Genomic DNA, 127,441 nt, shown 5'->3' on the forward strand with positions numbered 1-127,441 from the left:
ACATACATACATGCAAATGAATAAATATAAGTGAACGTTTTGTGGCAAAGTGAGTTGTGTGAACAGAGGAGTGGACCTGGAACAAGAATGGGGTTGAGATGTGTCTATGTAGGTAAAAATATGACTGGGGAACTCAAGGTTCCTCCCGCTATGCTGTGGGTAGTCGGCTGGGAATGCTCTGGGTTCCTCCAGCTGGAAGTTGGTCCCGTCTGCTCATTAACTAAAGGCCTCTCCATGGTTTCTCATGGTTCCTCACACATGTTGGCGCAGCCCCAACACACGAGGAAGTCCTTGGGTTTCCAAAACGGGTTTGTTGACATGGTGGATGGTGAATGGATCTGGATGCACACCCCACAAAACCCAGGGTAGACCTGAGTTAAATAGGGAGGGGAAGAGGAGGGAGGGGTTAGGGAGGAATGTTTAATCGGCTCCACCCTCTGGCCTTCAGGTACCTCATTAGTATGTAAATCTCTCTAGGGCCTGTTCATCACACCCTCCACCTGTGTACATGACTGAAGGGTGAAGGTGGAATGGAGATTAGACCTCGTGTTAGGCCCGACATGTCTAAACCCCAAAATTCTCAACTTCAGACTGGCAGGAGTAAGTAAGGATGGCTCTCTCTCTGTTCTGGGCCTGCTTGCCACAGTGCATACATATATCTGTGCAATCCTCACCTCAGCCCACCATGAGGTAATCATGAAGCCTCATGGTCAAATTACAGTTTTAACTTCCTTTCTCCCTATAAAGAATATGTCCAGCAATCACCTGGAATTCCTCTTCATGTAAATTAAACATTCCCAGCACCTTAGCCCCAGCCAATAATGTAAACTCACCCCCAAAACATCTACCCACTTCCCAAGGTTTATGTAGCCCACATTGCTGGGAGCCAAACTTTCTCCATTTTGAAAGAATAGTTTTAGGTTTTATTTTTCCTCAGCTATCGACTCCTGAGAAAGCACAAGGCCAGTGGTCACTGCACCCTAAGGAAAGTGGTTGTTGCACCCTGAACCAGACAAAAACATTGGGGCTACAAGATATCCACTGTGGCAGAATGCCCAGCTTCTTTGAAATTCCCCCAAACACATTATCCCCTTTCCTGCCTGTATAAATTGCCTGAGAAAATACAGCTTGACAGACCTTGATCAGAAAATTTGTCTTGGTCCCGTTTTTTGCATCTCCTGTCCCTTCTATTCTCTCCCCCTTCTCTCTTAGGGTACCCTGTCAAAACCCCTGCAGGCCGAGGCACACATTACTCCTGAATGAATAAAGCTGTAACACTGAACCTCCACTCCCACCCTACCAGCGCACTAAGGTTAACAAAGTTTTTGCAAGTCCACCTGCCTGGACAAGCTCTGTTCCTTTCATCCCAGCCAGGATTGCATGGTGGGACACATCTTTAACTCTACTCAGGAGACAAAGACAGGAGTTTCTCTGTAAATCTGGGGCCAGCTTGGTCTTCAACATGAGTTCCAGGACAGTGAAAGTTGATGTTGAGACTCTGTCTCAAAACCAAACCAAACCAAACCAAACCAAACCAAACCAAACCAAACCAAACCAAACCAAACCAAACCAAACCAAACAACCATATATAATAAACCCCAAACTAAACCCTCAACAACAAAGTAAAAAATTGTATGTTGAGTTTTATGTTCTCCCACAACACATAACCACTATCTTTCATACTACTTACCAATATATCAATAAAAGGGCTAGGGCATAGTTCATAATGAATGCTTACTTAGTGTGCACAAGCCTCTAGATTTTATACTTATCATTGAAAACACAGAAGCTTGTACACACACACACACACACACACACACACACACACGCGCGCGCATTTTATTTCAACAAGAATGATCCCATGTACCTATCTTGGCTCTTGGGAAGCAGAGGCAGGAGGATATTGCATTTGAAACTAACCTGGACTACATAGCAAGAACCTTTTAGGAAGTAAATGAACAAATAAAAGAAAAGTAAAGAAAAGAAAGAAAAGGAAGAATGTATGTGCTAGATGTATACACCCAAGTGAAGAAGATAGAGCAAATTCATACAATAGGATTGTTCTAATTCCCAACAGCCTTTTTCTTTGTATATGAAGTAAAACATGTTGATGTTTATCTAAGTCTTCTAATTTTCATAATAGGTTTTGCCAACATGGGTTACCTTTTCAGTTACTTTCAATTTTCTCATTTTTTTCTATCTTCAAATAAACTTCATTCAGGATTCTGTTATTTTTTATTCTTTTTTTTATATTTGTGACAGTGTATTTTTTTATTGGCGCACATTTATAGCATATGGTATTGCTTTTGTAAAGACAATTCTCTTTCTCTTTCTCTCTCTCTCACCTTTTATATATCTCTATAAAACTAACTCTTCGTTGCTATTCCAGCTCGCCATAGTCAGAATGGCCATCACTAAGCAAACATGTTACAGAACATGCTGGTGGAGAGGTGGGGAAAAGGAACCCTTATACACTTCTACTGGGAACGTGAATTAGTCCAAACACTATGGAATTAGTATGGAGGTTCCTCAAAAAATCTAAAATGTGAACTTCCATACAACACACATATCCTACTAAAAGGTACATACCTAAAAGGACTACAGAGATATTTGCACATCTGCCTTTACTACTGAACATTCATAATATCCATTATGTGGAATCAGCCTAGGTGTCCATCGATAGATGGATGGTTAAAGGAAATGTGGACTCCTCGTCAAGGAAATGAATCTTTGTAACAGATAGAAACTATTACAGGAATTCACAACCAATCAAAATGCAGAGTTGTGGAACTCCACCCCAATGAATACCAAACATTTTCTGTACTTCAGGCTCAAAAAACATAGTAGAAGATTGGGATGAAAGACTGTAAAGTCAGAAGCTCAAGGAGCTTGCTCTGAGATTGTGTCTCCTAGTGATATCAGAAGTTACACCCATAAAGTCTTATCAACATGACTACCTAAACATGAGATGAACAAAGACAACAATAGATATGCCAAAGTAGACTGGGAAAACCCACAAGGCCTGAGTCCTTCTCAATGAACTATAGGCAATTTATAAATATGGAGAATAGGAGAAACAGTCTTATCCAGAGATGAGCACAATTGATTATCCAATGCATGTAACAACAATTAATGTAAGAAACAATTGATGAATTTGAAAGAGAACAAGGGGGTTTATATGGCAGGGTTTAGAGTAAGGAGAAGAGGTAAATGATGTTATAATCTCAAAAATGCAAGGAAAAATGAAGTAAAAAATATACAAAGGGGTTTTATTCAGTTACTTTCTTCAAGGTATTACATGGTAGTCCAGGACAAATATAACTCTCAATGTCTGCACCAATTTATAAACTCTTGTTTTTATGAAAAAAAATCTGTATATTTCCTGGAGTTTCTTGATAAAAGAATAATAGTGAGCACTTTCAGAATTGTGATGAGACATAGCATAGTCATGCTTGTTTTCCCAGAAGCCAAAAGGGTCAAAGAAATATGTTTGTCAAGCAAGCAAGATGACAGATTGAGGTGGCCATGGGGCATGTGCTGAGTGTTCCAAGGGAATCAGGGAAGAGAGACTGGAGTCTGTCACCATGGTGGCTTCTTTCACATTTCTTTATACTCATAACTGTGTTCTTGTCTCCCATCATAATCATAGTATACAGATATCTATTCTGAAACATTGCATTTCCAAGCTGGAAAGAAATCTGGCATATATTTCCAGAATCATTATAGTATTGACAGCTCCGACACTGCCCGAAGTACAGAGCTTGGGTGTAGGCCTGGGGGATTGAAGAAAGACTCAGACTCGGGTCATACGTTATGAGAGAATGCCAATGCCTTTACCAGGCAGGTTCAATATATACACCAAGCCAGGGAAGGAAAAACACAAACTCAGGAAAAAACAGGAACTCAACCGGGGGGGTGGGGGCAATAGGATGTCAAGTGTAAATTCCCTTCCTGGGGCACCATGCCTTAGTTAGGATGTTTTTGACCTTAGAGGAACCGCAGAATGTTACTTAGTAGACAGCAGCACACAGAAAGTCTCAGCCAGGGCACAGCAGCCCTTTGGGGGTCCTACAAGTATAAGGTATCAAAGCCTATTACCCTAAACATTCTGCCTTGTAAATCAACACCCAGGAAGCCATTACTTCCTCCTCTCCATCCCTGGACAATTCCAGAAGTGGGTCTTTTCAACTCCTTGTCATTTTTCTAAGTATCATGAAGGTAGCTTTTCTGTCCAAAGTTGTCATCATGTTTATCCTCTCAGAACTCTATTCTTCAATACAGAAAGAAGATGTACATTGTACTAAAAATGGGCACAAAGTCATAAGACATCACCAGAAGAAGAAAGAATAGACTCAAGAGTAGAGACTTGGAGTCGAAGTCTTGCTTAGTGTGGGGACACTTGCCCAACTGACTTGAAGTCCTGAGTTCACTGTTTATGAATCTTTATTTAAACATATTTTTCTGCATACTGGGCCAATGGTTCGGTTATTTAAATATCTGCAGTGCAGGCAGGAGGTCTTCAGCACGTACATAAAAATCCAGATGCGGACATGCATTTGTAATCCCAGCACTAGGAGGCAGGGGTAGAAAGATCCCTTGCTGGCCTGCCAACTTAGCTGAATTGTCAGGCTCCAGACTCCAATGAGAGGCCCTGACAGCCAAGACTGTTTTCTGACCTTTATAAACTATGTGTACATATGCATGTGCTTTTGATAGCACCTTCTTAGAGGAGAAAAGAAGAATTTGACTCCATGCTGGTAAAAGCTTTACTCTTTCAGTTTTAGTTAGTGCAGTGGTTCCCAAGCTTCCTAACACTTGGGCCCTTTAATAGAGTTTCTCATGTTTTGGTGACCCCCAACCATAAAATTATCTTGTTCTTTCTTCATAACTGTAATTTTGCTACTGCTATGAATTGTAATTTAAATATCTGATACACGAGTCTCAACCCACGGGCTGAGAAATGCTGAGTTAGATCTTATTTTGCTCATCACAAAGACATCCATAAAAAAACCCTCCTAATTATATGTAAATTCTTAAGAGTTATGCTAATGAATAATTATGTGTGCAATTTTCTAGAGGGCTCTTTCTTTTACCCCCTTTTTGTTTTTTGAGGTAAAAAAAGTATAGGATGGGCTTGTGTGAATGTGTGTTCTCTCATAGTTGTGGGAGACATTGTTAGGGATAAAACAGAGAAAACTGTCAAGAGAAATAAGAGAACTAAATGACAGATATACTTTATCCTGACATTGTAAGGAATTGTGGCATTTAAAGTGAAGTGAAGAAATTACTTGACTACAATTGCAAAGAGCAATGCATCAGTAGGTACCATTGGTGAATAACTCTGGGGGAGGCAGGTTTGATTCTACTGAAGAGTCATTATGTTGAGGTGCTGAACACTCACGATAACTTATGGTGTGGCCGTAGCAACGAAAAAACTCATTAAAACTCACCGGAAAAAACAATTTACATGTTACTTCACAAATATGATATACAAATTTTTGTTTTGTTTGTCAATGATTCACTAACTACATACACTGTTCAAATAGGTTGAATTAACCTATTGAATTCTCTCACTGTATTAATGAGACAAGCTGGATGTCGCCTCTGAGGCAGAGAGAAGGTGCACACTATAGCTAGTTTACAGCGAAGCTGCAATGAGATGCATCTATGTAAAGATGACTGATGTAAAAAAAACTTTTGCCAAACTGTTAATAAGGAGGTCATGACTACTATAGACTTCCTCAGAACTGAAGAACCAGACTTGGCCTTTATGGTAAGGCAGAAGAATATTTTTCAAACCTGACATAAACTTACTGGAGCATAGTTGAATGAGACAATATGAGCCTCTGCATCCTTTCCTAACCAGTTATCTGTAGGATGAGTTCAATTATAACAGGATAGAAGTGGGGATCTTGGTGGGAAGAAAGCCAGGAGTCTTCTGATCTGAACCTGTACTTGTCATCTATGCTGTATAGAGACACTCAGAAACCTCCCAAACTAACTAGGCTATCTCCATTGTTCTTGGGTGCCTACAATAAGTGGATGGTTCAGACTCTATTGCAGAAAAGCCCACAAACTTTTGTTATATGTCATAAATCAAAGTAGAACTGGCCTGAAATCTTCCTCCCTTCTGGTTATTTTTCATAGTGCCAGAGGTGTTATGTAGGCAAAAATTCATCAGTGTTCTTATTGGCTCTGGACTTGGCATATTTTAACACTAATAAGCCAGGCAAAGTGCCTGCTGGTGCAATGATATGTGGGTGACCAAACACATTTTGACATATTTGAGGCATTCTTCTTAGGAGAGAATTCATGCTTATTGTTATAAACTCGGTCAGAAGGGGATGGCAGGGAAATTTTCGGTCTTAGGGGAAACCTACTATTGTTTTACTAAATGGTTGCTTTGTCAAATTAGCCCCTAGGTATTTATGTTTATATCTATAAATCTTTGTTGCTCTCAACTGTGATCAGCAAAGCACCTTTGTGTAGTGGGCAATGATTAATGTGGAGACTTGTAACAGCTCAAAATTCTTAGAATAAGTAACTGCTCAGTCCTAAATGGGACATCAGTTTTATTCAATGGTCATAGAGCATAAAAAAGAGGGGGTAAAAGGGAGACAGAGGATAGGGAAGAGAGATATGAAACACTATTCTGAATATGGCATGGCCATTGTATTCATGAACTCACAGTGTTTGTGGTTAGCTGAAAATGATCTGTGCAAGATCAATACAGTCAGCATTCCATGACCAGGGAGGGACTCATAAAGCCTCAATACTAGCTGAGAAGCTACTGGCTATAGATCACTGTTGTGAGGGCACAGAGAATTGGTTTACTTTGGTGATATAGCACCAGGTTGCTCATGCTCCAATAGATGACCCGATCCCTACATGCATAGTGGAAGCATTAATTGACCTCTGGGTTATATAAGAAAAAAGGCTGCAAATTTGGGAGAAAAACACGTTATAATGGTCCAGGAGGAATTCCAGAGTGTGAGGCACGTATATGGTCAAAATATACTGTATACATGCAAAATAAAGAAATAATGCTTAGAAAACCCATCTGTTTTGTTGGTGTAAATGGAAAAATAGAGCATTAAACAGGAAACAGGGTTAGAGTGGAAATAAACATGGGAGAATGCTGTTGAAGAATCAAGTTACTTTTGCTTCTTTCCCTTTCAGTAAGATTATATGCACATCTCAAATAGTTTCCAGTTCTTTAATGCTCTGCATTTATCAAAGTGAGAAAGTCCACGGTGGGCTGTGCATTGTTGGTACCAGGAAGCTCTTATCTTGCTAGCTCGTTTGTGCTGTTCTCTCTTGGTGCTATAGCCTCAAGTCTGGTGAACCCGATAGTCATCAGTGACAGAAGGCGATGCTTGAGGCTTTCTAAATCCTCAAAATGTTAGTAACGGCTTCCTGTAAAACACCCTGGGCTTTGTCTGGTTGAGGACAGATGTCCTTACACGTCTGTTTTCAGTTTCCACGTAGGTGACTTTCCCAGGGAAGTCTGAAGAGCCGTCTTTCATTCTGTCTCACCTGCTTTGAGTCACGTAGCCATACAATGGCATCAGGCACTTCAGAAAAGAGTGACGGTGTGAAACAAGGAAGCAGGAGCAATGGACTCCACAACAAGTGAGTGTCCCCAAAGTGAGGTAAAGAAGCAGAGAAACAAAGCCATCATCCTAACATTTCCTAAACTGGATACTTTGGCTGGGTAGCTTGATGGGCTAACAGGCTAAGATTAAGGACCCCCCATTTGGGCTGAGTGTTGAACTCACTTGGGAAATCTTAAATACATAGGAAAATGTGACCTTCACTTCTGGGGTTTCCAATTCAGCTGATATGATGATGTCTGGGCATTGGTATTTTTAAGGGCTCTCCAAACAAATAGAATGTTCAGTTAAGAGTGAGGATTACTGGCCTTGGTAAATGTCTCAGTCGTTCATGAGAAAGAACCATGTGATGTACTCCCACTGCCCTTCATTTGCATTTTTACTGGAAGTTCGGATTAACTGCTCCTTAACTTCCTTCATCCCTGGTAAATGATGTCATTAAATATACAAACACAGTAAACCTCTGGGATGATTTTGGGCTCTAGACAAATGCAGAGGATGTGGTGCTTAATAGGATCTTTAAAGACTATTGCTCAAATTCTCCACGTGGGAGCAGTTATTTCAGAAATAACCATTGGTCTTTGATAAGCACAGAACTGCAATGGTGTTCTTCCAAAATCAGACAATAGCTCAAGTTCTCAACTAGAGAGCTATAGGTAAAAACTGACAAGTCCTTTAGCATAGGCTGTTAGTGTCCTGTTACTCACTGCCTCTTGAAGGTGAAGGCATGAGAGGTGAAAGTGAGGCAGTGGGGAGAGGGGCAGCTTCCACCAGCCTTCCCTTGGGGAAGGTGCTGTAGATCAAAGCAGTGGGGGCCAGCTGCGGCTGCAGAACCTTGGGAGATCCAGCAGAGTGAGGAGGTGCTGATAGGTAGGATTAGAATTGGTGGTTCAGGATGATGACAGAGAAGTTGGTGGTCTAATGCCTCAATTTTTCAAATATTTCTTTTAATAGTCTTTTGTTCCTTACATTAATAATTTTGATCTAGTAATTTACCACTTCTTTAGGAGATTAGTTGGCTGTCATTTTTAGATGGGAATAGATCAATATTGTTTCCATCACCATATTAGAAGCTACCTGAAACCCACATTGTACATACACTGTGTGTGTGTATATCTGTATATATATATATGTATATATATTAGAAAATTTGAAAATAATATGGATATAGTGCAAATATTAGTATAAAATGAATTACAAAGGATTATTTCACTCACCTGTACTATGCTCATAGGAAAAAGGTGTGGACTGACTACAGTATTACATATAATTAGCAAGGAGCTAAGCTGGTCAACTATTTGATATTTGATGTGGTATATATTTTGTTCATAGAATTATCATACCCATTTTTTATTAAATTATGTTATTTATTCACATTCCAAATGTTGCTCCCCCTTTATGGCTCCCTTTCCCAGAGTTCTTCATCCTATCACCTCTCTCTTTGTCTCTGAGAGGGTGTTCCCCCACCGCTCCCACCTCATTCCCCTCCCACAGCATCTCCTTCCCTGGGGCATCAAGTCTCTATAGGATGTGTATTTTGATTTTTTTTTTTGAATGTGAAGTTTCAATAAAAACAATGACCTGTTTATTTCTAGTTTATCTAAAGTCTCTATCACATTGCCCATAGATAATATAATAAACAGCCACTACAGTTACAGAGACATTCATGGACTGAGAGCAAATGAGAAGAATAACTTCCCCTTAACTGAATGGCCGGAGGCAACACTATAAACAGAGTAAATGATTTTGTTTCCTTACGCACTATTCCCAGGCTTTGCCACAACATGATGTCTTTAGCAAGAGGAGAACGAAGTTAAAATAAGAGACAAAGGTCTGCTGTGAATTTCCACCAAGCGAGTCTCATAGTCTGTCAGTTTTCCTCATCATTGGCAAGTCATACTGTTAAGTTAGTTATTGCTTCTTCCAGAAATTTGTAAGTTTCCTTTTGGCAATTGAGTAATTTTACTTCACAACTATCAGTACTTCTGCACTTGATCTTAGCCAAAAGGCCAAGAAGCGATGCTATCAGTACTTCTGAAAATAACTAGTTAACAATGAGAAGAATCAAAACAGGTCAAATTACTTCACAGCATTATTGGTTGTTAGGAATGAGATGGTTGGAGCTTTTGTATAAAATTTAGAACAGTGCTAAACTTCCTACTGCTTAGACCCTTCAATACAGTTCTTCAAAATATAAAAATATTTTCATTGCTACTTCATAATTGTAATTTTGCTACTGTTATGAATTGTAATGTAAATACATGATATACAGGCTATCTGATATATGACCCCTCTGAAAGAGCGACCTGCAGGTTGAAAACCTCTGGCTTAAACATTTTAAAGCGTTTAGGCCAAGTGTAAGATAAGTTTAGGGAGACTAATATCTGCAACTGCAAATTTCCTTAAGATTCAAGAATATACTTTTGAGATTTTAAAGGAAAGAATTCTGCCACTTATAGTTATATTGGAAGTAGGTTCCTGTGAAATATGTGGGGTTTGTGGTTGTCTTTCCACAACTTTTTATGGGTTTTCTTGATGCTTGGAAGTGTCCAGAAAGCTCAGTTTCTTGCTTTTTCTTTCTTTTTTTATTGGATATTTTATTTATTTACATTTCAGATGCCATCCTCTTTCCCCATTTCCCCTCTATAGAACCCTCCATTCCATCCCCCCCCATCCTTTTTGCTTTTATACCATTTTGATTACATGCAAGTATTAAGGTCAGTTCTAGTTTGAGGAACTAGCAATACAATAGATGCAAATAGTCAAGAAACAAGCAAAACAATAAACACAAATAGTTAAAGAACAAGCAAGGCAATAAACAAAATTTTGTGAACACTCCCATGATCACTGTTTCTAAGGGCTTATCAGGATGACCAAAATATCTGAGCCTACTTCCCTGTCCTAGCCCAAAGTCATTTTCATGTCTGAAGCCTACTTCCTTGTTCTAACCTAAAATTTAGATTTCTGTCTGAAATTATTTCTTTGTTCTAGCCTAAGATTTAGATTCCTGCCTGAAATTACTTTTTTGTTTTAGTCTTATGTCAGATTCCTGTCTGAAGCCCACTTTCTTGTCCTTGGCCCCTGTCAGATTCTTGAAAGCATCCCCCAAAGCTCTCTGCCTCTCCTCATTTTTATTTTACAAATAAGACTGAGCCTGTCTTAGGTAGTTCTGACAAGAATGCCTTCCTTACCCATCATGGAATATGCATTATCAAAAACAAAGAACTTGAGACTGGAGACAGTGTAACATTTAAGACCACTTGTTCTTGTAGAAGATCTAGATTCAATTCCCATGTGGTGGCTCACAATAGCATGTAACTCCAGTTTCAGAGGATCTGATACTCTCATTTGACCTTAGTAGGTGCCAGGTATACATGTGGCACATAGACCTACATGCAGACAAAACTATCATACACATAAAATAAATAAATCTAAGAAAAATCCCTGATTTGAAATAATTTTATCTGGCTGTATTGATTTTCAGAGAGAATTTTAAGACAAATAGGTTAAGTAAAGTGTAAAAAGTTATATGGTTACTGCCATGAAGCAGAACTCTAAATCTTCAAGTCAAAATTAACCATGCATTCTTGACTTTCTCTATGTCTGTGTAGACCCACTCAGTTTTTTGAAAAGTACTGAATAATTGTAGTTGAGAAAGAGGATGTTCTAGGAAATGGATGAAATGACCCAAGACCAGTTCCCTGGCCTAGTGGCTCTTCCTGATAAAGGAAGCTGAGTGGGTGAGTAGGAGTCTCGCTGAAAGCCAGCCTTCACTCTGTCCTGCCTGGCTGGTTTGCAGAGATGAGGGTTTTAATAACAACCCAGTTACAGTGGCTTCCTATGTTACAGCTTGCCTTTGATACCCAGAGTCAGTATGTGTTCCAGAACACTGATTTTGTGATGGGTCCACAGATGGACTTCAGAGACCTAGCACTCCCCACGTGAAAGTCTATGAAGCCTCCTGTTGTATTTTTAGCTTTGCATTTGTATAGGATTAAAGTCCACAGTATTCCTCTCAATTTTTAAGTGTTTTATGAAACAAGGGAGTCTTCACTGTTATTTACTTACTAAGATATTAAGGGAAACTGAGTTGTGTTGTAAAACTAAAGTTCATACTTTTACATTCTAATTTCCTGGCATCCCTATATCATCTTTGTCAATAATACCTCTTCCTTAACCCCATTCAATTTTAGACTCCTAGTGTTTTATTAGAGAGAGTTACTATCCCCCACCTTCAAAACTTAGGAAGACAAAACAATCTTAAAAATGCATTGCCAGCAGAGATACACATGTCCGCTGAGGCAGCCACCTGCCCACTCTTTCCTGCAGAATTAAGCTGGAGGTCAGAGGCAGGGCAACTTCTCCCCATGTTGGTAATAAGAAAATGTCCACAGTGTGCCTTGTCTCTTTGCCTCTTCATCTTGAGAACAACTTTAACTGTTGTAGTTGGGGTTTAATCTCTTCCTGTATTTGTGCATTAACCTTATACACAATATCTGTGAGAGACTGAGGCATAGAGAAAGGGTTTGGATTTTTCTTCAGTGCTGCATGGGTAACCTGATGGAGGGTAGAGTCATGGTTGTTGCCTCAGGCATTTAACTGGGAGACAAGGAGAAGTCTGATATTTGTTTTACATTCATTAAAACAGGCATGCAAATAAAGAAAATTCAGAGAAAACATGCATGTCTGTTAAATTTCTAGGGAAAGAGCAAAAGATGATATTTAGTAATTTGGAGAGTTTAACAAGGTAAGTGTAGGCAAAAGTGTGCATAGAGCTTAAGAGAACAGTAGTCTGTGCATGAGTTTGATGAAAGTAGAGAAGCTTTATCAGTAGTAAGTTCAGTGGGGAAGGGTTCACTTCAGGAACCCACAGAGAAGGATATTGTCTGGAAAAGACTCCCATAAAGGTATCAAATGTCTCCAGTAAAGGAAGGCAGCCAGCTCATGAGGGACAATGGAAAATGCCCTGGTTGCACTCTTACACCATCTTCCTATTCTCTAATGGTATTGGCCAACCCTCTGTAAGCCAGGAACAAAGTCCATCACTGCAGGCCACATTGGTCAGCTTAGTAGGCAACATAGGCAGAATGGAGCAGGTTGTTTGGTGGATCTGAACAAACAAGATCTACAATCTAGGGGCCATTGTGATTATAGAAATAATCTCAGTCACTGAAAAGGAGTCGTCAGGGGCTTTAAGAGTAGACAAACACAATGAAGGCGCTAGAGAATATAGTACTAGTAGGCTTGAAGCAAACAGAACCAGGATCTCAGCCCAGAGGGCAGGAGTAGAACATAGAAAGTAGAACACAGTTTCAGAGAAACTTAACAGACAAGAAAAAGATAGGCATTGTGATAGAGAAGAGGGGATCCAACTGTCACACAGAGAAGAGGGGATCCAGAAGCACAGTGATTCAGGGTGCTTAGTGGGCAAGAGTGTGGGGAGAACAACAGTAGACCTCACAATTCTCCGCCTGCCTCTGCCTCCGAAGTGCTGGGATTAAAGGCGTGTGCCACCACCGCCCGGCATCTAGCCCTCAGCTCCTCTCTGAAGAATTGGGAGAACAATTTCTTCCAATTGTTCAGAAAGTCTATCATAACAAGAGTTTTATCAATGACTTTATAATACACTAAAATATGCATAATGCAAACTTGATTGGAGATATTTGATCTATTAGGGAAGTGAATTTGGTGTTAGTATCGATGGATGATGGAAAGATGGGCCTATATGCAGTCAGTCAGGTATCTGAACAGAAACTGTCAATTTCTGAAGTAGGCCAGTAAAATTCTTTTAGCCTAGCCATTGCACAACTGAAAGTCTGCGGGAGAAGTTGAACAGATATCTTGGTGGGTTTATATTATGATGTTAAAAACAATATGGTAAAAGGAAAAGAACCTAACAAATTTAATATGCATTAAATATTATCATGATCAAATCCAAGAGTGTCACTGTTTGAAGAGAATTCAGTTAAAATATATTTTAATTGTCTTAGTTTGTATGAATTGACTGTGAAATGATCTTTAAGAAGGTAGGACACAATCATTTTCAGTGGGTAAATGAGCAAGCAGGCAAGGGTTAGAGGGAGATGTGCTATTCAAATATAATACTATATATATATGCATCATTTATAAACTCTTCTATTAAATGTGAATTTTGAACTTCTTCAGAAAACTAGAGAAAGATACACCATGTATAACACAATTTTACCCAGCTATATAATCCCAGTAAGATAAGCTGTAATCTTCCATTCCAGAACCTCCCTCTCTCTCTCCCTTTCTCTCTCCCTGTCTCCCTCCCTTTTTCCTTCTTTTCCTCCTTCCCCTCCCACTCCCCTCTTCCCTCTCTTTATTCCATGCTTTCACTTTCTCTGCCCTCTGCATTCCAGGGTTCTTCCAGCCTATCAACATTCTTTAATTAGAGGGAAATATTAGTCTGATATTTCTCCCGCCCTTTAGAGCACAGCTTTACAAACAATGCACATTTATAAACAGTATCTGTGCAAATGTGTCTTTATCTCTCCATGGAAACTGTCTTTGAGAAAGACATCTGTTACTGCCTCATGATTAGTTCCTGATTCTATAGTTAATTTGTTGGGGGGTGGTATTTGGTGCTGTTGAACACTTACTTGTAAAAACTCTCTTCTGTAAATGCTCCCTAATTTCTCATTCCATTGACTTACTTAGTCTTGGGTGTTTCTTCAAGGCTTGGTTTCCCCTCCTTGTATTTTTTTGAGTCAATGCAGTTGTCTGATACTCTCATGACTGTTGTTATAGTGTGCTCACTCTCTTACACTACAGACTGCTGAATGTGGCCTCTGGGAGAATCTTGGTGAAAATATTATGCACATCTTTTCAGCTTTTTACCTGAAGTGGTGGAAAAAGGAGTCTATCAATGTGTAAAGAGAGTGTTATATTCAAGACTTACTCTATATCAATAAATACTGCAAAGAACCAAAATCAACAGAGTGTCAGGGCAGGTGGCATGGATCCTCACATACATGATAATTACAGATACTTAAATACAAAAATCTTATTAGCAGAAGACTCACGAAAGGCTGAAAGACAGCTTCATAGGATGTCCTAACTCAGGGGAGTCAGTCTTGTTTGGCTAAACCCTTCAACTAATTAATGAGGCTCACTTGATGAAGAGAGTAATCTGCTTGCTCATAGTCCACTAAGTTAAGTCTTAACCTTGTGTTAAGACTCCTTCACAATAATAGACAGAAAAATATTTGAGCAAATGTCTGAACACAAAAACTCCACCAAATTTTAATATTGAGTGGAACTCATCTTCTCTGCTATTCAATCACTTTCAGACATGGCTTTATTACTGCTCAGCTAAAACTGAATAGAATTTATGAATATGTGAGTGTCTCTCATTCATACACAATATTTGCATAAATGTCACACACTGACAGGAGTGCATGTCAACAACTCTAGGTAGCAAGGATAGAAGGGATGGCCCTCTTTTCTATTTGAGATCTCTCAGCTTTACTAACAGACCTGTACCTGTGTAGACATACATGACACATAAACACCTAAGAATAGGATACAGTACCAGTGGAGCAATTGTTTACATGCTGACTTTATGATTAAAGAAGGATAACTTTAAAAAATGTAGAGCCAAAAGGCCACATGTCACAAGCTCCTGAGTCTCAAAAGAAATGTAGGGAAAGGGCTGTGAGCCTTTTATTAACAAAAACAATTTAGAGCCTTACAATTTCTTGTTCAAATACAGGCTTCACCTGTGGTAAGCTAAAACTATTTGATTTTCAGCTTAGTAAATACATTTTTTAAAATGAAAGAAAGCCACGAGTCTTTTTTATCAGCTCAATTACCTGTATTTACACAAAGGTTACACTTTCTTGCTTAGAGTCTAATTTGTGACCCGACAGCAATCCCTCAAGTCCTGGATTTGAAGGCTAAGTATTTAACTATGCCATGTTCTGTAGGGTCCCCTCTTTCTCAGTATATATTATGTTGGTTAAATTGTGAAAGCTGATCGACAGAGACGCTCTGTGTGTGATCAAGCTGACATACTACTTACATTCTGGCAGAACATTGCTACCGAGAGGGAGGGCAGATGTTGCCCATCTACAGAGCTGTGATACATTTGTGCCCTCTCCCTTCACTCCAGTGTGGTAGAAAGACACAATTAAGTTAATTTTATGCATTTACTGGTGGTTTTGGATCTGGAGGCATGAAGACAGCATTTCCTCCCCACTCTGTTCCCACAGATATGGCTCTCTGGTCAAAGAGCCCTCCTTCTCAGTTCCTGCACATTCAGGACTACTGGGATTCAGGTCTGTGTCATCTACAGAACCACTCAGGTGAGTCAATCACGGGAACTGGGCTTCGCCTACCTTTCAGATGCCAAAAGTCTTCTTCCCACAGCTCTGGTTGCTCAGCATTTCCAAGTAGGCAGGGTGGCCCTGCATGACATATGGTGTCCTCTTCCCTAGGTGAGAATATGGGATGTGTACTGTGTCATTCTCATCTGCCCATCTGTAGGATGTCATGCATTCAACTGTCTTTTTAATCTCCTCCTCACCAACAGGACACACAGGGGCACAGAAGATGGTGATGTATTTTCCTACACTGTGCAACCCTTCACCTGTCATCTACCTGAGTGAAAAGATAGGGAATCAGCTCTTATGGTTCAGAATATGAAGCATTTGATCAGAGAACAAGGCAAGGTCTTTCATTCATCTGAATTCTTAAGTAATGAATTATAAAAAGTATCTTTAAGATCTTGAATAAGGTGAGCATTCAGGAAACACACCACAGAAATATATTTAGTTACGGCTAATCTCTAAGTCTGGAGAAGTCAACCCAAACTTGGTCAGTCTCCCCACTCACTACAGATTTTTGGCACCATCATAAATACAATATATATATATATATACATATATATATATATATATATAATTGATTATATATATAATTGATTATATATGTATAATCAAGCAATATATATATATATATATATATATATATATATATATATATATATTCCTTGGTTTGAATATAAGTTGACCCCTACAGGCTCACATAATTGATTACAAGGTCACAAGCTTGTGTCTTTGCCTTGGAAGTTTAGGGGAACTCTAGGACTTCGGGCTCTAAAGTGGACATTAGAGAGGTATAGTCCTGTCTCACTTTCAGCTTGGGCTCACTCTACCACATGTGAACAAACCACACCACCATCTCTCATTGCCATGGCAACTGCAGTTACTACACCTTTCCCATTAAGATGAACTGAACACCAAATTATGAACCACAGTAAATGCCTAGCTCTTAGGTTGATTCTTTTGGGGATTTTATCATTGCAACAAGAAAAGACCATAATATAGAACTTGTATATCCCTTTGCTCACTTCACTACTCTGGGTCTTTCTTCAGTAGTCTATTTCTTGAGATGGGCACCAGAACAAGAAAGGGGGGAAAGCCACATTGTATCCTACTGCAGATATCTGTCTCATGCCTAAGATGCAGTTTCTTAGGTTAGACATATGGTAGAATGAATCCACTGCCTCAGTTTCTCTCTCCTGCTTGGTGTTAGCAGAGTGTTCTCTCTAGCAAGAACATCCCAGCCAGCATCCCTGCAGGAAAGTTTTACAATGACCTCCCAGTGAACTGTGTCTCCTCAGTGAGGGGTCGGAAGCTGGACAGAGCTACTGGTAAGTGCCCCAAACACTCACAGTGCCAGAGGGCCTCAGTTTCTTCATATGTCACCCCACTTCTGGCCTCTGTTGGCACGCTACACTCCTGGCATATAAACACATATATAAATAAAGTTAAAATTAAAAAAGAATTAGTGAAATTACAAAAATGTACTCAAAATGATACTGTGTGGCTCTTGGCCACTGTGATTTGTTTAAGGGATTTTAGGAAAGCCACCTCCTTCAATACATGTCTAATATCATTTTGAGGTTTAAAGCATTGATGAGCTTTGTATCTAGGTTCAGGTTTACCCCCACTGTTTATAATGTAATTCTTGAAAATCGATCATTTTGCAGAATCTTTCTTCAAATGACCTTTAGCTCCGAGAAGCTGGAGTTTACAGGGAACAATGTGGGCTCTTTACAAACCCATGTCCAACGTTCACTGGTATTGTTCCCCATGAGGCCTTTTTTGAATCAACTACTGGTTGCTGCTTATTGTGCAACATTAGAACTTACTGGCATCTCTATGAGATCTAAGACGAAGTCATTCAGTGAGACATGGGAAGTGGCACAGCAAGGGGGAACTGAAGGAATTGCACCCATGTGTATCTTCCCATTCAAGAGCCCTGCGCTCCTTCTCCTCCTGCTGCAGCATCTATTTCTGTAACCTCCTGGCTTCTAGAGAGGCAAGAGGAAGACCATGCATTTGCAGCGTGAGGCAGGGTTCTGGCAATTCTTAACCACCCCAAAGATCCTCTTTGACAATTTCTGTCTTTATTGTTTTCCCTCACTTCTATTCATCAATGGGTTTTTATTAAATTCTAAGTTTAGCTTGTTCTGGATCTCTGCTCTGACATCTTCCACTGCAACTGTGGAACCCTTTAATCATTGTTCTGAGTAAAGCTAGTGTGTCTTATGTCAGAGAAGTGCTGGGTAATGTTACTTCTGTAGGTGATGGCACCCTTCAGAACACTGTTGTAATCTCCTATCAGAGGCCTGTGTGCTGACCCAAGAGAGCAATGGTGCCCAATATCCCATACTTACAGGTGACTACATATTCTTGTTCAAAACAGTTGGTGCCCAGGTTCCCAAGTCACTTGCTTATGTAAGAGTTATGGTCCCCAAAGTAGTCCTGTGGAAAAAAAATATTAAAATATATTTAAAATTTTTGTTTCTCTTCCTCTTCCCTCTTTCTTTTCTTTATCATCATCATCATCATCATCATCATCATCATCAGCAGCAGCAGCAGCAGCAGCAGCAGCATTCTTTAGCTCACCCTGACCAAGAACTCATTATGGAACACAAATTGGTTTCACACTTGTAACAATCCTCTTGCCTTAGGCTCCCGAGTGCTTGTGTTATAATAGGTAGATTGAAAATCTTGAAATGCTTAGTAAAGATGACATTGCCCAGCTCACAACAGATAATGGGTATGGATCCCAACCAGTGATGTTGAAATCTACTAAAGTAACACTTATTTATGTATAAAATTAATAGTTCAAGACAACCCATTCAATAAGACTTTTAAAAAGAAGGAAAAGTGTCTAGAAGAAAGATGACAGACAGAGTGGTGTAGAAAACCATGGGCCCCATTTGTTTTGCTGCAACTGGGGGCAAAAGGAGCCCAGAGAGATGGATATTGACTATCCTGCCCATCAGAGAAACATTCAAAGTGGTCCCTAAGTACTCCTTCAAATACATCACCCTATCTTGTTTTCTTTGGAGTGTTTCTTTCACCTTCTGTCTCGTTACAACCAGATTCTAAGCTTTAAGGATTTCTGAGGTTTTGACTCTAATGTTTGAAATGTGATCACTAAGGCTGATTGCAGCACTTGGCTCCCAGGAGACACTAAATAAGTATTTAGTGACAAAACTGCCTCTTTAAATTACAGCTCGGCTGTTTCTAGTTCCTCATTCTTGCTGCCTTTGCTCCTTAAATGCAGCCTTTTCCTTCCATTCCTTTGCTTCTGTCTTTGTTCAGACCTACTATGGGAAGGCACTCCTTTGTACTGCCATCTCTCCAGCCCAAAAATGTGCTTTGTATTAAAATAATGCCTAATGCATGTGTTCTAGCTATGGGATTTGTAGTAACAATTTGTTCTCAGGACTATTTTTTACTTTGTAGGCATCTTACCACTAGAAATAAGACTGTGTGTGAGTCAGATAATCAAGTAAGAAACATGAAGGTGTGTGACTGAGACTACAGACAGCATGGAGTTCAAATCCCATCCCTTCTATTTACTACATAAGTAATGTGAGCAACCAGGCTAAGCCTCTTAATCTACACAATGGAGACAAGTCTTAATTAATCTTGTGGAGTCTTAATGTTTTTAAACTCCATATTTTTACACATACAAAATGGAGATGAAATGGTATTTGAAAGACAACTGTGTCAGTAGGACTAATATAACAAGAATACTAGCTTAGGAGGGCACCTAAAATTTAATAAACAACTAAATACAACCTTTTGGTTACAGAGTATGATTATTGCACATAATCCAATTTAGCCTCATAATGGCAGTGACAGGCTCAGAGACTGCCCCTACTCCATCCCTAAGTCACCTTCTCTCATCTTATCCAAGCCTTCAGTTAGTGTACAAACACCTTGGTGATCTGCAGAGCCTTGTACTTGTGTTATTGAAAATTATTATTTCAGGGGAAGGGTGTAAGCTCAGCTGACAAAATGCTTGCCAGGCATGCATCAAACTCTGTATTTGATCTGCAGCACTGCATAAAAATTGAGTGTGAAGGTAAACTTGACAAGTCCCAGCACTCAAGGGTTAGAGGCAGGTGAATCAAGAGTTCAAGTTCATTGAAACTGCACAGCATGTTGGAGGCTAGCCTAGAATTTGTGAAATTCTGACTTTAGAAATATCTTAATTTAGGACAGTCTAAGCTTCTTGTGAACATCGTTGTGTGAGAATACAGTGTGAGGTGATTGAAAATAAGAATTTCACATATACTAGATGTAATTAGAAATCACTATATAAAACAAATGTATATATGTAGGAGAATAATATTACCTACAGCTTTTATTGATTTAGCTGAAAATGATAATCTATATGTTTAAACATATTATATACACATCACATGTCCAAATAATAATGCATGTGTGTATCCTATATAGCACATAATATTCCAAGAATTCTATTCCATATTATTATGCATATGATACGCTGCCTGGCATATACGAAGTATGTCAAGGCAATTACCTCCTTGTGACCTATTGAGCTATGATAGTGCGTTGAAAACTTGCTATTTTAAGTTTGAATGGGTAACATGGAGAAGAAAGAGAGGGAAACAATAGCTTCTAACAGAGGAAATTTTAGAACCAGTCAAGAGGCAGCCAGGACTTCCGTCTGTCATGCCATTGTGGCAGAACCACAGGTCCCACGGTTGTGCAACACCTTCAGTAAACACTTGCTGAAGCGTGCACAATGAAGCAGGGAGTTTCATTCTGTCTCCCTTAAGAGGAGGCTGGGGCAGAAGCAACCTCACAGGTGTGAGCGGAGGCAGCCACTGCTCCTGGGATCACAGAATGCAGCAATGGAGTCTTCTGGTAGTTTCTTTCCTTCTTTCTCCAGTTCCAGGTAGGTGTTAACCCCATTTGGGTTCTGTTCAGCATGCCACAGGACTGCATGCTGTCTGCTCCTGGTCTTACAGTATATAATATGTTGGCTAGCTGTTTGGTTTTTTTTTTTTCCCCCTCTGACCATTTGGACTGGTTTGAATCTACAGTCCGGAAACTGTGATGGATGTGAAGGTGAGTAATTAGAGGTTTTCATGAAACATTTACATGTCACCTCTGGTATCTTTAGAAAAAAAGAAAGGGAAGCTCTCATACATTTAAAAAGTAGGTATGATCTTTGAGTCCTAAAGCAAAATCTATCAGAACTAATTGCATCAATTTTTAATTCAATAAAACAGCAGATTTGGCTGGTTGTGACCATCAAGACTTGAGGAAAGTATCTGCTCTTGTAATTGGGGCCAGTTCAGCAACTTACATTACTTAGGATTGCACACTGTTTTGTTTAGAGAAAATAGATATCATTAATTGGTAGGGGGCTGTACCCACAAAGCATTGCTATGTTATCGGTGAGGAGCAGTTTTCAGTCCCATGTGGCTTGATAACCCAGCTCTGTTTCACTGGTTAAAGCAAACATCTAAGAATTTTGGTGTGGTAACTACTGCTTCCTAACAACATGCTACAGCATGCAGCTCTCTCCAGTTTATAAATTCTCAGCTCGATTTTATATGCCTGACATCTGATGACACATTTCTCTGACTTGTTCTGTGTTTGAAGCTTCAATCTTCACACAAGCTGGCAAATGTTTTCTTAGACCATAAAATGTTTGCTGGGACCCACAAATGAACACATTGTGAACAAATGTGAAGCCATCAAGCACAGTAGGGTCTTCCTCCTTCCCAATTACTTTGGCACTTACTTACCAAAAATGGCTTCTCCATTGTTTTCCAGACTTGTAAACATTGTATTTAATATCCTTAAATATTTAGGATACTAATATATCCTTAAATGCATTATCGCTTGACTTCAAAATCCTAAATTCATAGGAATCAAAGAGTAGGAATTCTTTCCTTTATTAGGAAATTTTTTTAAAAAAATATTTATTTTATGTATAAAAGTACACAGTAGCTGTCTTCAGACACAACAGAAGAGGGTATTGGATCCTATTACAGATGTACCATGTGGTTGCTGGGAACTGAACTCAGAACCTCTGGAAGAGCAGTCACTGCTCTTAACCACTGAGCCATTATCTCCAGCCCCCCAAATCTTGTTTTTAATAGGAAATCTTTCTTCACATTTTCCAAAACCATGATCCCCAGGACTCTTGGTGACTCCACTCTCATCAGAAGTTGAAGAACTACTTGGGATCCAGCTCTGTTCAAGGAGAGGAAGTAACTGATCAGGCAGCTTCAGTAACGGAGTCCCATGGGTAACGGCAGGGCCTTTGCATGCTACTGTCTTTCCAAAGAAATCAGGCATCAAGCTGTTTTTGCTTCCCACAACTCTGCATCAGCAACATGGCAGCAAGAGATGTAAAGCCTTAGAGTCTCGCCTAAAAGTGTGCCGTCCTTCTAAGGATGTGCTAATAGGCATTCCAATTGCTATTTGGTAAGGGGGCATTCATCTTGAGTAGGATGCCACACTGCATCTCTTTATCATTCGTGTTGCTCTTTCCAAGGCATAATCCAGCCTCTGAAATACCCTTGTTAGATTCCAAGGGGGCTGGTTTCATAGCCAAAATGCAGGTGACAAAGTTTTGCTTTCTTACCTCTTTTTCTGTATTTCTCCTTCCCCATCATAAGAACCCTTTGCATGCGCCCGCTGGCAATAACTTTGACCTGGTTCATTGTATATTTCTCTATAGATGGTGACCATGTAAAATAGGGCCCAGTGCTTGTAATGAGCCTCATCATCCCCTGAGAAAAGTGACATGGGATTTCATCACAGAGAAAGTAAAAACAAATATTTAAAAGGACACGGCAAGTGTTCTGGGAAAGAGAAAATAAATTAACACATTGACAAAGACAAGTCTCCATCCTGTTTCAGGTGTATATCCAGGGACGCACTTTGGCAAAAAAAAAAAAAAAAAAAAAAAAAAGTAGCTGTTATTTCTAGTGACTGGAAAAAGTAAGCTATTAGGCACAATTTAACCTACATAGCCAAATAATAACTTCATTAGAATATTGGTTCTAGTCTTCCCCATTCTCATTATTACTGAATAACATTTAGAAGTACAAGTATCTGAGGGGACAAAGAATCAGTGTCAATCCATAAACTTACATTAAAGGCTTAATGTCTCCTCTGTAAACACAACCCTGAAACAATTTAATAGATCTGAAGGAAATTTAACAGGAAATGAAGATGCCACTATTATACACAAATGTCCCAAAATGGACCCAGATAGAACAGCATTCTAGATTGAGGTCATCTCCATAAATCTCACTAGTGAGCTTTGCTTTATTTTATATTAGTGAATGATTAAAAGAATCTAATCCACAACTACACACACACACACACATACACACACCCCTAACACAAACCGAAATAACTGTCTTTCTCTTGATCCAGTTTTGCCAAAGCTCACCCAACACATGAGTTCTGTGGGAGAGAGGAAGCAAACATTAAAATAAATTAATGAAACATATTGTGTTACATCTTGGATTTGTGTGATCCCTGGATGCCAGTTAGCTCTGTTTATGCTACTGGCTTCTAAATAATTAACTTGATTTTATTCACCTGGGAGGAGGCTGCCCAGTCTTTATCAAATGGGAGTACATGTGAGGCAAACAATGTCTGTCTACTGCATCTTTTCTGTGGTGTGGAAATCCCTACATCTCAAATATCTTAATTCAAGGGCCTTACAGCTTTCAGGAGAACCAGAGCTTTCTAAGGGAAATTCTATCTCTTTCCTTACAGAACTGATTGTGTTGTAAGAGTTCAGCATGAACTGGAAACTTATTTCATTTAGCTAAGAGAATTTGCTGAAGACTTTAAAAAGTAATGTTTTTGTTTGTTTGTTTTGGTTTTTATTTGGAAGTGTTGCCCCATCAAAGAGTGAGCTGGGAATAAATTTGTAGCTTATATGTTTTGACCCAATATTTAAAACCCAGTTAGTGACTTCTGGTTTTAAGAAATATTAGGCTTCAGACTAACTAAAATTGCAAGCACAACACAGAAAACTGCTTGCTGTTGAATAGGATGACCCAGTTCCCTGTTCATTTTTTCTCATCAAAAAGGAGTGTAGCTGTGAGTATGTTCTGTATTTATAGGAAGCTCAAGGTGGGGGTTGTCAGCAATTGTTACTCAAAGCACAAATCAGCTGATTTCCTGTTAGGATCACACATGTTGTGGATGAACCCCACAAAGAAGAGGTTTACTTTTTTGTCATTTTAATAAACTAAGAAAAAAAAGTTTTATATCTGCTTACAGAGCCCAAGAGAATATATCAGATCTTAAAGAGACAGTCTCCAGGTGGGTGCTGGGAATCAAACCTGGGTCCTTTAGAAGAATAACTTAAACATTGAGCCCTTTCTCCATCCCTCCAATATGGCATTAAAAATATTACAATTTTAAGTGTGTGTGTGTGTGGTGTGTATGTGTGTGTGTATGTGTGTGTGTGTGTGTGTGTGTGTGTGTGTGTGTGAGAGAGAGAGAGAGAGAGAGAGAGAGAGAGAGAGAGAGAGAGAGAGAAACCTTATGTGTATGCTAGTACAGTGCAAGTGCTTGTGCAGACCAGAAGAGGGTGTCAGGTGCCCCAGGATACAGATTCAGGCATTGTGAACCACCTAAGATGTGCTCAAGGAAGTGATGTTTGGGTCCTCTGGAAGAGCAGGAAGTACTCTTGATGACATAGGCATCTCTGCAGCCCCACTCCTCCTTAGGGTGACATGTAAAGAAGAGATTTGTTGAGGCTGCAGCATCAGTGAGAAGTGGCTTTATGACTCAATGTCTATGGGGCTAATTGTGCTGGTTAGTCACCATAGTACACCAGGTAGTGTGCGGGCACCTTAGGGTGTATTGTGTGCTCTGTGTCAGTGAACTAAAGCAGGAGCAGAGAATTACTCCTATGCCATTAGCACATATTTGGCAAGAGCTGTGGCATCTCATCGCTATGAAGTAATCATGAAATTTTAACTGGAGAGAATGACCATTCCACATTTTAGAACTTCAAACATTTTTGGTAAATAGTACTATTACTTTTCTTTACCAACATTACAATTAATTGCATATGTATTTCATAAAGATTTGTATTAACTTCCATAAACATAAAGAGCACAAGGATTACATCATGACTGCAACAATTGAGCAACTCAAGGACTTTGTGTACTGGGCCTCGTCTTGCGCATCTTAAAGCTCAGTGTTTGGGATTGGGAAGCGGAGGGATATTGAATTTGAGGCCAGCCTACTGAGGCCCTAGAAAAACAAAGAACAAACAAACAAAAGGACAAAAGAGATAAGAGAAAAGAAAAAGCAAATCTTTGTACAATTGCTACAGAGTATGACAGTGACTTACTTGTCACAGCTGATGAGAATGTATCTGAATGACTGTGGTCCTTTTGAAGACACAATAGTGGTTTGTGTTTATTTGTAAGTTATAGACTACACAACACATCACAGACACAGCCTAATCCACCATTGCTTTTCAAGCAGTTAAAATTTCAAATCTAAAAGTTAAGATATTATAGTATCTGTACTATGTCTTTATACATATACACATACATACACACACATACACACACATACACACATATATAAATATAATTTTATGTATGCGAATATTTTGCCTGTATGTGTGTGTGTACTCAACTTTCATGCCTGGTAGCCAAGGAGGCCAGAAGAGGTCTGAGCTGTAGTTAAGCACAGCTGTGAGCTGCCATGTCGGTCTTGAGAGGAGAACCTGGGTCTTCTGCAAGAGCAACCAGTGCTCTTAACTGCTAACCCATCTCTTCAGCTCTAGCTTTGTTTCTGAAACATTTTCTAAGAGTGAACCCTAAGTCATGGAATTCCTTTGCTACCTCAATTGCTGTCTGACCCTGAGTGCATTCAGAGCTTAATAACATTGTCTAACCTCCTAGGTTAAATTATGTGACCAACTAAATTAAAACCATTCCAAACTGACCAGAGAGTGGATTATCACTAGAAATTAAAAAAATTTCAGTTCTCAGAAAAATAAAATAAAAACAAATAAATATTTTTTGCTCTGAGAAGTCACTAGGCTAAGCTGTCAAGTGCTATAATTCCAAGTGACCCATGGCAATTATGGTTGGTGAGCCCCCTCAGTTCTGTCTGCTATTAGGTGGACCAAAATAGTGTAGTATTTCAGTGAGCTACGATTACATTCAGAGAAGTTGCAAATCACAACACAGAGAAGAAAAAGAAGCTTTCCTAAACCCCACCGCCAGCATCCTGCCTCGGTTCTCTAAGTTTCGCTGTGTCTTCATCCCAAGTGGACCACTTCATCCACTAGGGATGAAGACGCAGTGAAGCTCTGCGTTTAAAACCACTGACATAAATCACTGGAGGTCTCAGTGGGGCATCAACCACTGGAGTGAGCGTGACCACTATGTCTTATCTTCCTTCTTTGTCCCCCAGCAAATGCAATAAAAGAACTCCCTAAAGCCAAGAAATATGAAGTGGTTTATCCCATAAGACTTCATCCATTGCGTAAAAGAGAGACCAAAGAGCCAGAGACAAAGGTTAGTATGTCTATGTTTGTCTTATTTCTTGTACGTGCATTTTATGTGTATGCCTGTTTACATGTGTATACAAGTGAGGTCAGAGGTTATTTTTACACTGTCATGCTATACACATTCTTGTGGAGACTGAGTCTCTCAATGGACAGAACACACTCACTCATAATTCAGCTGGCCAGTGAGTGTAGACTTTGATATTTTATAATCATTTATGCTGTAATGCTTCCAAATAATTATATATAACTTACCTTATCTATTATTTGCCTATCTACCATTTAATCATACACATGTAATTATTGCCTTAAATTAGAGTAAAAAATAAACAATGCAAATGAAAGCAAATCGGCATCTGAAATTTGTATCTTTTTCTATGTAGACAGCATTAAAATTTTTACAATTCTTACGTTGTAATGAGATAACACATTGTTAGCCAACACTAGCTTAAGTTTCTAATTAGTCACTAGAATAAAGCTAATTGTATGTGCCATGTGTCTCTGAGTATCGTGTGCATGTGCAGGTAGATAGCTATAAAAACTATGTGTATATACTCTGTGGTGTGTGTGCATGTACAGGTAGATACCTGTAAAGGCAAAAGGAGGCCATCAGATCTCTTGGAGATTGGTGCATGTAAGTCACCTTTTCCTGGGTGTTAGAGGTCCAACTAGGGTCCTATGAAATAGCAGCACATGCTCTTAATGAATGAGCCATTTCTCCAGCTTCATAATGCTAATTTTTGAGTGATTCTTCAGAGGCATGTGTTTAATGTGATGAGCTTGGTTTTACTGGAGACACATTGCTTGCCTATGTTACCTCTTAAACAGCTACTGGATACCTACCTGATGCATGGTGACCTAATGTAACGGGTGAAGGTGGATGGGCAGGGGTTGTTTCTCACGTCTACGGCATGAATCCTGGGGATGGAGCACAAGGTACTAGAATAGTGCCTTCACCCACTAAGCCACCCACTAAGCCACCCACTAAGCCACCCACTAAGCCACCCACTAAGCTGGCTCCAGTTAAGGGGATTTTTTATGTCTTTGACATATCTCTACTCCTATGCACCCCTACACTCCATTCCCTAACCTATGTTTGGAAATATAAATATTTATTTTCATAAATGGTGATCCAAATAAAACCTTGCTAATTATACCAAGGCTGTATATAAAGATGTCAAATAAGGAGCTTAGAATATGGCTCAGTGGTAGAATCCTTAGCAAACATTTACAAGACTCTGGTATCAATTTCCAGCACAAACACACACGTTCACACACATACAGACACAGATGTATATATACCCAGAAATACACATTTTCATATACATACATGTGCATGCATTCATATACATACAGACACACACATCAATTCACACACACTTGGACACACACAGACATACATACACACACAAGTGCACATACATGTGCACATCAGCACACGAATATATGCACACACACATATATGCGTACACCAACACAGAGCTAATTTGTCTATTTAGTTGACAGATTAATCTGTTGTCTATGGTGTAGACAGACAGCTGGTCTCACAGTCCACTGCTCGAGAAAAGCAAGCATTACTTGCTAAGGATTAAATTGGTAGACATAGCCACCTTTTGGTTACCGGGAACTCTTTGTGTATTGTTGCAGGAAAAATTTGAAACTGAGCTAAGGTACAAAATGACAGTAAATGGGAAGATTGCTGTGCTGTACCTGAAGAAGAACAAGTGAGTGTGTGTCCGTCTGCCATTGTCCTCCTCTGCTACAAGTCAAAGTGTGGAGAGTGGCTGGCGAGGCTGCCATCAGCATTAGTGCTCCCGAAACTGACCCAACAGTCTTCACCCCACTCCCAATGGACCCAAGGAGTCAATGGTAGAAACACATTAGGCAAAATAATAGTTTCCTAGGCTTTTGACACTTTATAAATAAAAACTAATGAGATGTGAGTAGGCAGGTTTTATTACTTAATCAAATGACTGAGTGGGTCCAATATAATTCGCTTTAAAGTTTGTTTGTTTGTGTCTTGATAGAGGGCCTCCCTGGAAAGGGCTGGGCAGGGGTAATGCTGTGCCTTCTCACCAAACTGGTTGCGAGTTCTTACTTCTGTCACCTTTGACCTCAGTTCTGCTTCTTCTCAAGTTTCTCCTGGAAATAGCAACCAGTTCTCAAGTGAACAGGCGCTTGTTTCACAACCCGCTCGTCTCTCTCTCTCTCTCTCTCTCTCTCTCTCTCTCTCTCTCTCTCTCTCTCTCACACACACACACACACACACACACACACACACAGAGAGAGAGAGAGAGAGAAACACACACTCATACTGACCCACAGAGATAGACAGACACACAGACACAAACAGAAACACACACAGAGACACACAGACCCACCCACAAATAGACATACGCACACACAAACAGACACACAGACACAGACACAGACAGACAGACAGACACACACACACACACACACACACACACACACACACACACACACACACACACACACACACCATCTCTCTGCCTAGTGTTAGCCTGTGTAGAGAGACTTGTCTGGAGCACAAGAGAAGCTGAGGAGTTGAAACTTGTTGGGCAGCCTGGAAAGTCTTCTTTGTTTGCTGGACTTTGCATTGTGTGTAACCATGATCTTCCCTTTTCTTTCTCCAGCAAGCTCCTTGCACCTGACTACTCGGAGACATACTATAATTCCAGTGGGAACAGGGTCACCACAAGCCCGCAAATCATGGTATAACATCTGCTAGGTCCCTCGGTAATGGAGTGTGCCCTACAGACCTAAATACAGTGTCCTCGCCATGCAAATAGGACTGAAACTGCTTTTACAGCCTTGGTGCTGTTTGTTTGTTTGTCTTGTTTTGTTTTTCCAAACAGCAGTAATCACTTAATGTATTTTTTTCACATTATTACATCTTACTAAGATTGGTGGAGGATGGCCCCAGTAACCATTTCCAGCTTTCAGGAGAAGCAGGCAGAAGGAGCATACATTTTCTTTAGGGTTGTTTTCTGCCGATGGACTCTGTAATGTGAAAAGCTAAGCATGCCTGCTATTTTTTAGCTCTTTCCTATCACACCTCCTAATTATGTGGTCTGTTACACTCAAGACTACTTCTTCAATACTAAATGTAGACATCCATATTACCCTAAGTGCCTCCACTCTTGATCTGTCCCCCAGAATCCTCCTCGCTCCCATGGAATCCAAAAATGTGTGGCTGGTCATCCTCCTCAGGGATCCCTTCTTTGTTGCAAACCTTCAAACCTTCTGGGGTTACATAGGCTAATGACACATCTCTTTCAAGATAGGAGGGCCTAGTGTGGAACAATCACATAAAGAAATAACACTAGTATTTTGCTCCAAATAGAATCATTGTGTGTTGTGCAAGATCACTTAAATCAAGTTTCACTCTTAGGACAAACAACGTGAATAATACATAAGTTTAAAAGAGGGGCCAAAGGTGACCAGTCCTAATTGGAAAAGTATAATTTTTGAAGAGGAAAAAATATAAGTCAGATGTTCAGAGAATTCAATTTTAAACTGAGACAACTACAATTTTTTTCTAAATAGTGCTTAGCTATTTTATACTGTGTCAGCAATACTAATACTAATATATTATAATAAAATATAGAATACATTTTATAGTGTATAATGTTATATTCTACACTATATTTATGGTAATAAATAATGGTATATTATGGAAATAATATGGTATATTTATAATATACAGACTGCATAATAAGCATTTGGTGGTTATTAACTATCTTTAAAATTTGAGACAAAATGCTTATATTTACTTTTTAAAAAGTCTCCAACTTTACTACTGAGCAGCAGAAATTGTTCCTGTTCCAAGATTTCAAATTCAAATTGGCTGTAGAGTTTAAGAACTCTCAAGAATTCCCTTTACCAAATGCCTTTTGTTTCTCTTAGGACAGCTGTTACTACCAAGGACACATCATAAGTGAGAAAGTTTCCACAGCCAGCATCAGCACGTGCCAAGGGCTACGGTGGGTGAGACTTGAGGACTATTTCCACATCCCACTGATGCAGACGTCATGTTTGATGAGTCTGAGGGCCCTCAAATATGATTACTTATATAATATAGTTAAGTGTGATTCCTAACAGCTACAAAATTTTGAAATTTTGCATCAAAACACCATTTCTTTTTAAAGCATGAAATTTATGGAACTGAACTGCCTTCAGTTTTGTTTTCATTCCTGACTCACTTTTATAGTCAGCCTCTTTGAGGGAGTGTAGCTCCTCTTCTTTCTCTCTTCACTTTTATTTCTCTTTAGTTTTTATTCTTACAAATATTATATCCTTCTGCCTGTTACTGACTCCCTATATGTGTCTGTCTACCCTCTGGTATTTTGTCAATACCAAGAACTGATTAATTTCCTTTTCTGTACATCTAGGTGGGTACCTTAAAGGACCTACATCTTTATGAGTTCTAAACCAAGCAAATCAATTGTCTCACAAATCCATTATTTTTCTTGTATCTTTGACCTCATGGATGGTCAAGTAATAACTTACTCAATCAGGCATCATGAAGTCTTTGAAGACTCCCTGCATCATGCCTCCAGTCTCCACTTCCTTATCAAACCCCTGTATTGTATCTTTAAATTATTTCCTGCTTGTCACTACATCTGCCTTTATTGAAATATCTTACTTCAGCTACTTTGTACTTCAACTAAACCATTTGAAACAAAGAACCCACACTTGCTGTCTTCCAGTTTCAGAAACTTGTGCATTTCCATTTCACACTAATTATATATAATTGGATACACGTGTATATGCTAAATAAATACATATATGTTTTAAAAATGATTTCTACACATCCATTTTTCTCATTTTTGAATAAAAGGTTTATGGAGGAAGAGACTGCAGATCTTTACCCTCTGTTTTTAGTACAGTAATTAATTTAGAATGAATCTCATTGAATATAATACAGGCTAATATTAAATCATTGGAATGCTAGATTAAAGAATGAAAATACAGCTGAAGTTACTCATCATTTGCACCAAAGCTAGTAAATATTAAAAGCAATTTAATGACCAGTCAGCCATTTACAGGGATGAGTAGAGTGGAGTGGTCAACAAGTCAGCTTAGACTTCAGTACTAGGGTTTGTGAAGACGTTGGAAATTTTTGCTGACCACATGCGTCCCTATTCTCTTTCCACCCCATACCACCCTGCTACTCATTAGGTTTTTCCATCTTACAGATTAAAAAGTGAGGCTACTTAGTTAAATAACATTACTTTAGATTCACAGCTAATTGGAATAGGCCTAGAATATTAATCTCTTCTAAGACTCCAAAGCATCCTTTACTTTTGAGGCCCCCTGAAGTGTAGAGACAGTATGAAAGCAGGGACTGAGTGAGGAAACATTTCCAGTGTCAGCAGCAGATATGCTGGGCTATTTTCTGGTCATGAGGACTTTCAGGACTCTGGCTGTACAACTCCAAAACAAGACCATTGTGTTAAGAAACCTGAATACTTATGTTCTTCAGGGGTTACATCAGTCAAGGTGATGAAAATTATTTTATTGAACCTTTGAGCTCAGAGAGCGTGGATGAACAGGCACATGCACTCTTCAAGGATGACCCCAGTGAAGACCAGGAGAGCAGCAACTGTGGAGTGGATGATGCACTGTGGCTCCAAGGACTGCATCAGGACATAGTTCTTCCTGCCACCAGGCTGATTGTGCGTAGGGTTTGTTTTGTGTCCTAACCCCTGAGTTCTAATCTTTTACCTATATATATATATATATATATATATATATATATATATATATTATATATAATATATATATATATATATATATATATATTGCATGCATATACACATGACCCTGTCTGTGTGTTTGTGGAGACTCCAGGTTGCTGTCAAGTGCTTTTCTTAAAGGATCCTCATCTTATATATTGAGGCACAATTACAATATTGGCTTCCAATGAGCCCAGATCTTGTGCTTTTGGATAGTCTGACTAGCCATCTTGTCCTAGGAATCCCCGTTTTCTGCCTTTTCTGTAGCTGGATTGGAGGTAGGCCACTACATCTATCCATCTTTCACAGTGGTTTTGGGTATTTGGACTTCAGAGCTCACATTTTCACAGGGAGGGTTCTATCTGCTCAGCCACTTTTCCAGCCTTTGGTTCTAATCTTAGTAGTAAGCTTGACTTGCACTTTATAGTCACTACTGAAACTAATAGTTTATAGTTATACTCATGGCAAACATTTCTGTACACTATTTACTGAGTAAGAATCTGTGCATAAGCTATTATCATCAACATTGTCTAAGGGCTAAAAAGAAGCCTGAAATATAATATCTGAGAGCTAGGAGTAGACAATAGCACTCTCTAAATCTCACAACAATGCACATGTGTAGGGACTTTTCTTTTGAAGTGGAAATATGAAAAATATCTCCTCAGAGATGTTCAGTGAACTGGGAATGCAGTAGCAAGCAGTACAAACACAGGATCTACCTGTTGGAGCATAGAATATTCTTTCTCATGTGGAATCCTGTTATGACCACAGAAGTAAAAACAAGCCCAGCTGTGTTCAGCTGTGAGGTGTGTACTAAAATGTTTCTGTCATTTCGCTTTCATTGCTCGATGATCTCTTCCAAGTGTTCTCACAATCTGTAAGCACCAGGAAGACTGGTTTTAAGTAAAATCATCTAATCATCTAAGTTAAAAACAAAACAAAACAAAACAAAACAAAACAAAACAAAACAAAACAAAACAAAACGCCCTAAGGTTGTTTCTCTTTGCCATGGAATTAAATTTCACCAACCTTATCTAGGAACTCAGACGAACTTGCTCTGGCTACATGTTTCTCTCAATATCACTCTGGTTCTGGCAGGCACTAGCCTCTCGTCTTCCATCTTAAGTCTTTGAGACCCATGCAGAAATGACAATGCTTTCCTGACATGCTGTTGTGTTGGCTTTCTGAAGCAACTTTCTGGTCACCCTTTCTGGTCAGTCACTTGATACTAGAAGTCCTGATCAAACTGTTTTCTTCTTTTGCTTTGGAATTCTTCCCAGGTAATCTCATTTAATCCACACGTTCTTTTCCACCTTCAATGGGACTCAGTAGGGCTAGCGTGTCACTCAGATAGTAGAATTTTTGTAGGTGTATGAAACCCTAGGGTCCATGTCAGGCACTTTGTAAACCAGCTTTAATGGATGGTATTTGCTTGTAAATTCCAGCACTTAGAAGGTGGAGGCAATGTAATGTGATGAATACGGAGCCAACCTGGGATATATATATGAGTCCTTTCTTGTAAAAAAAAGAAAAGGGGGGGGGGTATATGAGATCTAGGTACTGGCTATTGTTGCAAACATATTTTCAGTCTTGTAACCATTTAAATATTTGATATCAGAATATTAATATGGAAAAATAGAACTACTTGTTTTATGTACCAAATACAATATGCTTCTTTCCCATTTTTCCCACCCCAGTTACAAACTGACACTGTTTGTTACTAGTTGTGGCCTATGTATTGCAATTATTGTTGGTTTCTCTTCTCTTCCCTCACATGGTGTCCATATCTTCATGTATTTCAGTTCTTTACTGAGCTCTCAGGTAGTGTCCCAAGATCATCATGACAATAACTTGTATCGGTCCTTTCTATGTCCTCACCTTAGCAGAATCTTCTCTCCTTTTACTAGGTTGAATGATGTTTCATTATAAAATGCATCATGTTAAAATCCATGGATGTCTTTCTAACCATCACATGTGACATAAAATCCAAACCATTGCCATGAATTACAAATATCTGTTTGATTCTGCCCAGCATTCCCTACATTGTATGTCCCCCCCACACTCAACTACAAAATTTACATTCCATTTATTCTGACAAAAAGACCTTTCCCTGTTTTTCAAACATATCACTGCCAGTTAACCATAGATCTTGGTGTTTTCGACTTTTTTCTTTTCTGGATGATATTCCATTGTTTTCAATTCTCAGTTTCACATTTTTAGGAGCATACTGTATAGACTGCCTTTAAAAATGCCTTTTTCTAATTGTCTACTTTAAATCACTATCTAATCACACACCTTCAGTCACTCACTGAATCCACCCACAATACTAATTACACTTGATACTTACATCTATTTGTTTGTCTCTTGTGAACTGCTATGCTGATGGACCAAATAGATTTATCTCTTCTAATCTCCTGAGTACTGTGAATGTATAGAGATTGGTAGTAAATATTTTCTTCCTATAAGAAACGAGAGGTAAGTATACACCTTACTAGATAATATATAAGATTCTATCTTATGTAATTTGTTTTTGATGATGGAATCATAAAATCAAACATTTCCCTTCATTTTCTAACATTCTGAGCCTTGTCTGTATGCATACCTAAATGTTGTAGTAGAGTTAAAATAGTAATATTGTCTGTCTTGATTCTCAGATACAATCCAACCTCTTCATGCTAAATAAAAGATAAATAGCAAAAGATGCTGTCTTAATCATGATCTTTCTTCTGTTTCAGAAGTTGAATGATGGAATGCTTCAAGAACCTAAGAAATACATAGAATATTATGTGGTCCTGGATAATGGTGAGGTAATTATATCAAATAAATGCATCTCACAAAATTATCTTGTTTATAACTGGTTGTGTGAAATAGAAATGTCCAGATCTATTTAAAAAGATCAAGAATAGGAACCATATGGATAAATTATTCTGTCTATGAAATTGATATTTGTAATGAAACTGACAAATGTTTCTTCTCAGAAATAAATGACTGACAGAAATAAATATGCATAGATCATATTGTTGGCCCTAAAACCCTCTTTTCTTACTATCTTTAGAAATCCAAATTTAAACTGAAATTTTCCATTTGAACACTTTTGTCATGTTGTCATTGATAAAGTTGTTTATTTGTAATGTAGGATTACATTACAATCTGGGTGTAGCAGTCAAATATACAAAGCCCAGTGGATGGGCTCTTTGGAGAAAGGCAACCCTTGGTAATAAATACCATTTAATTTCTTTTCTAGGAAGACATTTTCTAATTGTGAGTTTCCAAACAAGTTCTCTGTGTGTTTAATGCCAACAAGAAAAATGCTCGAATCTCAAAACTATTGGGAAAATAATTATCTCAGAACTCAAATCTACGGCCTTGTAGTGTTAGACTCATACTGTGCATAGATTTGAAACATGTTGAACCATGCTTTGTACTATTTCTACAAGTTTAGGAAACCACAGAAATTAAATTAAGACATATTTAGAATAATCTCTTTCTTTTTATATTGAGGTTTTGCTTGAGACAGTTTGACACATACTCAAGGCTGTCCTTAATCATGGTCCTCTTGCCTTGGCCTTCCTCTTCTCAGATTACAGGTGTGCTACCATGCATGGCTAAATTTCTAAGATCTATACGCTGACCTGCTATTTCAAGGGATAAAATATAATATTATTCTCCAAGTTCTTTAATTTACATTGAAAGTGATTCACTTTGCTTTTAATTTTAAAGTATGAATAACTGATAATTATAATCACTGTAAAATAAGTTAAACTGTCTTTTTAAATCTTCTAATTATATTAATTTCTATCAGCTTTTATTTATGTTTTTTCATATCTTTTAGTTTAAGAAATACAATAAAAATCTTACTGAAATAAGAAAGAGAGTGCTTGAGATGGCCAATTACATCAACATGGTATGATATATTTTACAAAATGTAACTTTAAACACTTTGTGAAGGGGTGTTCTTGAGTGCTGTTATGGATGAACAATAATCTAGGAAGGAAAGCAATTCCTGGGACTATGGGTGCCATGGCTTTTGAGGAATGACTATGAATGTTGCTATTCATTAGATATTAATACCACATGTTCTTAGGACCAAACGATAATAAGTCAAGTTTTATTTGGAAGAACTTTATTTCCCAAAATCCACTTAAGAAAATACTGGTAACCAAACTCTAGTAGAAAATTATTTCAGGGAGTTAAAGTAAACAAGAAACAAAGCAGACCTACCATCTGTGGAGCTGTAGAACCTCTCTTACCCACATTTTCTCATTCCATCTTGAAAATAACTCTCAAGAAGTTACTTAAATGTAATATTCAGGAGCACTTTATCTGGAGAAATCCAGTAATGCTCAGGTGAGAAAGGAAGTGAGTTACATGATGGTTTTTGGAAAACAAAGTGCATTGAAAATATTTAAAAATGGATCTCACTCTTATAATTCATTGCTTTGCAATGGGTTCCCTTTTGACAGCTTTACAATAAGCTTGATGCCCACGTGGCCTTAGTTGGAGTCGAAATCTGGACTGATGAGGATAAAATAAAGATAACACCAGATGCCAACACCACCCTGGAAAACTTCTCTAAGTGGAGGGGAAATGATCTGCTCAAACGAAAGCATCATGATATTGCCCAACTAATCTCGTATGTATAATTTTCTCTTTGCACAATGGGAATGATATATGAGGGTGTAGGTAAGATTTAAGAAGCTATACACATATTTTTATTTGTTTGTTTTTTAAAACACACTCCAATGGGTCCTTGTTGAATATGTCTTTGCTTTGGGTCCAAGTAGTGCCCTTTTTCTTAAATATAGATAAGGCAATCATTGATAGAAATCTGTTTTATTCAGTCTACACAAAAGAAGAACAAGTGCAGATCATGAAAAGAGGAATTGAGACTCTATATTTAGAAGAACTGATTGACTTTAGCCTTGAGTTAGGGAAAGTTATACAATCAAAGTAATATTGAATATTATGTCAAAACCCTACACTTAAGGCTGTTTGCTTGAAAGACCATTTAATAAAACCTAAAATAAATATAATGAATGAAAAAAAGACTTGTACTTCCTTGGTATATGAAATCAAGAATGCACCCCCGGCACAGGTTCATAGTTTCAGTGGACATGAGACAGGAGAAAGCTGCCTCTGTGGACTTGAAATGGCTAGTGAATCTCCTTCCTCAGGGAACAGTTCATGCCATGAAAATGGGTGTCCTATGTCCAGTAGAAATAATTTACATTTTAAATTGATCATAACAAACCAGTTCAAAACGTATGTGTTAATAAAAGCTTAATTAATATAAATATACATATATATACACACAAATATATACATATATGTATATGTATGCATATACATCATATACATATGTGTATGCATATGCATAAGCATATACATATGGAAAAAAAGAGAGAGGGAGGGAGGGAGAGAGAGAGAGAGAGAGAGAGAGAGAGAGAGAGAGAGAGAGAGAGAGAAGAGAGAGCTCCAGGCTGTATTTCTGTAGTATGGCCATTTCAACGTAGTAGGATCTTTAAAAAGTTTTTGGGTTCTCTCAAACCAGCATTCCAGGAAACTCAGAAAAAACCTGGATCATTGTGACCTAACCCTCAAGTTTACAGAGCACCACAATGGATGTATACTCTTAACCACAATGATTTCATGAACGTAACTAAAATTCCATATTATAGGGCCCACTTAAAGGTGCTCATCAGTCTGTGAGCACTACAAGGATGACTCATTGAAAAACATGGTGGAGAACAGCAGACACAACTCCTTCACCTGGGAAAGTGACTTCTAGATTGAGATACACTTTGGTATGGAGTTTGTTCTTTAAGGAGATATTTAGCGAGTTCCTGAGCTATGATCTTAGTAGCTAGAAAACCTAAGTGATTTGAACTCTCCCCAATCAGTCAAATTGCTGTATATTCATATATTACAGAGTAATGGCATAGAAAGATGAAAATCATAGACAAGATTTAAATGTGTAGTCAAAGGTTAAAGAGATGATTTCAAAAAGGAAAAAATGACACTAATTTTATGGAAAATTTGCTGTTCCAATTTTAAATTGTAAGTCTTACCATTTACTAGACAAATTAACAAGATGCCTATGTTCACAGATAACCAGGTAAGAATATTAATGTCCAAATGTACTCTATTTGTGGGGAAAAGAAACCAAAATAGGTAACTACAGAATAGGGAAGAGTGTTATTTTTATAAATGTTATCAATGTTGAGAATTGATAACATACAAAGGTAGAATCAAGTATTAAATCATCTATAATATGAATTTAAAATAAGTTACCAACATGATAATTCTTTAAATATGTCAAAATGCCAAAGTATAATTTCCAAATAAAAAGTATGTAAAATCAGGTTAAGTAAAAAGACAAAATATACAGGAAATGGAAAGTACGGGGAAATTCCATTAATTTTCTCATTTTTCTTGGCAGAATCAATATTTTACCCCATTGATGTTGTTTAGTGGGAAAAAACAAGTTGAATCAACTAGTGGAATTAAAAATTTGACAGGTGCTTAAATTTTCTGTAAGTGAACAAAGCTCAAAGCCTTTTGCAGGTAGCAAAAGAACATTGGCTAAGACGGGCACTGTCAACATTGCTAATTAAAAATAAAGAAATTCTAAAAGCCAAATTAAAGTCAGTAAAATCCATTAACAAATGAGTGCAATTGGTTCAAACCTGTTTCTGTTCAGTGCAGAATAGTTAACAAAATAAATAATTTTAAAATATTACTCCAATGAAAACATTATAAAAGAACATAAGAATAAGTGCTTAAAATAAAGTATGAAAAAGACACAAAATTAAAAAAAAATACATGACATTTAACTTATAACCAAACAATTATTTACAGGGGAACATTTGTTAGGACTAAAGGCCAAAAAGTTTCTATTCTTGGCAGGAAATAAGGAATAAATTTAACGGGAAAATTTAATATCATGAGCACATGATAAACACTGGATTTTCTTAAATATAAATGCTTGGGTTTCAACTTCTGTGGAAGAGAGTATTGGAAAAATACTTCTTACTATTTCAAAACCCGAGTAAATACTTAAGCAATGGTTGGAAACTTAAATTTCTCTAGTACTTGCTTAGAGTTCTAAAGAAATTGTTTATTTTTTTAAAGTTAGTTTTCTCATTTTTCTTTCTGTTCCTTTCTTCCTTATAGATCAACAGACTTTTCTGGATCAACAGTTGGTCTAGCCTTCATGTCTTCAATGTGTTCTCCTTACCATTCTGTTGGTGTTGTTCAGGTCTGTTTCAAGATCAAATGATGGTTCTATGCATCTCCCAAAGTTTTCTACCACATCTATAGAGAAGGTCACTAGGGCTACCTACTGTCTGTTTCTGGTTATAATATAGAAACTAAATGGCAAATATTGATCTAACCTTGCATTCTAGGATAAATACAATGCATTCGTAATATATTGTCTTAATTTAAAATGGTAATGCAGCTTTAGGATCTCTGAATCTAGATTCAAAGGCAGTATCTGCTTGTAGCTTTATTGTTGTGTAATATGATTCTTAAGGGTTTTCCTTTTATAATAAATTTGGCCACATTCAGGGAGTTGGGATATACTCACCACTCTGGTCTTTTGCACTATAGGAATCGAGTTGCTACTATCTCTCCCAAATAGTTAACAAAATTCACCAGTAAAACTGTATGTGACTGTAGTTTTCTTTTGATCAAATTTTACTGATTCATTGATTTATTCAGACTGTTCATATTATTTTGATTCTTTGATTTATTCAGATGGTTCAGATTATTTTGATTCTTTGATTTATTCAGATTGTTCAGATTATCTTTACTTGAGTAACCTTGGTAGTTTCATCTTTCTGGAAAAAATGTCCACATATTTCAGGGGGCAAAATTGATTGATGATATCCTTCACAATCATTACCACATCACTAACTTATAAGCCTATCCCCTATCTAGTTACAATATTGATTGGGTATACCTTTTTGTTTCTCATGGCCAGTTGCCATTGGTGTTTATCAATTTCCTTTATCTTTACAAAGATCATTGATGATTTCAATGGCATTTTCTCTAAACCCCATTGACTTGCTCTTGTATTAATAATTCTCTTCTATTATTACCACATTAAATTTGTTCTTCTTTAACGCAATTAGTGCCTCACCACTATATACTGTTTTATACACTATACACTATACAATACATGGAGCAGATGTTGTATCTTTTCACCTTAAATACTTCATACTTTTTCTTCTGGGCTTTAACTCAAATATTATTTGTAAGTGTTGCACAAAATTTTCTATTATTACTTTTACACATTTGAGTATACTCTGTACAATTTTGATTTTGATATTGGTGTCTAGTTAGTAGCTCCATATAAACGGACACAAAATTTTCTCTTGTTCTTGTTCTATAATTGTCAATAATATCAAGGTAATCTATAGTGCTGTTTGGGTCTGTTGAGCCTTAAAGGAGAGTAGGCATTAACACATATAAACATAGTTGCTAATTTACTCATCTTTATCTTTCAATTGCGTGTTTTTGCTTCATGGGTTTTGAAGCCCTGTTGTTAGGTGTTTAAATAAGTATAATCATCATCTCACTGAAGAACCAATCCTTTTATTATCTCAGCATCCTCACAGATGTTCATCCCCAAAGTACTGATTATTTGAGAGTCCACTTTGTCTCATGGTTGCACTGACATTTTTGGACTTATTGTTCAAATGATAAATTGATATCCTTACTTGTGTTCCTTCCTATTTGTGTGTGTGTGTGTGTCAGAGAGAGAGAGAGAGAGAGAGAGAGAGAGAGAGAGAGAGAGAGAGAGAGAGAGAGAGAGAGGTCTTCAGCTGAACTAGATAGCAGGAAGAGTATGTCTTCATGAGAGTACATGGCATTTTCCCCATTATTATCCTTAGGATCACAGTAACTACCATCTTCGAGTCGCAGGAACAATGGCACATGAAATGGGTCACAACCTTGGCATGATTCATGACTACTTGAGTTGCAAGTGTCCATCGGAGGTCTGTGTAATGGAGCAGTCACTAAGGTGAGGGTGTTGGCGATGCGTTATGTGTCCCTGGTTTTGATGTACTGTGGTTGGTCCTATCCTTGAGGTCATAGTCATCAACTTGTTCAAGATTGCGCTTAGAATTAGAAGAACCTTAGTAAAATCAACAAGCTTATATTTTTGTATCTTGACTATATATAGCACCTAATAATAAGCAAAGGACAATGTCACAGGAACAAAATTTTGTATGGGAAAACATTCAGAAAGCAAGAGATAACCCAAGTTTTCATAAGCCACCATGAAGAAGTGAGATAACCCAGGTTTTCAGGGGCCACCATGAAGAAGTGTGACCAAAAAGGCACCAGCTGTGCTCCTGGGCTAACACACAGCTCATAGAGCCTCTCAGCTCTGGACTCAGACACAGTGCCCACAGCCTTGGTGACACTTCTGTAAAAACACTGGATATGTCCAGGCATATAAAGAATTCATAAGGCTAAATGGTATTGACAACCAAACATTACTGTAAGTTTTAAAAATTTTCATTCATTTTACTTATTTCACTTAATTCATAATAATTTAATATTTGACTCCTGTAATATTGTACAGGCAAACCTGTACAATACCAGCTGAAAATAAATAAGTAATTTATTTACATGCAGATAGTTGATTTGCCTGCATGTTTATCTGTGCACCACTTGCATATGGTGCCCTTGGAGGCTGGAAGAGGGCTTCATATCTCCTAAGGCTGGAGTTGCAAACAGTTATAGAGCTGCCATATAGGTGTTCACAATCAAACCAGGATCGTCTGGAGGAGCAGCCAGAGGATGAACTTAACTGCCAAGCCATCTCTCCAGCCCCAATACATAATTTAAAAGAAACATGCTGTACTAAAAATACATTCTCTTTTTGGGGTTAGGGCAGATCGTTCCTTTTTTACTTGTGTTACCTACATAGTGTATGGTGCCAAAATATTCTTATATTTTTGTCAAATTTTCCATAAACTCAAAGTGGATGATTATAAGGAAAGAATTTTTGAAGAAAAATCTAATGTCTCTCATCAGAAGAATAAATAAAGAAAATATGGTATATTTACACAATGAAGCTGTTAACAATCAAACAAAGAAACAAAAAAGAATAAACAAGGAAAAAACTGATAACATGAAATGTGCAAGCAAATGGTTGGAACTAGAAAAAAAAAATCATTCTGAATGAGGTAACTGGGATCCAGAAAGAGAAACATGATCAGCCAGTATCAGAGAGCCTTCCTTTTGCACCACCAGAGGGGAACATATAAAGAGACCTAAGGCCAGACATAGAGTGAGAAATTTGGAACAACCAGTCCTAAATGAGATTATGCTCCTCCTCTCAAAGTTCAAGAAATCAGTAGAGGATGAGGTGCAAAGAGTATTAGAGCCAGAGGGGCTAGAGGATATCAAGAAAACAAGGCCTCTAAACCAATATGAGCAAAGCTCCTATGAACTCACAGAGACTGAGGCAGCATGCTCAGGGCATGCATGTGTCTGTACCAAGTTGTCTGTATATATATTATGGCTTCCAGTGTAGGGTTTTTATAGGATTCCTTCATGTTCAAACAAGTGGGTCTCAGATTCCTTCTCTTGGACTCTTTTCTTCCTGTTGATTTGTCTTGTCCAAGTTTGATGTGATAGTTTTTTGTTTTATACTATTATATTTTATTTTGTTATATTTTAGAATTATTTCTTATAAGCCCATTCTTTTCTGGATGGGAGGGGAAGAATTTGGAGAAATAAAAGGAGGGAAAACCATGATCAGAATATATTATGTGAGGGAAAATCTATTTTCAATAAAAGGGAAAAAAGAAAAAGAAACTTCTCACAGGAAAGAAAATGGAAAAGATATTTATATCTCTGTCTTACTGAAAAAAATTTCAGGCAGTCTTATCTTGAATGAATTTCTCTTTCTGCACACACAGAAACACACACATACACACTTCCTCGTTTTTGTTCTTCCCTTTATGCGCACTTTATTAGATTATTTTTTCATGCTCCTTCCATGCAAAGGATCTGGCTTTCCTCCAGTTGTCATCTCTCCCAGATATTGCTACATGATTAACCCTCATCTTCATTAATAAGATGAAAAAATGACAACTTATCTAAGGGCATATGAGTTCTTAGATCTTTTCATAAACATGATTCCATTATTCCAAAATGATCTAGGGATGAAAGGATGGCATAGACAGGCTAAGACGCACTTTTGTTTTTGTTGGAAGATCAACATGTACACTTTGAGGACAGTTTTCCCACTAAGTTGAGATGTTTATGTTCACACAGGAGGGTGAGGATAGAAATGTAGATGTTCTCACACCTTAGCACATGGTGTGTTGGATTTGACCTTTGACGTAATTTGTAATTATCCCTGTAGCTGGTGTCAGCCATCACTGCACATATAGAAAGCATGATTGCACTGGTTTTTCTTCTTCTCCATCTACATAGGTACCACATGCCCACAGACTTCAGCTCCTGCAGTCGTGTCAATTACGGACAGTTTCTTGAAGAAAAATTATCCCATTGCCTCTTTAATAGCCCATTGCCATCAGATATCATATCCACCCCAGTCTGTGGGAATCAGTTACTGGAAATGAACGAGGACTGTGACTGTGGCACACCCAAGGTACTTCTAGCCCTTTAAAATAATCTAGTTCATTTAGCAATTGCTAAGAAATATATATATATATATATATATATATATATATATATATATCCCCACACATATTATGTAGGCCACTCTAAAAATGAACTTCTTGGGGCTTTTGGATAGGTAAGTATTTTTCAGGCTAATATAATGGGTTGTGCAGAGCTTAACATTTCTTTATCCTCCTCACTAGATCTCTTTTCAACCTTACTTTGCAACACCCCTCACCAATATGCATTTTGTGTCTTCATCCCTAGCATTCTGGTTGAGATTCTTCAGGTAGCTCAAGTGACTGTTGGCTATTGAGCAGCACTTTCGGCATAGCAATATGGCATTATTTAGAGAGTAAATTATTTGCTTTCCCAGGCTCACAGACCTGACTTGAGCAAGAGTCAACATCTAGACCCGGGTCTTACTTAATGACTCCCACACTCACTTGCAGGATGGATTGCTACATCACATTTCTCACATCTGTCAAGACTCAGAAGTTGTCAGTGTCACAACCCTTGTCCAGATCTCATCCTCTTCACAGGCCAGCCAAAATTCTGAGTAGGGTTCTGCCCTAATCCCATTATTGCATTTAACAGGAGTGATGCATGATTTCTTCTGAGGATTAGCTTTACGGTGACTTCAGAATAAGATTAAAGATTTGTTTATTCCAATTTCAAGGATGATCTTCCCCTGGTGGTGTTTATACTTAAATTAAAGGAAGTAGTTTTAATTCTAAAAATATTGAAACAGTTGAAGTCTCACTTTTCAATAGGAATCTTGACAGATGCAATGGAAATTGCCTGAGGTTCTAGGTTCTCTAGAACCACTGCAGAAAGGGTTTGGAGTTTGGATCTCTCAAAAACACCAAAATCAAAATAAATTATATTGCTTTCATGGGAGTTCAACTATTTGGCATTGCAATGTGATGTCCCTGACAAATGTGTTGGATCACATTAGTGGTTATTCTGGGATATGTACTAGAATTGAATTAATGGACAAAGTATGCATGTGAAAGACTAATTTAATAATATTCAGTATCTATGTTGAGGATGGAGTTGAATTGAAGATGAGATAGACGCATAACCGATGAGATTAATTAAGTTGGATTTTTCTGGAAAATGTCTTTTTCCTTTTGTTTTCTCATATTTCATCAAGAAAAAAGAACCCATTAATATTTATATGAAGGACTTGAGGGGAATATGTTTGCTTAAAAGGATAAAAAGAATATGTCTGTTAAAATATATGTAAGAACAAGTTAGAAAAAAATTAACCCACCAGCTGCTCAGACTCTTTCTAATAATGTCTTGGTTTATCCTTATTGTGCTGAGGAGAATTTTAAATGATACAAAGTAATGGGTATACCTGACAAATAATCTATATTATGAATTGTACTAAAATAATACCCGGTTTCATCTGTGAAATATCATCTGTGGTTGATATTTCCTAGGAATGTACCAACAAATGCTGTGATGCAAAAACCTGTAAAATTAAAGCAGGTTTCCAGTGTGCCCTGGGAGAATGCTGTGAGAAATGCCAAGTAAGATTCAGATGTTTCATTTTTTTATAATTATGATTATTTGTCTATGTTAATGGTCCAGTGATTATGTTAAGTCAAACAGGCAGGGCAGTGTTTTCCTTCTTTGAAAATAAAGACTCAATCACTAACTAATTACAAATTCAGCCAGATATCCAAAAATACAAATAAGATATTATTTCATTTTCTTTTGAGTGAATGGTAAGTCTTAGGGCAAAAATTGTGAAAAATAGGATGTCTCCTGTTGCAGGAGATATTAGAAAAAAATGATTCGTCTGGCTAGCTCCTGGCCTGGCCACCATGTTCCCACTCTGAGTTCCCGAACTAAAGGTGATACTGGCTGGCCAGTGGCACCAGCCTGGGACCCACGAGACACTGGCATGGCTGTTGACTCCACCGATCAGCTCCATGGCCTCTATGACTCTAGGCGTGGCTCTTGGACCAACTCTGCCATATCCATGTGGTAGATATAACAATTCCCAGTACCTGGTAGAAAAAAGACTCTTAATGCTTAAAGATTAACCAAATAGACTTATATATCAGCAAATATTCAATCCACAAGATGCCCACACAATTAGAGTTGTTATCCCAATTACCTAACCTTGATATAAATAGCTACTTGAGACTGCTAGAGACAGGAGGGTGACATCCGCAGCCATCTTGCCTCTCTGTCACCCCCTCTCTTCTTCTTTATCCTCTCTCTCCCCCAAACTTTTCCACTCCACCTCCCCTTCTACTGCCCAATCACCAACTCTAGCCTTTACTTTACAAATTAAGGTGGGCAGAAGGTTCCCAAGAAGTCACCTGTATACTGATTCACTCCTTGTCTGCAGCAACCTCCCAGGAAAGCAGAATTCGCATCAAAATACAGAACCAGGGCTAAGGCAGTCTCCTATTAGTGACAGCCAGGATAAACCATGAGAGCATTATACCAACTGAATGAAAAGAGAGTCATTGAGACAAATGCTGCATAATCTCTTGTAAATAAAGACTCTAAAAACATTGACTTTGGGCTGGGTATGTGATTCAGCTGGCAGAGTGCTTGTCTAGTATAAACCAGCAATGGTGGCTCATGCCTTTAATCTCAGCATTCAGGAGGTGGAGAGAAGGGGATCGGAAGTTCAGAATCTTCACTGGCTATGTAAAGGATTCAAGGCCAGCGTGGAATACATCAGACTTCATTTAACAAAAGAGTTGACTGTGCAGATACAGAGTAAAGCCACAGTTATCAGTGGTGGGAAAATGAGGGGCTGTTGGCTAAGGGATATCAACAGGCAGTTACATGGGATTAGTGGAGCTGGAGGTTTAGTGTGCAGCAGGCACATGTTGTGAAAATAGTGGACACTGTAGTGGAAGTCTGCTAAGAGTGGATTTCAGATGTTCTCTCTATAAGCATATACATACGTGCACAAAGGTAAATATATGAGATTAATATTAATTTGCTGACCATAATAATTGTTTCACTATAGAGATATGCACACACACACACACCAAAATGCCACATTGTTCACCTTAAATTCATACAGTATAATCTTTGTGAAATAAAAAATGTGGTCAGTATTTAACAGATAAACCAACATGAACAAACATGGCTCAAGGCAAGCCATTGGGAGTTTCTCTTTCTGCTGCTTCTCATACCACAGGGCATCCCTAGACCACATCATATTGCACCTGCTTGTATTGGTGGATCTGTTAGAAAAGTATTTTAAATTGACTGGAGCTTTTCCTGTCTTCAAACATGGCCCAAATTCACAAGCACATTATTTAAATCTAAATCCAAGCACTTGTCCTCACTACATGGAGGAAAAAGAAACAGAGATCTACACTGGAGAGATCAGAGGGCACTTTACATGAAACATTTTTGCTTACTGGAAAACAGAATTTAGATTTAGACACCCAAAGACAGAATGTCTAAATGATAAGAGAGGGTTCGAGGGACTCTGTGTGGTTTGTTTTAAGAGAACCAAGCTGGCTGGACCCGTGGGAATTACGTTTGGAGGGTTGGTAAACTCTGGCTACAGTTTTGGTCTGATCCTGTAACTGATATTAAAACAGTGGAAGTTGTTTGGTGCATGCGGTCTGCGCCTACTCACACAGCTAGCAAAGGATGGGCCTCCTTTGATTTGCTGAAGTGGAAGAGGAGTTTGTTTTAGTCGAGGTTTTTCTAAGGAAATAAGGGCAAAATTTATGGTACTGTTGCAACAGAATTCATATAGCAAGACAGTACTTGGCTATTTCTTTTTTTCACAATATAACATTCCATAACAAGAGCTGACAAGAAATGCCCTACTCTGTGATGAAAAGAACAGAGGAAACTCGACGCCTGGGAAAGTCTTGAGGTATGCGGATCTGATGTTTGCAGATCTGTCTCCCTTTCACTTCACTAGCGAATCCTGAAGTTACAGACTTAAATCTTGTAAATCATGACAAAGAAGCACTCAACAAAGGGAGAGATACAACTCCCTGCATGCCATCTGAGACATTGCCCAGTGTGCCTCTTATATTCCTATGTTGCTTTAGTGTTCATATTGCAAATTCAAAAATTAATTGTTTGAAGACTCAGAGTATTGGCCCAACATCAACACAAGTGACATGACCTAGATGTAGTGCAAAAGTGAATCACAGTAAAATTATGCCATAGCCCAGAAGACTAAATGGTTTGTTTGTGTTAATCTAAGGAGTCAGGGCAAAAGGAAGGGTGACACATACTCTCTATTTCTGCTTCCTTGCAGCTTAAAAAGCCTGGGGTTGTGTGCAGAGCAGCAAAAGATGAGTGTGATCTGCCTGAAATGTGTGATGGTAAATCCAGCCACTGCCCAGTTGACAGATTCAGAGTCAATGGCTTCCCTTGCCAAAATGGGCATGGCTACTGCTTGGAGGGCAGCTGTCCCACCCTGCAGCAGCAGTGCACAAATATGTGGGGCCCAGGTAAGGATCTGGATTTGTTACTTCTTTTACTGTGACAAAATGCCCAAACAAAGGAACTTAAGATGAGGGTTAATTTTGGCTCCTGGTTCCAGAGGAAGTCCTTCAGGAAGGGGAAGTCAAGGAGGCAGTTGGCTATATTATATCCCCAATCAGGAAGCAGAAGAAGATGAAATCCAGGATCAGTTCAGCTTTTCTTTTTTTTATTCAGTCTGGGAATACAGCTCATAGATGATGTCACCCAGACTCAAGGTGGGTTTTTCCTCCTTAGTCAAATGTCTGGAAACATCCTCATACATAAACCTAGAAGTGAGTTTCCATGGTGATCCCAACACTCATCAGGTTAATGAGGATGAGTATCACAGGGACAAAATCCCCTCTATGTCTACATCAGCCCAGTAACAGAGTTTGACTTTGGCCAAAGAACCAAGCTATCCCATTCCTCCTAGAAACTGTGTCACTTCTCAAAATTATAAATAAGTTCCTCTAACATATTTAATTAGAGTTTTTATACATGAGTACACTGTATTTACATCAAGTTTACCTCTTCTTTTATCTAACTCCACTCTCACTCTCAACTCCTATTATTCCTAAACTCCCCTACACACACACACACACACACACACACACTCACTCACTCACTCACACAACCTATTGAGTCCATTTAGTGTTGCTCATATATACACATGTTTAGGGTTAACCACTTGGTATTGCATAACTTATCTGGGTGCTCATAAAGTGATGAAAACTGATTCTCCCTCCCTCCACAGCCATTGGCTCCTATAACTTTTTCATCTATGGGTGGGGTCTTGTGGATTCTCCTATTTCCACTGTGTGTTGAATGATGTGATCATAATGCAGGTCTTATATAGGCCATGAGGTTGTTGAGATTTCATGGGGTCATAGCTAGAAGACACTGTCTTGCAGCAGACATCTCAGTCCTCTGGCTCTTATATTTTTCTGCCCTCTTTTTTCATAATGTTCCTGGAGCTGAGGTGTAGGAACTGTGTTGTAGATGTGTTAAGGATAGGGACCCCATGGTCATTGTCTTAGTCAGGGTTTCTATTCCTGCACAAAACATCATTACCAAGAAGTAAGTTGGAGAGGAAATGGTTTATTCAGCTTACACTTCCACATTGCTGTTCATCACCAAAGACAGTCAGGACAAGAACTCATACAGGGCAGGAACTTGGAGGCAAAAGCTGATGCAGAGGCCATGGAGAGGTACTGCTTACTGGCTTGCTTTCCCTGGCTTGCTCAGCTTGCTTTCTTATAGAACCCAGGTCTATAAGACCTGGTAAGCCCAGGGATGGTACCATTCACTACAGGCTAGACCCTCCCTCCTTGATCACTAATTGAGAAAATGCCCTACAGCTGGATCTTATGGAGGCATTTCCTCAAGGGAGGTTCCTTTCTCTGTGATAACTCCAGTTTGTGTCAACTTGTCACATAAAACCAGCCAGTACAGTCATGCATTCTCTACACTTTGACAATATAACTTGGATCTCTGTAGTAGCCTCTGTCTGCTGCAAAAAAATATTTTTGAAAGCTTCATTGATAAGGAGACTCAAGCTATGGTTGTTAATGGGTATAAGGATAAGTGTTTAGAATAGAGTTAGATACTGTGCAAAAAAATATTTTTGAAAGCTTCATTGGTAAGGAGACTCAAGCTATGGTTGTTAATGGGTATAAGGATAAGTGTTTAGAATAGAGTTAGATACTGGATTGATTTAGAAGAAATGATAATAGTAATTTCTTCTCTAGCATCTATGACCTTTCCAGTTACAAACTATTGGTAGCACCAGGCATGAATTCCCTTGTATTGAACAAGCTATTAAGTCTAATTAGATATTGCTGGTTATCTTCAAGATATAAGTGCCATTAGTGCACCATTGGAGAAATCATGTTGAGTTGGTCATTATCGTGGTCGAAGGAACAACAGCCAGCTCCCTTGGCAGCTTGCAAAGTCCCTTCTGATGCTTCTGAGGGAAGGGTTCTAGGTCACAGGGACACATGTTGTATAATATCACTTAAGAATGTGCCCAGAATCCATAGAGTATTTATGAAATACCCTAGTGACCAGTAGCAGAAAATTCTCTTGGAGTTGTAGCTCAGAGGATATCCTATGGGATCCCTTCAGTATTACAGACTATTGCCACTACCTTTGGTTGCCTCCCAGAACTTGAAAGTAAGACCTATTGCTGAGGATTCCATACACTTCAGACACAGGGACTGGAGAAATCAACTTGGATGAGGGAATTTTTAAGGCTAAAAAATTTAAACATAGCAGATAAAGACAAAAGTTTACTTTCAGGTTGATAACTTTTTATCTTAACATCTGTGATGCACTCATTGTTTGAGACATACTTTTCAAAAGTCATTTTTATCTCAAATTCAAGTTTTTCTGTGCACACAGGAGTGACAGTAGTGTTGGTGGATGGGCCATAAACCCAGATGGGAGACAAATTAATAAAGACCCTGTAGAATGCAGAATAGCAGTGAAGAAGCTAGTGAGATTTCCATGGTTGTTTCTGTTCACTGAAAGTTTAGTGGCCTCACTAAGGAAATCATAACACAGGCAGCTGAAAATATTAAGCTAAATCCAAACTGTATTCAAAAGCTCAATCAAAAAGTCAACTTTAGAGTGTACAAGTGTGCTCACTTCTGTGTGAAATCTATAAAGGTATTGAACTCCTGGAAGGAAATAGTAGCAAACTGCTTATCAAGGTATAGGTAGGAAATAAAGAGCCATTGGTCCAAGGTTACAGAATTCTGCAAAATAAAAAAAAAGAACAGTATTTAAAAAGAAAACTATTATTCGTACTTTCTGGATGGTGTGTGTACACTGCAATGGATTGAATTTCTGTGGTCTCTTGCTTCATGCTTCCAAACTTCTAGTTAAATGGCACAGAGAATATTTATTCAAAAATAAATGAAGCTACATATTCCTAATAATATTTCAAAAGCATCATTGCATGAGTGAAACCTCTCATAATGCCTGAAAAATATATTCAATAAAAACTGAGGAGAGAAGTAAAAAAGAAAATCCGTTATCTACAAAATACCTAGAAAGCAAGACACCTCCAGACCTTCTAATTGATCCTGGATAAGCTCTTTTATACCCAACAAGTATAGACTAAGACACATTCCAAAAAACAACGCCTTTGAGCAATCCAGAGGTACCCAGATGTGCTGGAGTCTAGAGACAGTGATCCTGTTCACACTTATGGGAGCTGGTATTCTAAACTAAAGTCAATAACAAAACTGGTTCTGTTGGTTAACTCATGTATTCCTTGCCCAGCTTTACCACAGGACAGTCTCAGCTTGCCAGCCACCCAGGTAATGAAATGGAGACTTTTTAATAATTATGAAATCTTGGCTTTAGCTTGGCAGACTCTTTTTAAAAAAAAATTATTTTTATTGAATAGTTTCTTTATTTACATTTCAAATGTTATCCCCTTTTCCTATCCCAACCCATTCATCCTCCCCTGCTTCTATGAGGGTGTTCACCCACCCACTCACCCACCAACTCTTGCCTTCCCCTAAACTGGGGCATCGAAGCTTGGCAGACTCTTAACTAGCTCATCTAAGTAAACTCGACCATCTAGCTCTATTGTACCATGCAGCTTGCTAGCTACCTTTCACTAAGTCCCGGCACCTGTTTCTTCCTCCACGGCTCTCTGGCTAACCTCTCACCTCTGACTCTTTCCCAGAGTTCCTGTTTCTGCCTGGAAGTTTGCCTATCTTCTGCTTTGCTATACATCATTCGTCTCTTTATTAAAACAATAAGAAGGTGATGGAGAAGATGTTTGCAAAACATTGAGACAAGTGCCCAGATGTGCTGGACACAAAGACAACCTTTACACAGTACACAAGAGATTATCCCAGCATAGTTTTCTTAGATGACAGCAATCCAAGGAAAGAAAATCCTACACGCCTAAGTGAAGCTCAACATGCCCTGTTTATTACGCAGTAACACACAGAATGGTTATGTTTATTAATAGATTGGTTATGAAAGGATGGTTATGGTATTAATTTCTCCTGTCTGACTCTATTCCAAATCTTGTAACCTCCTTATCCAGGGACGTAGTATGTTTTATCCATAGTTTTTTTTCAGTGCTTGACTTTAATTGATATCAAAATTATTCATTGAATTAATATGGAGTGTACTTATTAGATATTGAATGGATAAGACCATTAAATTGTTCATTCAAAGGTAGCCACCATAGAATATGAGAAAAGCAGATGTCTTCAAATTCCAAATACTGTGATTCACAAATGATTATATTTATTTTAAATTAATCTGAAAAAGTTTATAACATGATTTCATAATTAAAAAAGCACAGTTTTAGCCTCCAAGACAATCCTGCAAATTGAAGCTCATGGTACCAAAATATGTGATTATGATATAAGCAGATATTTCACAATAGTAAAGAAATAAAACTGCTCAATTAATAAAGACTAAAACCATCTTCACTCAATAGCTCTACAAGGAGTAGTAATTAACCTTTAACCTTCTACATTTATGACCCAGCAAAGAGTTGTGGCAGGCATTAAGAAAGATGTAACAGAATTCTGCAAGGAGAGATGAGAAGGGGGGATAAATTTGGGGTGTAAATAAATGAAATAATTAATTAATAATAAAAAGAAAGATGGGACAGAAAGGTCACTTAACATCCCACATTGCTTGCAAAATATGGAAATGTTGACAGGGACAGAGATTTGGAAAACTAGACCACAGCCAAAGACACTGCTTTGCCCTTCTTTACCTTAGCCACTGAATTCAGAAACAATTATCAGTGAGAATTTTTCTTCCAACACTGTTTTACATGGCAATGAATAATTGAAGAGGAATTTAAAAATCAAAGAATAAAGATAGATCAAACAATTGAAAGTTCATTAACCTATTATCAGCCCCTCTTCTCTTGTACTGTAGGGTGTTTAAAGTCTGTGGAAAGCACAGGGATGTTACTGGTTGAGGGAAGATAGTGATGAAGGTGACAGTGGGCATAAGACAGATACTTTCAAAAACTATTAGAATTAGTCACTCAGAAGTTAGGAATTTTGATTATAATGCTTCCTTTGGTTATACATGAAATTATTTGCTTTCAGTATATATCTGTTTTGTTAAAATAAGGAATTAATATGTTCCTAAGATCCAAATAATTCAGAAAATATAGTCACAAGTACTTTTATCATCTTAAATATCAAAAAATGAAATTCATTAAAAATGTTGCAATATTATATAATTTTTCTTGAATAAAAAACAATCTTTATAAATATTAGCTTGTTTTTTTGTTAATTACCCATCAAATGTTTAGCCAAAGTTTGCCAGTGTATAAGAGTTATTCATCATTGAGTGGGGCAGCTTAGATTCAGGGTTTGAGGGCTTGACTTGGGGAGAAATGGGTATAACTGACTTCTGTATCTTCCTGTGTGACTCAAAGATAATCTTCATTTCCTTATTGATAATCTGAGACAACAGGAAGAATGGCTAATATTTATCACCTACATACTACTGAATAGGCCTGGTTCTCAGTGAGATGTCTCATCAAACCTATGAGTTACACTGTTGTGGTGTAGGCCATAATGACCAGCAGTTATGTGTTTATGTATTTAAAGTATGTATGAAACTGTAAATGAACTTTATGTTTGGGGTTGGCCCCTATTCTGTAGCTATCACAAGGTTTATTTGAAAATACCTCAAAGTATAAAAAGATTTGCAACTCAAAACCTTTCCAATCTCAATGATTTTGGGCAAGAAATATTCAATCTGTACTTTTAATTCTAACTTTATGTTTTATTAATACTTCATATCATTATATTTTCTATCTATTATCTCTTCAAATATGCCACTTTCATCTGTGCCTGATCTCAGGAACCAAGGTTGCAAATATATCATGTTACAAGCAGAATGAAGGTGGGACAAAGTACGGATACTGTCACGTGGAGAATGGCACACACATGCCCTGCAAAGTGAAGTAAGTGGTTGTATTGTTTAAATCTTTTCTCCATAATCCCCACCAGGACAATGGCACATTTTCTCCCATGTATGCTGTCATATTCTAGTTCAAAAGAAAGTGACTTCTAGGCTAGGTAGATAGTTCAGAGGTTAATAGCACTAGCTGATACCACAGAGGACTTGGGTTCAATTCCCAGCACCCACGTGAAGGTTTCTAACCACCTATAATTCCAGGGGAACTGAAGCCCTCTTCCATCTTTCCTCAGGGACCTGGCATGCAGGTGGTACACATACATACATGCAGACAAAACAGTCATACATACACAATAAATACATCTAAAAACATTTGAAAAGAATGGACGTACTTTAGGTACTTTTTTCAAGCTAGTGCTTTTCATTATGAGTTTCTGGGTAGAAATATTTTTATCTATACAGAAAACAACCACTACAGGACATATATAATTATATTTAAATTTATCATGAGATTTGCATGATAAAGATTATAGCAAGAAAAGTGAACAATTCACCCAAAGAACTCATTTTAATTTCAGTATTGACATCTTGAAAAAAAAAAAGGATAAAAGCCACACCAGATGAACTTGAGATTTTTGAAAACATATTTTTTTATTCTGTAACTTTAAGACAACCTTTAAAATTCAACTTAAATATGTTACTTTATTCATTCATTTTATATACATATATTAGGGTGTGAATGAAACAGTTATGGAAAAGGAACTACACAGGGTTCAGCCAAGCAATACATGAGGTGTGTGCAGGAAGGTAGTAGGGCCGGTCCATCCCTCCTCTGTAGCATTCGAGTATCATATTAGCCTTTTATAACTGTGTTAACAGCAGATAATGAGTGTAACATTTGTCTCAGACATTTGTCTCTCTTCAGTCCCCACGTAGTCACCAAGTAGCCATTGTCTGTGGTGGGCATTTATCTCCACATTTTCTACGTCCAGTACCTCCTTACAATTTTGCTATGAATCATTGTCTGATTCTTGACAAGCACGCAGCAGAGTGTGGAATAGCTGTGCCTTCCTGATTTAGCACTCATATCTTCTCTAACCATGAGTAATAGCAGCACAGTCTCATTCTCTCCCTTCTAGACTCACATACAGCAATTGACTATGGTTTCACTGGCTTTGGCTTTTCTTACATTTTGTGCTGGTCGGCTGATGGCTTCTCTGCATGTTGATCAGTTTAATCTGCAGGGTCAGAGGGAGAACTCTGAGTGCCATACTTAATGCTTTGAAATGTCAACAGACCTCTGGCTTTGTGCAGACCGCTCTCTTGTGGAAAATTGAGCAATTTAACTTTCAGACCTTATCTGAGGGAAGTAAACCAATAAAAAATAGACAACTTTCAAGACACCTTTGTAAGGTCAAGGATCTGCCCTTTGAGCATATTCTAGCTCCATCCCAATTGGGATCCCAAACGTAGCCAATTGGCAAAAAAAATATTTGTAAAGGATCTATACTTGAGAAACAACATATTTCGCTAATATCTGAGTCTCCTATTAATGCAGAATAAGGACAGTGCATGGGTACAACTAGAAGCTATAGGGGAGATATTATTTATTAAATAGCCAATGTTGGTTTGCATTTGTGTAAAACTGAAATTTGGATCCTGGGATAAAGTTTGTAATTTGTTGTTGTTGTTTATAGAGATGTCATGTGTGGGAAGTTGTTCTGTGAAGGCGGATCAGGTGATTTGCCCTGGAAAGGACTTACAATATCTTTCCTGACATGTAAATTATTTGACCCTGAAGACATCAGTCAAGGAATAGACATGGTGGCCAATGGAACCAAGTGTGGAAATAACAAGGCAAGTAAAAATTGTGCTTTGACAGTTCATTATCCCACATATGGATCTCGATTTTAGCTCAATGCTGGTTATCACAAATTCTGTAATCATAATCCACATGCTCCTAGGCTGATAAAGGCTGTAGAGGAACAAAAGAGAAAGTTAAAGAGATGGAAACCATTAGGACAACTGTTAACTCACACAGTAGTAAGTTCAGAGATGTAAGAGCCTTCACGGTAAACTTGGTGATGCAATGCTACCACCAAGGGCCAATGCTGTCTCTCCTTGCCTCCTGCCATTTCCAGCTGCTGTTGCACCCACTCATGCCCCATGCTCACCACCCAGCACTGCAGAAGCAAGAAACACAAGGCCATTCCTTGTGGATCTTTTCTTTATTGTTTTTTTTCAAGATTATTTACTTTGTGTATGTGAGTACAATGTCATTGTCAACAGACACACCAGAAGAAGGCATTGGATTCTATTACAGATGGTTATGAACCCCCATGTGATGGTTGAGAATTGAACTTGGGACCTCTGGAAGAGCAGTCAGTGCTTGTAACTGCTGAGCCATCTCTCCAGCCTATGCATCTTTTCATAACAAGAGGATGTTTTCCTCTGAAGCATAATATGGCCACCAACATGACATGAGTTTTCATTGTCAGAGTTTTATCACCCAGTTGCTTGTAGGGTCAACTTGTAGTGTAGTAGTCAGCTGCCCTGACAAATGACAAGGAAGTACCAAAATTGACCTGTTTGTTTAAGCTCACTTATTGGACTAAAGAAGGGCCAGAAAGCACATAGATACCTACCCTATTAATAAAGCCAAGTGTCTATAGTCATCTTCCATGCATGTCAAACCATTCAAATTAACAACCATCTTTGAACTTTACTTCAGTACATTTGGATCTTTACTGTTGAACATTTCCCACTTGTTTTTAACAGAGCATTTTATTCAAATGCAATAATACAAAGGAAGCTCAAATATAAGGAAAGATTGAGAGCAATGCCACACTCCATACCCGTGATCACCTCCTGTCTCCCTTAGAACACCATGTTCACAATATCTTATTGCATTTGATTTACATAAGCTCGCACCCATCCCTTCAATAACATTTAATAAGGGTCCACCATGTCCTTAGGATCACATTATAAAACTTCATAAATATTTGGGTATGGCATCCTATTTTTTATTCCTTGATACTCCAAGATGTATATTAGGGAAATATGATCAGATATACACTATTTTTCTCTCTCCAACTCTCCTAGCATCCTCTCCAACACTTTTTCCTCATTACTTCATTATTATTCCTACTGACCCTCACCACCCTCCTCTTCATGCTCATAGTTGGCAGGATGTAGGAACGTACACAAGAGCATGAAACCTACCAGTGTCACACACTCAAAGAAGATGAATGCCATCATCTCCAGCAGGTATAAATTGTCAATAGCTCTTTAATAAAGGACAAGGCCTGGAGATCATCTCCTGCCTCTGTGCAGAAATTGTGGCTGGCTTGATTTTATATTGGTCTTGTTCAGGCAATTGAACCAACTATACCACTCCTAGACATAAACATGAAAGAAATGTATATCCTACTATAGAGATATCAATAATAAACTCCACTTTATGTACAATAGGTAGGAAATGGAACAAACCTAGATGTCCATCAAGAGATGAATGGCTAAGAAAGATAAGAATGTATACAAAATGGATTATTAGCTGTAAAGAAAAATGAAAGCAGAAGTTTACAGGTGATTGGATAGAACTAAAATAAATTATCCTTAGTGAGGCAATTCGTGCTCAGAAAGACAAACTGTCAATTGCAGTACTTCAAAACTGGTGGGTGCACAATGAATGACAGCTCCTCTGATGACAGCGCAAAGGAGAATGCCATTTACTTCCCATTCATGATAGTTACTGTAGCACCATGTGTGATGTGATTCCAGCACTTAATTTTAGATGTCAGTTACTGTTATGCTTGGTTCTATGATCGTCAATAGCCCTATATGTGAGGAACTGTTAGACTCAATGAAGTACCTATCAGGAAAGAGGCAAAACCATTTTAAGGAGGGCTTTTGAAATAATTTATTATATAGCACAAATTATAGAGTTTGATCTGTCTCTTTCAAAACCTGCTAGTGTTTTCCTAATAAAATGTTTGAATTTGGTCACCGAGAGATGACTCAGTGGTTAAGAGCACATGCTGCTATTCCATAAAACCAATATTTGGGTTCCAACACCCACATAGCTCACAATAACATGTAACGCCATGGAAAATTCCAACAGAGGAAGGGAAAGTCGGCACAAAGCCCACCACTAGTTGAGGTCCCACTGGAATTCAGTAGCTACTGGATGAAAGAATGTCCATTTTCTCTAAAAGCATATCCCCCACCATGTTTGAGGACAGAATTGATGAAAAATTTAAGACTTCAATTCCATCCAATTGTTGACCAGGATGGAATTGTTGGAAATGCTTTATCAAGTTCATGTTTCCACGTCATTTCAGGTATGCATTAATGCAGAGTGTGTGGACATGGAGAAGACATACAAGTCAGCCAACTGCTCCTCGAAGTGCAAGGGGCACGCAGTAAGTTTAGAAAGCTGGCATCTCCCATTTGCTGAGCCTTACACAGTTTTAGAACTGTTGTGATGAAGGGAAAGAATACCTTCAGCACTTAGTGAGCACAGTTCTTACGCTTCTCTGACACTCTGGAGCATACAGCATGGGAAACTGCCTCTGAGCACCCATTACTGACATCCTTGTACATCATTCATATTTCATGTGGGCAGATGAAAATTAGCAGAGCAAGGGTCTCTTTCTTGTCAAAATCAACTTCATATGGAAGAATGGGGCCTTGAAGGGTACACCAAGTCTCATGGTGACATTCACAGCATCCATCTTCCACTAGGTGTGTGACCATGAGCTTCAGTGTCAGTGCAAGGAAGGATGGGCCCCTCCTGACTGCGAGGATTCTGCCACAGTCTTCCGTAGGTAACACTACATATCCGGCCTGAGAAAACTGTCCCTTTATGCCAAGCTCTTTCTATCTGTTTGTATTAGTTCTTTTCCTGCTGCTGTGATTAAAAGTACCAAAGAAAGGTGACTCACTATATGACAGGATTATTTGGGGCCACAGTTTAAGGGTGACATTTCTTATGGGATGATGTCATGGTGGCAGGGGAAGCATGAGACAGCTGGTCACATCGACTCCACAGTCAGAAAACAGACGAATTCTAGTGCTCACCTCTCTGCCCTTTTCATAAATATTATTTTATTACAATTTGTTTCATAGAGTGTATTTTGATTATATTCTACTTCCCAAACTCCTTCTAGACCCTCTCTACCTCCTTCTACCTCCTTACTTACCCTGTTTCATGTTCTCTCTCTCTCTCTCTCTCTCTCTCTCTCTCTCTCTCTCTCTCTCTCTCTCTTCTTTCTCAAAAATCAAAACTAAAGAATAGAGCAAAACAGAAGTAATACAAAACTTCACAGAAACACATGGACTCTATCTTGTGTTGACCAACTGAACATGGAGGTCTGTCCTGGAGTGCAATTAACATACCCAGTGAGACTCCATTTGAGAAAACTGACTTCCTTTTCCTAGCAAGTGTCAATTACAAATAGCTTCTTGGTTAGGAGTGGGACATTGTGTTTATTTTCTCTTATCTCTGCTGGGATTTTGTCTCTTGTGGATTTATTCAGGTCTTGTGCATGCTGTTACATTCTCATTGAGTTCATTTGTGTCTGGATCATGCTGTCTTCCTGGAGTCATCCACTATGGTTATGGTGTGCAATCCATCCCCAAGATCTCTTTTGTAACATTCAAATCAGATTTTCAATACCCTTGCATTGCCAATCTTCAAACAGAAGGCTATTTTCAAACTCGTCGTTTGTAAAACTACTTTAATATATCACATTCTTTTGCTTTCTGTTTTTTTTTCCACTTCCACAGTAGACAAGATATTAGCTAATATTAACTCACGGGATTCCTGAGAATACTACTTGTATTATGATGGCAGTTCTGGGTTCTGTTCTCTGAGTTATTTTCTTGTATTTTGAAGTGTGCTTTTCTGCTCATTCACATACTACCTACAGGTGGGTTATCCTGTTCACTCACATGGTACCTACAGGTGGGCTGTCCTAGTCAGTCACATGCTGCCTACATTTCATTGGACTCTTCTTTGGGATGTGTCATCTTCTTTAGAACAAGGCAGGATGACTGAAACTGGCCAGCATGGCTTTTCCTTGCATTTTGGATTGTTGATGTTCTTACTGACACATCTTTGGGTAGAAGATAAGGCTGTGAGTAGGAAACAGGTCTCCCACTAGGTCATAAAAGAGGAAATGAGCCTGACTGGAAACTTTGGCTCCCACTTGCCATCCATCATGAAGAATATTCCACACAGAGGAGAGAGTTCTATGAATCTTCTTCTTCCTCTTCCTCTTCCTCTTCCTCTTCCTCTTATTCTTCCTCCTCCTCCTCCTCCTCTTCCTCCTCCTCTTCCTCCTCCTCCTATTCTTCTTCTCTTGAGTGCCCTCCTTCAACTCCTTTCTCTGCAGGAATCCAGTTAGTTGTCTGGAGCCAGATAAGACCAGCTTTGGTTACTCGTGTATTAAGCCCCAGTGTGATTCCTGGAGCTTTGTCCCGGGGTTCATGAACCAATATTATTCTATGTTCATAGAGGATGAGAATGGAGACATGGTTAGAAACAGGCCTGAATGAACTATTTGTCCCAAGTTCAATTGCTTTTTAGGAGTTTCAAACACAAGAATAACTTTTAATTTTAATGTTTAGATTTCAACTTTCTCTTTCTATTTTTTTTTCAACTTACTCTTTCTGTTTTTCCAAATTTCTTTACTTTCTATCTCCATGAAGATTCTAAACTCCATTACTTTGTAAGGTTATATGATATTATTATCCAATATATTATTATTTTCAGTTTATCATTATTAGAATGGGGTTGTAGGGTATGGTACATTCAGAACAGAATAAACTATTTAATTAGAAAACTCTTTGATGATTCTGATTTTTACTAAAATAACCTTATACCATGACTTTGCTCTTCCTGAAACCTTTCTTTTTATGTACTTATTAACCTATGGGAGGTGTTTAATCTTACTGGGTTGGTGAAGATTCTACATACAAATTTGTTACTATCCTCATTGGTCCATTCCATAAAGCCCAGAAGAAATATGACACCCAGTGGATCACCAAAACCAGTTCACAAGCACAGAGATATGTTGGGCTGGTATACATAGGCTTCTAGATTTATGGCCTTGGAAAAAGACCTCAAGCTCTACCCTCCAGTGGGTGGAGATTATTGTTTAGCATGGAGAAGAGACAGCACTCTTGGGACCCATTGCCACCATTAATGTCCACGATGCTTGTGGTAAAATTCATACCTAATAAGCAGTTTAGGACAGTAAAATTTGCTAAGCCTATGAGAAATTGTTCAGAAAGACTGTCTTCACTCAACTATCTAAAATATATTAAAAAGCATTTATTTATGTCACTAAGTATTTCTACTTAGGTATGAGACACCATGTGATATTTTGCTACATTTTGCATTATATAACTTTGAAGTCAGTTTAAACACATTTGCTTCTTCAAACATTTAACATTCTTTTTACTGTTACATTTCCTGATTTCTCTTGAAATATTTCAGATTTATTCAGTGAAGTTTGTGAAGTCATGGTGCATGAATTTTTTTAATGAATCATTTTATGTCCACTAATTAGGAACGCAAATATATAATTATTTTTTCAGTTTGATGTACAGCTTTTAAACAGTTAGTTGGATATATGATATTCAAATCACTGCTTTTAATCTGACTCTTATCCTAGCAAAAGTCCCCGAACAGACTTTAGTTTCTATAAACATGTTTGCCATGTTTCAACTTCACTACCCAGTGACTTGCTAACAGACTCTAAAAGCAGAAGTAAAACTAACTTCTTATACACATCAAATGAGCCATATTATATGTGCAAAAAAGTCAACATACTGTATATAAACATTATCAGATAAAGTACATTGAAGAACATTCAACATTTCTGTATGGTAACAGGTGCCAATAAATCCCTTTGCCAGATTTTCAGCTGAACAGTGAAATTCTTTCTATATTATCCCTAGTGTGTAATATACCAGAGCTCATTTGTAGCTGACTACAACATATCTTAGTATCCCTCTGACTCTCCCCATCAGCATCTAACTACCGTCTACATCCCTCTTTTTCTTATGCAATGGCCAAATTTATTCAGTGCATCAGACAATTTATCCTCTGAGGTTAAGAAAAGTCACATGAGTTATGTTCTCTTGAGTTTGAGCTACAATCAATCATAAGGACAAGCTTCATGTGGTGATAACATGCTTTTCATAGAGGCATATAAACAAATAACAAGAGCCAACTGTAATGAATAATCTGAAGTAAACTCACTCACTCCTATCTCTGCACTTGGGAGGGTCACCAAACCACATACCAAAAACAATAACAATTTCATGGTTTTTTGTTTTGTTTTGTTTTGTTTGGTTTGGTTTTTTTTTTTTTTTTTTTTTTTTTTTTTTTTTTTTTTTTTTTTTTTTTTTTGAAAGAAGGTCATAAAACACTTGCCATGTTTTCTTGGACTTTTCTCAGTAGAAGAAGTCTACTGTGGAGGAATTCTAATCCAGCAACCTGGCACTTCTGTCAAGGGATCACATTCCAAGGCCTAAGTCTTTGTGATCTAGCTGTAATGCAGCCAAGACGTTAGTATATACCATAATGGCAAAATTGGTCTCTAGAAGGAAATAGCTCCTTATTATTCTCAAGCTTCAACCACCTCTGCTGACCTGAGCTGAACTACATGAAGTCATGAACAGTCTCACCTCCATGGCACTATGTTCACTGCCTACTTCCTAACACCCAACAAAATGCTGATTTTTCTAGTTATTATTTAGTTAATATAAAGAATGATCACATGATAATCAGAGAACATATTATATGGAGCATATAGTAAAATTTATTGAAGATTACTTTATGGCTTAGCATGCAATCATATGTGTAGATGTTCTGTGTATGAACAGGAAAAGGTATTAGAATGGGCTCTGCACTGTCCCCTCCTGTGCCTATCAATGTTCAGGTTGATCAGTACCATTGCTTGCATATAATCCCAACTAATAGTCTATTTTCTTTGTTATACCAGTTGCTGTGTAGAACTCTTAAAACCAACTGTTCTAAAGGTGTATTTGGGGGTTGGTGATATGGTTCAGCAGTTCAGAGCACTTGCTGTTTTTACGAAGGATGTTGGCTTTGATTCTCAGCACTCACTTGACAGCTCACAACCATCAGTAACTCCAGTTCTAGGGGATCTGTCAAGCTCTCCCGGCCTCTTCAGACACTCCATTCACATGATGCCCATGTATACATGCAATTAAACTCTCATTCATAAATAAAATAATAAAATAAACCTTAGACTGATTTTTTTTTATATTACATCTTGGTACTGTCAGGAACTACCTGATTAGAAACCAAGATATTATTATCTAATGTATACACATTTAGAGTGGTTATGTGTTCTCAATAAATGTGTACGGTCATCATTGGGAACTTGCACTGTCCATTTCTATTGCTTCACACATTTCAAAGTCTACAATTCCCCGAGGACAAGATGGCTGAGACATAATCTTACATGTGTTTGTGTCACTACAACATCTTCACATTTATATTCATCCTTCCTGAGTCTTCTTGAAACTTGCATCCTTTTAAAAAAGTATACAGTATTAAAATCATTACTATCTCATACACCATTGGGTTTAGCTTTACTTTTCAAAGTTAAGCTGGAGAACATATTACTAATATGCTGGGACACAAATCCTCAATTATTTTTGTGTAGTTTCTATGTGTTTTGCCTCATCTAAGCTTCTTTTTTAGTCTTTCTTATTTCATTTTGTGGTATAAACCAACTGGCCATTTTAGTAACTAATCTTTTATTAATTTGGAGGTTATGCATTTTTTATTCTTTTATTAGTTATCCTAAAATTTTCCACTTCTCTTCATTTGCTTGACTAGATTTTGGTTTTAGAGTAGTTGTGGATCCATAGCAACATTGAGTACAATGTGCAAAGGTTCTCTTATGTCCCTGCCCCCCTACTGTAGAGTGGTGCATTTATAGTCAATAAACCTATATTGAGACCAAATTGTCATTCAAAGCACAGTTCCTCTAGGTTTCCCTTATTAATTTGCCCTCTCTGCTTTAGTATGATTCTAAACCACTCCTCCTCTCTTCCTCCTTCTCTTCTTCCTTTTCATTTTTTTGCTGTCAGTCTTAGAGATTGCACCCAGGACCTTGTGCAAGCTAGGCAAGCATTCTCCCACCAAGCTACAACTGAACCTGTTTTCCCAAATCATTTTTCTCTTTGTTTTTTCTTTAAATTGTGTTTATATTAATGTGGTGAAAATTCCACACATTGTATTTTGATTGTATTTATCATCTCTCCCAACCCCTCCCAGCTTCACCTTCCCTACCCTTCCTTCCCTCCCAACCCAATTTCCAGGCATTGTCTTCTTCTCTTCTTTGCCATCTAGTCCATCCTGTGACTGGAGGTAGGGCCTGCCCTAGCGTGTGCTGACCTTCTAGGTATCACACCATTAAAGAAAACTGACTCTCTTTCCTTTGTGTTTGTCTAAATGCTTACTCCCTCATTGATGCCTACAAAGAAAATTTTCCTATGTTTTAGTACTTTCACAGATTGAGAACATTTTTTGTTTTGTAAAGCTTCATGATGTATGCTTATCAAGACCACCATTATTAGCAATAGAAGAAGCTAGTATTGCTGTTTAATTATTTATACCTTAAACTATACATTTACTCTCTGTTTTTTTCCCCCAAGACACAACTTTGTTCTCTCTGATTTGCAGTGTTTGTAAGCATCCCATTCAGGTCCTCTGTGTTCTTAAAATACGTATTATTCTAATGTTAGCTCAAATGCATCCATTCATACCACCATTCCGAAGCTTAGTTGTATCTAGCAGAGATGCCAGTTTTATTTTCCTTTGACTTTACTGAACAATAATTTTATGGAAGTTAAAGAGAATTACATATTTGAATGAACACCATTCTCTTATCTTGAATTCTGGTTTCTGGAGTGTCTACCTCCACCTGTGTGCTATGCCATCACACGTGTAAGCTTTTCTTGCATTTTTAAAACTGTTACTCTTGTGACTGGATTGCTAATCTACACACTAAGAGGAGTGCCTACTCTGTTCTTTAGATGTGTGTACTTTCTGGTCCCTGATGGTTTCAGATGAGTATTAAAAGAAATGGACACATGAGATGGCAACGTATCCAGGTTGAATTTATTGTTTAGGCTGGAGGGTAAAGAACAAATATGAAACAGGAACTGTCTCCATCAGTTTTTTGCTCATGCCTTGGCTCTTTATTTGTCACTGGGAGCAAGGCTATCTCAAGAATTTAATTTCTTTCATTTTCATTCGAAGGCTGGATTTAAAGTGTGTTTTGTTCCTGCTCTGTCATTCTCCTTAGTTTATATCCTCATGTAGGCTCCAGCCTTCACCCTCCTACTACTGCAGGCACCCTTCTTCTCTTCCAAAACCTCCCAGGAAAAAGACATTCAGCCTACCTTCTCTGGAAGGTGTTCATGGATTTCTGTTTTACTTGTTCTTTATTAAACACCAGCACTTCAGTTATCATCAACACTATTTTCATTTTACCAATTCTGTTAGTTTTCTTGTTTCTTTGACAAAATAATTGGTTAAGTTTCTTAAGGAGGGGGGGGGGCTTGTTTTACCTTACAGTTTACAATCCATCATGGTGGGGAAGACTGGGAGAACGAGGTAGCAGGTCACATGACACCTACAGTCAGTCAAGAAGCAGAGAGAAAAAAATGCAGTGTCCAAAGGTTTTTCTGCTCATTCCCTCTTCAACTGAGCCTGGGCCAGCCAATGTTCATGTGGGTCTTCCCTCTTCCCATTCCACTGACACTATGACAGTGAAGGTTAACCATTATATTAGTAGTTGTGAGAAATTTTCCAGGGAGACAGGTTCATTTGGCAAAAGCTGTATAAATTTTGTGACAAATAGAAATGTCAGGGCAGGTTCAAAGGCATTCCATTATAATTCTGTTACATGGGAGCTGGAGGCATGAGGATCCCAGCAAGTTTGAGACTAACCTGAGATATATAATCTGTATAAGGCTGTCCTGGGCTAAATGACTGGATTCTTTCTGGGTAAAAAAAAAAAAAAAAAAAGCAAAGAAGAAAGGGAAAGAGAGAAAGACAGAGGATAGAAGAGAGGGAGAAAGAAAAGCAGGATGGGAATGATAGAGGAAGGGAGGGGTGGAAAGAAGGAAGAAATTGAGGAAGAAATAAAGGAAAAAAAGAGACAGACTAGAGAGAGGTAAGATCCTGTGTCCTCACCAGGGTTCCTGTGCTTTCTGTTATAGACTTCTCCATAGTGGTTGGCGTGCTTTTTCCCCTAGCAGTCATATTTGTGGTGGTTGCTATAGTGATCCAACACCAAAGTGCCAGAAGAAAGCAGCAGCGGAGAGTTCAGAGGTAAGCCTTCACGTGCTTTAGGGACCCTCTGTTATCTACTTCATTTGACTTCGGAGTCTATGACTTAATCCTTCAGATTTTATTTTATTTCAAATATTAAGAAAACCATACATCATATTTGGGGTGGAGGGGTTCTTGTATTTGTTGTTGTTTTTTTGCTTTGCTTTGCTTTGCTTTGCTTTGCTTTGCTTTGCTTTGCTTTGCTTTGCTTTGCTTTGGTTTTCAGAGCAGAGATTAGAAGTCCCCTTTACCAGGCAATGTTTCACAGCAAAATATGCATCCTTTTTGTAATTAATGACAAGAGTTGGCATTAGCCCTCATTGCTAAATATTTTTGCATTTTATTATAAGAAGAGAACACATTTATTTATTGACATTTGTCTAGTAGACATTGTGCAGAGGATTCTCTTTGAGTAAGCTGCAATATTTGCACTTTCTGCATGAATGTAATTTCTGTGTCTCCTAAGGGTATGGAAATCACTTTCAGTGAGTGTGGGGGAAAGAGAGAGGTTAATAAAGCCCTTTGCTTTTTTCCAAAGTGAGAAGCAGAGGCTTCATTGCTATGCAGATCCTTTCTTTTGCAAACTCCATCTTAACACAATGAGTTCTTTTTTTCATCACTTTCCAAGACTGACTTGCTTTGGTGGAATTTATTCATACAAAATAACTCTTAGGTAAATACTTGCTGAATTAGGACTAATTAAATGTCATTATTTAAACAAAGGTTGACTTAACACCATCATTATTAGTGATCAGGGTTCTGCTGAGAAACAAAAGAAAAATGTCTAGTCGAGGTTATAAATTGCAGGATAGTAATGGTGCCTAATTTGCAACTAAAGGCTGAGGGATGATCTGAGAGCAGAAGGAACCCTGATAGCAGAGCATAGCATAGTGGACAAAGGAAGTTGTCCATCCTCTGTTGGATCTCCCTGGCATGCTTAAGGTAGTGTCCAGTTCACAGAATATGTTTTCTCTTACAGGCTATCACCCACCAAGGATGCTAAGCTACACAAGCAGAAGTGTAGACCCCAAAAAGTGAAGGATGTTCAAACACAGGAGGTGAATTCTAGTTTGGCCTGAGTCCATCATTTCTACCCTTCTTACATTATGACCTTATGTCTGTCAGTTGTGCATAGCAGTGCCTAGAAATAAATCACACATCAAAAAATAGTGAGAATTGTGAGCTCTGCACACCCACATTGACAATCTTCCCTAGTGTTTTGTTAACACAAAGGGAATCCTAGGGGAAAATCCCTAGGATTCCTTGTAAAAAGAGCTCATGAAATACAAAGAGAATAAAAGGGGATATGTTACAGGTTCTCTCCTTCCCTCTCTCAGCTCTCCCTTTCCCCCTCTCCTCTCTTTTAACTCTCTACCCCCCCCCATTCTATCCAGTTTGACTCTAAGTTTATTCTTCTGATAAATTTCTCTCTATATAAAGTGATGCATATATTTGTATGTTTAAGCATGTAATATGTAACATGTATGACACAGTCCTTGCCATGTCTTACATGTTTAGGGCTTTCAGCTTTAGTAGGTTGATAGGACAGCATCAGTGGTGATGTTTGTAATGGAAGTTATCCTGGGATGCTTAGGGAAATCATCCTATAAAATGGTCTAGCTTTGCTACTAGGATCTTGCCTGTCTTACTTCTTTCAGGATGTTAAGCTGTATTTAGGCACTTAATGGTTTCGTTGTAAATTTTGATTTCTTTATTTTAGATGAGTCAGATGAAAAGGCTCCATGTGTCTGATCTGCCCACTGAAGAGCAGGAGCCTCCACCTGATGTTGTGAGTTAGCAACTTCTCTTCCATCCAGTCCAACCTCAAGGAAATGCTACCAAAAGACATAGCCCACTATGCTCACTGCTCAGTTACTGACTTGGAAGAGTGTCGAGATTTGTGTGCATATTAACATAAAACACAAACTCTTCCACAAGTCTTCTTTAAAATGCTAAATGTGGGAATATCCCTCTACAATTTTACCTCTGAACTTAGCCACTAAATTAAGAACCTAGAGCTAGAAGTTGATAATATAGAATATTCATGTCTTAGTTGTTTCTGTTGTTGAGTTAAAACATTGTGACCAGCATCAACTTGAAGAGGAAACAGTTTATTTCAGCTTATATCTTATAAGTCCATCACTGAGGGAAGCCAGGACAGGCATGGGAGCAGAAGCCAAGGAGGAGTATTGCTAACTGAATTGCTTTTCTTGGTTTGCTTAGCCCAATTTCTTATACAACTCAGGACTACCTGCCCAGGCTGACCCCGCCCATAGTGGGCTGGTCTTTCCACATCAATCATAGATCAGGATGATATTCCACAGACCTGCCTACATTTCAGTCCTGTAGAGGCATCTTCTTAATTGATATTTTCCCTTCCCAGATACATCTAGGTTTGTATTAAGTTAGCAAATACCAGCCAGTACACCCTGTATATTATATATTTTTTGTCTAGGGTGATGCAGCAAAACAGCATGTGTAGATTATATAGATGAGACAGCATTGATTTCTGCCCACTCTTGAGACTGGGAATTTTAAGATTGAGGAGTTGTGTGTTCTGTGTCTGATGAGGGCTGCTTCATGGTTTTATAATTGAGGGAACAAGGGGAAAAAAGAATGGGAGGGGAGAAAGATTAGAAAAAAGAGAGATACAAGCATCTCTTTGTGTCTTTCCACTTAAGGACATGGATACGATTCTGAGAATTCTGCCCCCAAGGTGTGAATGCCCCAAACCTAATCATCACACCAGGTCTTTAACATGTTATTTGTGTGGATGCACAAAATAAAGTCTACTGTGGTCATGTCTGGATTATAGGCTCAGAACTAACTGAAAGGGTCAAATTCATGGGTATAGAAATATTCTCCTGGGTGAGTTTATAAGGTCTCTGTCCCTGAAAATTAGTTAACCATTTTCAGCATGCATACTTGTTTTTGAAGCAACTACTCCAAGCTGATTTTCCCTTTTTATCTTTTTACTAGCTAATCACAAAGCCAAACTTCCCACCACCACCAATTCCTGTTTCCTTGTAAGTATCAGATGCTCGCTGGTGATTTTCTACCAACTGGCTCTACTCCATAGTTTCTTTGTCAATGATCCCTAGGTTAACCTAAATTCATCATAGCACATTTGTTCTGGGGAATCAAGAAAGACAAGGCCTCCTTCTGTACTGATTTTCTGTGGCTACTGAATCTTTACTGAAAAAAAATAGTTCTTTTATAAATGTTTTTATTAATCATTTTATTAATTTACACTTCAAATGATATTCCCCTTCCTGGTTACCCCTCCACAATCCTCCCATGCTATCCCCCCATTCCTACCCTTTGCCACTATGAGGGTGCTCCTCTATCCATTTAGCAACTCCCACCTCACCCCTCTAGCATCCCCCTATGCTGGGGCAACAAGCCTCCCTCCCTTCCCATTGATGTGAGATAAGGCCATCCTCTGCTACATATGTATTTGTCTGAAGGATATATATATACTCCCTCTATGTATACTCTTTGGTTGTTGGTTTAGGTCCTGGAAGCTCTGGGTGGTCCAGTTAGTTAATATTGTTCTTCTTATGGGGTATATCCCTCTCAGGCAATCCCCCTCAGCTCCTTCAGTCTTCCCCCTAGCTCTTCCATTGCAGTCCCTCGCTCACTTGGATGACTGTCTGTGAGTATCTGCATCTGTATCGGTCAGGTGCTGCTATAAATGCTGAAAAATAATTAATATAACTATTATATAAGGCAAATGTCTTCCAAAGAATTGTTTCTGGATGCTCTTTCTAGAGGATATAAAATTATTTATGAAATTATTGTTAATTTTGAAAGAGGCAGAATATGAAAAGCAGATACACAAAGGAAAGCTGGGATAAAAGTCAAGTCCTCTTAAGTAAATGGCAGAATCCATCTGCTCATGCATAGTTCCTCATGTCTAGCTCTCTGTTGTATATAGAACAGGAAGGGCCAACGTTCCTTTTGTCAAGATGTCTCATAGTTGCAGTGAGCAAATAGGTCGCACGTGTCTGGTGTACCTAGCTCCTCAAATGTTATTTGTGCCAAAGTGTGTGACACTAATGAGAAAACACTGTGGTGTCAACATGAATGGATCTGGTGAGGCAGAAGTCCATTGACAGGGTATTTGGAGTGTGAATTGGCCCTGGGAAGCGGGTTAACACTTAAGTGGAGAGGTGGGCAGTAATCCCACAAAGGAAGTAAGCTTGGCTAAGGTGCAAAAAACATGCCACTTCTCCTGACTGACTTATTTTCCATTTTATCCTAGCAACACAAAAGCACTTCCTTTACTAATTTTAGAGTAACCCCACTTCTGTGCCTACATAAGATATCTATAATGAAATTATAATTTTCTCTCTTTTTTTTTTCACCATTATTGCCAAGGAGAAAAGCCCCAACCATGTCACTTAAGGTGCTTACAGTGGGGCAGGGACTGGCATGAGTGTCTTGACTCTGAGTTTTCCCCATAACCTAAATAAAGGAGACTGAAAAACATCTCTGCTACAAAGTCATGGTGACCCCCCAGTTCCTCATTTTTCATAATAGTGCACAAGGATAGTGGGAATAAATGCAGCATCCCAGTCAATCTCCCAACATCCATAACTCTCTGCAACTCATCCTCTGGGTAGGCTACTTGCTATGGACTACTTCTCTATGCCCATGACTCCCCCCTCCCAGCCCCTGTTCTTATTCTGCCAATTATCTGCACCAGCATTTGAATTGCAGAGTGAGATTCTCACCTTCCATCCTGACCTTCTGCTGCTTCTAATTCTCCATTGCTGATGTATTACATAGTTTATACACTAGAAAGTAACGTTTTGTGGAATTCTTTTAGTTTTTTTTTTTATTAGCATCACCTTACATCTATTTATCTACTTAGCTAATTTTTTCAGATGCTCTGATCATCTGAGAGGTTTTTTTTTTTTCTTTAAGGGAACCAAATGCAAAAGTCTGAAGCAACAGCTAAGCCAGGGTCGATGATCAGATGGTCAGAATGGAAGCCTCGATGTTTCAGATGGAAACATATAAGCGCTCTTGACCCTCAGAGGCCTCAGAGGTTAACACGTTCTGGTTTGTGCTGTATTTTGAGGAGATTAAAACGTTTAAGAAAGATACACTTTTGAAGATCTCTGTGCTAATTTAAATCGTCTCCTTTCCATATTCTGAGGGAGATGGCTAAAGGAATGTATAAACTGTAAAACTCTAATTAGTTGATTTCCCCCTTTATTTTTACTACAATATTGACTGCTCAAATGTCTTGAAGTCTTAAATGTCCTCATTTGGAGGGGATTTATATACCCTGTAATGAAAACAAAACAGAACAGAGAGGACAAAACAAAATCATAAGCCACTGGGGGGAGCGGGGAGTGCATTCATTGCTAAATAACTAGCAGCATCTTGACTCTTTAAATTTGTCAACTTAGAACATCCAGTTTTTTTAAAATTATATATGTAAGCACCTTGTTCTATTTCCTTGCTACTCTTTCTTCTGAAATTTTTATTCACTTTGTTATTTTGGGAGTGTTCTACAATCCAGTAAAATACGTTTATTAAAAAATTTAGTCACAGATATTTTTATGTCAACTACTAGCATAGTTAAAGTGAACTTCCCTTTCTAAATAGAGAATGTTTTAGTTAAAGAAATGAACATAAACAAGAAGTTACAAACTGAAGACCTGTTGGCTGGGTTTGGATTGCAGATGTGTTTTATTTGGTCTAAACTGAAGATGTTGACCACACAGAGTTTATTTTTTAAACTGTTTTTGGTTTCATAGAAATAAATTTTAAGTTGTGAGATCTTGCATAAGCATCTAAATTCCTGGATTAAAAGAAAAATCTGATAGTCTGTCAACAACATAACCACATTGTCTTTAACATCTTCAGCATCATTAACATATGGTAGAACCAACATGGTTGGTTGGGTACCAAATACTCCCTCCCTTGCTTTAATAACTCTAATTTAGTCTAGCTCTCCAGTTTTAGAATGATGGGAACCACTCCATACATGTTATGGTAACCCATTCATAACAATCACAATTTTGTTTTGCCAGAGATTTGTAAGTAGATGGGTAACTCCCCATTTTGTCCCTGTGGATGAGGGAGGATGCATGTTGGGAAATTTCTGAGGAATATTTCTCCATTCATCCTTTCTACTGGTTGTTGACATCTGGTATTGCTTCAGCTGTGCTGTGATCTGAGATGATGTGAACAAGATAGAGCAGGGAGATAAACAAAATTTAACTGCACTTCCTAAGATGTTATTGAACTGGTAGATTAACAATTGTTGAACTAGGTCCACTTTTTGCTGGGACTTCTTGTACAATCAATAAATTTTCCTTGTCCAAAGCATGTTGAGTTGGGTTTTCTCTCACATGAAGCTGCATTCACTCTAATGAGTGAGGTAGCTTTACCAATGCCAAGGTGCATGCCCCCTATTATCATGGTGGCATTCCCCTGTTTTATATTTGTGTCATTGCATCCATTGCCAATACTCCTTGCCTCTGACGGTCTTCATTATGTATCTCAAGGGAGAACTTTCAGACTCAGTAATTCTGGAGTCTACCTATCAACTCTTGTTGTTGGGTTCTTTTCATCTGAGTTTCTTAAGTAAAGCGCTACTTACATATGGCTGAGTCTTGAGGTTAAGATTTAAAACTTAGAACACTTTCTTCTGACCTGGAAATACATTCCTATTTCACATGAAGTCTTAATCTGCTTGTGAGTAACCTTTAACCCCTGCTGGTTTTGTTTGCTTACTTGTTTCCTTGTGTTAATAACTCTCTGAGACACAATTTACACTGTCATTTTTGCTTTGTTTTGCTTATGAAACAACTACATTTATTTATTATGTATGTGTGTGCTGGTCAGAGAACAACTCTCAGGAGTTAGTTGTCTCCATCCTGCATGTGGGTCCTTTATCCACTGAGTCATTTCCCTGACCCCCATATCATGTGGAATATGCATGTGGGGTATGTGTGTGTGTGTGTGTGTTCACACACCCATGCATGCATGCATGTATGTGGAGCTCAGAGGACAATTTAGTAAAGTCAGTTCTTTCTATCTATCTTTATGTAGGTTCCAGGGATTGAACTCAGGTCACCAGGCTTGCTATGAAAGCACCTTTACCTTCTGAACCATCTTACCAGCCCCCACTTTACTTTTTATAATGTTGAATAATTAAAAATCTTGAACCTAAAAATCTCAAGTAGCCATTTTTCATGTCTGGAGCTAGAAGTTAGTCATATGTAAGATATACATATATACACAAAGAGTGCTGTTTGAACATACAATGACTTAATAAATGATGTTACTTTGTTCTTGATCAACCATATAGTTCAAAATTTCTTAATACATCTAAAGGCCACTAATAACATTCTCTCTGTGTGGGGGGGGGCATGTATGCATGTGTGTGTATGTGTGTGTGTGTGTGTGTGTGCATGTGTGTGTCTTTTTTATTGCTCTCTTTAAAAAAAATAGTAGCAAAATCTGCAAGATATTGCCAACAGTCAATTCCTTCATTTATCTTACACATGGTCTCTCACTGTTGTTTGTCTGAGTCCTTGATCAGTTTGAAAAACTTCAGTTTCTTTTCACAGTTGACTGATTTTTTGTTGTCAGTTTTACTCCTTAATTATAATTTGTTTTGTACATGTTGCTCATATTCACTTGGTTGGCAGTGATAGTCCTTTTCAAAAACTGTTTTGTGCCAAAATTAATGCAGTATCACTCATTCTTTTGGCTAAGGTACAGGGCAAATGCAGTGATGAACAATCATATAGGCATCATCTTCCCGAAGTTCCCCGTGTTGAAGTCTGTGTTGCTGGAGGGTCAGATTTTGAGAAGGATTGTTAGCAAACTTATTTTGAAGTGTGTTCATATAGTAGAAATCTGAAATCTGGAGAATACGAATATAAAAATAATCGTGACAATACCCCCCTCCCCACCAAAATTAAGCATAAAGAGATACTTGAAATACCTACATCTAATTACTTTTTGTTTATTCTTCCTTAGGCTGGCTGTACTTTTTGATAATTTACACTTATTGAGGGCATGAGAACACCTTTATCCTTATCTTTATGATGACTTTATATTACTTACTCATTTAATATCACTTCAAACAGAATTAATGACAATAAATTAATTGTGTGTCTGTGTATATGTACCATGTCTGTACCTGATCATTTTCATTTTTCTTAGTATAATACTTTCCAGCTTCATCCATTGCTGCAGCATTTATTTAGGCCACATCCTATTTTAAAGCTTAATCAACCTAATGCTTCCTAATATATTTATATTTATTGACTGCATCAGACTGCTACAGATTATATATATATATATATATATATATATATATATATATATATATATATGCCTCCAGGAGCCCACACACATCAACACCACTTTTGTTCTTATTCAGTTCCTAGTTGAAACAATGTTTTATACTTTTCCTTTCACCTTGTGCTTTTTTTGGAGACAAACCTAAGTTGATGATTTTATACTATCTAGCCCTAATATTTTACACTACTTGGGGTAGAGTATTTTATTCAATCTGAATTTAGGACATCTGTTTCCTAACAAAAACTAGCTCCAAGGTTGTTTGAGGAGCAATGAACAAGCATCATCTGTCTTCAGACCAATGTTGACATCTTAGTCCTGTAACTGTCATGGGAAAGAGGATTTAAGGAAGTTCACAAATTCAACTAAGTGAAATAGGAAACAGAAAAAAATACGACTGTGCTTATCAGTCTCCCCTTGATGTCTCAATTACTTTAAAGAAGGGAAGTGCTAACCACTGACCTACAAAAGTTGTGATATTTCTCTCAGAGAAAGCTTCAATTCAAACTCAAGAGTTAGGACACAGAAAAAATAACCCTCCCCCTGCCCAACCCCATGTAATTAATTCTTGCCATTAAACTGACTTTCTAAACTCTTTGGCTGTCATGGTAACTTGCTAGGATATGTATGCCTGTAATTGGCATGGAGCCTTCAGAATCCAGCTTCAGCAAGACATTCTTAATCTTTCATGCTATTAGCAAGAATGAGCAGATCCACCAAAAAGCTGAAGAATCAAACAGGCAGAAAAAAAGAACATGAGAACATGAGGAAAACATGCTACAAAGACGATGAGAAAAAAATAGGGAGACAAAGAAAACATTCATGTCAGAGAGTCCAGCACACTCAGGAAGGGACAGCAGTCCTGTTATTGCCAACAGCCGACTTTTAACCTGATGACCATCATTTAAACATTCTCAATATGTTCAGATTTATTCATGTATAAAATGAGATAGGATTCATAACTTTTCCACTGTCAAGATAGTTTCTATAATTTGAATGCTGAATGTCTTCAAATGTCTATAGAGTAAAGGTTTTGATGCTTTTGGAAAGGGGTGCAACTTTTAAGAGGTGGAGCCCAAGGGGAAGCAGTCAAATAATTGAAGTCATGTGAAATGGCACTGGAAGACCCTGACCTCCTACTTTCTCTCTCCTTTGCATCTCAGCCATGAGGTAAATGACTGTGTTCTCTCCACCATAAATTATGGGGTTAGTGTGTACTCAAAGCAATATGCCCAACTGACCATGGACTGAAACCTCCAACATACAGATATTTAATCCTTGGTCATCATCCTGGTGATCTATTATAGATGCTTCTTATTAACACTGAAGAGTTTTTAAGAAGCATGCAAAGAAAATATAATTATAAAGCAAAATATATAGAGAGGCATCCTGATGAGCTGGAAAGTTATATAGTTATATACATTAATGGCTTATCAGCAAGAGGACTACTATTGTTTTGTTTTTGCTTTTGTTTTTGTTTTGGTTGTGTTTTTTTCCTTCAGTCTGCTTTTATACCATTTTAATTACATGCAAATATTAAGGTCAGTTCTAGGTTGAGGAACTAGCAATACAATAGATGCAAATAGTTAAGGAACAAGCAAGACAATAGACACAAACACTCAAAGAACAAGCAAGGCAATAAACAAAGTTCCGTAATCACTCTCATGCTCACTGTTTCTAAGGGTTTATCATGATGAACAAAATATCTGAGCCTACTTTGCTGTCCTAGCCCAAAGTCTTTTTCTTGCCTGAAGCCTACTTCTTTTTTCTAGCCTAGTATTTAGATTCCTTCCTGAAATTACTTCTTTGTAATTTCAGATTCTAGTCTAATGTCAGAGTCCTGCCTAGAGCCCACTTCCTTGTCCTTAGTCAATGTCAGATTGCTGCCAGACAGCCCCAAAAGCTCTTCACATCTCCTTGCTTTTTACTTCATAAACAGGACTGAGTATGTCTTAGGTTGTTCTGACAGAATGCCTTCCTTACCTGTTGTGGAATATGCATTATTAAAAGCAATGCACTTCTGTCTTAGAATTGGTAAGGTTCTGTGCAGAATCTTACCCGTCCTTGGCTTGCCAGCCTGTTAATTAATAACTCTGTCTGGGGGTCCATTTTCAGTTTCAAACCATGTACTTTGGCTGCCAACATGTTGATGTTTTATTAAATGTCAATTACAGAGCCATCATGTACAGTTTATTATGTCAGATACATTTGAGAAGGATGTGGACTTGGAATATTTAGAGGATATTTCACATTGGCAAGCCTTCTTTGACTGTTCCTTTGTTTCCATTTTGTTATGCTTCTAGAATTTTTCTTCATATTCCTAGTCTTCTTATTCATATTCCTAGTTTCCTTCTCTTTTGTCAAGTCTAAATCTCAGTTAGAATTTCTACATCAAATTGAACTTTCTCCTCGCTTTGAAGCTATGTGGAGCAATGACTTTGGATTTATATCATGGTCAACCAACAAACAATAAATTTGAGAAGCTTTTAGAGAAAAAATTATAGCCAATTATAGATTTGTGCATTTAAACAGGATAGTATGATATAGTAACACAAGTATACACACGTCATAGTTTTTGGGTGTTATGGTCACTTAACTTTATAAAAATCTTACAGAAAAAAGTTGTCATATACTTCAAATGATAAAGCTGAGATAACGATGAGAATAGATGGTTTTCCCCCTTATCACATAGGTACTAAGCATCAGAATAGCACATAAATTTAACTATCTTCATCCATATCTTTTCTTTCAGTACCAAAATTCAAACCTAGAAAGCCATGCATGCTAGGCAAGAACTCTACTGCTAAGATACACCATTTCTACCTCAATCCAAATTTACCATCAGTACCACTATGTTACCAGTTGCAAAACTATTTTAAACAGAAAACACATGTAATACTATAATGTTAAGAATGCAAATTCTAGTATTTTTATCTCTAACAACAATGTTTATTGACATTCATGAAGTTTGTGTTGCTGAAATAACATCATCCCAATTTAAGATCCACTTCTAAAATTATTTCCCTTCCCCCTACTTTATTATTGATATGATTAATATTCACTGTGTCAACTAACAAAAAAGCTTTCTCTAAACTTAACATATTGTGCAGTTTTGCTTAGCTGGTTATATTTCTTAGTTCTCCAAAGTAAATATTTACAAAGCTTCCATTTACCATGCTATTAGGAGGAAAATGTTGAACCTCTCTATATGCTGTCCAGTCTGATTGTGAAGCTTTATGTAAATAAATATAAGGATAAAATAATTGCTGAAATAAAGATAAATGGCTCCAAGGATTTATGGGAGAATGTTTACCAGGAAAGGGCAGGAGAACTTGTCAGTGCAGTTGTCATGTAAATCTTTGACTACATATACTTACAAATATATTATATACTTATAAAATTTTCATATACTTATAAAGGAATATAGCCATCCAGAGAGATGCTAAGACTAATAAAAGTCACACTACCAGCAAAAGTATGGCATGTTCAGGACACAGATCATTAAGACTATTAGTAAACCAAAGAGTTTTGTTTAGAGTATATTTTCTGCATTTGTATATGGTGTTCTTCTTTAAATACACACATATTATATTACATAAAATTATATTTAAAATTTTATAATACAAAGAAAAGGTACATTTTAAAAATAGGGAAACTTCAGAAATTTTAAAGCCTGTTTAGATGAGATTTTTGAAGTATCAAACACAGTGTTATATGTTTATATGCAACACTCATTACCCAGGAACAAATATTAATTAAACCAGAAGGACAAGACAGCTAATGCAAGATTTACAGTGCCCATAAAGTGCAAGCAAAAGAATCTATGATGAGAGAGAGGAAAACCGTAGAGGCAAAGCATGACCAGAGATCTGGAACACACAGTGTATCAGAAGGAGTTAGCTGTTCCTGCTCTGAGAACTGAAGCTTTCCAAGATGTCCTCACTGTTTTATAAATCCAGAAGAACTGTCTATATCTTCTTCCTAGATTCTCACTTTGGTCATCTATGGACACTCTGTAAGTGCAGTCAGTGGCTCCTTATCAAGGTCCACACTCAGATCACATACATTTGGAAAGGCAACTTAACAGATACCTTAGGACAGCCACCATCCATCCTTTTCATCATAAACTATGCACTGCTAAGAGTAAGTGAGGAAGTGAAGACCCCTGCTGTTCACTTCCCCTTCCTGTCTCTTCTCTCTTTGATGAGTTAGAGTTTCACTGCATAGTCTCATAGTCCAGGATGCAATAATTCATGTTAACCCTGCCTCAACCTCATTGTTGGGATTATAGACATGTGAGTAAATATTTACAGTTGAATTTAATTCCATGAATTGAGAGCCCAAACAGTAGCTTTGATATTCATGGCATCAAGCCGAATAGAGATGCTTTCTCTCATCTGCAAAGTTTAAACCTATCAATCTTAGTGATCGTGACTACATACTGTATTACTGTACAGTCATTATTTTTAACATCTGAAACAGTATAAATATTTTGATTCCAGAGATTATGAACAGCAGAAGTAGAAATCTGAAAACTGGAAAATATGAAAATAAAAATTCATGACAGTAGCCACTCCCCACCAAAATAAAGCATAAAGGAATACTTGAAATACCTACATCTAATTACTTTGTGTTTTTTCACCCTTAGACTGACTGCACTTCTTAGATACCATCACCCCTATATTTATAGCGACTTTATTTGTCATTAATTCTGTTTGGAGTAATATTAAATAAGGAAGTAATACAAAAATTCCTCATGTGCACAAAACAATTAACTTTGTAAGTATTCATTATGTAATGATGGTTTCTGACCAAATATAGGCATCAAAACTAACTTTCTGTGTGATAGTACAACACCAGCATTTCACATTAGTAGTGTTCTGCACTACCTTGAGAAGCTGTGTACTTTCAATGTGGAATCCCTAAGGACATAGCTGGAAAACATTTCTCATGTGCATATTTGACAGACAAGGCCTCTTGAACTATTGCAGGTACTTTTTTTGTTTTGTTGCAAGCAGAGGTAATACACAAATAGAAGATTTGAGTTCATCAGTTTCTCTCCAGACCATGTGTCTTTCCCTGAGGACTGACTCAAATGACCTCAGAATGACATAACCTCAGCAATCTTTGCATGCAACAGGGTCTCACCACAGAAGCCACATGAGCCATGTGGTCTAGACTTTCTTCTTAAAACATAAATGGAGAAGTGAAAAAGGAAGAATTCTAGCTGGGATGGCCTAAGTATGCTTCTACCCAAAAGGGTTATTCTAAGGACCCAGTCAACAGAAAGATCACAGTAAATTTGGCGAGGAAGAAAACCTGTGCATGTGCACCTTTGTAAAAACACTCGGTGGTGCCCAGCATATTGCTAGTAGAACATAGTTCAGGTTTATTCTTGTCCTAAAACCTAAATACCCTTGTAAAATGTATAGTGGGCTGTTTGAGACATTTTGGGGTTTTGGCTTAGAACACAAACAGCTTGACAACTCTATGGGAGGTACAGGAATAGTAGAAATCACCCAGATGCTTCTCTGGAAGTTTGCTGGCTCTGCCTTGTACACATACTACTGTGTATTTCAACTCTGCAATAAGGATTCTTCCTGGTGAACTGAGGAGTAAACTCAGTATAAAAGAAAGACAGCCACAACTTGAGGCTTAGGGGAATGTGCTGAACAGGTCCATACCAGATAGCTTGGCACCCAACCCCTCTAAAACCAATAATACAAGTAACACTCTGAAGCCAAGAGGTGAGGAGCTGACTTGAGGGCTCTGTGTTGGGAAGTGATGATAGAGTTCTGGCATGTCTAGAGTGTCCATCCACAATGGGAGGATTTATCCATGCCTTTCCTACAGACTAGGATTTTCTAGCTGAGATCTAAGGCCTGCCCTTCTCTACATGCAGTGCTAAAGAGAATGAAAATAATTTCATATGAAAGTGAGATATTTTGCTACCCAGCATCAAATAACAAAAGCAAATGCTAAAGGAAGACAAAACACTGAACGAGAGGCTCTACCATGCACACCAGTGGTGACAACGATGGCAGGAGCAAGTGAGCATCACAGTCACAGAGGAATACATGAGAAGTATGAAATAATAACACAAACTACAAAGGGAGACATGTTAGGCCTTGAAATTTGCATGAGAAAAAATGCACAATAAAGTGTGTGGGATGCACAGGATGATAGATAAAATGAAGTAAAAGGTCAGAAAGTACAGAAAATCTTTAGAAGGAAATAAAAAAGGAAAGAAAATTTGGAAGAGCAGAGATTATAGAGAATGAAAATGCTAAAATGAAAGTAATACTAACTCCAGAAAAGGAGATTTTAAAAGTGAGTATAAGGAAAACAAAAGTTGAATTGTGTACACTTAAGAAAAATAAATAAAAAGGAAAAAAGAAAATATTATGGGAAACTAAAACAGAGGGAAAGTAATAAACAAAAGAAAACATTTCCTTTTTAAGAAACATCAAGACAAATTTAGAAAAAAATTAAATGGACAGTAAAAAAAACTCTCTAAGAGTCTAAAATATAAAGCATTCTGCACAGAGAAAAATCCAGGACCTTAAAGTCTTCAAAAGCTGTCAATTCAACACTGAAAAACAGCCATAGACTATTTCTGCAGCTATGCATTCACATTTAGTCTTCCATATTCACATTTATAAATGTAAATATGTATATGTAATATATGTGTGTGTGTGTGTGTGTGTTAAACTTGTAAAGACTGCTCACCTCTATTTACTATATTGATATTTGTGCTCTTTTAAAGTATAGGAGGACTGTATCTTCAGAGATCTTTTTGTTCTGTCTCAGAACAAACATTGCGCAGTTTAGTTTTATTTCAGGATCTCTATAACAGTGCTGGGAATTTAAATGATCTACTCCAAATTTTATTGAACACCTACAATCTACAGGGGAAAAAAATGGATTCTTGTAAGAATTTAGAATGGTGTCTAGCTTCGGGCTCAACATAGTTTATTTACTGTGTCTGCCACAACCAAACAAGTTCATCTTCTGACACAAACACAGATATACACAGAGACACAGACACAGACACACACACACAAATATAGGAAAAAACATTAAAATAAAATGTATTTGATAAAACTACTCAACATATGGTTGCGGGACCTTATTCAGAGCTTACTGTGATGCACATAGGAAATATTACAATGTAACTATTATTTGAGAAAGAAATCAGCCTTTATTCTGAGTATAGCATGGGTATGTAGAAAAATATAGCCAGTGAACTTGGTGGAAAAAGTGAAGTCCATATGGCTGAAGGGCATGGTCCTCTGAGCAATCATTTTACAGAAGTTTTCACTCTGAATCAACCCCACAGGATCTTATTGCAAGCACAAAGATTGTTTCATTTAGGTAATGCTACAGGGTCAGGAGCTCTTGCCAAACTGAGGGAGCTATGCTTAGTGACAGTAAGAATATTTGATTGCTAAGAATCAATGATGACAGATCTTTTAGGAAGGTAGTTTATATAAATAAATAGATTCAGAGATGGGTCAGGGAGATACTCAGGAGCCTGACATAAGTTTTTCCAAAATAAGAATCCTTTTCATAATGCTGAATGCATTTTAGATTTTGTATCAGGGCTCCTTACCTAATACAAATTAGTCCAAAAGACATTTAAAGTTTTTAATATAGAATATTAAGGAGTATTAAAAGACAAAAACATTTTCTCCTAAGTAAAGGCATAAAAGAATGTATCAGTATACAGGATATTATTGCTACCAAATCAATTTAAATTCTATTAGTATAAAAACGAAGTAAAATAAAGAAAAATATTAAAAAGAGTGTTTAGGGATTTAAATGTCTTGTGGGAGTTGCAATATTAATGAAGAAGTTAATATTATTCCACAAAGCAGGAAGTTTATTAAAGTCCTGGAGGAAAAGAACTTAAAGGTTAAGATTTTGCAGCTAATCAAACTCTTGAGAATATGAGGGTTGCTTGCAAAGAATCTGGGGGTATATAAGGCTGTGGAAATTTAACTTCATCAAAGTTTAAAGCTTCTCTGCATTAAGTGAAGAATTCAGGTTATAGAAAGACAAATATTGAATGTCCTTTCTCACACACAGATCCTGGCTCCATAGAGTTATAATATATCTAAGCAGAGGCGAAGGTAAGGAGAGCCCAGCAGATCTGGAAAGGATGAGTAAGTGTGGGGCTGGGCAGTAAGATATAGGAAACATGGGAAGAGGAACACTGAGAAGGATACAGGGAATGAGGAACAGGTAGAGGGCACCAGAGCAGGTGGATTGCATCAATACCGAATGTTTGTCTTTGCCATATTTCTCCAATGCTGTATTTACATAATATGCATATTGTATTAGATCTTATAAATACAATTATATAAAACAACAACAGGAAGTCTTCTGGATAAATTAACAAGTAAGAATAATAAACCCATATTGTACTGTAAAAGGCAGAAGACACAGGATAATCAGATACTTTAATAAACTTTATATGTCTGTCCTAAATGAAGTTTTGTGATCAAAGACCAAATGAAAGCAGAAACTATATTTCTAACTGCAGTGATCCTGAAGCCTTGGTTTGTTGTATGTTTCAGGATTTGTCATGATGCCAGAGATCTGTACATTCTCCATCTCCACTGTGCTGCACACTAGGTACTCATCAATGGCTGCTGAGCATTAAACTGTGGTTTCTATAGCTACCGAATGCAGCATTTAATTTGTGTTTCTTTTTAAGCCTTTTACTTAATAGGTATATGTGGCCATTGACTACTGTGAGACTAATACAAGTTTACAGGTTAGAAGGAAGAGCTTCAGGGAGAACAAGGGTGTGAATGCAGGATGAGGTCCTGTATTATATATGAGCTATATATAGATACAAAATAAGAAGTATGAAATATGAAACCACTGGGATTGTTAAGTGGGTAATGGGCTTGCTGTCAAGCATATGACCAGAGAGTGATTTCAACTCCACCTGCTAAAAGGAGAAAATTTAGATTGCCCAAGTTGTTCTCTGACTTCTATACATGTGTCATGGCAGGTGCATGCAGGCACATGTAATAACACACACATACACACACACACACACAGAAAGAGAATGAATGCCTAAATCTAAAAAAAAAAGACAAAACAATTAAAATAAGCAAACCTAGATAGTAATGTTAATAGTAAATTTAAATGCACAAGTAAATGACAAAATTGAGACCGTGGGAAAAACTAAATACAGAAATACATTATTCACAAATAACACATATAAGCTATATTTCATGCCAAATCTAAGAATGAAAAATAGAGTTTAGGCATTTAATTATCAAATTGACTTACTCTGTGGATAAAAGTACTAGGGGGAAGGGACAGAGAAGAAAGGTATTGTGCAGTGCCAATTTCAAAGATCATTCTTTTTTTCACAAAGGGATATAAGACTTTATATGTTTCTTCTACAAGTTTGTAGAAAAAAATATAAATTGTCATTTTCTTTCTTACTTTGATAAATGTATTTACCCTTATGATTATGAGTTTGACAAAACTTTTCAAGTGAGTTGAACAACACACCTATCATGCTAGGCCCATTGTAATTTTACCTAGAATTTCACCTAATAACAAAACTCTATACAGTGTTTATAAAGAGAAATAACAAAATATCCAATAAAATAATCAAAATGTCATATTGACTAATATTTAGATACCCCCAAAGAAGCAAGTGTACACACACACACACACAAGCAAACAGCATGTTTCTTTAGCACATTAATAATTTAACAAGCTGTAAATGGTTAGATTAAATTGATGGCACACAAATTACAAAATCTTAAGATGCAAACATGTTTCATGAGAAAGCTGATGTTTTGATAAATATTAGTACAAGTGTTTTTAGCACAGACATTTCTATGCTAACAACATAAAATACAGATATTTCTTATAAGTCAGTTCATCTTGAAGACATCATAATCCCAAAATTATATGCTTAGTAATTAAGCTCAAAATATAATATAACTAAGCTAAGGGAAGAATCCTTAAATTTCTAGTAATTGTAGTCAACTTAATGACTGTCTCTAAGAAATTAATAGACTGACCAAGAAGAATATAATCATCACATTTATAGAATATTTGAATAAGGCTGTTACCTAGGCAACTGATATAAGTTACTTGTAACAACACTACTGTGTTGGACATAGAAAACACATGATTTAAAAAAAAAACATAGAACCTATATCAGGATATGGTATGAAAATAGACCTTTCTCATGTATCTTCATAAATAGAACTGTTATAAAACATTTTTTCTAGAATACTCCAAAAGTACAATAAAATGTATTTAAATAAGAGATACTGAAAAATTCTAAATTATCAGACAGTGTAAGTCTAACAAGTCATGACACAGAAGTACAACTATGTCTCATGAATCAGAGAAATATAAAATCATTTTAAGTGAGTGATAATGAGAACACTGTGCTAAACAATCTTATGAAGTGAATAGTGCCCAGTGCTTATGTTTAATGAGTCAAAACTTAATTACTTCAAACAATAAAAATAAAAAGAATTGACAAATTAAAATAAATACATAAACTATAATTTTAAAAGTAAAAAAATAAACTGCCTATAATAAAATATTAAAGGAAACATCAAAGTTAAAACATAGAATATTCAAAAAGAAAATTAAACTGACAAGCCTTTACTGAAACACATCAACTACAAAAGGATATTAAAAATATCAACATAGGGGATGGAAGTGTGAAAATGGATCTTTGGATATCAAAGGGTTGGTGAAAAGGTCTTAATAAATGCAAGTCTCAAATAAAACAGGAAATAGTCCCTGAAGAAAAATTGCATCAGACAGGTGGAATAAATGTCTTTTATTACTTTACTCCCAAAAAGCACAACTAAAACCCTGCCCACATCGACCTTATAAATCCAACATAAGGCTGTAAAGATGAAGTGCAGAAAACAGGCCTTCTGGAACCTCAGACTGCAAGGATGATAGGGTGGTAAGTTCCCTGAATTTTCTGTTTGCCCAGACTAGATTTCAAGAAACCACCAAACTAGAAATATCTATAACACCCCTCGCCACTGTGAAAATTTACTCAATCTAGCCAAAGGATTAGAAGAGGAAGGGAGAGCAAACACTCCATAAAACTTCTAAACTACTTCTCTACTCTTGCCAAACCAGAAATGACACAACAAACTACAGATAAATTTCCCCAATGATACAGTTACAAAATCCCCAACTGAATACTTACAAACTGAATCTCATAGCACATTTAAAGGATTATTCATTATGACCAAGTGGAATTTATACCAAAAATGCACATACATGGAATAAATGTAGCTTACCATATAAGCAGAAATGAATGTAAAAATGTGTATTTTTAAAATAGGAATAAAGAAAGCTTAAGATGAAATACTCTTCCTGATTAAAACTGTAAATGAATTAGACATAAAAGGATTGTACCTCAATATACTAAAACCTATGATAAATATAATGAAAATGCATGACAAGCTCACCACCAACATCATACTGAATGGGGAACACCATTTTCTCTAACGTTCAGGATAAGACAAGGATGTCAACTCTTATCTCACTTAGTCAAGTACTAGAAAAATCTTTATCAGAGAAATTAGGAAAGGAGAAGAAATGAAGGTTATAAATTAATATGATGGGGCTGGAGAGATAGCTCAGCAGTTAAGAGTGTTTGCTGCTCTCTGGATTCCCAGTATCCACATAGTGGCTAATAACAACCATATTTAACTCCAGTTCCAGAAGACCTAATGCCCTGTTCTGGGATCCATGAGTACTGTACTCACATAGTGCACTTACATACAAGCACACATTCATAGATACACACACAAAATTTAATCTTTTTTTAAAAAATAAAATACATTGAAACAAAAAAAGGAGCAACCCCCTCATACTCAAACATCCATGATTTGAATAATAAAATTTTATTAAAATGTCTGTACTTCCTAAACAATTTACAGATTCAATGTATTCTCTGTCAAAGTACAATGACATTCTTCACAGAATAGAGAAGGGGAAAAAAACCTTAAAATATAATAGGAGCACAAAGAAACCCAAATAAGCCAAAGGAAATGAACAAACAGAACTGGAGACATGACAATGCAGTAAGTGATTTCAAAACATGTCACAGAGCCATATCACCAAAGCAACATGGTGCAGGGTTCAGAAAAACACTCAGAGCATCGGAAGAACACAGAGTGGCTCAAAATAAACCCACACCTCCATAGCCAACTGACCCTTAAGAAGTAAAATAAGACTAGATCACAGGGAAGATGACAACTGCAGTAAATGGTGCTGGGAACATTAATTATTCATGGTCAGAGTATTAGTATTTTACCCCAACTTCTCATCATGTACTCTAGTAAACTGCAAAGAATAAAATACCCAAATGTAACACCCAAAACTCTAGAAACTACTAGAAAGAAATATAAGTAAAATGCTTTAGACACTGAAATAAGCAGTCATTTCTGTTTTAAATATGACTCCAATGGTACAGGAAACACACCCAAAAAACCAATCAACTGGGATTCCATCAAACACTAGTCTGCACAGTGGAGGGAATAATTAGCAGGACAAAGAAAGAAAGTGCAGCCTGAGAGGCAACACTTGGTGTCTACCTACCTGACAAAAGGGTGATATTAACTTAATACAGAGAGCTCAAAAATAACCAAAAAAAAAAAAAAAAACCCAAAAAAAAACCCCAAAACAACAACAACAACAAAAACAAAACAAAAAAACCTCAATCTAGTTAAAATGAACAAATGATCTGAATAGATTCTTCTTAAAAGAAATCAGGCAAATGGCCCACAGATAAGTAACAATGTTCAGTTTAATCAGCCACAGGGAAATGAAAACCAAGACTAGTATACTGAGATTATACTGCACCATCCAGAACATTTATTACTAAAATAACAAAACCTGGAGAATGTGGAAATGGCACTTTATGCTGGCTATTGGAGAATCAAATTAGTAAGCCTTTATGAATAACAGCATGTTCATTCTTCACTGAGCTAGAAAATTATGGAGGCTCCTTATAACCCTAAAATTAGGTCTACTGTGTTATGTGCTTGTCCTACTTTTGACTGTATGGCCAAAGGAAAGGAAGTTGGCTCCCTTAAGATACACATGCATGCTGATGCTTATTACAGGACCGGCTAGGATGTACCTGTATAGTGGATTGCTATGATCATCATCCAAACAACTTGCCTCCCTATGGATTCCTAGAGGTTTGGAGTTAGAAAGTTCAGCTTGGAAAAATTCATTGTGTAACTCCAATGTTCTGATATATCTATCAGTTAAGGCAATGTATTTGTCTTTATCTTAACACCAGTCAGGAACAAATACATTCCTGGGCAGTTGCTTCAGAGAAAGGAGATCACCTTAAATTTATCAGCCACTGTAACTCCTGCACTCTCTTGGCATGAGCTACATCACAGAGACAAATTGAAGCCATTATGAAAACGGCCTACCATCAAATATTTGCTACCCTTTGGTTTTGATTCTGCACACCCTTTCTCTACCTTACTGACTTAAGAATTATGAGTAAGAATTTTTACTGACTTGAGAATTATGGTCTTTGAACTTATACTCCATAGCTACTGTTATAATAAAAAGAATTAAAAGTGGGTGAAAGTCTTTAAATATTCAAGAGAATCACTGTAAATTTTGTGAATGTACAAATTCTGAATCTATTTCTTGTTAGATAGCATTTAGGCTAGCAACCCCAAGTCACCCAAAAACTTTATTATGAAATATCTGAAAAATTTGCAAGCCTTAATGGAACAAAACTCTCTGTAATCAGGATACTGTTTAAAATTCCTTAATTCTATAGTCATAAGTTAAGGTCAATGTTTAGTTGATTCTTGAAAATCATATTCAACAAGAAGTCTGCACACATGCCATTTCTCATCCCCCGCTCCAGATGCATTTAGTAAACAATTTCCTCATTGTTATTACCACAGTTGTAATTTATAGACGATAGTCAGCTATTTAGTAAACATCTGCACAGTCCCTAAGAGTCTTTAGATGGAGTATCTGCCCATCAAATGTCGTCAAACTTTTACCTTCAAACTACGACGTGCTTCGTTATGTGCTTCTCGGGGCTATCCCAAGAGGGGCTTCTCCTGTCTTTGGTGGGTTGAAAGATTACAACTTTTATCATTTATCATTCCACTGAATGGGAAATTATCAGCTATAAAATCCACGAAGGCCACAAGAATGAGCACTGGAACCTACACCAGACCACTGTATCCCTTACTGCTTCAATCAATCAGTCTGCAAGTCTTTGTTAACTAAATGTTTCTCAGACTTAAATTTTTTCTTTTTAGAAGTATCTTTATTCCTGTTGTATTTTTATTTTTTAACCTTTGAAATTAAAATATAATTACTAATGACATCTTTTCCCCTTTCCTTCATCCAACCCATCCCTTATCTGCTTTCTCGGGTTCACTGATACTAAAACACCTGAAAATAGTATGCAAAATAGGAAGTTGATAAGTGTTATGACATTCCAGGAACTTTTTTATTATTTTCTGCTAAAAGTCAAATTATTATATATTATCACTATTTTAATAACAAGTGGAAAAGGCTAAAAGTGTGATGCCTATCATCTGGACCAGCAACAAAAACATGGGCTTGCACAGCATCAGTTCAAGAGAAGGATGAGGGCAGACAGACTCAAGTATGAGGACACTAAGTCAGGGCAGCAGGTAGGAGCTTTGCAAGCTGGGGAAGAATTCCAAAAGTAAGTTTAGTTTGCCACTGCCTGAAAGTCGTCAAATCATTTTGAAACAGTAACTTCTAATTAATCTGTCCTTTTCAACTAGGTATTGCCATTTTTAGAGAGCAATTCTAAGAATTGAAGCAATGCACAGAGCTACATGTAACATGTGTACAAGGAAATATTCAAAGGTCCTTAGAGTATCATCTTATTATTCAATATCATGAAGATTTTTATATCATAATACTATACAAAAATTTCAAATGCCTTAGAACCTTTCTGCAGTGGGATTGGTGTTCTTTTACTAGTCCCTTTCTTATATCACTGCATGAAAGATAAATGAGAATGAACTGGGCAGATGTTCACAGAGTTCATGTTTTGTTGTTGGGCCCTCGGGTGACTATTTATCCTTCTCTATGCTTCTGTTTAAGAAATGAAAACACAACATTTGAGTGATCAACAAAGCGCATTATTTGGCTGAAGCAGAGCTCATTGTATACTTCAAATAGGTTCATATGCACGTTGTTGGGTTGAAGCTAAGATTGTATTTACATATTATGCTTCTTTGCAGTTCTGTCTGTGTGTGCATATGCCTTCATGTTTGTATAACCTCATATGAACTTCAAAAAACCTTTTATAGTTGATATTACCAGAATTTTCCTTTATATTTAAAAACAAAGAGGTTTATATTATTCAAGTTTATAAGAATTTGCTTGGTGTTGTGTTCTTAAAATGACACACTTAGGGTTGGGGAGATGTCTCATTCTTAAGAGTCCTGGCTGCTCTTCCAGAGGACCCAAGTTCAATGATTCCCGGCACCCACATGGCAGCTCACAACCATCTGTAATTCCAGTTCCTGGAGAGTCAATACCCTCTTGTGACCTTAGTAAGCACCACATGTGTGTGTGTCGTACACAGAAATACATGCAGGCAAAGTGCTCATACACATACCATAAAAGAGAAAGATGAGCTGCATCCTGTGCCCATTTCTTAAAATATAGGCACAATAATGACATTTTATACATTTGTATATGTATGTGTCAGTGCATGGGCCCCTGAGTTCACATTCCTATCAGGGTAGAACTCAAGAACTGTCCAGCTGTGAGTCCTTTATGAGCCTTTCCACAGATGCACAGATGTAAACATTGTTCTCAAGGGAGGAACATTCTCAGGATTTCAATGCTGCAGTTCATTGGCTAGTCTGCAAGACAATTAGGAAACATCCCTTAACTCGAAAGTAAAATTTGAGACTTTATGTTCCTTCTCAACTTATAAAGAGAACTGGAAGGAGATAAAACTGGCCACTGGAGAGACCATAGCAGTATACTGCCTGCAACTTCTCAGATACCCACAGAAGCCAGCATGTCTTGGGTCCTGCTTTCCATCCTGTGGCTTATCATTCAACTCCAAGGTAAGTATATGCATCTTACAGGAAAAAATCAGATTATCTGATGAATGTACCTATGGAAAAAATTACCATTTTCATTCACAATGTAAAGGTCACTACAATTACACAGTATATTTTCTGTGTCTTTCTCTACAGAACGACATGCTTGCATACATGCAAATATACCTATGATGGTATTTTTTAGATCACACATGAAACATGAATTCTAAAGCTCACCATATATTTTTTCAAATTTCATATACTTCACTAAATAAAAATCACATTTGATTATGATATGATATTTCTCAAAATAGATAAAATAAATATTGATTGTTGCTGTATTTACATTATACTAGTAGGTAAAATTGTGTTAATATAGTCATTAATCAAGGCTGTTTATGAATTGGTACTTTGAGATATTTTTCTAAGAATGATTCTTAGTACTAGAATATAGTCAAAAGAAAAGTCCTAAAAAGGTAACTCTTTCTCCCTTTAAGCTGATTACTGAGAGATGACCCAACAACTTGACAACCGTTATCTGTTCTCTTATTGCACCATGGATAAGCTAAGTGCACAGATGGTGCCATCACTGACTGTTTTGCTAGGGGTGGCATCATAATCATGTTAAGAAGTCAAATGCTGGGAGCCTGCACATTTCCATTCATAAACATGTACTTGTAAATCTCCTGATGAAATACTTGAATAATACAGCTAAGCTCCAAACAATCTCTGTGTGTTCAATGATACTCTCTAAAGGTTCCTATTTAGATCTGGCTTTAGCCTTTGCATGTCTCATATGTTTCTTATATTGTTAATCATTAGTGAGGGTCCCAAAGACTGGTAAAGTAGAATAACACCGAAAGTAACTGAATCATATATGCATACATACTGATGGAATCCTTCAGGTCCCTTTAGTCCTTCCTTGTGAACTGTGCAATGGCAATTATGGCTGTAATTTACATGATAGGTTAGTTAAGTCATGCCCCAAATGTACTCTGATTGCCACAGTAAGAAGCTACTCAACAGTGAGACTGACCACATGTGAAAAAATTGCAAAGCTCCAAAATACAGAAAAGGTGTGTTTCTGTTTTTCTACAATGCTGCTGCAGAGTTTCACACAGTTTTTGTATGTGCTTTTATACCACCCTAGCTAGACAACAAAAGATAGAAAGATGAAGGAACTTTCATTAGTCTTTTAGCTAGAACTGCAAGCCGCATCTTTTGACTCTGAGTCAGTTCTTTCTGTACCACTTGTAAACAAAGGAAATACCTATCTGGTACAGTTTAAATTAAAGTACATTAAGAAGAACCTTTTACCTATAAACATTTTCCCCGTGTTCTATGTTCCTTTAAAGTTTCTCTAAGAAAGAGTCAATAAGAGCTTTATGTCCTGTGGAATCTACAGTTTTGAGGGTAAAACTGTAAAGAAAGGTCATTAAAGTTGAATCAGTCACACAATTTGTTCTGAATGCTTAATTCATGTCCGTACAACATAGCAATCAGCCAAACAAAACAAATCAAAACCTTTCTTATCAATGTTCTCTGACTTTCTCTAGTGATAAATACAACATTAGCCCCCGGATTAAAGCTTCATGAAATAGTTCATCCTAAAAAACTACCCATTACACAAAGAAGAGGGCTTGAGAACAACCAGACAGAGAGATATGGCAAAGAGGTAAGTGATGTTTCATAGTCATCTGAAGACAAAAATGGAGGGCTTTCATGGATAGTGTAATATCGCAATCAGCCCCAGCAGCTTCATTTTGGAGTACAGCTATCAGCTCTTGCTTTGACAGTTCTTGGATGTGGTGATCAAGGGAGACACAGAAGAGTTGTTGGGGTGTGAAGCTTATTAAAGGGTTATTGACCCCACAGACAAATAGGCAGAAAACAGCATGGGTAGGTGTCCAAAGAAAGCTGGTGCCCCAGTACCACAAGACAGTATGGCAGGCCTCTGAGAGGGCATGGGGTTCAAGAAGAACTTTAGAGGTCTCCTCTAATAGATTTTTGAGGAAATTGTGGTGTTCAAAGCAGCCAGACTCTTTGATTCCCAGGAAGCAGGGGGAAAACTGGGGAGAAGTATGACTGGCCATTGTTATCCTTTTATTGCGTCCCAAGTCATAAACTTATTTCCTTATGTGGGGAATCCAGACACCTGGAAGTCTCTTAGCTAGCTAGAACATCACAGGCAGTGTTCTCAGCGGAAGCCTGTCAGTCTCTATGAGAGAGGCCTCTTCCCCCCTCTCCCCACTCCCCCCCCCGCAACTTCCCACTTCCCCCTAACTCCCTCTGTACCCCTGGTCTTGTGGCCTGAGCAGCAGTCTGTCCTTAACACTGTGGAGGAGACAGCACAGGACTTCTCAGAATTTGGTTATAAATTAATATTAGAGAATCAGTTGCCTTGCTTGATTACAAAGGTAAAGCTGTTTGGATGTTTCCTCAAATCTATGGGAGGAGAAGGAATCGCAAACCAGTTCATGAGGCAGCTAGTTCATGAGGGGGACATTGCTTCTTTTTAGCCTTTCACATGCCTGTCTTCTCTGAGCCCATTCCTTTCCCCAGGGATAACACTTTTCTACAATGTAAAGGCAACAATCTACCTTGTTGCCAATGGTCTCTCATTCTGTAATATTTATCACTTGACTTTCAGTGGATTTTAAAATATATATTCTATTTATTTTAAAGTCAAATTAGATACTTTCTATCCTGTTGGTAATTTATTATGGTACACAGTCCAGTATATTATGCATTAAGGCAGACGGCAAGTCTCCATGTCACCAATTAAAGCCTCATTAATCTGTGTGGTTTTCAAGTGAATATATTTTATGAAATCCATATGAACATGCAAAAATACATTTTAGATATAAGAAAGAGATAAGATGTAAGTGAAATGCTTTCAAGTTCTGTATTTCTGCTATTGCAATGCATAGTGTATGCAATCAGTGTATTATAATATTATAATTTAAATTGGCTGATAACTATGTGCTATAACTATATCATTAACTACTTTCAGGAAAGATATGCACCAGAAGTTCAATATCAGATCATACTAAATGGAGAAGAAATCATTTTGCACCTCAAGAGAACCAAGTAAGGACAATTTCTTCCTGAAAGTCCAACCATTGGCTGTATCAGCAGAATATTGGGAAACTTCTCCCTTGCTGTAGCTTCATTTCTGTGGCTATGATAAAAACAGAAAAAGAAAATTAGGGGCAGAAAGGTTTGCTTTAGCTTAGAATTCTAGGTGGCAGTTCATTACTGCAGGGAAGTCACAGTAGTCAGTAGTCAGAAGCACAGCCAGAAATTCAAGCATGCTTCCCCTCAGATCACTTTGCCTATCCTTATGCACTGTCCAGGGTCTTAAACCCAGGAATGAATGGTGTCATGCAGTTCATTTTCAGACTTGGTCTTTATGTATCAATTAAAGTACCCAAGACAGTCTCCCATAACCATATCCATAGGGACTCCAATGCCAAGATAAGAGGCAAAACCAGAAGAATCTCCAGAAGCTGGCCTGTCTTACACAGTGAGACAGGAGACAAACATAAGACCCTGTCCCAAGTAAGATGGGATGCAGGAGTTTGTCTTCTGATCTCCATGTGTGTGCTGGAACATTTGGAATTGCATACAAACACACACATATAGACACACTCATCCCCAACCACACACAGGTACACAAGAATTTATCCCTAAGTCTGAATCAGGGTACACGTCACAGTAATAGATTCTATGGCAAGAGTGAAGGAGTGTCACAAGTTTTCTAACAGTCAGTGAGCCTTTTATATTTGTTCTCACAGGTATTCACACCTATGACCCAGCATCCTCCAATGACCATGTACTTGCTCCATAGAATCTCATCAGGGCCCAACCCATTCACATTTAAAGACAAAGAACCTTCAAGAGAAAAGCAATTGTGTGACTATCCCCCTTTGGGGTTAAAGGTGTAACTATACACTTTGATTTACTTTAGCAGGACATTCCAAGCAGTCTTCTAATGTTAGTGAGAAGCCATTCTTCACAGGATTTATGATATGACTGGCAGACTTTCCAGACTCAGGCTTAAACTAGCTGGCTTAGCTTGTCATTTTACTTGGTATATCAGTGTGTGTGTGTGTGTGTGTGAGAGAGAGAGAGAGAGAGAGAGAGAGAGAGAGAGAGAGAGAGAGAGAGAGGGAGGGAGGGAGAGAGAATAAAAATGCATTGTGTTAATGAAAATAGCAATGGTCAAAAGTCAGCCAGCACGGTCTCAACTGTACACACAGTTATTCCTACAGTACAGAAGATGATGTCAGATAAATCAGTATTTATTGGTATTGTGAGTGCATTTTGCATCTTTCGTCTCTGCACAGGCATCTTCTGGGGCCAGACAACACTGAACCATCCTACTCACCTGGAGGAGAAGAGAGGACCAGACGCTCTCAAGATGTGGTATGCTCTGAATTCATCCTGGGATCTGCCATTTCCCTGTAAAATGAGCAGATCTAAGGATGCCTTTTAACATGGCCAGTGAGACAACAGGTTAGAAATCACAGCAAACTTTTCAAAGATAGGAGTGAACACACAATAACACACAATCACACACACACACACACACACACACTAGTATAACAAGTAAAATGGAAAGCTAAACTAGCTAGTTTAAGTCTGATTCTGGAAGGTCTGCCGATCATATTATAAATCCTGAGCAGAATGGCTTCTTACTAACATTAACCTTTTGGATTCTATCTTCATACAAATGCATGTTAGGCAACAACTCAGATGTTGTAGCCACAAGGCCAGCTGAGGAGCAGTTTATCAAGCCTCTGGTGTCTTTTCCGTTTTCATTCCTGGGGACTGGTAGATCCTGGTTAATCCTTGAGCTTACCTATATAGCCAAGATGGTAGTTGTCATAACTGTGACCTATACACTCTCATCAATGATATGCCTCTGTGTGTGTGCATGCACACACATATGCATTTATAATGTCTATATTTCAACAATGAAATGTATTTTCTATTTTAGAAACCCTGCTACTATGAAGGCCACATCCAGAATGCAAGGGGATCTCTTGCCAGTATCAGTACCTGTGATGGGTTGAGGTGAGAAATGAAGTAGTAAATGCTAAGGGACATTTGTCACAGAGCCTTTAGTCTTCCTCATGTCTCCCTTTGTCTTCTTACTATTTTGGTTGTTTCTGTTCACTGCTGATTGCTGGATTAGGCTGAAGAATAAATTATCATGGTAAGTCACTTGGTTAACTGTTGCTCTAGAAGTCAGCCTGAGCTCTGTCAAAGCTACACCCTGACTCTGGAAAGTCTGCTAATCATTTCATAATTGGGGTAAATGGCCCAATGACATGTGTTCATTACCAAGTTTTTCTACCTCACCTCTGCAATCCACTGTGTCATATCTTCTTAACTAACATGTTACAAGTATAGCTTTTTTATCTAACATGTGATTAAAATGTGAAGTAAAATATGTAACTGTTATTTTAGCATGGTTCATATTTAGCATGACTTCACTTTTCCTATATTATAAAAGTACCCCCATGGACATAGATTTTATTACCTTTAAATATTTTAACATATGGAGTAACTTTCTAGTTCATAACTAAATAATTTAAGAGACATAGAGTCTTTAAGCTACTCTTAGTCCTAATTTGTTACCGGGCTGCTCTATTGAACTTTCTTTGTTCTCTCTAGGGTTTCTGAGTGACCAGTCATTTATTCCATTCTCCACTCTAGTCATAGCAACTGCCAAGAAATATGTAATGGATGAATAAGCAAACTATTGGAAAATATTGGACTAATAGATTCATGGTGTTAATATTAGAATAATAGGCTCATAGTATTAACTCCAAATTCTTTTCAATTGCTTCATTTCAGTTAGTCTTAAGAATATTCTGGGTAAATGACATAGGCTTTATTTTTTTCCTTTTTTTTCACTTTTGTTGAAAATAGGCTTTTTTTCCTCACATAATCATTCTTGATTATGACTCCCCGGCCCCACTCCTCCCATCGATTTCCACCCCCTTTTTGTCTCTGATTAGAAATAAATGGGCTACTAAAGAATAATATAATATGATAAAAAGAAAACAAATGCATCAGAATAGGGTAAAACAAACAAATAGAAAGAAAAGCGCTCAAGAAGAAACACAAGAAACAGATACAGATATGGATGATACAGATACAGATGAAAAAGATACAGATGATAAAACTTAGAGATGATGCAGATACAGATGATACAGACACAGAAACAGATACAGAGACCCACTCATCTGCACATTTTAAGAGTTTCATGAAAACACTAAACTGTAAGACATAATATATATTCAAAGGGCATGTAAGGTAAAAAGAGAGAAAAATAATAAAATAAAAAGAAGACAAACTTAAAAAAAAAAAAAAGCCCTAAAAGGACATCATGAGACAAAGAACCTGGAATGTCACTGTTGAGTTCATTTCTGTTGTCCATCTGTTGCTGGGCATGCAGCCTGCCCTTACAAGTAGTGAGACTCCCTTGGAGAAAACTAAACTTTCATTTCCAAGTGGTTAATGAAGAATATGGCTTCTGGGTTAGGGATGCTCTAGGACCTTAAGTGGTACAGACTGGTGTAGGCCCTGTGCATGCTGCCCCAGTCTCAGTGGGTTCATATGAGCATTGGTCCTGTTGATTCAGAGGACCTTGATTGATTGGTGCCTTCCATCCTCTTTGACTCTTTCACTCCCTCTGCCTCTTCTTCCTCAGGATTCTTAGAGCCCCAAGTGGAGGGGATTTGACCAAGACATTTAGTTTATGAATGATTATTCCACTCTCTGCATAATGTCTGGCTGTAGGTCTCTATTTGTACCCATCTATTGCAGAAAGAAGTTTCTCAGATGATGACTGAGCAAAACACTGATCTATGAGTATAGCCCAATGTCATTAAGAGTCATTCTATAGCTATATGTGTTTGGGGGTTTTGTTTGCTTGCATGCTTAGAGCATGTTTTGGTTGTACTTTAGGTCTCTAAGCTATCTAGTCTCAGGTTCCTGGTCACCTAAGCAGTGTCTCATGGAGTAGATCTTACATCAAATCAGATATTGGTTGGTTACTTCCATAAGATTTGTGCCACCCATTGCCTTAGCATATCTGACAAACAGAACCGCATCATAAATCAAAAGGTTTGTGGCTAGGTTGATGTTTACATTTCTCTTGTTAGCTTGTAGAGTAACTTCCTGTATCCAAGATGATAATCCTTAAGGGTAAAGGCTCTATGGCTCTATGGAGTACCAGTCTCCATGTTCAATGTGTTGTGTAGGTATTGTCTTCAACAGTGGGGCCTTGATGTCAGTTTTTGGGGATCAATATATATCCATGGCAACAGCCTGGATTATTTAGGGTTTGACATAGACATTTTTTGACCAACAATTCAATTTTATGTAACCCAATACTTGGAAAGCTTCATTGGGTGACAAGAGATGGCCAATTGGAGCTCTCTTTCTCCAATTATTTGGTGATTTTATTACCCTTCATATATATATATATATATATATATATATATATATATATATATATATATATGTATATATATACATATATATATGAATGTATATATGTATATGAATATATATATATATATATATATATATATATATATATATATATGGAGTAATCCATCCATAACTATCTATTCTATTTTTCTTTTCTAGGAGTTCTATCTGTACCCCTGGTGGTATAGGTTCTGTACCTAACCTCTGTGGTTCTACAGATTGTAGCTTGATTATCATTGACTTAACAGCTAAAATCCATGTATAAGCAAATACATATATTTCTGGGTCTGGGCTACCTTACTCAGGATAATATTTTTTTTCTAGTTCCATCCATTTACCTGTGAATTTCATTATGCCATTTAAAAACAGCTGAACAATTTTCCATTGTGTAAATGTAGCATATTTTTAATTTATTCATCTATTGAGAGACATTTGGGTTGTTTTCAGTTTCTGACTATTATGAATAGAATAGCAATGAATACAGTTGAGTAAGTGTCTTGTGGTAAATATAGATTAAGATAGATTCTTATCTTTCTGAGGAACTATCACACTAATTTCAAAAGTGGCTGTACAAGTTTGCACTCCCACCAGCAAAGAATTAATGTTCCTCTTACTCCTCACCAATGAAGACTGTCACTTGTTTTATTGCTCTTACCTATTCTGAAAAATGTAAGATGAAGTCTCAAAATAGTTGACTCCAATTTTCCTGATGGCTAACGATGGTGAATATGTCTTTAAATCTTTCTCAGCCATTTGATTTTCTCATTTTGAGAACTATCTTTAAACCTGTACCCTATTTTAAATTATTTATTTTTGTTTTCTTTTTTCATTTTATTTATTTATTTATTTATTTATTTATTTATATTCTTGCCAAATATTCATCCTATAAAATAATGCACTTTATTATCCATTTTCATATGTCTATCATGCACTTTGTGAGGGTGGTGGTGATATTTTTTTCTGCTGTTTGTTTTGTTTTCCTTTTTTATTTTTTCCAAATCTGCTTTTATACTATTTTAATTACATGCAAGTATTAAGGTCAGTTAAGGTCTAGGTTAAGGAACAAATAATACAATAGATGCAAATAGTCAAGGAACAACAAGCAAGGCAATAAATAAAGTCCCGTGATCACTCCCATGATCACTGTTTCTAAGGTGCTAATCAGGATGTTCAAGATATCTGAGCCTACTTCCCTGTCCCAATATGCCTGAAGCCTACTTCTTTGATCTAGCCTAAGATTTAGATTCCTGCCTGAAATTACTTCCTTGCATGACCCAATGTCAAATTCCTGCCTGAAGCCCATTTTCTTGTCCTTAGCCAATATCATATTTCTTCCAAGCAGCCCCCAAAGCTCTCCACATCTCCCCCTTTTTTATTTCATAAATAAGACTGAGCCTGTCTTAAGTCATTCTGACAAGAATGCCTTCCTTACCCATCGTGGAATATGCATTATCAAAAACAATGCACTTCTGTCTTAAGAGTTGGTAAGGCTCTGTGCAGAATCTTACCTGTCCTTGGCTTGACAACCTGTTAAACTAATAACTCTGTCTGGGGGTCGATTTTCAGTTTCAAGTTATGTTCTTTGGCCACCAACATGTTGATGTCGTTAAAGGCAAGCTTTAACACAATGGGCAGGACTAAAAGTATTCCCAGGATAAGAAAGGCTAGCATGACCAAGCTGTATCTGCCATTCTTGAAGCTTGACCAAGATGAAAATATTGACCTCAGGCCATGGATAATTTTATCAGTCTTCAGCAAAGCTCAGCATAGCAGCATTCTTTAAATTCATAATCTCACTATGCAAAGTTAAAACATCCAGAGAGGTGTTAGAATTATGTTGAGTACACTGCAAGTGTCTTTGAACTTTTTCCCAATTATAGTGACTGTCATTGCACTTTTAGAAGTAAAACAAATCCATTGGTATTTGGCATGGCACTCGAGATGGCTCCTTACTTTTAGACTCTGAACCTCCTCTCCAACAATTTGAATAGTATCATACAGATCTTGTTGTTGATTTCTTGATATCTAAGGTTTTTTAGTTTTTTATACATTTTGGATATTATCCCCTTTATTGGATGTAGAGTTGGTAAAAATCTTTTTCCATTCTCTAGGCTGCTGCTTTGTATGAATGAATGATGGCCTCCTTTGCTGTACAGAAGATTTTCAGTTTCATGAGGTTCCATTTGTTAGTTGTTGACCTTCATTTCAATATTGGGCAAATAATGGATATAACTTGAATAATTAGGTGTTGGTCACAGAGTCTTTGACTGAAAAATGTATGTGTGAAAATGGGATGGAGGGAGAATACCACTCCATTCTGAGTGGGATGTATGAATGGGTATGTCAGGGCATCCTAATACACAATCTCATATCCCACAGAGGGTACTTCACACATCGTGATCAGTGGTATCAAATAAAGCCTCTACAAAGCACTGATGAGGGAGAACATGCTGTTCTTCCATACAGCATGGAGGAACCAAACACAGCTAATTACAAGGATGGTGAGAAGCAAGTTGTCAGGAAACGAAGCCATCTTCGAACTTCCAGGTCACTCAAAAGCCCAAATGTAAGTATAGTTTTTTTTTCAGACTATGTATTTTGATTGTCTAAGCAAGGATCTGAGACACATAAGTGTGTTCTGAAATGGCTAGTCTGAAAAAAAAAAAAAAAACAAACCTCTATTAAATTACTCTTATTTATTTTGGAAGAAAAATTGTAAGTACCTGAATCATTGTGAGTAGAGATGAGTATTAATGAGGTTCTCTTGTTATTTGTAAAACAGGAAAACTTACCTCAGGGACAGAAGTACATTGGTCTCTTTTTGGTGCTGGATAATGCCTATGTGAGTATGAAAGATGGCTATCTCTTACTTAGTTCTTTCAACTTATAAGTTGACTTAAATGTAAAAGAAGATGTAAGCCTTTTTACTTAACAATTAGTTTTTGTTCAACTAGATTTCCTGGCTGCTTTGGTTGCTTGTTTGACAAAAGTGTTCACCCATGCCATCCACTTATTATCCATCAATTAACAAATATTTATATAATGGCAATATGCTTAATACCATATAGCTATGTTCTAGTTTGCTTTCTGTTGCTCTGGTAAACAGCATGATCAAAGAAACTTGGAGAAGGAAGGGTTTATATGGTTTGCAAGCTACAGTTCATTGTTGAGGGAAGCTAAGGCAGAAGCTTAAGGTAAGAATGTAAGTAGCGGCCATACAGGAGCACTACTATTAGCTTGCTTCCCTGGCTTGCTCAGCTACATTTCTTATACAGCTCACGTTCAACTGCCTAGGGATAGTGCAGGCCACAGTGGACTGGACCCTCCCACATCAATAATCAATCAATAAAATTTTCCATAGAGATGCTCACAGGCCAATCAGATGAAGGCTCTTCTTCAATAATGATTCTTCTTAGGTGACTCTATATTGTGTCAAGTCAACAGAAACTAACCATAACATACCTGTAACCAATCAACCATAAAAAATTTTAAAGAGAAGTATTTTAATAAAATGTTAGATTATTTTAATATTTTACCATAAAATATAAATATCAATTTAATAGGTATTATATAAATATGAACACAGAACTCTATATAAATATAGAGAAGCTAGAGCTTATATTGCTTCATATCCAAACCTGAATTAATTGAGTTGGTGCAAAAATATTTAAGCCATTAAGTTGAAGTATTCAACTTGAACATGAATAAAAAAGCCAGTTCTAATCCTGTAGTCCCAGTTTGGATATATAAGTTTGATAGCATCCTGACTACATAGTGGGCATCTACCTCATACCAAACTAAACCAAAAACAAAGAGAAAGATTGAGGACACTGTAATTTCTCATGAATACTTAATTCTTATCTTATCAAAACCTCTATTTTAAGTAGAATTTGTTGAAATAGAAGATATGAGGTAGTCATGGATTGAATAGACATTAACTATGTTACAAGCATATGAATTTTCTATTTAATCCTGTACCCATAAGCCTTCTCACTTCAATTTTATTTTAATATTGTACTTTTGTATTTTGTAATTTTCAGTATAAAATGTATAATGGGAATGTGACTCAGATGAGAAGCTTTGTGTTCGAGGTGCTAAATCTGCTCAATGTGGTAAGGCATTTGTCATGTATGTGTGTTTCCACACCTGTGCTTGGGGCTTCCCTGTGGCTTTCACTGTAAAGGGCTAAGAATCACCTAAGGGCAAGATTCCATCCAAACAAAAAGCATATACAGTAACAAAGTTTTCTTCTATAATTTCTGTTTTCAATATGGAAACTTAGAGTGAATATTACATCCTTTTATCTATCACTTGTGGTCAACAAGAGCACTAAAAGGAATCCTGGGTGTTTTCATGAAATTTATTCTTTTCACAGATTTATAAAACCATAGACATTCAAGTATCTTTGGTGGGCATGGAGATTTGGTCTGACCGTGATAAGATAAAGGTGGAACCCAACCTTGGTGCCACATTCACAAACTTCATGAGATGGCATTATTCTAACCTTGGAAAAAGAATCCATAACCATGCCCAGCTTCTCAGGTGAATCCTTCTTGCCAGGGTGGGGATACACAGGCAGAATCTATGGTTATCTCCAGGGTTTCTTGACAAGAATTTCTGCTTAGTCATATCTCTCCAGTAAGTTGTGAGTGGCCTGATGTTTCTATCATTAGCAATTGGGCCTTGAAGTATTTGAAGGTCCTTATAAGGTAAATAAAACAATACTTGGATACAGAATATCCACCTGTAATTATGAGGCTGTAATATTATAGAGGCTGTCCTGGGGCCCCATGAACATACAGAAGGCTAGTAGACACCAAAGGAGGTCTATGACATTATTACTAAAAGCTACTGTACTGGTTTCAGAGTCAGATTGTAATGGGTTCTCTCTACCTTTCACACAGTGGAGCTAGCTTCCGCCATGGACGTGTGGGAATGGCAGCTGCAAATTCCTTGTGTACTACATCTTCAGTGTCTGTAATTGAGGTTTGTATACTTTTACTAAGACATCCTGTAATTTCACCTCTATGAAAATGGGCATAATATACTATACCACAATAATCACCATGGCCATCATCTGAATTGATAAATCAAAGTAGAAATAAAACCATTATTGAACATTGCTCTGAAGAATTATTGGACTATGAATACTAGCCTGGCAAAGGACTCATGCTTCAGTTCATACCAAAAAATAAGGACCACATCCTGAGTAGAAAGGGGAGCCAGGTTACCTCCATGGCCTCAGATAGCTATGTAAGTTCATACCATGACACCTAACAGCATTTATTATTAACAGCATAGAGAATGCAATTAATCTAATCCTGGTTTACTGAGAATTCAGGGTCTAGTAGCTCCTTTGTCATTGATTGAGCTTGAACACAGACCTAGTGCTTGTATTCATAATGAGCCAATCATATCAGGCCCACCAGGCAAGCAGCAGTGTTAGAAAAATGAACTTATGGATACACTATTCTTCTTCTCTTAAGTTATTCATATTAGACATTATGATTTGAGAAGAACTGAGAAATAATTTAATAAAATAAGAACTAACAGATGCTTCTATTTTTTCCAGGCTAAAAAAAAGAATAATGTGGCTCTCGTTGCACTGATGTCACATGAGTTGGGCCACGCACTTGGTATGCAAGATGTTCCATATTACACCAAATGTCCCTCTGGCAGCTGTGTGATGAATCAGTACCTGAGGTAAGATGGTATCATCCCAAAGTAAAGAGAAAAGTCACCTTTCCTAAATAGTTTAAATGATCTGTGCATATGTGGGAGGAGCATCTTCTTCCAAAGGATGGGTATCCTAATAATTCAACCTCTAGCTTCTTCATGGACATATATTTGCCAAATTCAAGATTCATTTATTAAGATTTCTGAATATCCAACCACAGAGTTTATTATGGGTACTACTATGTCATTTTAACTTAGGGTTGTTTTAATTTAAAGTGATACCATATTTTCCTAAAAGAATACCAATCTGATTAAGATGATAGTTTTACTAAAAAATACCCAAGATAAATATGTCTTTATCCCCATCACCAACAGAATAGTCTATTTTAGCAGGGTCACTTATTATCTGGTACTGACAGCTACCATACCAAGACTGGGGATATACCAATGAATATAGTGTGTTTTGTTCTTGAGGTGCTCATATATGAGAAGTTTGTCCATGGATCACAAGAATCTCCATTTATTTCTTTTAACTATATCATTACTGCTGTCTCTTACTGCTTACCCCTCAGTGTGGGATGAGTAGATGATAACAGTGGTAACACTAATCTCTCTTGTTGCTTTGGATAGCCTTGAACTACTGTGATGGTTAGCTTTAATTGTTAACCTCATACAATCTAGAATCATCTGGGAAAAGATTCTCAGTGACCAATTGTCTGCATTGAGCGTCTTATGGGGGATTGTCTTGGGGATTAATATGGAAGACCCAACTGACTTTGGGTGACACTACTCCGTAGGATAAGGGTCTTGAACTGTATAAAAGTAGAGAAATAGAGCTGAGCAAAAGCAAGCGAGTGAGCATGCATGCATCCATTTCTCTTTGCTGTTGACTGGATGTGATATGACTAGCTGTTTTGACTTCTTATTTATCTTCTAAGTTGCTTTGTGTCAAGGTGTTTTATCACGGAAATGAAGTTAGAACAATTACAATGTGTTTAAATTCTTTCCTCTTTTCTTCTGGATTGCTAGGAGAAAACATTCAAATAGAATATTATATATGCTTTACCACCCACCTACCTACCATAGGAACACAGAGATGTCCTGGGTGTTGGCTAATGTGTAGTTTCCACTGAAGTGGGTCCCATAGTGAGATGCACCAGATTCTTCTGTTTGTTACCCACAAGCTTCTATACTGCATATCATGGTATTCTATTTTTCTGTTATAGTTCAAAATTCCCCAAGGATTTCAGTACCGTCAGCCGCACACTTTTTCAAGGATTCCTTTCATCTAGAAATGTAAGGTGTCTGCTGCTGGCACCTGACCCTAAAAACATAATAAAACCATCATGTGGAAACCGACTTCTGGACACAGGAGAAGGATGCGACTGTGGATCTCCTGAGGTATGAAAACACATAAGATTCAAAGTTGTATTTATTAAGATTTTAAAACAGAGCTATTTGGGTAAAACTTATACACTTTATTTTTTTCATTTTCTTTTTTTCTAAGATTTTTTATGTTTTACTTGTGTGTGTGTGTGTGTGTGTGTGTGTATGTGTGTGTGTGTGTGTTTATATGCACACCTTGAAGACCAGAAGAGGGTATCAGATTCCTTAAAACTGGAGATCCAGGGGGCTTTGAACTGGCAAACTTGCGTCCTGACATCTGAGCCCTCATCCTCAAGATTATGCAGCATGTGCTCCTAGCTGCAGAGCCATCTCTATTGTCCCCTTTTCTTTTTGTAGTGCTCCTTTAGAAATTTGTTCTGAAGAAAAAAAATGGTACCATTATCAGAGGGTGACATAGATTTATTGGTGTTTTGTGTTTTGATTTTGATCTTAGTTAATTATCCTATGAATAGCACTTAAAAAAAGATGGGATAGGGGGTTCCTGGGTGGTGGGGGGAATAGGGTGAGGGGATAAAATCTGAAATGTATTTTTAAAAAACCCCAATAGAATCTGTTTACGACATAAGAGTACAAAGCCAAATGTAAAGAAGTGAGCCATTACCCATAGCATGCCACATTCCTTGTCGACACTGGATTCAGAAACGCCTAAGTTTCAGGCCACAGTCAGTCCTGTGTTGAACAGTCAGTCACATAGCTAGATGGAAGGCCTCCTCATGGGGATTTTCTCCTTTTTCACAAAATCAGCATGTGACATAGGGAGGTGATAATACAAAAAAAGGAAATTTAAAAATTGCATGAACCAATAGCGTACAGGCTCCTAGCACAGACCATCTAAACACTGGTTCCCAACCTGTGGGTTGGGATGACTTTGGAGTTGAATGACACTTTCACAGGGGTCACCTAAGACCATTGGAAATCACATATATTTACATTATGATTCATAACAGTAACTGATTATAGTTATGAAATAACAAAAATAATTTTATGGTTAGGGGTCAATATAATGTAAGAAACTGTGTTAAAGGGTCTCAGAATTAGGAAGGTTGGGAATGACGGCTCTAGGGTGATGGCTATTTTGATTTCACTAATGTTTATATAATTCCAAGGCAGCTGCTGCATCAATAAATGCCTAGGAATGATGCCTATAATTTCCTGTTTATTTCTTCCTTTTTCTGAGACAGAGTTTTACATTTTAGTCCAGGATGGCCTCCAGTGCACAATCCTCCTGCACTCATGAGTGCTGGAATTGCAGGCATATACCACTATGTGTGGCTCATATGAGGCTTCTAGAGGATTCTACTTTGTGATCTTACATTATTTTTAAGATCTAAAAAGGTATTCATGCTAGAAGAGACTTAAATGAGACAGGCTGTAAAGTACTCCATAGACTACATGTTATTTGTTTTGCAAAACAAATCCACAAATTAGAGATTGCCATTATCCTTAATTAGAAAAATAAAGCTCATGAAACCCATGAGTTCAGAGGCCAGAGCTCATAACTGGTGAACACAAGTGAAACTTGTGATTTACCCTTTATGTTTGACAGCTGTCAGACAGTGTAGAAAGAGTCTTAGGTTTTGGTGTCTCCGTGCATTTATTCAGAAGTTTGAATTGTGTATCAGAGTTTTAATGTAGATTTGTCAGAATTTGATTGCTTATTTTAAAGTATTTTCATATTTTCTTTTGTGGCATTTAAGATTTTTCTTTCTGATATAAGTTAAAAGTCCTTGATATTACCATTGGTGTTATTTTATTATTATCATGAACAATTATCTTACTGATTTGTCAAATATTTTTAATCATTGACCTCAATTTTTTATGTAGGGAATTATATCTCACACACAATGAAAGTATGGTTTATACTTTTTGGTTATTATGTCTTCATATCTTTTGTGTGTCTTGGTATTTATTAAATTTTCCATAAAATATACATTATGAAGAATTTTTGCTCTATCTTTCATATTGGATTTTATTATTGGATGTGGTTTTGACTATTTGTTGTCTATACTTATTAATGATAATGGTCTATTATTTATCCACAGTGTATAAGTGTGCAAAATCATGTTTTAATACCTCAATTTTGGATGCCAAAATTTTCTGCTAATTTTGCTACTTACCAAAATGTCAGGACTTGTTTGTCCTTTAAGTCCCTTAATTTGGTGGATTTCATTTCTTTCATTTGTATGACCAGGAACCCTTACATTTTGGACTAAGAAAACTCACACAGATGAAGTAGTTATTATATTGATAAATTTGAGTTTAAAAGATATATTGTTTTGTGTTGTACATATGCATACATGCATGTGTAGGTGTGTGCATGCATACATGTGTGCTTGTATGTGTGTGTATGTGTGTGCATATGTGTGTATGTGAGTGTGATCATTACACATTTCAATAACATTATTAGCCAGGTGTAGTAAAAAAAAAACAAATTTTAATTTTATTTTTTCTCTATTTTCACATCATTTGGATAGTTAAAAAAAGTTCATCCTTGAAAATTTTGACAGATTAAAGTGTCTATTTTGTCTCTAGGCAAAATTTACTTGAAAAAAATATTTGTGACCTCCACCCCTTGGTCTTTGAAGACAGTGTTCACTGAGCACAGTGTTTCTTCCTGTTACTGACTTTCTATGGTTATTGTCACTGGAATTGGTGCAAGAGAGTAAATAGTTTTAAAATGGGAAACTTCTCTGATGAGGCCCAAGAGCTGTGCTAGGTGTAAAAATGTGAATTTAGAGGGCAGTTCAATTATGCCTAGTTAGCAGGATAATAGTTACTTTTAACCCTAGATCTTATAAACTCCTCAGCCAAGGATTCTTGGCTAGGTTACCAGAGTCCAGGCATGAATTTCCTGCCGTGTCCAGGTAGAAAGCAGTTGGTTACCTCCATAACATTTGGTTACACTGCAGTGGATGGCTCCACACCTAGGTGTACATAGGTTTCTAAAAGTAGACAAAAGCCAGAAATGGTGGTAATACTCAGGAGGCACAGGCAGGCAGATATGAAAGTTTAAGGCTAGTTAAGTCTACATAAGATGTTCTAGGACAGGCTGGATCATGTGGAGAGAACTTGTCATTCATATATATATATATATATATATATATATATATATATATATATGCCATATATATGTCAAGATACATTATATGAAATTCTCAAATAATTAATAATTATTATACTTTAAAAGTGAAATTTTAACAGTTATCTTGTACTAAATACAGGGATTGTTTTGTTTATTCTTTGAAGGAATGTACCAATCTTTGCTGTGAGCCCCTGACATGTAGACTGAAATCTCAACCTGACTGCAGAGAAGAAGCATCCAACCACATCACGTAAGTACCATCTTCTCTCTGTTCTCCAAAGGTCTTCTCACTTTTCTTTGAGGTTTGAAAAGATGTCCCACTGGGTTCAACTATGCACTTAAAATGAGATTCACTTACATTTTTTAAATGACTTAATTTTGTCGTGGAGAAAGAATGCATTATACATAAAACAGGTTATGTGGTTGGTCATACCCATATAAGAAAATGGGATACCCTGATATTTATGAAAGTAGGGTTTCTGGAAATGGTGCTAAAATTGGTATAATTTCCTATAGTTAACAAGTTAATATGAAAAGGGTTAAAGTATATTTTTGACAAGACTTGATTGATGAGCACAATTCATTGCTTCTTTAGATGATAGGTATCATTTGCAAGGTGGTCAGAAAATCAGTAGCATTTAAGAACTCAATGTAAAATTTAACAGTTTTATTCTCTTTTAAAATGCATGTAATTAAAATGGTATAAAAGCATAAAAAAGGAGGGGAATGGAATAGGGGGTTCTAGCCAGGGGAAATGGGGAAATGGGATGACATATGTATTGTAGACAAATAAAAATCCAATAAAAAATTAAAAACAAAAAACAAAAATAAAAAAATAAATAAAATGCCTCAGTGGAATAGAGCCCAGGTATTGAGGGTGTTTTACAGACCAGTGTGACTTGGGTTAGAGGCTTGGTATTTAGTATTAGAGTTTTGTTTGAGTGTAAAATAATCTCTGTATATAAAGTCTATAATAATAACCAATGTCAGAAAGCTGGGATTTAGGATACGTGATGGGGAATGAGTTATTCTATGCCCTTTTCTCAGAAATTTCCTGGAATTAAAACTGCCGGGAGAGTAAAATAAAATAATTAATTGCAGCACCATTCAAGAATCACTTCCTCAGGAAGGAAGCAAGGTCAAAGGAAAGGGATGATTCCTTATCTATTTACTAAGCAGTTTTGAATACTTCATTGAACTACAATGTAGGTCCACTTTGCAGAGTACTCTAGAAATCATGCCAAGACCCAAAGCAGAGTATATGAAAAGTAAAAGGCAGAACAAAAATCTTAGTTCCTTAGAGGGCTGGAATGATAGGTAACTATTCCTATTCTGTGTAAAATGGGCAGCTTAATATCATTGGAAGAACTTGGACTCAGCACATTTAAATTCTAGTCTTAATTCTGCAAAACTACTGTGGGATTTAAGACAAGTTACTGAATTCCTTTTCTTCTTGTTCAGTGGAACTACTGATGTGCTCTCCTTGTGTGACTGGATGTGTTGCTTGAAGTCTTTATCAATTTTCATTTGTGACAGTCCATAATGTTTTATCAGTATAATAACCAGTGTTTCTGGTGTTTTGATTTTCTTTAATTAGACAATGATCCAGTGTCTAATTCACAGAGAAGCTACTCTGCCAGAGCAGAAGTCCAGAACCTGCCTCCGCCATTAAGCCTGCCTAGCTTCATTTTGTGCATCTATACAGACAGAACTCTATGTGCTGTGTTCTCTGTGAACCCATTAATTCAATCACTGAACAATAATATCCCAAACTACATTTATATCTGTAGTGAATATGTAGACATTTTCTTTTCATTCTTCCCTAAATAATAGATAATAAATAATAGACATTTTCTTCTCATTCTTCCCTAAATAATAGATAATAAATAATATGTGTAGCATTTTTTTAGATTGAGTGTTGGAAGTAGTCTCAAGATGACAAGATACTTAGAAGAATTTTAGTAGTTGTATGCAAATATACTCCAGTTCTAAAAAAGATCATTAGTCCAGAGATATGGTATCTGTGTGGTCTTGGAGCCAAATCCTAGTGGACACTGAAGGAAGATCTTTGCCTTTCTCTTTCCATTCTATTTTATGTGTTTCTGCTAGTCCAGCCAACAGGTAAATAGACACATTTAGAGATGCCGTTTGCTCATTCAAGTCTTATCTGTAGTGTGAATGTGAGGAGCCTGAAGGTGTGGCTTTAGTTTCACTCTTTGGAGAACAAAATAGATGAACCTTTGCTGAAATTCATCAACATATTTCACAGAATTGTTGAGTTAGTCCCCAGATGCAAAATGACAAGTAATTTAACCCTAAATCTCTTTGTTCCTGTGGTGTAGGAAACAAAGCATATCACCTGCTGAGGGAGGGAGGGAACTAACAGATAGAACAGAGCCCTTGCTGTTTCTTGGCACCAATTTGTCTTAACATCCTGTAAGTGTCCATGATTTTCTGTCTCATGGGAATATTGGTCACATTCAAACACTTTTCTTTTTTTTTTCTTTCTTTCTTTTTTTCTTTTCTTTTTTTTTTTTTTTTGGGTTTTCGAGACAGGGTTTGGCCTTGGCTGTCCTGGAACTCACTCTGTAGACCAGGCTGGCCTCGAACTCAGAAATCCTCCTGCCTCTGCCTCCCAAGTACTGGGATTAAAGGCGTGCACCACCACCGCCCGGCTCAAACACTTTTCATTTGAGCAAATAGAGTTTCTCACACATTTCTTTTGCTATCATATATAAGAATTATTTTTGAGAAGTCTGTGTTGCTTGTTTCTTAGTGGAAATGGAAAAACAAGGCTTCATTCATTGGTTTTTTAATAAACTACACTATCAATAAAAATAATAATTTCTGTGTGGTCATTAAAAATATTTATTTTCAAACACGTGTGTGTGTGTGTGTGTGTGTGTGTGTGTGTGTGTGTGTGTATGTGTGTGTGTGTGTGTGTGAAATTCCTGGTTATTACTCATCTTAAAACTAATCTGCCTCAGTTATGTCTCACCCTAAAAAATGTGGGCAGCAGGAAAAGGGTAAAGTAGAAAGAACCTTACCAATTCTACCCAATAGCATACAAAGACAAGACAGGATATTTTCATAAAAGGGTCAGACTTAGTCCCAAATGGTTTTAAACTCTAAGTCCTAAAATGTTGCTGGACTTAATTTCCTGTTAAATAAATTTTATCATGAAAAGGCTCACTTTGATGTTGTTGTTGTTGTTGTTTAGTATTTACATTATACTTAAATTACAGTATCTTTACTCTCCCTTTCCTCCCTTCAAACTTTCCTAAATATCTCTCCCCATTTTTCTCAAATCTGTGGTCTCTTTTTCTTTCATCAATTATTATTGCATGCATATGTGAATTTGTATGCACATACATTACTATATACAACCTGCTGAATCCATATTATGTTTTGTGTATGTGTGTTTTCAGGACTGACTGTTTGGCCCTGCACAGCCAATTGATGTGCTCTTTCCTGGGCGGGGCCACCTCTCCATCTCCAGCATTACTCAGTTGCCTATATTTTTTTCTGTAGGGTTGAGGCATTATGGGCTTTCCCCATCTATTTTAATAGAAAATGAACATAGATATTAGGATGGTGACAATTGACATGTCACCAAATCAACAATGAAATATCGTCTATGAAATTATTTTAGGGTAGGTAGTTATTACTAAGGTCATAAAATTCTTAAGAGAGCCATTGCTGAGTATAGGGGTTGAGTCTGATGCTAAGGTCCTGTTCCCCAATTGGTTTTCCATTTATCAATCAAGTTGCCAGGTGCCAATTGTTGGGTGGAAGGAAACAGGCAGAACTTCCAGGTCTCCACAGGAGAGGGAGGAGACACAGGAAAAGAAAAGACTTTTGCCATACTTCAGAGGGACAAAAGGTGACCAGCCATGTGAGATCTCGAGTGGAGCCGCTTCTCCAGGTGGAAGGTTAGGTAGGGTGTTGAGCTAGGACTAAAGGTAAGGGAGCAACTGAAGCTAGGGCAGGTTGAGAGGTAAAGAGCTAAGAGTGTTGCGAAGGGCACACTAGCCAAGGAAGGCTTAGAAGAGCCTAGCAATTGAGCCAATAAGGCAGATTGAAATTGAGCAATGTGTGTGTCTATGTTTTTCATCGGTGGATCTAAAACTCTCTGGGCAGGGACTGGTAGTGTGACCCATTCCCAGAGCTTAAGGCAGAGTAGCAAAAACTACACTCTACAGATCGCACATAACATGGAAGGCAAGAATCCACTAGTAATTTATGAATTCTTGGATAGATTACACACACACACACACACACACAGTGATATAGAAAAATAGGGTGAAGAACTGGTTTCTCATTGGAGCATGACTCCAGGGCATGAAAATTTGAATAAAAGAACACAGGGAGAACCTCAGCTTAGAGACACTAGAAGCTCCTGCTATGCAAAGAAACAGGCCAGCTGCTCTAAGGCAATGAGAGACAAACAACAAAAGCTGCCTGCTTCCTACAAGAAAGTAATCAAAGGATAGATTTTTTAAATTTTGATTTAATTGTTTTTAAGAGTAGAAGGGAATACAAATTTTCCCTGAGTCATGTGGAGATTTCTTCCTGTGGTTCAGAACTGATACAAAGAGCTTAAGATGAGAGAAAAAGAGTCTGATGGTAGACGGAGTCTGCTTCCTACAAGCAAATAATCAAAGAGTAGGTATAAATAAAATTAAATTAAATTGTTTTTAAGTTAGAGGAGTGTATAATGGTAATTGTTTAAATGTTCTTAAGTATAGAGAGATATTAAACTCCACAGAAGGGAGAAGTTAGGTAGATTGAATGATTGATTGAACAACAGAATGTAGAGCCCAGCTCAGAAAAAAAAAAAAATGACAGTCTTTTGTAATGTTTGTTTGTTTTGTTCTAAACCCAGAGTGTGAAAGGAAAGGGTCAAATATTGTATATGAATCTTAAAAGAGTGGATTAGAGGAACTGAACATCTGGACAAAATTTCAGAGAGCAGATCACTTCCTGTGGAAAGGCTTGACCAGAATTCATTCCCAAAATATCAGGCCTCTGTGTTTTCCCTGCCAAACACAGCCAGACAGAAGAAAGAAAACGTGCTGAGCCGTGTAAGGGGACTTTCCTCTCCATGGGACCTCCTGATTTAGTTATAGGGCAAGTACTGTCAAAGTGGCGCTGTTGTCTACACTGAGGGTGAAAATTAGTCTAACTAGGGACTAATCTGCTCTACTCACACTCTTCTCCAGTCTTTCAATGAAGGGAAAGCAACTCTTTATGTTGTCCATATTCTTCCAACCTCAGTCTGAAGCCAAACAACTCAGGATAAGAGTATCACAAGTTTAAAACCACCCTGGGCTACAAAAACATCTAGTATACTCTAATCAACATTCCAAGCAGCAAGGTATGTATGGGGTTGGGGGGGGGGGCGGTGGTGAAGAGATAGTTAAGTAATTAAGACACTTGCTCCTTTTTCACGGAACCCAAATTACATTCCCAGCCCTCACATAGTGCCTTCCAAATAGCCACTAATGCCAGCTCCATGAGGTCCAATGCATTCTTATGGCTTCTGTGGGCAGGAAACCAAGTAACATGTGGTACACATACATATATGCAGGCAAAACACTCATAAAAAAAAGTCTGTTTTTTTTTAAGTGAGAAGGAGGAAGGAGGGAGAAAGAACGGGTCTGTTTTCCTTTGTGTTACTTCTCTTTTGTAGACAGTGTCTTTGATCATGGTTTTCCCTCCCACCCATCTGTGAACTTACTGCAGACTGTTGACCAATGTTCTAGACACAGGTTCTTTGCCTCAAATACAGACCCCAATATTTCAGACAAATAAGACACATGCATGCATGCAAGTGAGCCACCCCAGGCTGAGACTTGCCTTTCCATTTTCTTAATGCCACCTTTCCAAAGTTTACAGAGTTTTTTACATTAATGAAATCAGATTGGTTGTCTCCCCCCCCCCCGCCCCTTATGTGTATTTGTCCTGAACCAGGGAAACATTGCTCCCCAATGCTAGCAAGACTTTCTGTTGCTGTTTCTTTCAGAAATCACATTCTTTTCATTTTATACTGGAGTCTGTGACACATTTCAAATAAATGTCCATGTGCGGTGTCAGTTAAAGCCTGATGTTCATTGTTTTCCACACACATAGCCATATTTCTAGAAGTGTTGTTGAAAGATTAAGTAGCCTGTTTCCTTTGAATCTTCTTGGTGTATGGTCAAAATGTGTGTAAGAAACTCTTTCTGGCCCTTCTCTTTTTTTCTGTTCATTATGTGCCTATCTTCTGATCTTATTGGTTCTGCCAGTTGCTCTGATGACTAGTTATGTTATTTGGATATCATGACATCTAAAAGCATCTCTTGTCAGTGAAGCTGTGATGGGTATTCACAGTTGTCAACTTAATTACATCTGGGATGAACTATAATTCAGAAATGGAGGGCTGGGGCTAGGTTCTTCAGAAGGCAACATATGCTTTGAATCAACATCCAGTATATGGTACAGTTTCTCCCATAGCCAGGAAGAATCCATGGGTCCAAGAATCCAGTGGTGGAAAAGGGAATAGTTCTACTTACTATCACCCCTAGTGATCCACTAGGAAAGTTTTTGCTTCCTGTACCCACAACCCTAAGTTCTGCTGACCTAGAAGTTTTGGTTCCAGAAGGGCAGTGCTCCTACTAGGAGACACAACAAACATTCCATTGAACTGGAAGCTCAGAATTACCCTAGTTATTTTGGGATTCTAATGCCTTTAAACCCACAGGTTAAAAAAAATAGCAAAATATTAGAGATGCCAGTACCACAGGATGATCACTAATAACAGCAGCAGCAGTGGAATGGAGTAGAGTCAACCAGAGCCCCAAGTGCTACAGAAGGCAGAGCTGGAGATATGACCCAAGCCCTTTGGAGGAGCCCAGAAGATCATGTGTAGATCTCAGACACTGGAACAAGAAACTGCAACCTCAACATGTTCAAGACGCCAGAGCCATGAGATACCTGCTAAGGAAAGCTGCTTACAGGGAATGGAACCAGCCCAAGAGAAAGAAGTTTGTTGCAGTCAAATTTTACAAAGTTGAAAAAAAAGTTGCAGATATGAAGACCACTTTGACATCAGACATGGAGATGCAGAGTTTGCAGTTTTCCCAGTTGGTTTCCTGTCCTGCTTTGGGGATTACAGTCAAGTGATTGAATGAGTATCAGAAGAGTTTTTGAACTTTGGACTTTTAACATTGTTGAGACTGCTATAGTCTATGGGAACTTTGAAAGTTGGATTAAATGTACTTTTTAATTATGCAATGGCTAGCCATGGCCCCATAGACTCATATGTTTGAATAAGCCTATAGGCCCAGGGAGTGACACTGTTAGGAGGTGTGGCCTTGTTGGAGTAGGTGTGTCACTGTGGGTGTGGGGTTTAAGCTCTGCATCCCAGCTGTCTGGAAGCCAGTCTTCTCTTGTTTGCCTTCAGAACAAGATGTAAAACTCTCAGCTCCTTCTACACCATGCTTGCCTGGATGCTGCCATGCTCCTGCCTTGATGATAGCAGTCTAAACCTCTGAACCTGTAGGCCAGCCCCAATTAAATGTTGTCCTTATAAGAGTCACCTTGGTCATGGTATCTGTTTACAGCAACGGAAACCCTAATTAAGACAGAATCCATACTTAACCTTTCCCACCTGATCCATGCAAGAGAATCCTGTCCTTCCCAAGTCCTGCTATGCAGTGACTATCTGGGCCCACATAACATCCTTCTGCCATCAACAGATTGTCATGAACATCATCCCCTCTGCTTCACATTCCAAATGTTGCTCAGACTTCAATTCCATCTCACCATTTCAATATAAAGACTGGATCTTTCAGCTCCTTCACCTGGGGAAGTGGTGTGTTTTGGGAGATACCTCTCATATCTATTACTAGTGGGTAATTGAAATATTTTGTTTTTGCTTCTTAACCTATATTTTATGAATTTTGGATTAAACATTTCTTTCATTGGATAAACTGAGGTATAGAAGAAATAACAAATATGTGTGGAATATACCAGGGCACTTTTCCTTGCCCAGCTATTTGTACACAGTAGAAATAGGATTGTTCTCCCTTGAAAGAACATTCACCATTTTTTCCAGTGCTAAATATCAAACCCAGGTCTCTGTGCACGGTAGTTAACCATTCTATCACAACAATGTGCGTGCATTCGGGGTGTAGTTGGGTGTATCCTAAAACTATAGTTAGAGGCATCTTTCTCTTTTGAATTAAGAAGCACACCCACACTTTTCTTTTGTTAGGCAATTGTGACATCTGCTGTCAGAAAAAAAGAACTTAATTTCTAGTCAAAAGCAGGCAATTCTGAATGAAAAAGACTTGTTGTTAACTTCTAAGGAAAGGTGAGCAGGGAATAATCAGATTTTTTTCCCTCCTTGTTGAAAGTCCAGTTTTAAGTAGATAGAATTTTGGGTTGAAACATTGTGGGCCTATCTCTCCTATCTCTTGATATTTCTCTCAGAATGGGGTGGTGAGCAATTTGATGACCACTAGGTGGAAAAATATTTTTAGATCTTCACTTACTTTGGGGGAGGGGTATCTTAGAAAGCATTGTCCCTTACTTCCTAGCTTCCTTGGTGTGGTGATTTTGCAGACATGTACAGATATGTAGGTAGGTAGGTAGGTAAGTAGGTGGGTAGTTAGTCAGTAGATAGATAGATAGATAGATAGATGATAGATGATCCACAGATATAAAAGAAATGATAAACTGCTATAAATGCATGATAGATATAGATAATAAACAGATAGATGATAGACAATATAGATTAAAATAGATGATAGACAAAAATAGTTGATAGATGGTAGAGATTTTTGATAAATGATATAGATAAATAACATATAGATAAATATAGTACATTAGATAGATAGATAGATAGATAGATAGATAGATAGATAGAGAAATAATAGAGATATACAGATAAATAATTTTTTGTGATAATCTACACAAATTGTCTCACTTTCCCATTCAGCACGTGGAGTATTTCAATGATCTGTTCTGTACCTCTTTTCACAGTTGTCCTCAAGTTCTCCAAGGTCCAAAACCAGCACTGACCTTTATTCTATCAGAGTAAGTTAAGTTTTTCTTTTCCAGTTTCAAGCAAAGGAAATCACACAGAATATGGACCTTATATCAAACATGTTTCTCAGAATAATGTTGAGACAATTTACCTATCATAATCTCTAGCTGCTGCTGTATAACTCAACCACAAAAAAACTCAGTGGCAATGTGTTAGTCAGGTTTCTCCTGCTATAGAAAATACCTGAGGTGATTAAATTGTTTTAAAGAGGCAGGGCTAATTTTGAATCTGTTTTGGAGATTTCAGTCCCTACTTGGTTGGCCTTATTGATTTTAGATCTGAGATGGTACATCATAATAAAAGTATATGGTGTATGAGGAAACCATCAACTCACTGTTGAAAGGTAATAGAACAGTATCTCAGCCCCCTTTGTTCTGCATATTTTCAACTTAGATTATCTTTCTTTATCTAATTATCTAGGTAGAGATTTATGTTGATTTTGGATCTTCTTTATAAAGGTATTTACATCTATATCTTTCCCCATTAAAACTGCTTTCCTGTATCTCTTAAGTTTTGAGGATTTACATTTTCTGGTCACTTCTCTTAGTTTATACTCTGATTTCCTATCTTGATCATTGGCTCAGAATGCACTGTTTAATGGCCACACAAATGTGGATTTGCATATCATGATAAGAAAAGATATTTACTATAATTGCAGCATTTTTTTATTCTTAAATGGCACCAATTTACTTTGATTACAAATTTTAAGGTTTTCATTGGTACGAGCTTCTTATTGATATAAAAGTGAGATGAATATTGTTACTCTCATAGGCATTGTACCAGTATAACACATTTAGGAATACAAGGTTTAGACTTTTTTTAACTGATTTGAGATGGACAGCCTGTGAGTTAAGGGACTATAGCAAATTCATGGCTTGGAGTTTATTGTTAGGGTGTTTCCTATGTTTTATTTAGAGATAGCTGAGTGGAGTTAACAGACAACAGTCCAGATTACCTTACATGGATAGTTGGTTTTCAAAACTTCAGAAATCCACAGAATTGACATGACAAACATTTCTGTATTAATGTTCATTTTGATTAGAGACCTGTCTGCTTCTGACAGCTTCCTATATTGAATTCTAAGAAGAAATTGAGCATCTTTGGAGTTACTCCAGTTGTGGTGAGACAGCCACTAGACAAGAATTGCCTCTTTCCTTGTACAGAAAAATTACTATCCAGAAAAGGACACACTTGCAGAATAGTCGACTGATTATATCTGCCTAGACAGAGTAATCAGCCCTTAATAATTCTGCATCACTAAGGTCTGTCAGATGATCCTGGGCCAGAAGGCAGAAGAACAGATGCTCCAACGTTTTGAAGTAGAGGGAGTGTCCAGGTGTTCAGAGATCTCTATAAATTGTCTAGGTTTTAGAAGCTATGCTTTGTGCTTCCCACAATTATAGTTAACTCAGTCATTCTGGATTTCTGACGGGGTTGAAAACTTATAGCCTCATAACCAATCCTGGCTATTTACCTTGAGAGAAAAGATTTGAGTGGATGGTCATCAGCTGACATTCATCCTAAAGCCAGGTTCAGAACTAAATGTTTTAGTTAGGATAGATGACAGAGGTGCTGGTTAGTCAACAAAATGAAGGACTGGGTATTAAGATCATCTCGTAATTGCAGCATTTTCAAGTGTATTAAGATTTGTCTTGTGGATAGGCATGGGGTCCATCCAGGGAATACATATTCTGTACAATTCTACTGTTCTGGTGAGGATTCACAGAAATCATGGATCTGTCACAGAAACACTTATAATGGCTGACTTGACACACTGAGCACATATAACTCCATTGTGCTTTTAAAAAAAATTTTGTCCTCTCAAACATCACTGTCTCGGTATCTTCTGCTTGAGTAATATATTTCACTCATAAGGAATGATAAATAGGAGTGAACTTACAGCCATTTGGCTTTTTCCTAAATTTTATCCATAAATTCTGTTCTTCTAATTTTCTTTCCTGTTTGCTATTTTTGTACTGTTATTATTTGAATAATTTACTTTTATTTTACCTGTGTTGTGTGTGTGTGTATGTGTGCATCTGTGTGTGTGTGTACTTGCTTGTTTGTATGTGCACCATGTGCATGCAGTAGCCACAGATACTAGAAAAAAGTGTCAGATACCTTGATACTGGAATTGCAGATAGTTATGAGCCACCATGTGAAGGAGGAGAACTGAATCTGGGTCCTCTGCAAGATCAGTAACTGCTCTTAACCACTGAGACATCTCTCACGCCCTGTGGTGAAATGTTTTGATTTTCTTATTTTTTGTGATAGTAATACATAGTATTCTAATTTAAGCTGATGTGAATTTGTCATTTCTGTTTTCCACACATTGTATATACACAATGTCACACATCATCCCCTCATGCATTCTACACTTATTACAAGAGATTAGTAATTTTATGGTTTTAGTTATAAAAGTTGAAAAACTATTAACAAAATAAATGAAGTAGCAGATAAAAATATAATTGTCCTTTATATAGCTAATGATATATGCATCCTTACCAAAAGAACTTTGTATCTGTCATCAGATAAATTTCTAGTGTCTTATCTTTGTTTCACCTTTATCATTGCTTATAAGGCAAGGAATAAATTCCATTAGGATTTGTTGACACAATGCTAATGTATCTCCTGGTTTTGTAAGTTAGTTTGGCCAAAAATAGAATTTCCACTTGTCAATTTTATTCTTTCCATGCCCAAAGACATTTGTCCTTTCTCTTTTGACTTACAAAGTCCTGCTATGAAATATGCATACCTCACTGACTTGCTTTTTTCTTGTTGCTTTCAAAATTCTCTGCCTCTTGAAATTTCATTCATTATATTATTTCTATTCTCTGTCTGTTTGTTTAGTTGTTTGTTTGGTTGGTTTGTTAGTTGTTTTTCTCATGATGATTTTGCATTTTAGCCAAATTCTATAGCTTGGTCATTGATTCTTTTTAAACTTCATTATTCCAAATCTGTGACATAAAACTAGTGACTGTCAGTAGAATCATACATAATATCCCACAAGGAACAGATTTGGAATGTCCATAGCCATGTACAGGTCAAAAGCACATTCAAAAATGTCATTCACTGTCTATGAGGACACTTTGTCCTATTAAGCTGCTGAAGTTTTTTTTCTGAAACCATTTTACTTCAATCCAATTGAGGTTGGGAATATTTGATGCATTTCCCCAAAGTTCTTCAGTTGGTATCATCAAGGATTCAATTTGCCATCCACAGATTTTTTTAAATGTATTTTTCTGTTTATTTAAGTCTTCTTTGTTGGATATTTTATTTACATTTCAGATGTTATCCCCTTTCTCCATCCCCCAACCCAGGAACCCCCTATCCCATCTTCTCTCCTCCTGCTTCTATGAGGATGTGCCCCACCCACCCACCCACTCCCACCTCCCTGTCCTGGAATTCCCCCACACTGGGGCATCCAGCTGTTTAAGTTAGCTTTACAATCACATCTGTCTTAAGTGAATCCTTTAGTGAAGAACAAGTAAATACCCAAGGTTGCTACTTGATTTCTTCTTCATGCAGTGTGGAGAATGAGCTATGATAGCTATAGTTTTGGTTTGGAATGAGTAGATTAACTAAGCATATAGCAAGGCAAAGAATGAGCTTTCTCTCCTTGAATGAGCTTCCCATGGCTGAGCATCTGACTTTTCTTTCCCATGGGAGGCAGGAAACTTACCAATGAAAGTGCATTACAATCTCTTGATCTCTACCCTCTTTGTGTGCCTGTTTATATCTGACCCAATCTGTTATCTTACCTGCACTAATCAACCAAGCCCTGCATAATATAAAAGTCTTTATGATAACTCACAATGAAACACACTGTATAAAATGCAGACACACATTTGTGATGAAGAAAAGTGAGCCTGTGGGTTTTTAGTTGTCATCATTATTAGTATTTCCTCAGTGTGCATAGAAATGCCCTGAATCAAATTAGATACTAGCATATCCATAAACAACATTTCTTCTTTTTCTACACTAACTTATCCCAGGATGACATAATAAAGTCAGGTGGAAAACAATCTCTTATTTGAATAAATGGAGGAAAATAGCTTTTCTCTGTTTCACATATTATAGAAAGACATAGGTCATTATTCCCTCAAATGCTAGGGAAAAAAAAGATCTCAGATTTCCATTCCTGATCTTTTGGATGGAAGTGTACACAGTAAAATTAAGTGCCTTTATCTTTGATTATCTAACCTTGTTTTCAAGAATCTGTGGCTCACTTTACCACAAAATACAAAAGCACACGTTCAAAACTGAATAGATTTTTCTGAAGTCTTTCTACTATTTGAGTATAAAATAGTTGCAAATTTGACTCAGAAAAAAATCAGATACAGAAATAGTTTTCTTCATTCCCTAAAAATAAAATGGCAAAGGCCTGCGGTCAAGCTTGATGCCTAAGTGTGTTTGCTAGAGCCAGGTGATGGAAGAAAGAACTGATTCCTCCAACTTATTCTCCAACCTCATGTGAACATCACAGCATGTGACTATCCTCTCACTCATGCCAGATAGATAGATAGATAGATAGATAGATAGATACATAGATACACAGATACACAGATACATAGATAGATAGATAGATAGATAGATAGATAGATAGATAGATAGTAAAAGTACTAAAATAAAATGTTAAGAACAATTAATACTAACAGGATTATGTTCAAGTAGCTCTAGTAAAGTCTCTGAACTTTCCATTTTTTAGTAAATCTAAGAAATCAACTAGTTCTGATTAATGTGCTCTGTTCAAGATTAAATAGAGCTACATACAGGCTTATAACAGAAACACATTAAAAAAACCCACTTTTTTTCTTTAAAAAATAAAGTCTGTAACTATGTTGTTTTCTTTTTTGTTTGACTCCCACTTGGGAAATTAAAATAAGATCCACAGAATCAAAAAACCAAAATAGCTATTGTGAATTAGAGGGAGCTCGTTAGGCTGCCCAAAAATGTTCTCTCAGTAATTCCAGAGCCCATAGCTGAGGTCAGATTTCTTTATTAGAAACAGAGCATTTTAGAGTCAGAAGACGCCTTCAATCTCTACAACTTTAATGGATTTTGAGCTAATTTTAGTATAGGTCATGACTAGGCCACGTATTGATTCCTAGGAGTGATGGTTTGCATTTCTTAAGGAGTATATTTTCCAATTTCCAATGTTCTTATGACTCCAGTGAAATTTATAGTTGTTTGAGATAATGCTTGGCTGGGGAAAAAGACAAGATTAAAATAATAATAATCATTTACCTTTAATAGAATCCATATGAAAGACATTGGTTCTGTAGAAAATAAACTTGAAATTGAATCCTTAAACTTCCAGTTACCACCTGTATGAAAATAGAAAGTGAAACAGATTTATTCATCTGCAAATTGGACCCATACCTAATATAATAGATGAAAACGCAGTTCAAGCATAATAATTTACAGGTTTTAGGAGCATGCATAGAGACCATTGCCCAGTTCTCTGAATCAGATACAGTAAACACACAATGAACAAAAGATAGTATTTGCAAGCATTGGTAATAGATATTTCTTTTTTGCTTTTAAGGCAGCAGTAAGATCCTATTCTTACAATGTCCCACAGATACACCTACAGGCCAGTCTAATAGAGGCAATTCAGACTCAGCTCCCTCTTCCCTAGTATGCTGAGCTGGAAAACAAGATTATCTGTCATAACTGGTTATGCTGTTAAACAGTCTTCTAGCCATTTGGTGTATAGTCATAGACCAGGGCTGCTCTCAACCCTGGTCAGGGAAACTTAATTTTGAGGTGGACAGTATTCAATGCAGAAATGAATACAGTCAAAACTTTGAGAATAAGCTACTGAGTGCAAAGCCCTGGAAGGGACATAGAAATTAAGTTTACCACCTCTAAGACTCAGGGAACATTACAGAAGATGTGGGAAGAATCTAAGGGCTAGGGGATGGAAAAGAGCAGTCTGAGATGCTGTCTTCTGAACACGACAAAGTCTTGGTCATCATGAATTCACAGTATCTGTGGTTACCAGCAAATGATCAAATAGGCAGAATTTTCAGCATTAATTAAGATCTTTAGGTCCACCTTTTGCTGAGGAGCTACTAGCAGTTGATAGTTGCTGAGGGAGGAACAATCATTCCCCTTAGAGAGTTCCCATGCTTCAATAGATGGTCTCACATTCATGAACATACAGGTCAGTCGAACTGGACTTAGTAGGTTAGCCAAAAAAAAAAAAAAAAAAGAAAAAATTGAGATAAAAGTGTGGTGGTAGATTAAGGGGAGGGGTATAGGAGAGAAATAGGAAATAGAGTGATCATATTCCATTGTATATGTGTATGAAATACAAAACTAAATAGTTTTAAATACACAAAAGGAGAGGGAGGTGGAGGGAGAGAGGGAGAGAGAGAAGGGAAGGGAAAGGGAGAGTAAGATCCTATTCTTTCAATGTCCCTGAGTGAATCACCATTAACCACCTACCTACTAGGGGGCATCATCTCAAGGCATACCCTAGCATACAATGCATACCCAATTATTAAAAATAACGTGGCTTTGCATGGAGTATTTGATAGTCAAAAAATATCTCCTCTCTACAGACAACTCTGTGGCCATTAAGCAAGCTTGTGTCAGTAGAGAAAGACATAAAGTCTACCAAACTGAACATTGTAGAAGTGACTTCAGTTATGGATAATAAGGTAATGCCAACTAGTCCATGAACCAAGTACAACAAAAGAGATATAATAAATTGATGAAATTCTCATTAACTTTTAATTTCTTTTTGAACTACTTTTGTGGGCATACAAATTAATGAGTTTCATACTAGTATCTTCATACTAATCAAATTCTTAAAACTTTTATTTGTAGAACCTCAGCAGCATCCTTGGTCTCTGGGTGGGAGAAATTTCAAGGACCAGATGAATAGTCAGGGTTACAGTCATGTGTCTGCACTCAAATATAAAATCAAAGAAAATTTTCATCCTAGAATTCTCAGTGTTTGGAGACAATCACAAGGAATAAATTACACCTTCAGATAGATCACTTTGTTTAGGTCTCAAGTCTACACCAGTGTAGAAACTTACCAAACACCAAAGGCCTTACCATCAAAAGTTCACAGTACAGATGAGAAACATCAAAATTCACTCACAGATATTCACATCCTAACAGACAGGAAGGCAGAGGTGGTCAGTGTTTTAGCAATCGGGGGAAGCAGCATTACCATGAAGATGTGGTGCCAAGTGTGTGGGTTTGGGAAGTGGACAGTAGAGAAGCCCATGTCCCAGAGTGACTTATCACATTGCCAAGCTGAAGGAGAAAGTTGGCATCAAGTAAAGAATATGGTTTTAGCACCCAAAAGTAACTGGTGCTCTCAGTTCTGTCTATTCAACCTTGAAAGTCTCTTTGAGTTAAGCTGTAGGAAGATGAAAGGAAGGACATCTATGTAGGAGCAATCACACAGACAATAAAAGAAGTAGGGTACCAAGAAATGAGTGGGTTAACCAAAGAAATGATCAGTTGGCTAAAGCTAAAGCCCTTGGTTTGTTGATGATGATGATGACAAAATACCTTGCAAACAGTAACTAGGCCCGACAACCTAAGTATTTATTTGGGCCATTCATGGCAGCTAGAAAATCCTGGGCAGCGAGGTAAAGAGTTTGGGGGTCTCAATAAATTTTTTTTTACAATAAAAAGGTTTTTGACAATAAAACACCAACTATAAGAATGAATCCGTAAACAAATGGGGAATTTTCTAGAACCATTTGATGAGAGTCTGCTGCATATGAGAAACTAATACGGATATTAGAAATGTAGCAACTGACACAGATCTATATTGCATTATAATTCAAGTAAACAGATGGAAATCATATGCTCATACATCATTTAATGAGGGGAAAGTAAAGAGATCTATCTCAAGATTATTTTTGTCATTGTGCAAACATCAGCGGGCACGCATGCATGCGCACACACACACACACAAACACACACAAAGTATCCTGCTGGCATAGCATAGAGTACTATTTTAGAATAAACATATTTTTTAGAATAAACAAGAGTACACTTTAAAATAGTGATTAAAAATACTAGTCTTATCAAATTAATACACTCCAAAAATATTCTCTTATCTTTCCTAAGGTAACAGATAATATAGCCTAATAACAGATGCTTATTCTCAGTACCGAGTATTATTTTTATATGACTGGCTTTGCAGTAAGACAGGAATGGCATCACCACAAATATAAGCAGAAAGCACTATTACCATGACTCTGACAGCTGTAATGTCTCATGATGATGGCTATTTTTAGATTCATGATAATTGTATAGGATTCAGTCTCTTACTGTATCAATCATGTATCAATGTATGAATCATGGAATAGATAAAGAAGTTGTAGAAATCCAAGCATGAGCTGACTGTGGATTTAATCTGAGTGGTCACACTGAAAGGGATAGAAGTGCTTAGGTTCTAAGTATGTGATGAGAGGTGAGATAATAGAATTACCTCATACATACAGGAGAGTGTAGAAAAAGCCAGGTGTTCCTGATGATTTCAATGTCTTTGGCTTGCCTAGTTACACTGGCAGTGTCCATTTCTCTGAGAGAAAAAAATATTTGGAGGCAGACTTTTGGGATAAAGATCATAAGTATAGTCCATGAATTATCTACGATATATCAAAATGCAAGAAACAAAAGCAAATGCACAAAAGTATTGTTGAGTTACATGAACTGGGCAAGCAATTACATAGTAGTAGCTTCTAAGATAGGGAGTTTGTGAGAAGTCTGAGTACTTGTAGACAGAAGATACAGGAAGTGAAAGATGTGAACCCTGGAGCCTCCCTGGTGTTTAGGAGTCTGGATCATGAAAAGAAAGGTGTGTAAAGGCTAAGAGAGAAAGGAACTAATGTGAGAGGAAACCCTAAGCTACAGGCAAGGAAGGAAAATATGTCCCAAAGCTTGGGAAAAGAGTATTAAGCATATAAACAAGAATAAAGCATGAATAAATCAATAGATAAAAGTCATTGTATTTAAGATCTGAAGGTCACTCACTGGTGACCTTGATGAAAAAGTTTTGCAGAGTAGTGAGGACAAAAATTTGAGGGAGTGTCTTAAAGAGAAAATGGGGAGAACCTAGGACAGTGATCTTTGAAAACTCTTTCTGAACATTTTAAAAACAGGCAAGACTGGTAGAAGAGGATACCTACTTAGAAGAGTGACCAAAATGTGTTCAAGGGTGTCAAAAATCATCTGAGGATGATAGAATCTGGGATGACAGAAATCCTCTGACAATAGATAACTAACGAATCTGTTAGAATTAGAAGCGACACAGTGCCTTTTATGTGTTACGAGTCTTCCATATACCCTTGTACCTGTAGACATTAGGGTATGTAACTAGTCATATGTTTTGTTGTATTTATTATGAGACAATTCTATGTGTGTTAATAGAAAAATCTGTGAGTGGTATCTTGGGTATTGTGAGCTTTTGGGCTAATATCCATTTATCAGTGAGTGCATACCATGTGTGTTCTTTTGTGATTGGGTTACCTCACTCAGGATGATATTTTCTAGTTCCATCCATTTGCCTAAGAATATCATGAATTTA

General features: G+C 37.4%; 2 protein-coding genes across 5 annotated transcripts; both read left to right on the forward strand.

Annotated features, from left to right (window-relative positions):
- The first annotated feature begins 20,638 nt into the window (after positions 1-20,638).
- Positions 20,639-73,995, forward strand: Adam28 (ADAM metallopeptidase domain 28). Of its 4 annotated transcripts, none has more exons than XM_076930796.1 (23): positions 20,639-20,864; positions 26,393-26,496; positions 28,134-28,210; positions 29,144-29,222; positions 30,417-30,493; positions 31,996-32,188; positions 34,984-35,055; positions 36,081-36,152; positions 36,712-36,881; positions 39,422-39,506; positions 41,146-41,276; positions 43,709-43,886; positions 45,346-45,435; positions 48,165-48,360; positions 54,236-54,338; positions 55,990-56,149; positions 58,633-58,713; positions 59,036-59,114; positions 66,566-66,677; positions 67,657-67,735; positions 68,398-68,466; positions 69,657-69,703; positions 73,749-73,995. In XM_076930796.1, the coding sequence occupies exons 1-23, from the start codon at positions 20,813-20,815 to the stop codon at positions 73,804-73,806; spliced, it is 2,364 nt and encodes a 787-aa protein (XP_076786911.1). In that variant the 5' UTR covers positions 20,639-20,812; the 3' UTR covers positions 73,807-73,995. The 4 variants fall into 4 exon arrangements, 3 of the variants coding, with proteins under 3 accessions (XP_076786911.1, XP_076786912.1, XP_034355158.1); XM_076930797.1 differs by lacking the exon at positions 73,749-73,995 and adding an exon at positions 70,615-71,514; XM_034499267.2 differs by lacking the exon at positions 73,749-73,995 and adding an exon at positions 71,607-73,020 and having other exon boundaries at positions 20,640-20,864.
- Positions 73,996-83,102: 9,107 nt separating this feature from the next.
- Adamdec1 (ADAM like decysin 1) lies at positions 83,103-111,664 on the forward strand. The gene is made up of 16 exons (XM_076930798.1): positions 83,103-83,140; positions 83,588-83,645; positions 91,002-91,135; positions 92,668-92,786; positions 94,125-94,201; positions 95,461-95,539; positions 96,114-96,190; positions 101,000-101,186; positions 101,403-101,462; positions 102,661-102,732; positions 102,996-103,162; positions 103,525-103,606; positions 104,193-104,323; positions 105,523-105,697; positions 108,950-109,035; positions 110,383-111,664. Exons 2-16 carry the CDS (start codon positions 83,596-83,598, stop codon positions 110,387-110,389), a joined length of 1,503 nt encoding a protein of 500 aa, XP_076786913.1. The 5' UTR covers positions 83,103-83,140; positions 83,588-83,595; the 3' UTR covers positions 110,390-111,664.
- Positions 111,665-127,441: the final 15,777 nt, after the last annotated feature.

Source organism: Arvicanthis niloticus, chromosome 3 (genome assembly GCF_011762505.2).
Source record: "Arvicanthis niloticus isolate mArvNil1 chromosome 3, mArvNil1.pat.X, whole genome shotgun sequence".
Lineage (NCBI taxonomy): Eukaryota > Metazoa > Chordata > Mammalia > Rodentia > Muridae > Arvicanthis > Arvicanthis niloticus.

Bases quoted from the DNA above. Each gene is read 5' to 3' on its own strand.
- Adam28 (XM_076930797.1), top strand. From the start codon at position 20,813: ATGCAGCAATGGAGTCTTCTGGTAGTTTCTTTCCTTCTTTCTCCAGTT. The intron at 30,494-31,995 runs GTGGGTGAGACT...TATGTTCTTCAG, and splicing joins AGCACGTGCCAAGGGCTACG to GGGTTACATCAGTCAAGGTG. The intron at 58,714-59,035 runs GTAAGTTTAGAA...ATCTTCCACTAG, and splicing joins CGAAGTGCAAGGGGCACGCA to GTGTGTGACCATGAGCTTCA.
- Adamdec1 (XM_076930798.1), top strand. From the start codon at position 83,596: ATGATGCCAGAGATCTGTACATTCTCCATCTCCACTGTGCTGCACACT. The intron at 83,646-91,001 runs GTACTCATCAAT...CAACTTATAAAG, and splicing joins TCCACTGTGCTGCACACTAG to AGAACTGGAAGGAGATAAAA. The intron at 101,463-102,660 runs GTGAGTATGAAA...TGTAATTTTCAG, and splicing joins TGGTGCTGGATAATGCCTAT to TATAAAATGTATAATGGGAA.